Raw genomic sequence first — 144,179 nt, 5'->3', positions numbered from 1 at the left:
ATTTGCAAAATACTGAAAGCAGACGTTTGTGCAGGAGGGTTGAGCTCGTGTCTTATAAGCTATAACAGAATTGGTAACAAGATTAGGTGCAAAAAGATATCCAATTAAAAACAAGTCATTTGCAGTCTAGGGCAGAAGATGAAGCCACAACAAGCATTGTAATATGCATGCCACATATTGTAGAAGTCGATGATACTCCCATCTTTTTCTATAGGGCAATGAGATTGAAGCGATCAAACTGATTTTGAAACTTACTAGAAAATGGGTGAAAAAAAAGCATTTACAAAATAAAAGTATAGGTTTACATGAACCTCAACAGTAAATAAATATCTACCACAAACTGTAAATGAGTTCTAGTAAAGCTTTTTTTTGGGTACTTCAGCATTTAGTGTGGCTTGTACATTTTACATTTACCTCACAAGGATACAATCAGCATGTAAATAAGTGCGTACATGTGCTTCGACTGACAAAATTTAAGAAGCCTATAAAGATTAATTGGGGGAAGTTTTTAATATTGTTACTTCAGAGCACTAAAACACACAAAAGTGAATCCAATAAAGATCCTTGTACTAATTCAATGTTAAGTATTAATTGAATGACCATCGTAGCACCTCTATACATAACCATACAATTACCATTTAAAAAAAAAAAAAAAGAAAGTTCAGCATTTATCCTTTTTTCCCCCCCACACAAAGGAACAGGAAGTAGCTGCATGGTAAGTCGGGAAGGTTTGAATGTGAGAAAGCCCATAAATTTGAATGGTGCCCAGCCAGGTTTCAGGCAATATCAAAATAATGACAATACTGTTGAAGCAAAACAGCTGAAAGAAAAGGGGAATAAAATAAAGAATAAAAACACATCTGATATTAACATGTAAGGGCACTTTGCAATAAATGGACAGATGTTCATTGTTGTTGGTCGGCTATTACGAAATATCAGATGTCCACTGCTATGTTTTAACTGGAGGAGAAAAATGACAGCTACAAGAGGCATCTATGGTAATACCTAGCACTTCCTTTATGGCAATCATTATTGAATTCACTTCTCTTTAAACAGTGAAGACGGAATGAGGGGCTTTCATGGTTCCTTTCTTTAACAGTATGTTGAGGATCAAGTGGCTTTAAAGCAGCATGGTGGATTTGTAATTTAAATTTTTTTTTGTTGCACATTAGATCATTCTGTTGCGTTTATGGGTTGGTGAGTCTGTAATGACATCGCCGCATTGGGCCGAGGAACGCTTTCTAGTGCCACCATTGTCCAAGTGGAGTGCCATTTCTTCGGATATGAAAGTGTTTAAGTCCACATCATGAAGTCCATTTCTCCTGCGGCCAGTGTTGGAACTGCCACTTACATGAGTTGGTGAGCCTGGAGTACTTGAGCGGACGCTTATACTAGCCATTGCACCGCTGAGACCTGAAAAAAGAAATTAACAGTTGAAATGATGCACACATTTTTTTTTTTGTCAATATGTTCACACTATATACATGTGTATCTATACAGATTAAAGGGGTTGTAGAGTGATATTCTGAGACAATTTGCATTTGTTTTTCATTTGGAGAAGAGGAGATGGCTTGACTAAAAAGACAAGTAATAAAAAGTAGAAATAACAATAAATTTGTAGCTTTACAAAGCATTTGTTTTTAGATGGGGTCAGTGACCCCCATTTGAAGCAAATGTAGAAAAAAAAAGTTGCACTCTACCACTTGATGTGGTGTACAAGGAGGTACCTCCAAATATTTATTAATGCGGAGTACAAAAAAGCCAAATATTTCAGGGGCCACCTGCCCCCTTCAACAGTGATGACGAAGGGGGCAGGCGGCCCCTGAAATGTTTGGCTTTTTTGTACTGCGCATTAATAAATATTTGGAGGTACCTCCTTGTACACCACATCAAGTGGTAGAGTGCAACTTTTTTTCTACTTTTGCTTCGTACTAGGTTCACGCTGAGTCACGTGACTCTGGCTAAGTTTGCACCGTCCAGAACATTATTGGAAGCGTTTCATCAAAAACTGAGTGTATCAAAACTACTTTATCCCCCATTTGAAAGCTGGAAAGACTCAGAAGAAAAAGACAAAATTAAAAAACGATAAAAAAAAAAATAATGACAACCAATTGAAAAGTTGCTTAGGGTGGGTCACTCTAGAAGAACATACTAAAAGTTAACAGAAAGGTGAATCACCCCTTTAAATGTCTACATTAAGAAAGTAATAGAAAGGTCAATATACCGGTGTCTGTTTTGTGAAGGGGGTTTAAGAAATAACTAGTCAAAGCTTTCAAAACCACATGAAATAAAAGTAAAGCTCAATGAATAAAAGCATTTTTGCCAATGACAATTACTGAACATACTTATATATGGAATTGGCCTGTATCACTATGCACTGTACCAATATACAGGGACCTATAAAGGGTCCTAAGTCATACCCCTTTCCTATCCACAGCAGCAGCACGCTCACAGTAAAATGACAAATGATACATCTTGCAGTGGTCTGGGTATGTCTACTCATAGCAAAGAATGACCTTTTTGGGCAAGGAAAACATGCCCTGCTAGACAAAATTTTTGCTTGCCAATTTGATTTAAGAGGGGGAGAAAATACTTTTCAGACTACCAAGAGGGCAAGACCAGCCCCTGTACTAATGCTAATTTCAGTAATTTATTTTGTCATGTTTAAAAGCATCCCCAGCCTTTTCCACAAACAAACTAGTACCTGCCAATTCAAGAGCCTCGGAGTTCCGCAACATCACAGTTCAAAAAAACATTTAATCTAATCTGAACAGATGACCTTGCGTTCACTGCTAAAACCTACTGATAAAAAATAAATAACAAACGGAGCGTTTATCATATGGTCCCCTTGTATATTTATAGAAAAGTAACCATATCCCACCTCTCCTCCAGTGTAACTTTGTGAAACTTCCTCATAACAGAGACCTCCCATTTGTACTTTTTCTGTGCAATCGGTACAGTATACATTTTAGGGTTTGGAGACCAAGGGGTCTATTTTATCAAAAAGTGAAGTTAAGAGATCGACACAGTCTTCTAGAGTGAAATTCCACCACTCTGCGTTCATTTCTATGGGATTTTGAAAGGCGTATTTATCAAAGGATTAACTTTCACTTATTGATAAACTCTTTTAAAAATCCCATAGAAATGAATGGAGTGTCAGAATTTCACTCTAGAGGACTGTGGTGATTAACTTCACTTTTTGATAAATGTACCCCAATATCGGAATTGAATATTCTAGACAAGGCCTTAGCAGTGCTTTGTAAAGAGGGAGTATGCCCCTCTCCACCTGTCAATCTGTACTCCTTTGGATACAGGACAATACTTTGCTGCCTCTTTCTGCTGCTGATTGAGATTGCTTGCTACAGATATATTTATTACTCAGAAGTGCCCCCAGGTCCTTCTCCATCAACATGTCTAACTTAATCCCATTAAGCGTATAGGTGGCTTGCAGAAATATTTTTTGTATACTGAATGCATAACATTACATTTATCAACGTTTAATCTCATCTGCTCAGTCAACAATTTGTCCAGACCCAGACCCATGCTTACAATTTATGCTACGAGTGGGCCCCATTCAGAATCCTGCGGTACCCTAATAACCCTTCTCCATGTACATGTATGGGACCGGTTATCCACAAAGCTTGAGACCTGAGGCGTTCTAGATAACGTATCTTTTTGTAATTTGGATCTTCATACCTTAAGTCTACTAGAAAATTATGTAAATATTCAACACACCCAACAGGCTGGTTTTGCTTCCAGTTAGGATTACCGTATATACTCGAGTATAAGCCGAGTTTTTCAGCATCCAAAATGTGCTGAAAAAGTCTACCTCGGCTTATACTCGGGTCAGCGGGCAGTAGCTGAGATTGCAGTCACTTTTAATCATTCCTATACCAACAGTTCACTTGGGGAGAGACTGCAATATCCCACAATGCCCTCTGTTGGTTTTATGAAAGAATAACAGTGCGCCCTCTGTTGGTTATATCAAAGAATAACAGTGACTGCAATATCACACAGCGCCATCTGTTGGTTGTATCAAAGAATAACAGTGACTGCAATATCACACAGCGCCATCTGTTGGTTATATCAAAGAATAACAGTAACTGCAATATCACACAGCGCCATCTGTTGGTTGTATCAAAGAATAACAGTGACTGCAATATCACACAGCGCCATCTGTTGGTTATATCAAAGAATAACAGTAACTGCAATATCACACAGCGCCATCTGTTGGTTGTATCAAAGAATAACAGTGACTGCATTATCACACAGCGCCATCTGTTGGTTATATCAAAGAATAACAGTGACTGCAATATCACACAGCGCCATCTGTTGGTTATATCAAAGAATAACAGTAACTGCAATATCACACAGCACCATCTGTTGGTTGTATCAAAGAATAACAGTGACTGCAATATCACACAGCGCCATCTGTTGGTTATATCAAAGAATAAAAGTAACTGCAATATCACACAGCGCCATCTGTTGGTTGAATAAAGGATTAACAGTGATGGCAATATCACACAGCGCCATCTGTTGGTTATACGAAAGATCAGTGATGGTTTTATGACACACAGCACTCTCTGCACAATTCTCTGTCACCATCAACTTTGCAAAGAAGTCCGGTCGATCGCTGGGGGAGTCTCTTTGGCGGAAGGTGCGCTGCTGGGAGACAGAGCTGTAGTTGTGTCTAGGCTTATACTAGAGTCAATAAGTTTTCCCAGTTTTCGTAGGTAAAATAAGGTACCTCGGCTTATACTCGGATCGGCTTATACTCGAGTATATACGGTATATATCAGTCTGGATCAATTATAAGGTACTGTTTTATTATTAGAGATAAAGCAAATCAATTTTAAAAACTTGGATTATTTGGATAAAATGGAGTCTATGGGAGACAGCCATTGCATAATTCGGAGCTTTCTGGATAATGGGTTTCTAGATAACGGATCCCATGCCTGTACTAAATGTTACACTGAATCCTCTACATTCTACACGATCCCTAAAGAGGTAGTTCACCTTTATGTAGACTTTTGGCATGTTATAAAATGATCAATTCTAAGCAACTTTTCAATTAGCCTTATTTTTTTTTTTTTTTTTGGAATTATATGCCTTCTTCTGATTATTTCCAGCTTTAAAGTATGTGTGGGGTCAAATGCTCTTATGTTATTGCGGCTTGTTATTACTCATCCTTCTTTTAAGGCTTTGCCTAATCATATTCCAGTCTCTTATTCAAATCAATGCATGTTGCTATGCCTAGCCAGACTGCTGAAATAGCAAACTGGAGCGCTGTTGAATAAAAAGCTAAATAACTCAAAAACTACAAATAAAAAATTAAAACCAACTGTGTCTCAAAATTTCACTCTACATCTGAACAACCCTTTTAAGACGTCTTATATTCACATACAAACAGAAATTACTAATACCAACAGTCCTTATCTTAAAAAGCAAACATCTTTGATTTTGGGTGGGAGAAGGGCAAGGCAGTATGTAAATCCCTGGGATGCCAGCGCTGGGTGATACGGCTTTGTTGTAATAGGCTACAGTGCAAGTTCTTGTAATACAGGAAGTATCCCAGCTTTTCAATATTAATGCAACCTGTGCATACTTTTTGCCTAATGTTCACATTAACATCTATAAGCTTTGTTTTTTCTTACACTGAACAAGGCATTCTAATATTCCTAAGACTAATATTTTTATTACTGCCCCCTGGAGAACTCCTTAAAAATACAATTTCTTTCAATAGGAAAATTTGTATTCTTTTGTTTAACATTAGCTTTTTTATTTTAAAATCCCTAAGAAACTAAACAGCCCCCAGTATATCATACCATTCTCCCTGCATTCAGTCTAGTCATTTCTAAATAAGCAGTTGAAAACAGCACCTCGTGTCTAGTGTGACGCTCCACCCTTTCCTTTTTACAGAGCTCTCCAACTCTTTGACTGTGAAGACTGTCAAAGGTGTCTACAGCTCTGAAAAATGAATCATTGCTTTATAGATTGGTCTAGAATTGTTACAGGAGATCTAGCTTTCTGAGAAGATTCTATGTAGATTTGAAAGTATAAATGACCACAGTTAGGGATAGGTCTCTCTGACATCTAATATATTTCATATATGTAGAGGTGAAATTTGTTCATTTGTCGGGTATCAAATGTGTTAAAGACTATGGTTAACCCTAGCGTCTCGTCATACCGTTTGGTGAAAAAGAAAACAACGTTTCAAATGGCCCTGGTTATGTTATTTTTTGCCTACCAGATTGACATCTTTTAAATATAACAATTCAAATACATTATATAATACACAAAAGCCATGAATATCCTGTAAATTATATAGTGAATAAAGTACCCCCTCTTGTGAAATATAAGGATATTATAAGTTACCAAGGAGTTTCACGACCCTATAAAAACACGAGGCCGAAGGCCGAGTGTTTTTATACAGGTCATGGAACTCCGAGGTAACTTATAATATCCTCATATTTTACAACTGGGGGTACTTTATTTATTATAATACACAAATTTTAGTGAGTCATGTGACAGAAATGACATCACTACTCACCGTTTATAACTGATGACATCACTACTCACCGTTTATAAGGATATAATTTACAAGATATTCATGGCTTTTGTGTATTATATAGTGAATAAAGTACCCCCTCTTGTAAAATATAAAGGATATTATAAGTTACCGAGGAGTTTCAGGACCATATAAAAACGAGGCCGAAGGCAGAGTGTTTTTATACAGGTCATGGAACTCCGAAGTAACTTCTAATATCCTCATATTTTGCAACTGGGGGTACTTTATTTATTATAATACACAAGTTTCAGTGAGTCATGCGACAGAAAAATATATGTAAAAAATAAAAACTGAAAATTGGCATGTGCATATGTATTCACCCCTTTGCCATGAAGCTGCATAAAATCCTGGTGCAATCAATTACCTTCAAAAGTCACATAATTAGTAAAACGAAGTCCACCTATTGGCAATCTAAATGTCACATGATCTGTCAGTATAAACACACCTTTTCTGACATGGTACCACATAAAACCTGCCAAAAGAGGGCCGCCCACCAAAACTCAGACCGGGCAAGGAGGGCATTAATCAGAGAGGCAGCACAGAGACCAACAGTAACCATGAAGGAGTTGCAGAGTTCCACAGCAGAGACTGGAGTATCTGTCCATAGGACAACAATAAGTTGTACACTCCAAAGAGCTGGGTTTTATGGAAGAGTGGCCAGAAAGAAGCCATTACTTAAAGTTAAAAATAAGAAGGCATGTTTTGAGTTTGCCAAAAGGCATGTGGGAGACTGCCAAAATGTATGGAGGAAGGTGCTTTGGTCAGATGAGACTAAAATTGGAACTATTCGGCCACCACGGAAAATGCTATCTGGCGCAAACACAACACATCACCCCAAGAACACCGTTGCCACAGTGAAACACGGTGGTGGTGGCAGCATCATGCCGTGGGGATATTTTTCAGCAGCTGGGACTGGGAAACTGGTCCAAGTCGGGGGAAAGATGGATGGTGCCAAATACAGGGATATTCTTGAGCAAAAACTGTGTCAGTCTGCCTGTGATTTGAGACTGGGACGGAGGTTCACCTACCAGCATACTGAAGCCCCGACCCGAAGCATACTGCTAAACTGCAACACTCAAGTGATTTAAGGGAAACATTTAAATGTATTGGAATGGCCTAGTCAAAGTCCAGACCTCAATCCAATTGTGAATCTGTGGTCATACATGAAGTTGCGGTTCACAAGCAAAAACCATCCAGCATGAAGGAGCTGGAACAGTTTTGCCCTGAGGAACGGGCAAAAATCCCAGTGGCCAGATGTGGCAAGCTCATAGAGACTTATCCAAATGGTGCAAACTCTCAAACAATCCATTTTAATTCCAGGTTGTGAGGCAACAAAACATGAAAAATGTCAAGGAAGGTGAAGACTTTTGCAAGGCACTGTAATTAAGAAATTTGTCTGCACTTTTTATAGATGTTGTCTTCTGCCTTTTACCAGCTTTTAAATGGGGGTCAATGACCCCCGTAGCTGAAAAAAATATTTGCTCTGGAAGAGTACAGTTTTATTGTCATTACTTTTAACTTCCTCTTTAAAGGAACTGTAACACCAACAAATGAATGTATTTTAAATTAATGAAAACAATGTGTTTGCTTCATAAACTCTTCTATAGTTTATATAAACAAGCTGCTGTGTAGCCATGGGGGCAGCCATTCAAAGCTGAAAAAGGAGAAAAGGCACAGGATACACAGCAGATAAGCTCTATATAGCATACAACAATATATGTTGTCCATTGTGTATCCTGTGCTTGAATGACTGCCCCCATGGCTACACAGCAGCTTGTTTATATAAATTTAATTGTGTTTCTGAAGCAAAACCACTAGTTTACAAGTGCAGGGAAACGGTAAATGCAATATTTCAAAACTGCACACAGGACTGCTTTGGCAAGTAATACCAAAAATGCTTGGCTTTAAGCAAGATATTATATTATACACTTGTTTAGATTTAGTATCACAAATTGGTTATTACCATGGAGAGCTATTGCTTCTCTGAAAGGCTGCAAATCAGTCTCTACAGATGATCCAGTTTCCGTTGGAGTAGCTCGATTAGGGGATACAACAGTCAGTCTTGGGGGAGCACGCGAGTTCCGTGGAGGGGGAACTTTCCCACAAAGAAAACTGATCAAATCCTCTCTTCGAATAGTTCTTCGACGCTTTTTTACCCAAGCTAATACATCCTTGTTACGTCTTTGATAACCTATCTGGATTCCTAAGTCAAAGCTCCTCTGATGTGCATCAACACTCTCTGCAATGAAAGAAGGAAATATAAGTTTGCAGTTATACAACAATGTCATACACATATTAAAACAGGGTAGTGTTACATTATAACTCCATAACAAAATTATCTGTTATAGAAGGAAATAAAAATAGAGACTATAGAAAAGCAAATATTGTTGGTTCTTCAAAACACTTTTTTCAGTTCAGTTGGTTTCAGACAGTTCACTAGAAATAAAAACGTTTTCCAATTATTTTCTATTTGTGGCTATTTTCTATTTGTGGCCATTTTCTAATATTGCGGCGTAAAGTTTCATTTTTCACTTTCTGGGAGAGGGGTCGCCGACTAACAGTTGTAAATTGATACATTTAGTGGATACATTTGTCATCTTTAGCCCTGCTGATCAGAATCTGAGTTTCATTAACGGCAGCTGTTATAATTGATACAATAATTAATATTTCACAGATGCTGCTGAGAAATTTATCAACTAAATGTAACAAATTGAAACACTTCAGAATGCTCCTGGATTAGTGATGGGCGAATTTGCGCCGTTTCGCCGAAAAATTAGCGAATTTCGCGAAACGGCTAAAAATTTGCGAAACGGCGCAGGGGAATTTTCGCTGGCGTTTCGCGAATTTATTCGCTGGGCGCGAATCACGCAAATTCGCCGCGAATTCGCGCCTGGCGAATAAATTCGCCCATCACTATCCTGGATCACTCAGCTGCCAAACTAGAGACAGGAACTTAACTTAAAATTATGATAAAAGGGTGAAAGGCAATCAAAAAAAGTCTGTTTATAGTGAACAATCTAAAAACAATTGAACTGAAAAAGTTGGTTGGAAGGTTAACAATCCCTTTAACAAAATTAGCTTTTCTAGATTTACAGCATTCTAACATTTCTGAAGTGCTATCTCAGGACTGGATATCCTGGGGATAGTCATCCTTTCCCTTTTGGGGGCCAAACAGCACATTAAACTTTTTAATATGTATTCACATGCTGCTGGGGGCAGTTTGGGGGGGGTATTCTTTTAAAAACATTGGAAAATTACCAAAATGTATGTTCCCATGCATCACAAAACATTTCTTTTTATATTATATATTTTTAATTTTTCTCCAGCACTTTGGACTTCAATTATAAATTAATACTAGCAACAAGCCACTCAAAACAATATTAAACCAATAACAGCAGCTATGATGGGGGGTGGACATTTACAAGGGCTCAGATATTGTGAAGAGCTGTTCTCACTGCATGTGAAATAAATGAACAGAAAAGGCCGTGACTACTAATTCATGGCAATACTGTCCTTTGAAGGTTAAAAAGAAAAAAAAATTCCAGGGTGCAAAGATTCTTGTTTTTAAGAAGAGTACGCTCAAACATATCCTAAATAAATTGAATCACTATCTTGAACAAAAACACTTCTTAAAGATTAACTATTCTTTCTTCTTAGATATGATCATATTGAACCAGATATTTGCACAGGGAAACCCCTGCACAACCCTTGTTAATACCCTATTAAGTAATATTAAAAGTTAACTAAAGCTTAACTGAAGTAGGGCAGAAATTGTGTACATCGTTTTAAGTTTCAGATCCAAAGAACAAACAGTGATTTTGACTGCAATTTACACTTACAGTATATCTAAGACTGCTGAAAATTACAGTACATTGTAAAGTTCTTTAGGGGGAAAGTAAAATCTATTTTTGGGTGGAGGCCCACATTAAAGTAAAGATAAAAAACAACAATTCTTTACCATACATAACGCAAACCAATATTATGGATTCAGTGCATCCCAAATGGTAATACATTAGGTTCACATTAATTGAACAAAAAAAACAAATGGATTGTTCACTGTCCAAACAGTTGATTTTTTCAAATACTACTACAAAATTTTTTTTTTAAATGTAAGGACTTTCAATTATTCTAAGATGCAAGTGTAAAGGAAAAGCAGCGGCAAGCCCCAATAAACAGAATCAATAGATTTCTCTATGGCTCGGTGCTGTTTGGAAAAAGAGCCCCGGCTCAGTAAGTCTGAATCAGAGAGTAATGTCGCAATCTTACCTGGCTGACCAGGTTCCCAGTCAGACACCAGCATTTAAGATTTGCAAGTGAATAGGGATTTCCCTGTCATTTAAAGGGGTTGTTTACCTTAAATGAACTTTGAGTATGATGTAGACTAGAGCAAGGTTCCCAAACCTTTTTTCCCGTGAGCAAGAGTCAGATGTCAAAAGAGTTCGGGAGTAACACAAGCATGAAAAATGTTCCTGGGTGTTGCAAAATAAGAGATGTGATTGGCTATTTGGTAGCCCCTATGTGGACTAATGCAGATATAACTGCACTATGGGATGAACGATCAGACTTCGCAATCTGCCGACCTGCCACTAACCTTTCAGATAAAATAAAGTAGTAAAAAAAAACAGATGACGATATTCTGCGCTGAAGTTATGTCCGTCAAAAATTGCCGACAGTCTCCGACTGATATCGGCAATACATGCAGAGATATTATCAGTAGCCAACAGAAATTTTCTAACCTGTCTGATCGACATGGCACAAAAAAATGTCTGGACACTCCACACCCGAAAATTGTACGAAACAAAGTTTCGTACAATCATATCTGCACGTTTATGGCCAGCTTTAGAGCCTACAGGTTCTGTTTAGCATTACACCGGGTTTGTATGCCTCCAAACAAGGAATTTAAAAGTAAGCACCTGCTTTAAGGCCACTGGGAGCAATATCCTATGGGTTGGCGAGGAACATGTTGCTCACAAGCTTCTGGTTGGGGATCACAGACGTAGACTGATATTCTGAGATCATTTAAGATAAAGTTTTCCTTTTTATAATTTTTGTTTTTTCAAGTTATTTAACATTTTGTTCAGCAGCTTTTCAGTTTGCAATTTCAACAATCTATTTGCTAGGGTCCAAGTTACCCAAGCAACCATGCATTAATTTGGACAAGGGACAGGAAAGAGCCTTAATAGAAAGACAAGTAATCAAAAGTGGCAAAAGTAACAAAAAATACTATTGACTTAGCAAAAATGATAAATAAAAAAAATTAAGCCAACTGAAAGAAGGCCATGCTATAACAACTGCTTTAATTTCCATCTCAACTTTTTCAGGACAACAAGGTTAAGGTCAATAACTCAAAACTCTGCAGATCTAATACATTAATTGAAATTTCTCTTATATTGAAATTTCGTAGTAACAGCAACCAGGGCAAAGCCCATTCTCCCTGAGGTTCACTAAGGACTGCAACAGAGGAACAGTAACAAACCGATACATTACTTGCAATTATTCCTCTCTGTAATGCTGCTTAAAAAAGTATCAACCAATAGTTCAAATGATTAACAGTTTAGAGAGTTGCTGCCTTGGTTTACTGAGCCATACATTTCAGAATAAAACTTGATTTAAATAAAAAACCGTTAAATGTAAAAAAAGAATTTCAGTTTTACGTAAATAATTCAACCAAGAGCACATGGTTTTTTCAGGTCAAACTTTTTTTTTTAAATAAAGTAATAATAAACCCTACTGACACACAAGGTATGTCTTCTAAATGAAAACGTATATGCATATTTACCTTTGTACAGATTTGTGACAGCAGTTGCAGCATTCTGGAAAGGGACCCAAAGTGACAATCCTTGTTGTTGACACACACGATCTGGAATTAAAACAATCATTCTGAAAAAACACAATGCAAATTAAGTACTCCCTTATAATGACTTTAAATGAGACAATTTTAGCAAACCGAGTTAGAACCCTGCACTAAATTCTGCAATGTAGAAGATTAAAGTAGAACGAAAGGTAGAATCAGAGGATCCCTAGCTGTAGGATCTTCAAGAGAGTGTCACTTAAAGGACCAGTAACGTCAAAAATTTTTACAAAAAAATTCGTTAGAATACAACGAAAAAAAAACAACACCACAAATTAAAATAGCAAAGCCTTTATTAAGAAATAACTTACAGAAACTCCACTTCCTGTCCTCTTCAGAAACGGCGAAAATCCATCTGCAGCGCTTGATTTCTCCTCCTGGCTATACACTGACAGCGTGTCCTCTGCCTGATCGCGTTCTCCAGCTCTTCTACATCCAACAGCAGTATGAAGGCGATGTCTCCCGCTCCTCCGCTCCAGGAATGCAGCCCTGACTGCCGACCCTGCGCCCACTCCGTCACTGTCAAGGCAGCTGAAACAAAGCAGCCGCAAAAGAATGCGTCCAACACTGAGCCGGCAGGAGGAGTAAATAAAAGTAAATCATACAACCCCGGCAGGTCCGCATTGAGTGTATTAGGAGGCTGCGTCTGCACTGCTCCAGGGCGAAAGGCTGTCCCCCACAAAATCCTACCGGTTCACGATTCAACATTCAGCAGCCAAACAGCAGTTTGACAGAGGGAGCAGCAGCAGCTGCAGGCGGGGAGCAGCACGGCTCACCAAAAGAAGCTCGTCCTCCTGGGGTTGCCGGTTCAGTGTTGGACGCATTCTTTTGCGGCTGCTTTGTTTCAGCTGCCTTGACAGTGACGGAGTGGGCACAGGGTCGGCAGTCAGGGCTGCATTCCTGGAGCGGAGGAGCAGGAGACATCGCCTTCACGCTGCTGCTGGATGAAAAAGAGCTGGAGAAGGCGATCGGGCAGAGGACACGCTGTCAGTGTATAGCCAGGAGGAGAAATCGAGCGCTGCAGATGGATGGTCGCCCTTTCTGAAGAGGACAGGAAGTGGAGTTTCTGTAAGTTATTTCTTAATAAAGGCTTTGCTATTTTAAATTTTAATTTGTGTTGGTGTTTTTTTTTGTTGTACTCTAACGAATTTTTTTGTAAAAATTTTTGACGTTACTGGTCCTTTAAAGGAACAGTAACACCAAAAAATGAAAGTGTTTTTAATTAAAATAAAATGCACTAGTATTCTGCCTTGGTAAAACTAGTGTATTTGCTTCGGAAACTCTACTATAGTTTATATAAACAAGCTGCTGTGTAACCATGGGACCAGCCATTCACAGCTGAAAAAGAAGAAAATGCACACGTTATAAAGCAGATAAACTCTACAGTATACAATGAGATTCTATTGCGCTTGTTATCTACTATTTATTCTGTACTTGAGTGGCTGCCTCATGGCTACACAACGTTTTTGTTTTTTTTCAAATATAAACTATGGTAGTGTTTCTGAAGCCAATATACTGTTGGCATGCACTAGTACAACTGGTGTATTAAAATACTAATTTTTAGATTTTATTGTTGCTTTAAACTTCTTATACCAATCTGGTGCTCCTTTTCAAAGCCACCGTTTTGCTCTGTTTGCCAGACACACACTGTACCCACTGAAGAATGGGGCAAGCGCAGTACAAAAGTCAGCTCAGTAAAGAAGTCAGCTAACACCCGTTGTTGTTTTTGTTTTCTTTTGTTTTGTTTTTTAAAGGGGAATTCTGGCTTCCAAACCAAAATTTGATAAAAAGGCTCACATAGCACAGAAAACCCCTAATATACCCATCACAGTTACCAGTTCCTTCAAAAAGTATGAATAAATGCCATTTGCTATGCTGAAATCAAGTTGGTTAACAGTTCTTCTCTTTCTGCATCATTTGAAATCGTGGCAGGGAAAGAGGGACTAAACAGTGATGTTACAGATGGTTACAACTTCTCCACAGCTTACAGACAACATGCAGGAACTACATAACCCACAATGCATTGCACTGGGATGTTCCTTTCCTTACTGAAATCACGTGTGCAGGGAATTGTGGGGTTTGGAGGATGCAGGCAGAGGACAGCTGGCTTTTGATACAAAGTAACAGTAGTCATCCAGCTCAGCAAAGTAGTCAGACAGATCAGCAGGAGAGCAGGGGGCTAGGCTTAGGGAACTGACCATTAAAAATCATGAAAAGTCAGCAGATTTTCTAATTTATTTATATTGCAAAGTTGCTTGAAATTATGTTTACTTTTAAAAAAGCTTAAGTTATGTTTTTTTGGAGTTCCCCTTTAAGCAGTAGCACTGTCCAGAGGTAAGCAACTAGAATCACTGGGGGGAATGCCTAAACTTGGCACCTTCCACTGAGTCAACCTTCTGTTCTTGTGAGGCATGTGTAAAAGTATCTCGACTAGATCAGTCACCTTCTAATTCTGGTTTTGCTGAGCTACCGGCAAAATGCTAAAAATTACCATGGCCTGTATATTGTTTAGTGGGACAAAAACAAACGCTACCAGATAAAGGTTTCAAAGCAGCCTCTTTTCCTACTTGGTGCCGTCAACCCACCCTCTATTCAAGAAAGAAAATGAATGGGCAGCATGGTGGCTTAGTAGAAAGCAAAACTGCCTTGCTGTCCTGAGTCAGACTGTGTCTGGGTTAAATATTTATAAGATTATATTTTCCAAAAAGGGGTACTTTATTTATTATAATATACAAGTTTTAGTGAGTCATGTGACAAATGACATCACTACTCACCGTTTATAAGGATATAATTTACAAGATATTCATGGCTTTTGTGTAATATATATATATCTATATATAAAATACACAAAAGCTATGAATATCTTGTAAATGAGTTCTGATGTCGTCAGTTGTAAACGGTGAGTTCTGATGTCATTTCTGTCACATGACTCACTGAAATTTGTGTATTATAATAAAAGTACCCCCAGTTGCAAAATATGAGGATATTAGAAGTTACCTCTGAGTTCCATGACTAGGGTTGCCACCAGTCTGATAGCAGATGCCAATGTTATATAGGGAAAAAAGTTAAATATAAAGGATGGCCGGTATTATTTTCCGGAAAAAATCAACACTTATTTTCACCTAAATAATACAGAGTGTGCTGATCTTCTATTCATTATTACTACAAACTTGGTTGTGCACCTCTGGCTTCGTCTTTGACTGAGCATGCGCATATATATATATATATATATATATATATATATACTAAAATACCCCCTCTTGTAAAATATAAGGATATTATAAGTTACAGAGGAGTTTGATGACCTTATAAAAACACGAGGCCGAAGGCTGAGTGTTTTTATACAGGTCATGGAACTCCGAGGTAACTTCTAATATCCTCATATTTTGCAACTGGGGGTATTTTAATCATTATAATACACAAATTTCAGTGAGTCATGTGACAGAAATGACATCAGAACTCACCGTTTATAACTGATGACATCAGAGCTCACCGTTTATAAGGATATCATTTACAAGATTTTCATGGCTTTTGCGTATTATATACTGTATACACACATATATAAAGAAGGGATACAGTGTCCCTGTCAGCAGATATTCCCCATGTGGTTGGAATGAAATACCATTAAACCCTGCTGCTGCTGCTTTACACCATTACAATAGAAAGTGTGAGGGAACAGGGCACATATAAACGTGGGCAAGGAGGGGGAAAGTATCAAATATAGAATCCTATGCTGATAAATCGTGAGCTTCCTAGAGCAGTGCTTATGAAGGACGCCATTTTGCTAAATGTGTGACAAGCTTGTGCAATAGGATAGGCTGAATACGAACAGCCGCCCCTTGGGCCCGGCCATTACAGCGTTTCCAGCGCACTTGCCATAATAGAAACAATCTAGAAACACGAGGGCCTGAGAGAACGTCACTGCGGCACAGTACAACCCCCTCCCCCCGGCTTGTCATTGCTTTTCTAAACTACAACTCCCAACGTGCCGCGCTTGAAGTACAGACTGGACAACTTTAGTAGCGGAGTGACAATGAACTGATAAAAGACAGCCGTCCCCGGAATATTAGAGGCCTCTAAAAGGAATAGGGTGGAGGTTAACGGACAGAAAGAGGAACAGTGATGTTAGTGACACTGTAAAGACATTAGGGTTTTTGTACGGATCCCGAATTCCTTTGGGTTGATGGAGAACACCCTCCGCCATTTTGTTTTGTTTCCGCTTGTGTTACTGGGCGAGGTATAGGAAGCTAGTCAAAGAGTCCCGGCCTCCAATGATCACATACAGGTCCCGGGCCTGCCCCCTTTTCTCTCACCCTCACCCCTGACCTTTATAGAGCTGCGCCACCGCGGTGGCCGAGTTCTGGAACAGATGCCAGAGTTTCTGCTGACTCTGCTCGGCCTCCTCCTCCGGTTGATCTTCCTGTTCGGCCTCGGCCAGACATTGTCGTTCCCACTTGCTGAACCAGTGCTCAGGCCCGTGCTCCTGAATCTCGGACTCGCCCTCCTCTTTCTTGTCTTCCATTCTATCCACGAACTCCTTCCACCCCTCCCGTTTTCTCCCTTCTCCCTCCGCCTCTTCACTCCCGCTCGGGAGGGGCAGCGACACCGCACACACCGGGAGGAGCTTTACGCCGTCGCGTCTTCGGCAACTGTATAAAAAAGAGTCCGCGTCATTGACAAAATGTGCGTTGAAGCAAATCACTCCGCTACCTCACTCCCATAGCGCTTCTCTGCTGACTCTAAACAAACTGAACCTGTGACGCCGCTGACCTGACACTGTGTTCAGTTACACAAACCCACTGGCACGTAAAGTCCGCCCACCCAGTTACTTTTAGCCCTGTGATTGGTCGAAATGGCTTCTTACAATCGGTTTGAACCTTAAACGTTGATATTATTGGATAGCTCTGGTGTTCGTCAAATGATGTCAATTTGGCTGGGTAGGGTCAAGCTTGGTTGACTGAGCATGAAAATATAGAAGGCGCATGCCTGGTTGTTTGCGGCCTTTTGTGTCGTGCTGTTGTTTGGATGAGAGTTGTCAGAAGCGCAAGAGTCGCGAAACCAACTTTGATGTTTATTGTCTGCTTGACTTTTACTGTTAAAGGAGACATTTTGTGTAAAAAACAATAATGTACCAGTGCATTATACTCATTTAGATATAGAAGAATTGTGCTGAAAAATGTAGTGTTTCAGGCTGATTTATTGAATATTTCTGCAAAAACCACAATAATCCCTCCCTTCTCTTCCACTTCCTGCTCCCTGAATTCCCAGGCTGTGGGGGGGAGCTGACGGCTCTCAGCTCACTGCACTGTAGGACAGGAACCAATCAACAGCTAGCAGGACCTGACAGGGAACTAAAGCCTGTCTGCTTGTTTGATTGGCTGTCCCCCTTTTACTGTGCTTCTGGCAGGGACCCTTAGGACACTCCCACCCCTCATTTGAAACACAGACAGGGACCAGAGAACATCTATCTACAATAAAGGTGCTATTTTTAAAGATAATATTAATTTTTAGCGCCATGTAAGAGCAACACCATTATAATTGCCTACAAAATTAGGGTTTTTTCATTTATCCTATATATCTCCTTTCAACTCATACATTCATTTCAACAAATTACTTACTGCGTACTGTTTGCTGTGTGCTAGCTTTTAAACTTAATGGCAATGTATTATTCTCTTTACTGTGCTCTACACTCCTACTTCTATAATAAGATAAAACATGTACCCACTCCTGAAAATATAACGGGCATTGGCAGCCTGGTGCTTCATTCCTATATATATTCACATACCTGCTTTGAATTAGCCTTTACAAGATATTAATGCAAATATCTTAAATTGTTTGGTGCTTAAAGGGGTTGTTCACCTTTAAATCAACATTTAGTATGATGTAAAAAGTGATATTCTGAGACAATTTGCAATTGGTTCATTTTTTATTATTTGTGGTTTTTGAGTTATTTCGCTTTTTATTCAGCAGCTCTCCAGTTTGCAGTTTCCGCAATCTGGTTGCTAGGCTCCAAATGACCCTGCACTGATTTGAATAAGAGACTGGAATATAAATAGAAGAGGCCTGAACAGAAAGATGAGGAATAAAAAGTTACAATGACAATACATTTGTAGCTTTACAGAGCATTTGTTTTTTAGATGGGGTCTGAGGCTGGAAAGAGTCAGAAGAAGAAGGCAAATAATTCGAAAAATAAATACGAAAGACCAATTGAAATGTTATTTAGAATTGGCTATTTGTAACATATTAAAATTTAACGTAAAGGTGAACCTTTAACATTCTGCAGGGCTGTGATTGGCTGTCCCTCTCCTACTGTGTTTTTGGCAGGGACCGTTAGGACACAGGAATGAGCAGAGACAGGCCTCTGCTCAAAAGGGAGTGATCGCCCATGGAGATAACCATGAAGGATGGGTTTTATAGGTAGGGTTGCCACCTTTACAAATTTACTGGCAAATATATTACTTTTATGTTAATACTGGCACTAGCCCTAGCTGGTGATTTGCTGGCTAGGCTGGTGAAATACCAGCCAGCAAGCAACCCTATTTATTAAAAAGAGACCTATTAAAGAATCTTGCCAAATTGGCATACACATATCAGTAATTTTTCTCTTTTTACATTTTACCTTGTGATGTTCTGGGTGTCACTTATTGATCACTTAAAAGGAAATAATGCAGGTTGTAACTGTAACAAGAATAAATGTGGGTGTAAACAACACAGCTGTGTCCAATTATTGGCTGATGTAATGTAGCATGTATGCGTGCCCTTAGTTTACATGTGAGCACAGGGCCTCATTCAAGCCAAAGAGCAGGCTTTACTATTTACAATGGCAGTTTTTCTATATGTGATTATCCAATGGCACATACTACTAGAGAAATATATTTTTTCTGTAAGTGCTTTATTTTTAGCAAACTGATTTCCATATGATTTGTTGTATTTGATATATTCAGCATTATATTTTCCTTAAATAATGAACTCATTATGGTAAAATTTACATTGTGCACAAATTGTCATTTTAGTAGGTCACTGCCAAAAATGTTATGACTGATGTTTCTGGTCCTTAAAAAATAACCATTATAAAGTAATTGGAGAGAACTCTTTAAATGCCTTCATTTCATCACAAGAAACAGATAAATAAAATAATATCAATAAAATTGTTCCGTATTAGTTTAAAGCCACACAAAATTTCTGTACAGCTTTTTTTTTTTTTTTGAAGCGTCAAGGACAAAATGGCAGTAGTTGCAGTCAGCACTTGCACTACCAAAGGCACTGCTGCAAGGTCTTTAATTATAATTGAAATTCCTCATTAAACGTTTCCTGTGTATTTATCTGAACGTGGGATAATGTAATTACACCTGTGTCTATAAAATTCTTTGTTTAAGTGCTGCTGTTTTTGCAATACAGGTATAGGGTACATTATCCGGAAACCCATTATCCACATAGTTCTGAATTATGGAAAGGTTGACTCCCATAGACTCCATTTTATCCAAATATTTTTTTTTTTTCAGTAATAATAAAACAGTACCTTGTCCTTGATCCAAACTAAGATTTTATTAATCCTTATTGGAAGCAAAACCAGCCTATTGGGTTTATTTAATGTTTACATGATTTTCAAGTAGACTTAGGGGCACATTTACAAAGCTCGAGTGAAGGATTCGAATTAAAAAAACTTCGAATTTCGAAGTGTTTTTTGGGCTACTTCGACCATCGAATGGGCTACTTCGACCTTCGACTACTACTTCGACTTCGAATCGAACGATTCGAACTAAAAATCGTTTGACTATTCGATAATCGAAGTACTGTCTCTTTAAGAAAAACTTTCGACCCCCTACTTTGGCAGCTAAAAGCTACCGAAGTCAATGTTAGCCTATGGGGAAGGTCCCCATAGGCTTGCCTGAGATTTTTTGATCGAAGGATATTCCTTCGATCGTTGTATTAAAATCCTTTGAATCGTTCGATTCGAAGGAATAATCCTTCGATCGTTCGATCGCAGGATTTGCGCTAAATCGTTCGACTTCGATATTCGAAGTCGAACGATTTTAGTTCCTAGTCGAATATCGAGGATTAATTAACCCTCGATATTCGACCCTTCATACATCTGCCCCTTAAGGTATGAAGAGCCAAATTACAGAAAGATCCATTATCTGTAAAACCACAGGTCCAGAGCATTCTGGATAACTAGTCCCATACCTGTATACATATTTTTCATCGATTGCTCACCTTCTCTGTAGCCTTCATTTTCGCTTTATTGAGCAAAATATATGGCACCTAATACACATACTATGAAATATAAAACTATACACAAACAAAAGACACACATCATGGGTTAGATGGTAACATTGGCACTGGTTTCCTCAGTCTATTATCCCAAAGCAATTATGTGCAATTAGCTTTTATTTGTCTACTGATGCTGTGTACAGCAACACAACTCTACCCAAAGTACACTTTATTGTAGGCACAAGTAAAAAAAACCCCTCTTCTGCAATGAATGCAAAATATTACTGTAATTACTACAGGTAAGAATCCATACTGAGGAAAATAGCTGATCGGTGTATATGACCATGGCTAGCTACCACCAGAAATCTAGGGGTCCACAAAGTTATATTGCTGGGGCAACCACAATCCATAGTAGCCTCAGCAAAATATCCAGCATCTTCCTTACAACATATCATGCATGTATCTCTTCTTCCTTCAATCTTTGAATAATAATTGTCAATTTTCAAGAATCCTCACTTGACCCATCCTCATATTCTAGCTACTACCTTCCACTTTATCCAGCAACCAAGCTAAACAAGTGCCTTATATACAGTAGTCTGACTCTCTGTTCCACCTCTAATTCCATACTGGATACTGTTAGATCTGGTATCTGGCTTACTTACTTTGCAGAGACTATAACTGCAAACCTTATATTCTTTAAAACGTATTAATGACAATCTTGTAATTGCATCTTTCCTTTCTGACTGCTCATCCACTGTAGCCTTCATTGGCATGCCACCCTTACTTTTTGGGATAAACCCAAGCATTAATCCTATGCACAGTACTTGACTTTATGCTTACATTAGTAAATAAATATAGTTTTAGATGTTTGAGTATCACGTGTATGCCAAAAAAAAAACAGATCATGGTATTTTCAATTGCGTCCCAGGGGTTCATAAATGACCCCTTATATCTTGCAGGTTTTAACAAACTTGCTTACTACAAAAAAGTCCTCTTCATTCCATTATAACTGCTGCTGTTCTACCTTATACCTCTAGTCTTTCTACTACTGTTTCTGTTTGCTAGCTATAAGGGAACAGGTTTTGCTCTGACCAGGGTGCCAGCTACTTTGGAATCGTGAGTCTCAGACAAGACAGCTTCATGTAAATTCTCAGAGACAAACAATTTTCCATGTGACACATTTGCAGGCAAATCAATTTGAGCCTCAGACAGAGAGACAAACACGTCTTTACTCAGGGCTACCACAATCACTTCCTTGGAAACAATGGACTCAGGTTCAAACTTTTGGAAAACGGTGTCTGCCTTCAAGCTTTTAGAGCCTGGCCTGTACATCAGAACAGAAGTTTCAATATACAGCATAACAGGTTCTTATGATCAGTGAAAACTTTAACCACATGCTTAGCCCCCTCCAGAAGGTGTCTCCATTCCCATTTAATGGCTAATTACTCCCTGTCACTAATATTGTAATTGTCTTCCATAGAAGAAAATTTCCTAGAGAAAAAGGCACAAGGAATGCATATTACCAGTAACAGGGTGTTGATGAGAGAGGACTGCCCCAACCCCTAGTTCGGAAGCATCTACCGCAACCAGAAAGGAAGAGCAGAATCCGGATGCTGCAGAACTGGAGCAGAAGTGAATGCCTCTTTTAGGGTTTTAAAGGCCTTTACAGTATCCTCAGACCATATACACTGGTCTGTTCCCTTCCTGGTAAGAGAGGTAGTCAGAGCCACTAGTGTTGAGAAATCTTTGATAAACTGTCTATAATAATTGTTGAATCCTAGAAATCTGTGAATAGCATGTAGTGCCCAGTCTAGGATTACTTTGACCTTGGTTGGATCCATTTCCAAGCACATTTTGGATATGATGTACCCCAAAAAATAACAGAAGGCAACTAAAAAATACATTTCTCTAATTTAGCATACAACGATGCCCTTTCAACAGCACTTGACTCCCTTGCACCTTCTACCACCCGTCACAGCTGGCCAGCTAAACCCCAACCCTGGCACACTAGTGTAACACGGTACCTCAGAAGATGTAGTAGATCAGCTGAGCGACGGTGGAGAAAGTCACGAACTGATCCTGACTTCATCCACTTCAAATTCATGCTCTCCTGCTATAACCGAGCCAAAGAACAATACTTCTCTTATCTAATATCTACTATGTCCTCCAAACCACAGCAGCTGTTTGCCACATTTAACTCACTCCTATGCCCCCCTCCACCTCCTCCACCTATTAATATTACCGCCCAAGACCTTGCTCATTTCTTTAATGAAAAAATCGATCTCATTAGGCTGAGCATACCGTCCGACAACAATCTCAGACCAACGTGCAGTCCACTCACATCTACTTTGCACTCCTTCACCCCTGCAACTCTAGATGAAGTTAGCAAACTTCTAGCCAGCTCAAAACCCACCACCTGCTCCCTTGACCCCATACCCTCTCGCCTTCTCCACCCAATCTCTGATACACTCTCTCCTGCACTTACCCACCTATTCAATCTTTCACTCTCTACTGGTACCTTTCCATCATTATACAAACAAGCACTAATCACTCCTATCCTCAAAAAACCTTCCCTTGATCCCAGCTCTCCCACTAACTATAGACCGGTCTCCCTTCTTCCATTCGCATCCAAATTACTAGAAAGGCTTGTTTACAAACGGCTGATCCAGCATCTCACTCACAACTCCCTTCTCGACCCATTGCAATCTGGCTTCCGCCCATCACACTCGACTGAAACTGCACTCACCAAAGTAACCAATGATCTTCTATTGGCAAAGTCTAAAGGTCATTATTCCATTCTAATCCTTCTAGATCTCTCTGCAGCCTTTGACACAGTTGACCACACACTCCTCATTGACATTCTACACTCATCTGGCATTCGGGACACTGCTCTTTCATGGTTTACATCTTATCTGTCTGACCGTTCCTTTAAAGTTTCCTTCTCTAACTCTACTTCTACTACTTTCCCACTCTCTGTTGGAGTTCCTCAAGGCTCTGTTCTTGGCCCCCTGCTGTTCTCGCTCTATACAACTTCACTAGGAAAACTCATTCAGGCATTTGGACTTCAGTATCACCTTTATGCTGATGACACCCAACTCTACTTGTCTACTCCTGATCTTTCTAATTCTGTCCTTTCCCAAGTCACAGACTGTCTCTCTGCTGTCTCCTCCTGGATGTCACAGCGCCACCTGAAACTGAACCTTTCTAAAACAGAACTCATCATATTTCCTCCAAGATCTTCCCCTGTCCCTCAGATATCACTCACCGTAAACAACACCACCTTTCATTCCACCACACAGGCACACTGCCTAGGAGTCATCTTAGACTCTCATCTGTCTTTTTCACCACACATTCAAACACTTGCAAAATCTTGCCGTATTCAACTGCGCAACATTGCTCGAATACGACCATATCTCAGTTCAGAATCAACTAAAACACTGATTCAGTCTCTCATCATCTCCCGCCTTGATTACTGCAACTTACTCCTCACAGGTATTCCAACAAGTCACCTTTCACAACTCCAATCTATTCTAAACGTGGCCGCTAGACTTATTCATCTAGCTCGCCGCTCAACATCAGCTGCTCCCATATGTATGTCCCTTCACTGGCTCCCAATCTCTTCTAGAATCAAATTCAAATTACTTACACTCACATTCAAGGCCCTTAATAATGAAACCCCTCCCTATATTTCATCTCTAATCTCCAAATACACTCCTTCACGAAACCTACGCTCTGCTTCTGATCTTCGCCTCACTTTTCCTCTGGTCACTTCTGCCCATTCGCGTCTACAAGACTTCTCTCGGGCTTCTGCTTTTCTCTGGAACTCTCCGCCACAAGCTATCAGACTTTCTCCTTCTTTCCAAACTTTCAAGCGCTCCTTAAAGACCCATCTGTTTAAAGAGGCCTATTCGATGTACCTTAACTAATCATTGCTGTATCAAAAATGACAGTGTTTATACAATCCTAATGTCTCAATTGTACCCTAACCTTTTAGTTTGTAAACCCTATTGTACTCGGTAATCCTTGTCTGTTATCCACCATTTATTCCCTGTTTGCTATAACTGCAGTAAAGCACTGCGTATCTTGACAGCGCTATATAAATAAATGATGATGATGATGATGATGTCTCAGTCTATGTGGTACTCCTTGAACATGGCAGCAATGTTCTGCCAGATTAGGAGAAAAAATCAAAATGTCATCCAAGTATAACCAGAAAATTGGGAAAAATATCATTAACAAATTATTGGAAGACGGCTGGTGCATTACAAAGCCCAAACAGCATTACTTGGTACTCATGGTGCCATAAATGCTGTCTTACATTTATCCCCTTAAGATCAAGCTTAGTAAAAATGGAGGCGAAGTACAGAAAGGAAAAGTGTGTCCCATATCATTGCACCATCCCATTAATTAGTCTGAGTTCCCAACCATATAAGGTAAAACTTAACTTTTATTAAATATATCCAAATTAACACGAGAAGAAATAATAGTAAGAAATTAAAAGCAAGGTTAGGTAGGGTAGCTGTATAGACACGAAGTCATTAGCTAATGTACGATATAAGAAATCGAGATTGTGATGTGGGTTTATGCTGCACTAGCAACTGTTGCCCACCATCAATCTCGACTGCTGCCGTGCTGGCGTGCCTCTGTGCACATGAGGGAATTAATGGATGGCGTTTGGAGTTATATTGGCACATAAAAAGTAACCGCAGTGTGTACTCTATAGACTCAAGTGCCGTATATGGCAGCTTCAACCTGCGAGTCCCCGTGTCAACTGTGAGAGAACTAGCGTCCAGTCCCTTGTATCAGAGAGGAGGTGGTGAAACAATAGGAGGCGGAAGCAAACCTCCGCGAACGAGAGCACCCCTCGTACCCTCCCACACCACCCTTCCTTTAAGATCAGTCCACAGTTAGGACGCGGGTAGCCGATAGGCAGAGTGCCTTTTAAGTGAGTATCGGCGAACTTAAAGTGCCCTTCTCCAACCCTTCCGCCCTTCCGCCCTTCCTCCCTTCCACAAAGCCGCCCGTCCCAGCTTATAATCGTCCCTGCCTAACAGTTTTAAAAATAGATGCGCATCTATTTTTAAAACTGTTAGGCAGGGACGATTATAAGCTGGGACGGGCGCTAGTACCCTCACAGTTGACACGGGGACTCACAGGTTGAAGCTGCCATATACGGCACTTGAGTCTATAGAGTACACACTGCGGTTACTTTTTATGTGCCAATATAACTCCAAACGCCATCCATTAATTCCCTCATGTGCACAGAGGCACGGCAGCAGTCGAGATTGATGGTGGGCAACAGTTGCTAGTGCAGCATAAACCCACATCACAATCTCGATTTCTTATATCGTACATTAGCTAATGACTTCGTGTCTATACAGCTACCCTACCTAACCTTGCTTTTAATTTCTTACTATTATTTCTTCTCGTGTTAATTTGGATATATTTAATAAAAGTTAAGTTTTACCTTATATGGTTGGGAACTCAGACTAATTAATGGGATGGTGCAATTATATGGGACACACTTTTCCTTTCTGTACTTCAATTCTATATGTCATGTGACCCTGCACACCATTATTTTGCGATCTCTCTATCAATGGGAGGTGCTACCTATTACCTTTTGTTGCAAGTAAAAATGGAGGCCCATTTAACTCTTATCAAAGATTTCAGAGGAAGGGGGTATTAATTCTTTATCATGATCTTATTCAACCTTCCATATTCAAAACATGGGCAAAGACCACCATCCTTCTTATTTACAAATAACAACTCTGGACCAATGGGAGAGGTAGAAGGTCTATGTGTCCCTGTCAAGATTTACCTTTATCTACTCCTCCATTGCCTGGGTTTCAGGTAGAGAGAGTGGACACATCTTACCCCTAGGCGGAAAGGATGTGAGAATGAGATCAATAGCACAATTGCAGTGCCTATGCATAGGAAGTGTCTCAGCAGCTTTTTTGGAAAAATATCAGAAAAAGCCAAGTAACAGGAAGGTAACCCCTCAAGGGAAGTAACAGCTACAATATGGGGAACCTTAGAACCAGAATCCTTACAGCCCACCTCAATTGAAGAATCTCACTGGTAATTTAACCACTAAGGAGATTGTGGGCCTGTAACCATTGGAGGTTTGGAACTATCAGTTTATTATGTGGAAGGATAACTTAGGTCTTAAAGTGAAAAAAACAGAGCATAGGTGCCAAAAGTTAGGCACACCCAAGTGATTGTATTTACTTACCTGACACTCGAGGCACCAGAATGAAGGAACGCAGGCATTCCTGCTGCCCCGCTAGACCACTGTAACAGTATTACTCATTTAAGAACCCACATGTGTTTCCCATTTCTTCATAATGCTTACTTATCTTATCTGACCAGATTGCAATATAGAAACACACAAAACAAATCATTACATTCTTGGGGTATCTGTTCTGTATATTAGCAGAGTTGTTCCACAACATGATAGTGTAAATGCCATTGTTTATATTTTTTATTAATATCTTGGTCTGGGAGCCATCTTCCCTTATTCCAATAAGTCAAACCTGCTAGGTCAGGCCAGTAAATGTATTGAATGCCTTGAGGTATACAGTGGTTTGGCATCATTATCACCTTTAATATATCACTAAAACAAATTATTTTGTATGGATTTGCAGATGTTAAATAGTGCAAAGTCTGCACTGTCTTGATTTTTATATTATATAGTGCCAGCAAATAGGGTAATATTTTATTAGGCAATGATCATGATAATCTGAAGCGAGCTAGGATAAAACCTGTCTTTTACATCTAGCTCATTTAATTTAAGATTCTGGAATATGTTGCAGGAAAAATAATAAGAGCTACACTACACTGGAGATTTTGTAGCATGGTGTCAGACTGACAGATTGCAAGTCAGAAGTTGCGCAGGTCAAAATATAATGCTACTGGTAGAAATCTGATGGAGTCTGAAAGACTTTTTTTCTCATTGAAATAGATGATGTGTGTAGATGTGCAGACAAAACACAAAATCTGATTTGATCTGGAGGATACTGGAAGATCTGGAGGATACTGTTAAAGGACATATCAACCCAAAAAATTATTTTTTGCCAAATAAAAGAAAACATAATTCTAAGCAACTTTGCAAAATACATTCATTTCAAATTGTCTGTGGAATTTAACACAAGCCAATGGTTTGACATACTTGTCTTGCTGGAGGAGACTGGCTTTTGCAACATTGTTTAAAAAGTAACAACCAGGAGTTAAACAAATGCTGCTTACAATAACAATTACATTTACAAATAACTTTCAAAGCACTAACAATTTTTAATAAATTCATATTGGAAAGTTGCTTATAATTGTGTTTTTTTTATTAGGCAAAATTTTTTTGGGGGGTTGACATGTCCTTTAAGCTCTTTTTCCCAGATCAGATTGATAAACAGCACAAGAAGATGCAGGTACGGAGGTTAGGGTTGGGTGTTGGTTATGTTTTTCCTGACCTGCACATTACTAGTCAGTTCCACCATGGGATCTACTGCCAGTTCATCCTCTTCTCCATTTGAGTAAAATTGAAATGATTGTAATTAAAAAAATATTGTATGGCTGCTATCTCTTAAAAAACTTTTTCATAGCAGCTTTTACTATATACTAACTATATACTAACTATATACTGTCTTTCATGAAGAAGATTAATCCAATATTTTTTACTTTTTTTATGTGAATGAAGAGGAAGAAGATTGTGTCAAGAGAGATTCTACAAATATGCCCCAGGCCGGTGAAGTTTTCTGCTAACAGGAGCAAAATCCCAGGGTATCAGGTAAGTGATTATAATCAGTGGGCGTGATTTCATTCTCCTTTAGAAGAAATGGTGTAGATCCAAAATATATGAACTGACACAGCACTCCAATTTATAAATGCATAAATAGTGTATTATAGAAAATCATACCACAGCCCCAAGGGCAAATGTACACAGACCCCTTTCTCAAGCCAGGGGCACAAGTGAAGTAGCAAACATTAATCCACATGAGTTTATATAGGGTAATACAGGAAATTGCATCTGAGTAAGTGACATCACAATTGGTAATTCTCTCTCATTAACCCTTTAGTTATCCATAGAAATAAACCTCTACTCCCCATTCAATGGTAATCCACTGCACTCCCAATTCAGCTAGAAGGGACAAAACAAAATGGAAAAGAGTGAAACATTAATATTTCATTACAGAAACACATACAAATCATAGTCTTTGTTTAGAGTTAGACCATTAGGGGCTAGTGATTTTAGTTGGTGTATCCACCAAACCTCCTGCTTTCTAAGTGTCAATTCTCTATCTCCTCCACATCTTGGGGTGGGGACACATTCCAAGACCATAAATCTTAGATCTGTGTCCAGATGACCCTTCTCTACAAAATGTCTCAAAACTGGTTGCTTCACATTGCCCTTCCTAATATACGTGTTTTTGATCTGTAATGTGGTCTCCCCAACATAAAGTAGCCCACAGGGGCAAATAAACACATAGACAGCAAATTTAGATAAACAAGTATAAAACCCCTCTTAATAGGTACTTGCGCCCAGTAGTAGGATGTTTAAACGACGTACCCTTCTGTACACAGCAACATTGAGTACAAGATAAACAGGGGAACATTCCCTGTGTTCTTGCACCAATGTATGACTGCGTTAATTTGGAAGTATCTTTTGTATCAGAATGGACCAATTGACTACCCAGTGTTCTCCCTTTCCTATATGATATTAGGGGTGGTCGACCAAATTCCCTAAAATCATGATAGGACGATTTGAGTATCCCCCAATGTTTGCGAAGAATAGGGACTATTGAGCCACTTTTATCACTATACTGGGTGACAAAGGGTATATATATATATATATATATATATATATATTGAGCCACTTTTATCAATATACTGGGTGACAAAGGGTATATATATATATATATATATATATATATATATATATATATATATATATATATATATATATATATAATATCAAAACAGGGGGGTTGTGGGAGCACTCTAAAGGCTTTAAAGTATATATAAGTATAATAAATGCTATTGCATATGTACCCAAAACAGGGGTTATTTTGTTACAAAGTTATGATCATAAAATTGATAAGCCACCATACCACGTCAAGGTAAACCCCGAATGGCGGTCCCTAACTTGTTTTATATTTTATGTGCATTTTAGCATTACCTGTAATCAATGTCCGTTGAACGCTGTTTTTTCACTAAGGGCTAAATCCTCCCCAGCCAGCAATCAGGCTTTTAAAGGAGAGATATTCCCAAAACAAACGCCCAATTTTAAAAGCATAGGATCACCACTAGTTTAAAGGGGGGGTATGGGGTGCTACAACCACTGAAGCTATGCCACAGCTCCTGGCTAAATATACAATATCAAAACAGGGGGGTTGTGGGAGCATTCTAAAGGCTTTAAAGTATATATAAGTATAATAAATGCTATTGCATATGTACCCAAAACAGGGGTTATTTTGTTACAAAGTTATGATCATAAAATTGATAAGCCACCATACCACGTCAAGGTAAACCCCGAATGGCGGTCCCTAACTTGTTTTATATTTTATGTGCATTTTAGCATTACCTGTAATCAATGTCCGTTGAACGCTGTTTTTTCACTAAGGGCTAAATCCTCCCCAGCCAGCAATCAGGCTTTTAAAGGAGAGATATTCCCAAAACAAACGCCCACTTTTAAAAGCATAGGATCACCACTAGTTTAAAGGGGGGGTATGGGGTGCTACAACCACTGAAGCTATGCCACAGCTCCTGGCTAAATATACAATATCAAAACAGGGGGGTTGTGGGAGCACTCTAAAGGCTTTAAAGTATATATAAGTATAATAAATGCTATTGCATATGTACCCAAAACAGGGGTTATTTTGTTACAAAGTTATGATCATAAAATTGATAAGCCACCACCATATATATATATATATATATATATGTTATTTGCCCTGGTGGTTCTAACTTTAGAAATAATGTACTAGAAGACTGCTGATTAACAGACGTCTCTTTCCTGGAGGAAAGATGACTTTAACAAATTAGAGCCAGATTAGAGCCAGGAAGAGAAAGGGATACACAAATGCTGCTTTCAATAGAAATTAGATTTACAAACAACTTGAAATCTACTGAAAATGTGTAATTCATTTTTAGACAAAGTTTTATTTTTGGCTTTACATTCCCTTTAAAGGAGAAATAACCCCCCATAAGAAAAACCACTACCTACTACCCTAGGTAGTCCCCCCTCCCTGCTTCCCTCCACATAGTTACTTACCCCTGAAATTGCCCCTTAGAGTTTGCTCAAGTATCAGTGCAGAGTAACTGCAGCGGAGCTCATGGGCACCATCTTCCGGATCTCCAGTCTTCTTCAAGTCCTCTTCCTTCCCTTCTGAATTTTCTGGCACTTTTGGAGCATGCGCAGTTGCTACGAACCAGACAGATCCGAAAACATCGTGAAATTGCCTGAAACCCCGGACACAACCAAAAATCAATGGGACTGTTCCCATTGACTTTTATGCAACCTCGACAGGTTTGAGATGCCATGTTTTTATATTCAGACTTTTTAGCCCTCGAGGTTTAATAAATTCCGAAAAATTCGTGATTTTTTTTATAGTCAGATTTTATAAAAAAAAAATTACAAATTTTTCGGATTTTGAGGAATTTCGGGTATTTGGATCTTAGTAAATAACCACCATAGTATAATGAGTTTTGGTCATATAAATATATCTCAATAGTAACATGAAACATCTAATTCATTAATTCTGAATTCGATGTTTCATGTTACAAGTGTAAACAAATTTTTAGAGGTTATTGAGGTATTCATATTCTTTAGGGCATCTCAGTGCTTTTTTTTCACTATTACTTTTTATATTTAGATCTTTTAACAAATTCAATGACATTTGTGGCTTTAGAGTTTTGTGAGTTTAGTCGTTTCAAAAACCTCTAAAATCACTAAAATATGACCTTTAAAGGGATTGTGTCATGATTTTTATGATGTAGTTTTTATTTATAAGTTACACTGTTTATACTGCAAATAATTAATACTTGAACCAGCAAGTGTATTTTTTTTAGTTGTAATATTGGTGATTAGGCAGCCATCTTAGGATGGAACTGCTTTCTGGCAGGCTGTTGTTTCTCCTACTCAATGTAACTGAACGTATCACAGTGGGATCTGGATTTTACTATTGAGTGCTGTTCTTATATCTACCAGGGAGCTATAACAAACAAGGGAAAGTTGTGCTCACCACTAGTTTTTAAAACCATTAGGTGGGGGTGCAATGAGGGTGTGACCACAAAATACATATAGACAAATACAAGATTCCTCTGCACTCAACCCATTATCAATATATTTAAGACAGAGACATTTTGTGCATACTGCTACTAAAAAATGCTTTACCCTTAAAACAAAACAGGGATTGTTTGTCCATATATTGCAATATATTTAAGCTGGCCAACTACGTCAAAGTCATCCCATATCTGGCCAGTCCTACGTTCAATTTTCATTTGATTCATTAAGAATTCTATTGCTTCATTATACATTTTACAAAGGGACTTGGTTTTACCTGCAACTTAACTTGCTGCTTTCAAAGTAAAACTCCCAAACTTGGCTGCCCTTTTATTAGACACCAGTGGGATCACCTGACTATAGTTGGAGAGGGTGGGAGCTACAACATGGAGCTGGTCACTGCTCCTGTATAACTATAACAAACAAGGGAAAGTTGTGCTCACCACTAGTTTTTAAAACCATTAGGCGGGGGTGCAATGAGGCTGTGACCACAAAATACATATAGACAATTACAAGAGTCCTCAGCACTCAACCCATTATCAATATATTTAAGACAGAGACATTTTGTGCATACTGCTACTGAAAAATGCCTTACCCTTTAAACAAAACAGGGATTGTTTGTCCATATATTGCAATATATTTAAGCTGTCCAACTACGTCTTATTTTTGGAGCCCGTAAGAGTATGCAGACCCCTGAAACCATAGATTTTTAGAAAGTACACATTCTGACAAATTTGAAATGGATAATAATTTATTTCTACTCCAAACTATCAAACCAGAAAGGTACGCTAAATGCAGCAATTTTTATGACATTTCTTAACATCACCTAAAAATATGGCAATTTACCATATTTATCCCACACAATTTCTTATATTAAATTCTTACACAATTCCTCTAATTCAAATGACAGGTGGTTACTGAACAGTTTGGTGGCTGCTATGCAAAGATTTACCAAGGTATGTGGCCTGTAGGGACCAATAGTACATATGATTTTTTGCTGCCAATTTACCTTTTACGATGACCCATAAAAACCATACAATTTAGCATAATACAAATTCCCAGAAACAGTACTTGGGTGTTTTCTGAACAAAGATTTTTAGTGATGCAGTATTCAGTTGTATGTAATGAAATCAAATGTGAAAATCTGGCAGTGCAAAAATTTGGGTACCCTTGTAATTTTGATAATTTGAATGCATGTAACTACTCAATACTGATTACTGGCAACACCGAATTGGTTGGATTAGCTCGTTAAGCCTTGAACTTGAAGACAATGAACCTAAACACACTTCAAAATCTACAAAGGCATGAGGAAGAAGAACAATATTCTGAAATGGCCGTCACTTGAATATCATGGAAAATCTATGGGATGATTTGAAGCAGGCTGTCCATTCTCGGCAGCCATCAAATTTAACTGAACTGAATTTAACGAATGGTCAAAAATACCGCCATCCAGAATCCAGACACTCATTAAAGGCTATAGGATACGTCTAGAGGCTGTTACATTTGCAAAAGGAGGCTCAAGTATTGATGTAATATCTCTGTTGGGGTGCCCAAATTTATGCACCTGTCTAATTTTGTTATGATGCATATTCCATATTTTCTGTTAATCCAATAAACGTTATGTCACTGCTGAAATACTTCTGTTTCCATAAGGCATGTTATATATTAAGGGGCCGATTCATGAAGCTCGAGTGAAGGATTCGAATTAAAAAAACTTCGAATTTCGAAGTGTTTTTTGGGCTACTTCGACCTTCGACTACTACTTCGACTTCGAATCGAACGATTCAAACTAAAAATCGTTTGACTATTCGACCATTCGATAGTCGAAGTACTGTCTCTTTAAGAAAAACTTCGACCCCCTACTTCGGCAGCTAAAAGCTACCGAAGTCAATGTTAGCCTATGGGGAAGGTCCCCATAGGCTTGCCTGAGATTTTTTGATCGAAGGATATTCCTTCGATCGTTGGATTAAAATCCTTCGAATCGTTCGATTCGAAGGATTTAATCGTTCGATCGAAGGAATAATCCTTCGATCGTTCGATCGCAGGATTTGCGCTAAATCGTTCGACTTCGATATTCTAAGTCGAACGATTTTAGTTCCTAGTCGAATATCGAGGGTTAATTAACCCTCGATATGCGACCCTTCATACATCTGCCCCTTAAAGAAAGTTGTTACTTTGAAAGCTCATCCAACGATAAACAAAACACCAAAGAATTAAGAGGGATTCCCAAACTATTTCATATGACTGTATATACAGCCTGGATGGTATATTTGGCCTGGAAGCGGTCTGGGAATTGAATGCACCCTGCAGAGAAAAGTAAGGTATAGACAAATACAATAGGTCCTCTGCACTCAACCCATTATCAATATATTTAAGACAGAGACATTTTGTGCATACTGCTACTGAAAAATGCCTTACCCTTTAAACAAAACAGGGATTGTTTGTCCATATATTGCAATATATTTAAGCTGGCCTGGATCTGATTCATTAAGAATTCTATTGCTTCATTATACATTTTACAAAGGGACTAAGTTTTACCTGCAACTTACTTGCTGCTTTCAAAGTAAAACTCCCAAACTTGGCTGCCCTTTTATTAGACACCAGTGGGATCACCTGACTATAGCTGGGAAGGGTGGGAGCTACAACATGGAGCTGGTCACTGCTCCTGTATAACTATAACAAACAATGGAAAGTTGTGCTCACCACTAATTTTTAAAACCATTAGGCGGGGGGGGGGGGTGCAATGAGGCTGTGACCACAAATACATATAGACAAATACAAGAGGTCCTCTGCACTCAACCCATAATCAATATATTTAAGACAGAGACATTTTGTGCATACTGCTACTGAAAAATGCCTTACCCTTTAAACAAAACAGGGATTGTTTGTCCATATATTGCAAAATATTTAAGGTGGCCAACTACGTCAAAGTCATCCCATATCTGGCCAGTCCTATGCTCAATTTTCAGCTGATTCATTAAGAATTATGCTTCATTATACATTTTACAAAGGGACTAAGTTTTACTTGCAACTTACTCGCTGCTTTCAAAGTAAAACTCCCAAAGAAAAGTAAGGTGTGAATTACTGCAAAAGAAAAAAACAGGCAGAGAAGCAAAAAAAGAAATCTTGAGTAAAATGTGAGTACATGTGTAAAGAAAGAGCACTGCAATTTATGTGGGCAGGAGGGTCATTGGCAGACATGGAGGGTCCCACTATGCAGAGTCTTCATGCAGGAATTAAGTGGGCGGGCTGGAAGGGGCATCCCTGACAGCAGTACCAAGTGCTTGGCAGTTAGAGTCTTTTCCTGCAAATATGTAGAACCTACATGGTTGGCAGGTAACATCTTAAATCATCTTTTAGCTTAATCAAATAATGGATTACACCTTTGCTTGTCTTTATAGAGTATTAAAAAACATTTAGGTGGTTATTTATTGTAGTCTGTTTTTTTCTGGTCGAAATTTTAAAGGGGAAAACACGATTTTTTTTTGGAGGAATATAATGAATAGCATTTCTGTGTTTCCTCTGGTAACTTTAAGAGCAGAATTTTCTTATTTTTTTCTTATTTTTAAATGGAAATTTGGCTCTTCTAGTGCAGAGAGTGCTATTGTGATGCAGCTCCCCCCTTGACCTGTACGACATGTAAGTTGTAAGCTTGGAGTGGGTGATGAGTGTGGCATCAGGGCAGAAACTGAATTTTTTTTGGATATTTTCCGATAACTAATTATGGCAAATAGTTCCCATACCTGTGCCAGGTGTGATCAGTAGTGATGGGCGAATTTGCGCCGTTTCGCTTCGCCGGAAAATTCGCGAATTTCGCGCGAAATTCGCGAAACGGCGAAAAATACGCGAAACGGCGCCGGTGTCTCGTTTTTGACGCCGGCGCCCGTTTTTGGCGCCGGCGACTTTTTTCGGAAAAAAATTTTTTTGACGCCGGCGAATTTTTACCGCGAATTTTCGCGGGCGTTTCGCGAATTTATTCGCTCGGCGCGAATTGCGCAAATTCGCCGCGAATTCGCACATGGCGAATAAATTCGCCCATCACTAGTGATCAGAGCATGCAGTAAGCAAATTTACTATGTTTTTTATATTTTACATGAATCCAAAAATTAGAACTTGGTGCCAAGGCATGGCTCTGGGGAAGGAAACAGGTTCCTACATTGCTGTTCCTTCCTTTAAACATATCCTGAATAAAAAGTACAGTAGAATTAATTATAGTTACAAAGAAAGTCCACTATGAGGGCTTCAGCACATAAGGTGCTTTATACAAAATAAATTGCATTCACTTTAAAGGATAAGTAAACCTTGGAAACAAGTTTAAATAAAATTGATGAGAGTGCTATTCTAAGAGTTTTTTTTATTCATTGTACATTCATTATTTAATTTTTTTAATTCCAAATGTACTGTTACTATGATTGAATGTTGTTACAGCAGTCCCACCTGCTGGTCAGTTTCTGACCATTCTGACAACCAACTACCTGGTGGTAGGATTGTCACCTTTCTTCAGGTTAAACTTTGGACTGGGGGTGGGACAGTGATGTTGTGGGGGCTGGGCCATGATGTTGTGGGGATGGGACTGTAGCATTGCGTGGTGGGTGTGTCATCAGTCAGCGAGGCTATGACGTGGCGATTGGCCGATCGCTGCGTCAATTACAAGAAATCCTGCCTGGTTTTTCTAATGTGGAGGTGCAGGGTCTGGAGCATTGGGGCCAAGCTTCCGGGCCCCCCACGTGCGCTGCACCACACATCTGTGTTTTCTTTTGGGGGCCGGCAGATCAGGGGAGTGGGTCTGGGCCGGCGGGGCTCATGAGGGCTGGGGCCCACCGGGGTTTTTTCCCGGTGTCCCGCTGGCTCATTCTGACTCTGAGTAGGTGGTGCTGTTGTGTTCATTTAGATTAACAGTACATCTATCTTTGAATATTTTGGAATTAAATTAAATAAATAATCAATGTAAATTACAAAAGTGCTTACAATAGCACTCTCATCAAATTTAAATTCACATATTTTAAAGTTTTACTTCATATAATTAATTATTCATTAGGCATCCCCTTTGTGAATGCAGAAAGTAGTGCAAACAATGCATTTGCAGTACAGTAAAATTCAAGTTGTCTACAGAGAGAAATCTGGAAAAGGTAAGTAAGGTGGTGGTGTGGTGCTGTACTTTTCCCCCCTGGTCTGTGCATTTTAGTCCTAAAAAGAGAACTGATTAAATTTACATATTGGCCACAAAAATAATGATTTCCTTGTACTTTAAAAGTAAATGGATAATTTTCCAAAGCATAAAAAATGTGTCAATGGATCAAATGTATTGGTTGTTACTGAAAATAGTTTCAAAACATAGTGTCATTGTATCATACTTAAGTGAAACAAAGGCAAAACATAGGTGCAAAGATATGTTCACATGTATTTATACTTTTTAGTTGCCCCATGCTAAAGCTACATTATTTCTTATATACTAAATGCACATGTTCCAAAGCAAACCCACTTTGTATCCATACAATCTCCTATGTAACTTGAAGTGAGGAAACCCTGGAATTGCTGTTAGCCTGGACCTGGCAGTAATTGTAGGGTACCACTAACAGTCAAATCATTATCTGCCCCGTTGTAAAACACAGGTCCACACTGAGATTCATAATAGGCACGGCATGTCAAGTACACAGAGGCCAAAACAACCCCCTACATATTGTACTATAGAAATTTAATTAATTTATTAAAGGAGATTAGCATCCTATTGTCAGTGTAAAACCGCATTTTTGGTTTAACCCCCTTCAATAACAATAGGTGTTAAAAGCCTTTCTTAAGCAAAGCATAGCAAATGCAAACAATAAACAAACATGTTATGCTATTTTTATATATAAAAAGTAGACTATGATCAATTTAAAATAGATGATACATACATGATTTCATATCTCACACATAATTTGCATTGTTTTGTTAGTTTTAGATTGATGAATCAGTTGATAATGACGTTTTAGGTAAATATATCCCAATCCCTAATATCTGATGAATTAAGAGATTAGGGGGGTTATTTACTAAAATATGAAAAATTCTCACTATTTTCTTAAAACCACTTAGACCAAACTCCCTTGCACATTGTTACTGGTGTGGAAATCTGGTGTGGTAAAAGACTTAATAAAATCTAGAAGAAATCCAAATTGTACGTTTATTTTTGGATTTGAGGCCAGAAAACTCCAATTTTTTTTAATTTTAGGATTAAAAAATTATCCAGAGCAGATCATGGTATCTTCCAATTGTAAACCGGACATCTGCCATTAACTTCTACATGACCTTGGCAGGCTTGAGATGGAATAATTTTTTATTTGGACTTTTAGCAGGATCGGGGTTTAATAAATCACAAAAAAAATTCTTCTGAAAATATGGTGTTTTCCTCTTTAAAATCGGACTTTAATAAATAACCCCCTTCATATTACCTCCCATTTTTGGTAATAATGCATGCATTACTTCATATTGACCTTTAGGGGTTTATTTAAAATTCAAATTTTTAGTGGAATAAAAACCTCAAATCTTTTGAAATTTATGAGGATCTGAATTTGAAAATCCACCATTCTTGGTTGGACTTTTTATTGAAAAATAATCAGAAAAAAACGGACTTTGATAAATAACCCCATAGTGTATAGACTTTTATTTCTGTTTCTGTGTGAAATTAGAAAATTTAATTTTATGATGTTCTAGTAAAATATGAGAACTTTCCAGAAGGTGATTAATTTTTATAGGCCTGTGTGCGTTTGTAGCAATGGCAGCAAACTTACCATCCAGATGAAAGGGCTCTTTTATAGTTGGGAGCTAATAAGGATTTGTAATCAGGAATGCTATCATGAATGTGGATTTTCAAACAGTTAAAAGATGATATGACATACTGTATATTGGGAACGCGACATCATGGAAAAAATTTAAGGGATGTTAAGGTGTCCATCATTAAATAAACTTTTGGTAGGATGGAAAGAATGACATTCTGAGACAATTTGCAATATTTTTTAATTTGTGGTTTTTGAATTATTTAGCTTTTGTTCAGCAGCGTTCTGATTGCTAGGGTCCAGATCACCACAACAACCAGGCAGTGGTTTGAACGAGGGACTGAATTATGAATAGCGGAAAGTCAAATTGTAGCCTTACAGAGCAATAGTATTTTGGCTGCGGGGGTCAGTGACACCCATTTGAAAACTAAAAATAGTCAGAAGAAGAAGGCAAATATTTAAAAAAAACTATAAAGAATTAAAAATGAAGACCAATTGAAAACTTGCTAAGAATTGACCATTCTATAACATACTAAAAGTTAACTCATATGAGAATTACCCCTTTAACATTGAAAAAAAAAATGTAATTACTGGACAGAATTGAGAATGTATATATATATATATATATATATATATATAATACTGATCCAGTCATTCATATTTTTTGTGTCTTAATGGTCCATAAATCCTGAAGGTCTGTGATCTCCTCTGAAAGCCTTTTTTGCATGTGATGCGTTTTGTATTTAAACCAGGTCTGAACTGGGATTCTAACTAGAGAACACAGGAACAAACAGCCCCCCCCCCCAACTTTTTTGGATAACTGGTTTCGGATAAAGTTTCCCATACCTGTATACACATAAAACTACAATGTAATTAAATGGAATGTCAACTTAAAAAATATTTTTTTAATAAGAAAACATAATTCTAAGCAACTTTGCAATATACATTCAATACAAATTTGCAAAGTCATTTGCATATGTATTGCTATTGCTTTTGAAAGCAGTTTGTCTTTGCCCTGGTCCCAGGCTTGTCTAATATATATATCTATATATATATATATATATATATATATATATATATATATATATATATATCTATATATCTATATATCTATCTATATATCTATATATATATCTATATATATATATATATATATATATATATATATATAATTGGTCCATGTATGGTGGGAGATAAGCAGACTGTTATCAGCAAAAGACTTGGATATCGGTCAGCTCCACTGATTGGCAGGTCAGAAAATTTAAAAGGCTCCCGAACATCACCCAGGGTTTACTGCTCAATCATCAAATACAGGTAGAATTTGTTTCTACCTGTAATTCTGATGATTCAGCTCTAGGTGTCTGTACAGAAAACAAATGATCTTTCTGCGACCATTGTTACATCTATGGCCACCTTAAGGGGTCTGGCCACACGAGCAGATTCGGGGAGAATATATATATATATATATATATATATATATATATGTAGTGAATAAAGTAACCCCTCTTGTAAAATATAAAGATATATAGGTTACCGAGGAGTTTCATGACCATATAAAAACACGAAGCCGATGGCCTCATGGAACTCCGAGGTAACTTCTAATATATATATATATATATATATATATATATATATATATATAATATATATATATATATATATATATAATATATATATATATATATATATATATATATATATATATATATATACACACACATACCAAAAGTTTCCAAACCAGCACTCCCTTTTGTGTAAAAAGTATAATCTTTTATTGTTGCATCCTTACCAAACGTTTCGGTCCCTATTGGGACACATCCTTGAAAAAGGTCCCAATAGGGACCGAAACGTTGGGTATTGATGCAACAATAAAAGATTATACTTTTTACACAAAATGGAGTACTGGTTTGGAAACTATTGGTGTATACACGATTTACCGTGCACCCCTCCTTCTATTAAGATTGACTTTGGAGTGCGGATACTCGTCTGGAAGATATCATCATCATCATCATTTATTTATATAGCGCTGTCAAGATACGCAGTGCTTTACTGCAGTTATAGCAAACAGGGAATAAATGGTGGATAACAGACAAGGATTACAGAGTACAATAGGGTTTACAAACTAAAAGGTTAGGGTACAATTGAGACATTAGGATTATATAAACACTTTGTCATTTTTAATACAGCAATGATTAATTAAGGTACATCGAACAGGCCTCTTTAAACAGATGGGTCTTTAAGGAGCGCTTGAAAGTTTGGAAGGAAGGAGAAAGTCTGACAGCTTGTGGCAAAGAGTTCCAGAGAAAAGCAGAAGCCTGAGAGAAGTCTTGTAGACGAGAATGGGCAGAAGTGACCAGAGGAAAAGTGAGGCGAAGATCAGAAGCAGAGCGTAGGTTTCGTGAAGGAGTGTATTTGGAGATTAGAGATGAAATATAGGGATGGGTTTCATTATTAAGGGCCTTGAATGTGAGTGTAAGTAATTTGAATTTGATTCTAGAAGAGATTGGGAGCCAGTGAAGGGACATACATATGGGAGCAGCTGATGTTGAGCGGCGAGCTAGATGAATGAGTCTAGCGGCCGCGTTTAGAACAGATTGGAGTTGTGAAAGGTGACTTGTTGGAATACCTGTGAGGAGTAAGTTGCAGTAATCAAGGCGGGAGATGATGAGAGACTGAATCAGTGTTTTAGTTGATTCTGAACAGGGCCGATCCTGCGCATTTCGACGCCTGAGGCGGGCTTCGTTTTGCCGCCCCCCCCTTCCCCATGGTACTCACTTTTCCTGACTGGGACTGGGTAGGGTCCACGTCGCTAATGCAGAGTGCGCAATTGCGCGCTCTGCACTAGAAGAGCCGAATTTCCGGGTTGAAAACCGGAAATTCGGCTCTTAGTTACCAGGAGCGGCATTTTTGCCGCCCCTGGTAACCAGGGGGGCGCTGCCGCCTGAGGCGAGTGCCTCAACTCGCCTCATTGGCGGAGCGCCCCTGATTCTGAACTGAGATAGGGTCGTATTCGAGCAATGTTGCGCAGTTGAATACGGCAAGATTTTGCAAGTGTTTGAATGTGTGGTGAAAAAGACAGATGAGAGTCTAAGATGACTCCTAGGCAGCGTGCCTGTGTGGTGGAATGAAAGGTGGTGTTGTTTACGGTGAGTGATATCTGAGGGACAGGGGAAGATCTTGGAGGAAATATGATGAGTTCTGTTTTAGAAAGGTTCCGTTTCAGGTGGCGCTGTGACATCCAGGAGGAGACAGCAGAAAGACAGTCTGTGACTTGGGAAAGGACAGAATTAGAAAGATCAGGAGTAGACAAGTAGAGTTGGGTGTCATCAGCATAAAGGTGATACTGAAGTCCAAATGACTGAATGAGTTTTCCTAGTGAAGTTGTATTGAGCGAGAACAGCAGGGGGCCAAGAACAGAGCCTTGAGGAACTCCAACAGAGAGTGGGAAAGTAGTAGAAGTAGAGTTAGAGAAGGAAACGTTAAAGGAACGGTCAGATATTTAAAGATATATATATATACAAATATATAATATATATATATACAAATATATAATAGTTTAAAGAGAAAAGAACTCTGCGACTCCCACCCATTTTTACTTTCTATACCCCTATTTACTTTGACAGAGTTGTCGGTTTATCCATTCTTACACACTGTAACAAGTGAACAGGACTTTCCATTGGGCGTTCAGTTGTGTATTGTGTTGCAAACAGACACATATTTACTATAATTTGCAGTGTGCGAACTCTGAGGGTATCAAACATGTTGTCACTTTCCCCCCAACCCCATTGTAATAACCAACACAAATGTTTTACACGTTCCTCAGAACGTGGTAGTTGGCGGCTGCGTTGAGAGGTGTGTGAGATACAGAGGGAAGGCTGTGGAGGTCTCACGCTTTCATTATCTTTCTCCCTCCCTCCTTTCTTTCTTCCCCTCCCTTTCTCACGCTGCTGCTCCATGCGGATGTGACATTTCACGGAGCCGCCATTTTGAGAGTCTGGCGTCTCCACACAGAGGCTGAGCAGGCGGATAGCACAGAAGAGGGTTCTTGGAAAGAAAGAGATAGAGGGGAGTAAGTCATCACCGTTTCCGCCAGCCTCTGTTTCTCCCTTATGTCCCTGCAGTGACACTAGGAGAGGTCTCCTTCAATGAGACTTTGGACATAAACAGAGGTGGGGGCTTGGAGTGAACCAGGCCTGCACCGGCTGTGCTCAGATCCGACCAATGAGCAGGGGGAGGGGACCGGAAAGCAGCACGGGAGCTGCAAGTCTTATTTGGAACCTTTCTTGCTCTGTGTAATTAATAGGAACCCGGTGAGCGCCCGTATCTCTCCACCGGCAGCCGTTCAAGGCCCCGGGGGGAGAAGCAATCATCGCCTCCCCCCGAAATCCCCAATCTCCCACGAACGGCGCCGAAATTGGGCGAATAGCGAGTAAATACGTGCGCGTGTCTCTGCCGCCGGCTCCCTCTGCTCTCCCCCCAGCGCATCCCGCGGGAAAGGCCCAGGCTGCTCCGACGCCGCCGCTTTCCACCCCATCCCCGCAGTCCAAACCGAGGCCGGCGCAGCCAGCAGGATTCAAAGAGGCCACGGAGCCCCAGTCTGGAAACATGAACCACCATCAACAGCAACAACAACAGCAGAAACCCGGGGAACAGCAACTCAGTGAACCCGAGGACATGGAGATGGAAGGTACACGTGATTGCTTATTATCTGCATTATCCTCCTCTCTCTCTATCCCACGCACCTCCATACACCAGATAAGCAAGGGCCGCCATCAAAGATGTTGGGGGTTACTGGGAGTTGTAGTTCTGTATCTAACAACTGGCAGTCAGCAGGAACATTGTGCATTGCCTGCACTTGTGGTACCCAGCATCCCCTGAGAGCAGCCTCCATGTTCATTACTCATCAGATGCTCTGTCATGCTGTAGAGCCAGGGCTTTACAGCAACTTATTTTTATTTTTATCGGGTGGCACGTAAATACGCCTCGTTTTAGATTTTTATTTACACATTAAAAAGTTAATTTGCTGCAGTGTAAATGACAGCATCTGTGACATATCCTTTATTGAAGGAACGGCCCTTTAATTGTGTCCCTTTAAATCACCGATTTAAAGGGACACCTTCCAGATATGTATTTATTGAAATCACAAGCTGGGTATGTCTTTGTCACCGGGTAAACAAAGAAACCCTTGGTTGGATAATGGGAGTTTATTTTTTTATTAAAGTCAAATATGACGGGTCTTGTTTTGAATACCACACTAGCAGTTCACTGGTAGGTTGCCGTATCCTCCAATCACTGTGCACCGAGCGAACACTAATATTTACACAACGGGTGTGCGAGTGTCCTCTTCAATTGAGGGTCTTGATTTGAGCCCGTCCAGTATGTAATTTGAAAGGTTAGTGGGAGGTCGGGGGATGGGGAAGTCCGTTAAATCCGATCGTTCGATGATCCGAACTATCAGATCTTTGCATCTATGGCCAACTTAATTTAACTTTTAGTATGTTATAGAATGGCTGATATTAGCCAACTTTTCAGTTGTCCTTTATTATTTATTTTGTATAGTTTTTTTAAAATTATTTGACTTCTGACTCTTTCCAGTTTTCAAATGGGGGTCACTGCCCCCCTCTAAAAACAAATGCTCTCTCAAAGGCTACACATTTATTGTTACAGCTATGTTTTATTACTCCTCTTTCTATTCAGGCCCTCTTCTGTTCACATGCCAGTGTCTTATTCAAATCAATTCATGGTTGCTAGGGTAATTTGGACCCTGGCAACCAGACTGCTGAAATTGCAAGTTGCTGAATGAAAAGTTAAATAACTAAAAAAAACACAAATATTAAATAATGAAAACCAAATGCAAATTGTTTCAGAATATCCATCTACATCATACTAAAAGTTAATGTAAAGGTGAACAACCCTTTAAACAATCTAACATGACAGCCCCATTTCAACCTAAATGATTGCAGAATGACTTGGGTATGCATTTTATTAGACTTTCAATTGTTCTTGTTTAGTTCAAGAATAAACCAATACAACAGATCTTATGTGATTGAATCAATCCGTTAAATAAGTATGTCCCAGCACAAGCCCTGCTCATTGATTTTATTGAAAAAGAGACTATACGGCTCCTTTTATTGTACAGGTATAGGACCTGTTATCCAGAATGCTCTGGACCTGGGGTTTTCGGGATAACGAATCTTTCCATAAATTGGATCTTCATACCTTAAGTCTGCTACAAAATCATGTAAACATTACATCCACCCAATAGGCTGGTTTTGCCTCCAGTAAGGATTTATTATCTCTTATCTGGGATGAAGTACAAGAAAAAAGGGAAATCATTTTAAAAATATGGATAAAATGCAGTGTATGGGAGATGGCCTTTTTTAATTTGGTGCTTTCTGTATAACAGATCCCATACCTGTAATGAAAACTTTATTTTAGAGTTTCTGGATTTGGCGTTTTCAACTTGCAGCTCTTTCACATGCTGATGTTTAGTCTTGGGCCATTCTTTAAGAACTTTTCATGACCCAGCAGTATTATATAGTCCCTAGAAATGCTACTCCATTTTAATGTTAGATCGGTAATGGCATAATTGGCTGTTAGAGGAAAAGTGATTGCTTACTGCTTAAAGGCTGTAAAGATCTCTGAAAAGTGTAGTGTTCATAGTTTCATAGGAGGCAAGTCATGATTAATTCCATATCCTTTGTAATACAGATTGTCACATCATGCTTATTGGGGCAGCATCAGAGTGTACCTCCTGTCTCATTTGCATTCTTTTTCCAGCTCCCATACACTTGTGCAGAGTCATTGTTTATAGTAGGACTTGTATGCTGACTGCAATTTAAAGGGGAACTATCCAAAAAATGAAAATTTAATATAAGCTTCAGCATACTGAAATAAGAAGTTTTCTAAATATCATCAGTTAAAAATGAGGTACTGTTTCTGAAATAATCAAGTTTATGTTCACTATCTCTCAACATCTGTTTCTTTTTATTCTCTCTTCATGCAGGAGTTGGGTGTCAGATAATCCAATAAATTATTTCCAATATATCTTATAGGGGGGCTCCTTTTTCCTAGAAGCTGTATTGGAGCTCACTATTAAAATCTCCAGACTTCATCTCTTTACATGTGCAAAAGGCAGTTATTTTGTTTGTACTAGAATCAGTTATTTGAGTGAGCTCTAATGGATTTGTTAGTAAAGGAAGTCCCCCTATAAGAAATATTGGATCAAACTGTCAGTGAATATCTGACACCCAACTCCTGCAAGAAGACAGAATGAGGAAAAACAGATGCTGAGAGAGGGACAGTGAAGATAAACTAGATTATTTCAGAAACAATGCAGAATATTGCATTGATTGTATTTAGAAAGTTTCTTATTTCAGTATGATGAAGCTCATAGTACATTTTAATTTTCGCAATACTTCCCCCTATAAGGCCATACTTGCTTTTTGTAAGTGTAATTAATTCCTCTAGTAGAATTATGCGCACGCCTGGATGTTTTGTTAGATCTGACCTTTCTGTTGTTTAGATCAAATGCAAAATTTGGACTCAAGTCTATTTGCTATGCTATAAATGTTGTGAACTAAGGAAAACTTTTTAATGTTTGCTTTTAAAGTGTGTTTACTTGTAAAATTTTCCATAGGTGATACCAGACTTTAGCTTGTTCAAATTCAAGGCAGACTGATGATATGAGAAAGGTTTAGCATATGTGGTACAGGTATGGGACCTGTTATCCAGAATGCTCGGGACCTGGGGTTTTCCGGATAATGAATCTTTCCGTAATTTGGATCTTCATATACTAGAAAATTATGAAAACAACAAATAAACCCAATAAGCTGGTTTTGCTTCCAATAAGGATTGATTATATCTTAGTTGGGATCAAGTACAAGGTTACAGGTATGGGATACGTTATCCGGAAACCCGTTATCAAAATAATCCAGATTTTTAAAAATGATTTCCTTTTTCTCGCATATACTTGATCCCAACTTAGATATAATTAATCTTTATTGGAGGCAATACGTGATTTCAATAAGGAAAGGAACATCACAGTGCAATGCATTGTGGGTGATGTACTTCCTGCATGTTGTCTGTAAACTGTGGAGTAGTTGTTACAATTTGTAACATCAGTGTTTAGTCCCTCCTTCCCTGCCAGGATTTCAAATGATGCAGACACAAAAGAAATGTTAAACAGCTGGATTTCAGCATAGAAAATGGCATTTATTCATACTTTTTGAAGAAGCAGGTAACTGATGAGTATATTAGGGGTTTCTGATCCAAATTATAGAAAGATCCGTTATCCGGGAAACCCCAGGTCCTGAGCATTCTGGATAACAGGTCCCATACATGTACTGTTTTAATAGCATGGAGAAAAAGGAAATTGTTTAAAAAAATTGAATTACTTGATTATAATAGAGTCCATGGGAGACAACCTTTCTATAATTTAGAGCTTTCTGGATTATGTGTTTCTGGATAATGGATCCCATACCTGCATTGTCAAGAATGATATTTTTGAGTCGCTTACATAGGTCAGTGGGCAATGCCATGGGTGGGAGTTCAGTCCCAGCCAGGGCACTAACTACATGGAGTTTGTAAGTATTCTCCTTGTCTTCATGGGTTTCCTCCTGTTACTATGTTTTTTTGTGCTTGCTCCAGTTTCCTCCCACACTCTACAAACATGTGGAGCGACTTCTGACTAAATTGACCATAGTTTAATAGGTGCCTTGAATTGTAAGCTCCGCTGGTGCAGGGACTGATGTATAATCACTGTAAAACTCTGTGTCTGCAAATAACAGGTAATACATATAACATATATATATAAGTATTCACACATCTATTATGATAAAATCAATGTAGGCTGGATGAGCATTTTCATACTGTAGTACAGGTATGGAAACTGCTATCTAGAAACAGTTAATGACAAGGGTACTAAAAACAGCAGTATAAATTTGGTGTCCCATTTAAGCAAATGTTTTGCTGCACATGTAATTTACGGATGGAAAGGTGACTGGGAATACTTTCCTGTGCCATTGTCTCTAGTCCTTTTAGTGCCATGAATGTGGGTCTTCTACTGTTCTTCACTACACCCCTTGTGATCTCTAGGACATACCACAGATCCTGTCACAAGAGGTGTTCTCTAAAAGAGAAATTTGAATCACTGGTCTCCATTATTTATATATTTGCTTCCCTCTTTTGCCTTGTTCCGGGTTTGAGACGGAGGGTCACTGACCCCATCTAAAAAACAAATGCTCTGCAAGGCTACACATTTATTGTTATTTCTGCTTTTTCTTACGGCCAGGACTGGAAGCCTTGTACCGTCTTTACATACATATATGAAACCATATCCTGTGGCTGAAATCCATCAAAATGTAGGGGACCTATTATCTGTAATAAAGCTACTTTTTTTTTGTCCATGAACCGGAGTTGCTTCTATAATCGCTACTTTAGTCCACTTCCCTTAAGCAATTAAGTTGCCCTTGCATTAAAGAAGTTTTATTGTGTCAAAGGAATGTTGAATATTTGGTATTTTTGGGTTCACAATAGGTAATTGCTGACATTGTTACTGTTAAATATAGTGGTGGCATCAACCTACATGATTTCTATTTTTTTTTTTTTTTTGGTTTGTAACACAACTTTTTTTTAGCTTCATTATACATCTGAGAACACCCAGGGTAATTCTCCTGATAGGCTTAAATCAGTACAAATGGTGTTGCTTATCTGTCCAGTTTAAAGTCTTGGCCACTGGCCTACAATACAGATAAGCATTTCCTCAGTGACAAACAACCCTAACTGTGCTTACAGTAAAGCATTAAAAGGGTGGTTCACCTTGTTAACTTTTAGTATGTTCTAGGATGGTTAACTATAAGTTTTTTATTTTTTCAAGCCAGTGCCTGGTTGCTAGGGTAATTTGGACCCTAGCGACCAGACAGCTGCTGAAGTTCATAACTAGAGAGCTGCTGAATAAACTAAGCATTTTTTTATTAGCTGACTTCAACATAACAAATTATCATATATTAAAGTGAGGTTTCCCCACTTATTTACGGATAAACTTCTGCATCTGTATGTAAGAAATCTACAAGGTTTAAGTGAGGAGACTAGGGATGCATCGAATCCAGGATTCGGTTCGGGATTCGACCTTTTTCAGAAGGATTCGGATTCGGCCGAATCCTTCTGCCAGGCCAAACCAAATCCAAACCCGAATTTGCATATGCAAAATTAGGGGTGGGGAGGGAAATTGTCACAAGGAAGTAAAAAATGTTTCCCCTTCCCATCCCTAATTTGCATATGCAAATCTGGATTCGGTTCCTTATTTGGCCGAATCTTTCACGAAGGATTCGGGGGTTCGGACGAATCCAAAATAGTGGATTTGGTGCATCCCTAGAGGAAACCATAGTGGTATTGTGACAGAAAACGTTTGGTCACTGGGGGATACATGCCCCTATGTAAGAGTGGAGGGGGACATTTCCCAATATAACATCATAGACTAGTAGTGTCCAGACAAACGCTGGTTATTTAAATGCAGTTACTATATGTATTGAACATGTCCACGTTTTTTTCAGTAAATATATTTCTATTGGGGCTATTGACATGAAATTTACACCAGATGTCTGTTACAACCCAAGTAATGCACAAGCACAAAGAACTCAAAACAAATAAGTCCATAAATTAAATTATGTGTAATAAAGTGCTATGACACAGGGAATAAGTATTGAACACATGAAAATAAGGTGAAAAAAAGGCATGGAAAGCCAAGAAACCTTCTGAAATCTGTCTGAAAGCTGTCCTGTACAATTTAATATTAGCTGGTTTAGTACTAATTTATGGCCTATAAAAAGGTTTCTCATTACCAAGGTATCACACAAGAAGCATCTCATGATGGGTAAAAGCAAAGCGCTCTCTTGAGACCTTTGCAACCTTATTGTTGCAAAACATACTGGTGGCATTGGCTGCAGACATTCTGGATGTTCCAGTGAGCACTGTTGGAGCCATAATCCGGAATTAGAAAACATTATTTCAACCTAAACTGGCCACGACCTGGTGTTCTTCGCAAGATCTCTGACAGGAGTCAAAAGAATATTCAGAAGAGTTGTCCAAGAGCCAAGGATCACTCGAGGAGAGCTTCAGAAAGACCTTGAATTAGCAGGTATAGTTGTTTCAAAGAAAAGTGATGCACTCAACTGACATGGCCTCCATGCACGTTCACCACACAAGATTCCACTGCTGGAGAAAAAAGCATGTTGAAGGTTGTTTAAAGTTTACTGCATAACATTTAGACAAGCCAATTAAATTCTGGGAGAATATAATCTGGTCAGATGAGACCAAAATGTAACTCTTTGTCTCAGTTGCACACACCATGTTTGGAGGAGAAATAACACTGCACATCCGCTCCATACCAACAGTGAAGTTTGGAGGTGGAAACATCATGGTTTGGGGCTGTTTTTCAGCATATAATACTGGCAGACTTCATATAATTAAAGGAAAGATGAATGGAGAAATGTATCAGGACATTCTTGATAAGAATCTGCTGCCATCCACCAGAATGCTGAAGATAAAATGAGGGTGGACATTTTAGTAAGAAAATGATCTCAAACACACAGCCAAGGAAACTTTCAATTGGTTTCAGAGAAAGAAAATAAAGCTGCTAGAATGGCCCAATCAATCACCCCACTTCAAACATTCAATTAAAAATCTATGGGAAGAACTGAAGATCAGAGTTAATAGAAGAGGCCCCTGGAACGGTCTCGATTTGAAGAAGAATGGGCCAAAATCACACCTGAGCAATGCATGTGACTAGTTTCTCCATACAGGAGGTGTCTTGAAGCTGTCCTTACCAACAAAGGCTTAAAAGGTTTAAATACATTTCAGTAAGCATGTTCAATACATATTCACTTAAATACACATAACTTAATTTATGGACTTGTTTGTTTTGAGTTCTTTGTATGTGTGCATTACTTGGGTTATTACTGACAGCTGGTGTAAATTTCACATCAATAGCCCCATTAGAAATATATTTACAGAGAAAAACTTTGTGTTCAATACTTATTTTCCCTGCTGTAAGTGACTGCTTAAAGTTGGTTTTCTGCTTTATAACCTCAGTTGTTAGTCCCAGTAACTAGTTTTGTTTAGCAATTACAAACTGGGTGACTGCCTATACATTTATGGAACTGCATGAACTATTTTGTTTCTACTCATGAATTGGGAAAAACTGAATTTTTTTTAATATAAATATTTTAATTAATTAAACTGCTGTTGGTTTCTTATTAATTGGAGTGTTTATGTTATGAACGAAGTTATAACTCTTGACTGATATTCTGGCTGGCCAGTCTTTTTAATACATTTATTTATTGTGTTTACGTAAAGGGCAATAAGAAAATGCTGTTTTAGAATTTTGAAATGGCATTGGATTATTTGGTTTTATCCGTGTTTTTTTAAATGGATATGGTATCTTTTATCCGAAAACCCGATATACAAAAAGCTCTGAATTATGGGAAGGAAATCTCCCACGGATTTACGGTAGTTTTAATCAAATAATTCAGATTTTTTTTAATTGATTTCCTTTTTCTCTGTAATAAAACAGTGCCTTGTACTTGATCCCAACTCAGATTTAATTAATTGTTGTTAGAGGCAAAATAATTCTATTGGGTTTATTTGACGTTTCGATTAATTTTAATTAGATTTAATACACGGAGACCCAAATTACGTAAAGATTCCTTCTCCAAAAGCCCTCAGATTGTCGGCATTTGGGATAGTTTGCCCCATACCTGTATAAAGACGCATTACCAAGTGGCATGGTATTGTCTCTTTTTTTTTTTCTTCCCATAGTCATGTTGAAGCCTGCAGTATATTGAAAAGAGAAAGGTATCATGTACAAGTTGAATTATGATCCGAGTTATTCTGTGGTATGTTGAGACTAAGGTGTGTAATTAACCGAATAAACTTATAAAAGGGCAGGACAAAAGACCATAATACAAGTGTGCTTCAGAGGCCCCACATTTACTGCAGCTGTGTGTGATCTACACTGCTTGTGAACAATTGGAGTTTTCCTTAAAGCACCAGTAACATTAAAAAGTGATTTTTTTATTTAAAGTAAAGGTCTTCTACAAATAAAGGTCTTCCATTGGTTGTCCTATTAAGAGCCATGAATGGAATATGGACCCCTGTTTATCTTCCTGTGTAACAACAAACCCCATTGTACTTTACAGAACGTAGTGCCAGGGCTTGGAGCACATTGGGTGGCCACCAAAAGATTCTGTGTGTCATTGCCCTTTAGGTACAACTTAGTAGCTAATTGGAGGTCACACATGGAGGTTACATACACCTGTTGTGTGCCTGTACATATAACTGTTAGAAGGGGTTTGCAGCCCCCATCTCACTAGTAGAAAGCCGAACCTAGAATTTAACTTTAAAAGTAGTTCTTTGGGAAAACTGTTGGGAATATGTACAAAACCTCACAAATTATTACATGAACTTCAGTTTTATGAATTTGAACATTCCCTTTAAGAGCTTAGCTACGTTTATTATTGTATGTGTTTCAGTAGGAGGCTGTCATGGAGTAGTAGCCTTTTACTAGTGGTAAAAACTTAATGGCAAATTAAATGTCTTCCTCCTTGATATGGGCATTAGAGAGATACTGTCATGTGAAAACATGTTTTTTTCAAAACGCATCAGTTAATAGTGCTACTCCAGCAGAGTTCTGCACTGAAATCCAATTTTCAAAAGAGAAAACAGATTTTTTTATATTCAATTTTGAAATCTGACATGGGGCTAGACATTTTGTCCATTTCCCAGCTGCCCCAGTCATGTGACTTGTACCTGCGCTTTAGGATGGAACTACTTTCTGGCAGGCTGTTCTTTCTCCTACTTAATGTAATTGAATCAATCTCAGTGGGACTTGGCTTTTACTATTGAGTGTTGTTTTTAGATCTACCAGGCAGCTGTTATCTTGTGTTAGGGAGCTGCTATCTGGTTACCTTCCCATTGTTCTTTTGTTAGGCTGCTGGGGTGGGGGGGTGATATCACTCCAACTTGCAGTACATCAGTAAAGGCTGACTGAAGTTTATCAGAGCACATGACTGGGGGCAGCTGGGAAACTGACAATATGTCTAGCCCCGTGCCAGATTTCAAAATTGAATATAAAAAATCTGCTCTTTTGAAAAATGGGTTTCAGTGCAGTTTCTGCTGGAGCAGCCCGATTAACGGATGCGTTTTGAAAAAAAACTTGTTTTCCCATGACCGTATCCCTTTAAGGAGCTTCCTAAATGATTTTGACCAGGTTTGCCTTTTCCACAATTTTTTTAGTTTGTACTTTGGAGCTTGCATCTTTACAATAAAGCAGTTTATGCACAGAAAGTTTTCTGAATGTTTGTCAAGGTCACCAGGCAGATGGTTCTTTGCCCGATTACATCTCCAACTCTTACCTGAAAGGACTTCTAGACTTAACTGACTTATATTTCTGATACAGACCTCTCAGTGGACTTCTGTTTTGTTTGACTTCATACTTCAGTCAAGTAAAATGTGACATTAGTTTCACTTATCAATTGACCTATTTAATGCAAGAAAATACAAAAACAATAGCTAATTCCTAATTAAAACCAAAAGTATGCAGCACCATCTCTGTTCATTGAACTAATGTTGAAAAAGGGGATATACAGTTATGGGTTAAGTGCATGACACTTTTGCTTTAATGAAAAATGATGCTGCAAGGCAAAAAAAGGGCCAGTAACAATGAAATAAAGGCGCTCTTAAAGAATTTACATACAGGTATGGGATTCGTTATCCAGAAAGCTCCAAATTGTGTAAAGGCCATCTCCCATAGACTCCCATTTTATCCAAATAATCCAAATTTTAAAAAATGTCTTTTTTTTCGCTTTAACAGTAGCTTGTACTTGATCCAAACTAAGATGTAATTAATCCTTATTGGAGGCAAAACCAGCCTATTGGGTTTATTTAATGTTTACAACATGATTTTATAGTAGACTATGAAGATCCGACGGGTATTCTGGAAAACAGGTCTCATACCTGTATAATGTTTGCTTAGAGGTAGGTTTATAAAAACCTGAGAAGTTATTTTTTTTCCCCACTTCTGTTGAGTAGATTAGCACACCTAAGAAAAAAAAAACTTTGAGAAATCTTGAAAGCAGCTAATTATTCCATATTATTTATGCTGGATATTTTTTTTTTTTTTTTTTAAAAAAAACAATTTAAGTGAGCAATATTTAAAATTAACATAATTAGGAATGCATAAAATTAACTTTTGGAGATTTGGTTGAATCCTGAATCCAAACCCTATTTTGCTTATGCAAATGGGGTAAAGTAAGGAGAAACACAAATTCTGCAATTTAGATTTAGCCAAATCCTACTGAAAAAGACTTGGATCCTACCAAATCCAATTCTAAAACAGAATTCACATAAATGCTGTGTATAATAGGTACATCAGAGTGCCCCTTCACATGTTCTATCTCTGCATCTGAAATTACCCTTATAAAATGCATTTCTTTGTGCTGAGGTTGTTTGTAAAAATGTTTCCGTATTTTTGCACCTGAAATGAAAAAGCACTGTTTTATACTGATGCAACAATACATTTAAAGGCTAAAATGTTTTTTTAAATAGCATTTTAGCCTTTATAGCTCTTTAAATGTATTGATGCATCAGTGTAAACCTGTGTTATTACACTTCACGTGAAGCAAAATATGCAGTACTTTTGAACTTTTAATTTTTTTTTTAAGCTGGTGACACTGATGATCCTCCGAGAATCCCTCCAAATCCTGTCATTAATGGAAATGTTGCCATGGCAGATGGTCATAACAACGCAGAAGAGGATATGGAAGATGGTAAGAAAAAAAACTGTAAACATCTTAATCTAAATAACTTTAACTAAATAATTGAAACTATCAGATTACCTTAAAATGAATGTTAGTGTGAATTACATTTTTCTACACCAGAAATACAGACTGCTTTCAGTTGCGTTCTTTTTCACGATTGATTGTTTTTCTCATATTGAAATGTTAAACTTTGCTCTTCTCTGGCAAAGTTTACCCTAGCAACCAAGTAGTGTTGTCAATAAATATCTTCAGGATAAATTGGATTGGGCCAAAAGATAAGTAATAAAAGATAATGAAATGGTTGCCTTGCAGAACAATTGTTTTCATGCTTGGATCTTTCACCCCTTTTTAGGGCTAGGCCACATGGGAAGATTTCAGGGAGATTAGTCGCCTGGCGACTAATCGCCGTGTCTAATCTCCCTGAATGGCTTGCTGGTACCTCGCACCTGCTAGCGCTAAAGTCGCCTGCGCCTATTCACACACGGCAACACGTTTTTCAAAGTCGCTCGAAATTTCGAGCGACTTTGAAAAATGTTTCGCCGCGTGTGAATAGGTGCAGGCGACTTTAGCGCTAGCAGGTGCGAGATACCAGCAAGCCATTCAGGGAGATTAGTCACCTTAAAGACGCGCTGATTAGTCGCCAGACGACCAATCTCCCTGAATCTTCCCGTGTGGCCCTAGCCTAAAAGCTGGAAAGTGGAAGACGAGGAAGACAAAAACTTAAAGAAATAAATGACCATTTGAAAATTCATTACATTATTTTACATACTAACTTAAAGGGATACTTTCATGGGAAACATTTTTTTCCAAAATGAATCAGTTAATAGTGCTGCTCCAGCAGAATTCTGCACTGAAATCCATTTCTCAAAAGAGCAAACAGATTTTATTTATATTCAATTTTGAAATCTGACATGGGGCCAGACATATTGTCAGTTTCCCAGCTGCCCCAGTCATGTGACTTGTGCCTGCACTTTAGGATGGAACTACTTTCTGGCAGGCTGTTATTTCTCATATTTAATGTAACTGAATCAGTCTCAGTGGGACTTGGCTTTTACTATTGAGTGCTGTTCTTAGTTCCAGGGAGCTGTTATCTTGTGTTAAGCTGGCCACAGACGTAAAGATCCGATCGTACGAATCGACCAAACGACTGATCTCTGCCGGACGAAAAATGTTGGGTACTCACGGTCCGAAAATCGTACGAATCCTTGATTCGTACGATCAGATCTTTGCGTCTATGGCCAGCTTTAGGTAGCTGCTATCTCGTTACCTTCCCATTGTTCTGTTGTTAGGCTGCTGGGGGGGGGGGGTGATATCACGCCAACTTGCAGTAAAGAGTGACTGAAGTCTATCAGAGCACAAGTCACATGACTGGGGGCAACTGGGAAACTGACAATATGTCTAGCCCCATGTCAGATTTCAAAATTGAATATAACAAAATCTGTTTGCTCTTTTGAAAAATGGATTTCAGTGCAGAATTCTGCTGGAGCAGCACTGTTAACTGATGTGGTTTGGAAAACATTTTTTCTCATGACAGTATCCCTTTAACTTATTATGATTAAACTTATTGCCCAAAGAGATCCTAAAATGCATTGAAAACTCCTAAAAGGTGTTGGTATTTTAAGTAATATATTTCAAGCAGGTGCCTATAACATTGAACCAGTTTAATTGTTTTTCTGTAACACACTTAACCTAGAGAAAAAAAAGAGATCTGTGTAAGAAGGGGGGGGGATAAAAGCTTGGTCTGTCTCAAAGCTACAAGTTTATATCCTTTTTTTAGTAGCTTGGTGAACAAAATGTCGTAATATCCTTAGTATATTGATAATGGGTGAGTACGCAGGATCTCTTCTTTGTCTGTGTGAAATTTGTGCCCGAGCTGATTTAAAATTCTTAAGTGGTGAGCACACAATTCTCATGTTCCTGTGTCTGCTGTACACAACATTATTAAAGGAACAGAAACACCACAAAATGAAAAGGAGTTCAAGGAATAGCCATAAAATGTGCTGTTGTCCTGCACTGGTAAAATTGGTGTACTTGCTTTAGATACACAACTGTAGTTTATATAAACAAGCTGCTGTGTAGCCATGGGGGCAGTCATTCAAGCACAGAATAAACAGTAGATAAAATATAATTTCTGAAGAATCCTATGCTATACTACAGACCTTATCTGTTATCTTCTGTGTATCCTGTGCTCTTTCTCCTTTTTCAGCTTTGAATAGCTGCACCCATGGCTACACAGCAGCTTGTTTATATAAACTATTGAAGAGTTTCTGAAGCAAATACACCAGTTGTACCAGTGCAGCACTACAATGCATTACATTTTCATTTCTTCAAAAGACTTTCATTTTTTAGTGTTACTGTTCCTTTAAGATTTGTGGCCCATGGCAATGTTGCCTTTTTCTCTGGATGTAGACCCACCAGAAGAATTGGGTTAAGATAACAGAATACAATTGAATTTTGGCGACAGAACCTCTCTCAGTTGCCAACAGGTTTAAGATGCCCTTCTGACAAGGTAGAATAGTTTCATTCACACCAACCATCACCAACTTCATCAAATGTTTGCTCTGTTATGAATAAAGTTTTCATTTTTTTTTTTTAAGATACAAGCTGGAGGTCAGAAGCGACATTTCAGTTCACAGTGGAACGTTTCAGTCGTCTAAGTGAATCTGTGCTTAGCCCCCCTTGCTTCGTACGGAATCTTCCTTGGAAAATTATGGTGATGCCACGATTTTATCCAGACCGACCGCATCAGAAAAGTGTGGGATTTTTCCTTCAGTGTAATGCTGAATCTGATTCAACGTAAGACTGCATGCTTGCTTAAATCACTTCACTTTTAGTTTACCACCATCAGTGTAAGGATGAGTTAGGTGCAGACGATCAAAATATATAGCTTATCTTTTATTGTTTTGTTAATTTTATTTTTTAAGGCGTTCAAGGACTGAAAGTTCTGAGAAAACAGAGTGATAAGTCTAATCAGGACTTCTCCATAAATATATTTATATTAGAAAACAAACTAAACTCAAATTCATTGCCCATAAGGACAGGTGCATTCCTGTTTCTGTTGGAACAAAATCCAGTATTCTTATTTTCTCTGCCAGTGGCAAACATTATTCCGAGTCCTATTCTCTTAGGCTAAGGTCACACTGGGAGATTTAGTCGCCCAGCGACTAATCGCCTCTTCTTTGGGGGCAACTAATCTCCCTGAACTGCTTCCGCCTGCTAGAATGAAAAATCGCCAGCAGCATGGCACTCCCGGCACTTCATTTTCCGAAGTTGCCTCGTGAGGAAACTTCGGGCGACTTTGGAAAATGAAGCACCGCGAGTGCCATGCTGCTGACGATTTTTCTTTGTAGCAGGCAGGGGAAAGCAGTTTGGGGAGATTAGTTGCCCCAAAGAAGAGGTGATTAGTCGCCGGGCTACTAAATCTCCTCCCGAATCTCCCAGTGTGACCCTTACAGTTTTTCATCTTGCAAAGTGTTCAAATGTGTCTCTGCATTTTTTACACTTGCCACTATATGTGACAGACAAATTTGTCCAGTCTGCCATTGGCCTAATAAGAAATATGTGGATGGCGATGAACATTTTTCAGTTTTTCTTGGTACAGGTCAGGCCCCTGATCTAAACTTGCATTATGTCTTAACTGTGATGAAGCTTTATTTAAAAAGACAAAAGGTTTAAAATTTCATTAGAAAAGAAAGCTTGTGATCTGAACATTTTAAACAAAAAATTTTAAATTAAGAATTACTATTTAAGGAAAATTAAAGCTGACTATTCCACAATGTATGGAGTTAGACAGTGTGCTATCAGTACATATCAGAGAAGCCATAAGGCACATTGGACAGAAATGACATAAGTTTGTCCATCTGTATGATAGCCATATGAACACCAAAACTTTGTAATATAATATTGTTCCATAAATCTGCAACTAAAAATGTTCAAATATTACTGCTCCATCTTAAATACAATCTTTTTATTTTGAAAATTTATTGTATGGCATGGCCTTTGCAAGCTTTTCAAGGTGTATTTTTGTTTGGCTGTTTAATAGTAATATAAAGTCTTTATATTGAATTCTATTTTTTTTTTATCACAGGTCATGGTCCTGTCATGCACAGGCCGTACTGAAGATAATCAATTTCAAAGATGAGGAGAAATTTTTTAGTCGCCGCATAAGTCACCTGTTCTTTCATAAGGAAAATGATTGGGGCTTTTCCAATTTTATGGCATGGAGTGTAAGCAAAATTCATATCTTCTCTTGACCTTTTCTTGTCCTCCTCCCATCCCAACTGCATCTTTTTATTGCTGCACAGTTTGGGAACTGTTGCCTTGAGGTGGCCATACATGGGCAATTTTAAGATATCGATTTGGGTCCTTTTGACCGATTCTGCAGCTTATCTGCCCCCTGTATGGGGCCTACCAACAGGCCTGCTTCTCAACAGCTGCTCAGAGCCCACTGAGCATGTGAGTGTCGCAGACCCTTTCCAAGATGGTGACCCCCTGTGACAAGTTTAAATTCCTGGATCATTGCTGCTATTGACAAGCTGAACTTTAGGCTGGTATATAAGTGCAATATATAAAATGACTTTTTTTTGCCCATATTTATTTTTAGGGTTTACTTTTCCTTTAAGCTCACCATACAGTGACAGTGAAAGCCCTGAGTAACATGTTTTAAAACATTTTTGCTGCAGACACACTTTACATCAATTCAATTATGTGGTCATAGCCCACATTCCACCTCATAGGAGGGGAGACCATCAAGAATTTAGTTAATTGCAAATTGAATTCCAGTGGACACATAAGCGGGCACTATCGCCCCTAGGGGCCTCTAGGCCCTCTTATCACTATTTATAAAATACCCATGGATCTTGGTTATAGCCAGATAATATTTAGGACTTTTTTTTAGCACTGTTATTCTAAACATTGACATATGTTGTCACACTTGGTATGCCTCACCTTTCACATCAGCCCCTCCAGATCTTTTACCTTTGGCCTCTTTACAAGCCTAAGTCTACATTTTGTGGGCTCGCACAAGTGCCTAATATGCTGCCCCATATAAGCTTTAGAGAGGTAGGATCTGACAAATTATCTGTTAGATGTTAAATTATTTAGTCTGTACTAATGTGCCTCAGTTATGAGCCTTTTCATTTCATACTCCTCCTCGCCCATAAATACCTGTTAAAAACATTTACTGGAATTCACGGACTATGGCAATCAGACATTATACAGCCAGCATATTCTTGTTTCTTAGTCCTGCACATTAAATAGATTTATAGTGGGTCATCTTCAAAATCTGTGAGCTAAAGCAGCTCCTTCAATGTTACTTCATTCCTTTGTCCAGGTAAAGGACATATAATGCATTGCTGCTTTAGACGCTCATTTGTGAACTGCTCAACTATAAGTCTGGCATGTTACGACTTCTGACCTGGTCACCCTATTCAGAGACTTCCAGCAGATGTACCAGCATGGGAAAAAACTAATAGCACTGCACTGCCATCTGACTTAACTTTCCCAGGCATCCGTAGTACTGACTGAGATGTGCATATGCACAGAACAATACAGTCTGTCGATTTTAATTCATTTTGGAACCCCAATCCTGGATGCCTGGGCATACAGTAAGATAGCAGTATGATGTTTTAGGGGGGGTTTTTTTTTGCCCCAGATATGTTCTTTTTTTTTCATGATGGATTAAATTATCAGGCACCTCCCCCTCCCCCTGAATTCGCTTTTCATTTGTTGGACCTCTACTACCCAACTCATTTGTTGGTCTTATTATTATTATTTTTTTAAATATTTTTGCAGGAGGTTACTGATCCAGAAAAAGGTTTTATGGAAGACGACAAGGTGACTTTCGAAGTATATGTGCAGGCTGATGCTCCTCATGGAGTATCGTAAGTATTCACAGTTTTAATCGTTATATTTTGCTCTCTTTATGCATATATGCATGAAATTTATTTTTGTTTCTTTTGTAAAGGTGGGATTCGAAAAAGCACACTGGGTATGTTGGATTAAAGAATCAAGGAGCAACTTGTTACATGAATAGTTTATTGCAAACATTATTTTTTACAAACCAACTTCGAAAGGTATTTTTTAAAAATTCTGTAAATTGTTTTCTTTCTTCTTTTTTGTCTAGTTATTTTAATATGAGTTCTTTTGGTTCACATATTCTTTGTAGAGTTATACTTTTAGGGAGTCTCCAACCAAAAAGACTTTTGCATAATGGAAGAAATGTAACTTTTCAAATATGCAATCATTGGAAATTATAAATGACTTAAAATACATTTTAAAAAGTAACTGCTATTAAAAACATTATCTGACTTGCTGTTTATATTTTCTGCACTAATGGCTCTGACTTCTGAAACAATGTAAAAGGATTAACAGACCTTGGGGTAAAGGCACATGGGCAGATTCAGGGAGATGAGTTGCTCCAGCGACAAATCGGCTCTTCTTCGGGGCGATTCATAGTTTTCCGATGTTTCCTCACAAGGAAACTTCGGGCGACTTCAGAAAATGAAGCACCGCGAGTGCCATCACACTGGCGATTTTTCATTCTAGCTGGCGGGAAGGCAGTTTGGGGAGATTGTCGCTCTGAAGAAGAGGAGATTTGTCGCCGGGGCGACTAATCTCCCCCAAATCTGCCTGTGTGCCCTTACCCTTAGAGAAGAATTGACTTCTGCTACATTGTTTCAGGTGTTCTAACAGTAGAACAGAAAGGGCTAAACAAATACATGTTTTGTATCAAATTACTGTTTTTAAATGTATATAGAACTGCTTTGAATTAAATATTTTCTTTAAAAAAACACTGTTATTGGTTTATGAAAGTTTTACATTAGAATTACACTTGATGAGAACTTAAAACTCACTAACATCTCAAATAAAAGCTAATGTGAAGGGCAGTCTTTACCATGTGGCAGTGTTATTGTAACCCTTTTGGTATTGGATATTTTTCTACTAACATTCACAACAATCACCAGGTAAAATTTAAAGGGTTTTTGTTAGTTCTCTTTCCTTTCCCTCTTCATGTAAAAAAAAAAAAAAAAAAATAGACAGACATAGGGGTAATTCATTTCATTGAAAACTAAACTATATTTTTGTTTTGTTTACAGGCTGTGTATATGATGCCCACTGAAGGTGATGACTCTTCTAAAAGTGTCCCTTTAGCATTACAACGAGTATTTTATGAATTACAACACAGTGACAAGCCTGTAGGAACTAAAAAATTAACAAAATCATTTGGGTATGTATCCTTTCCAATATCAACTAAATGACCTTTTATAAACTTTAAATGCATTAGGATTAAAGGGGTTGTTCACCCTAAAACAGCTGTGGGAGGGGGTCGCCGACCCTGTAAATGTAAATTGATACATTTAGTTGATACCTTTCTTATCTTTGTCCCTGCTGAGCAGAATCTCAGGGTTTTATTACAGGCAGCTGTTAGAATTGATACAATAGTTGCTAATACTCCAGAGTTACTGCTGAAAAATGTATCAACTAAATGTTGCAAAATTGTAACAGTTCAGAGTGCGCCACAACTATCGAGCTGCCTGTCTGAGACAGGAATATTAAACTTTAAACTTAGATTTTGGAAAAACAGTAAAAAAATGGAAAGCTGTTGATAAGTCTATTTTTGGTGAACAAGCTGAAAACAGTTGAACTGAAAAAAGTGTTGGGAAGGTAAACAACCCCTTTAAGGTTCTTATTTTCTCTACTTGTTTTCATTAAGAACAACAAATAAAATGTTTGTTCTCTAACAAAGCATTTGGTCCTATCCCAGTGTGCTAAATCCATTCAGCTGTATGTTTTTTTTGCAGACTGTTCACAAGTTAGATGTGACTTTAAGTGCACACTGACCATACTTGACATCCTTACTCGATTTATAATACCAACTTTACAATCCATACTTGTGAATGAAATAAGATTGCATGTGGCAGGTGATGACCAGGGCATGCCGTGTAGTCTATTCTAAGTAAATGAGTAGAGCGGGAGTTTGAAATAGAACCTTAAAGTTGGCCATACATGCTACAATTACGATCTTCCCACGTCCATTGGCCGTACAACTATTAACGTTAAGAGCTAAATAGTCAAGATATGCAGGAAAAAACAAAATAAATTATTTAGCTCTATCTGATGATTCAGCTTTATTGACAATGATCAATGTCCTCCAAAGGTGCCCAATCTAAATTTTCAGTCCTGCCCGATTGATGAGACGACCAATATCCAAGGCTTTTTACTGATACCAGTCACCATTTCTCCCACCACACATGCACAGATTATTGTAGAAAAGATCTTTTGTACGAATTATATAGGTGTCTTTATGGCCACCTTTAGTATTTGCACTTGGGTACTATCACCAAAAAGATCATTGCCTAAAATGTGATTTGTTTGGCTCTGAAATGTCATAATGGCATTAGTGAGCCCTGTACAGTTATAAAAAGGAAATTTACACTAATATTCACTTTGATGGATGTATTCAGTGGTCTTTGTTGTTTTTTTTTAGCATTGTTATTTTGGCCCTTTACAAAATACAGCTGAAAATTATGTCACTGACCCTGGCAACCAAAAAGTATGTGACAGCACTGCTATAATTCTATTGTTAATTTTCTTTTCAGACCCTTAATTGTTAATATTCAATTTTGATTTCAAACCTCCTGTGGTTGCTAGGAAAATTAGTTCCTAGCTACCAGATAAGTGTTAATTCCAAACCTAAGAATTGGTTCTGTAATTAACATGCCCCCCCAAAAAAAATAAAGTTTCTGTATTTGGTATAATATTAATCATATCATGGCACCAGTATTTCTTTTACTTTTGGACTCCCTGTACTACCACCACCACTTGCTGTTTATAAATAAAGGAATAATGGTCCTCTGTTTTAGCTATTGTTAGGTTAGTAATTATTTTTTGTATTCAGACAAAGCCTACTGTAACCCCTATACCAGCCCTATAGCAATGAGCAGACATGCTTCCAAAGACCTACTGAATAACGTAATAAGTTTGTTTTAATTGCAATGTTGCTATCCAATGCCACAGCAGTGTTATGTTTTCAGCTTAAAAAACAGATATACATTAAAATTGCTTCTTTGTCAAAAAGATTAATAACGTCACTGTTTTTCAGGTGGGAGACATTAGACAGCTTCATGCAGCATGACGTCCAAGAATTATGTAGAGTGGTAAGTAACAATAATAGCTACATGAATAAAGCAAGCTGGTAGCTGTTTTTAGAGCCAATATTTGGTCATGTCTCCACACAGCAAAATGAAAAAATCAGCCATAGTTCCAAGATTTTTTTCTAAAAATATTATGCAAGAAATAAGAAAAAGCATAATTATTTTTTAGTTAAAAAAAAAACCAAATAAAATGTTTTTCACAAATCCTGTTCACTAGACAAATTTTTAGTGAGGGGGTTATACTACTATTTTAATGACTTAGAGACTAAGTTTGACCACAGGCAGTTGCACAATTTTGTTCAATAGCTGAAATATTTTTGTTGTTGCAGTTATTGGATAATGTTGAAAACAAAATGAAAGGCACATGTGTAGAAGGAACCATACCTAAGTTATTTAGAGGAAAGATGGTGGTATGTATATATAAATGTGTTTTTTTTTTAAATTTTGCAGTATTAATTTGTACTATTATGTGCTAATTTTTTTTTAAATATTCAGTCTTATATACAGTGCAAGCATGTAGACTATCGGTCTGAACGCATAGAAGATTATTATGATATCCAGCTAAGTATAAAGGGAAAGAAAAACAGTAAGTAAAATTTTCTTTCCAGCATATACTATGAACTATCTACCATTGTACTTTTGCACTTTACTTTTAATGCTTCTCAATTTGATTTAATACTGATATTTGTAATTCTATACACCTGGGATTTAAAAGAGTATGCAAGCTACTTGTACTCATAATGGAATTAAGGCGAATCCTTCATGGAAAATGACCTTGGTGTGGGGGGGTACTTGTGGATAATAAATGTAGCTGCAGCAGAAGGCCCAGCAAGGGTTTTTAAAAGGGTGCAGATGAGGGTAATTCTGCCCATTTGCAGATGGTTGACTGCCTTTCTATCAAGGGATAAAAAATAGTGTTACGGAAATAAAAGGTAATCCAGGGACTGCTCTGGAAAACATTTTTTTTTTCTTACGTCTCCGAGGTAAATTGGAGAGGCTTCAGACTAGGTTCTTGCCTCCCTTCTGGTTCAACTAGCAGGCAGATTTATCTTACTCGAAAAGGTTAAACTCTATAGCGTTTACTATGTTACAATGTTGTGCTTTCTGAAACAAATGCTGAAATTTTAGGAATGTGAACTAAGCATGCATTTGTTTGTTTTTAGAGTATTTTACTTTTCTACTATTACTGGCTCTTTAAAAGAGTTGACTCTGCTCTCCCTGTGGAAACAAATAAGTCTGCCTAAATGAAGTACAAGTAAGGGTAGTCTAGTGATGTATACAAACAGCTGTTTTTGGGATCCATGTCTGTTGGTGCTGGCAGAAGCTTCCTTTATAAGCAACTGTTCAACAGATAATCTCCGCTTTATGGGCCATAATTATAAAGGTTGTAAAAAAGCAGCTCAGTAAAGGGGTGGTTCACCATCAACTTTAATATGTTATAGAATGGCTAATTCTAAGCAAATTTAAACAAATGCTCTGTAAGGCTACAAATTTATTGTCATTACTTTTTATTACACATCTCTTCTATTCGCATCCTTACCGTTTCATATTTCAGTCTCCTATTCAAATCAGTACATGGTTGCTGGGGTAATTTGGACCCTAGCAACCAGATTGCTGAAATTGCAAATTTGAGAGCTACCAAATAAAAAGCTAAATAACTCAAAAACAATAAAAAATGAAAACCAATTGCATATTTTCAAATTATCATTCTACATCATAATAACATTTAATTTAAAGGCATACATTTTCAAGAGCCACTTTTCAAGCAGTGTAAACTAGTTTTTAGTAGAATTGCTTAAACATCTCTTTGCAAAATGTTTTGTTCCTTCTGACTTTGGTGGATAATTCTCCTACAATCTTGCAGTTAGAAAGCTGTAAGGATTGCATTTGGAATGCACAACTAGGCTGCAGAGACAGCTTCATGTTATTTCTACCACAGCACATTATATTTAAAGCTTGTCTTACTTTTTAATTTTTAGTATTTGAGTCCTTCATTGACTATGTAGCAGTGGAGCAGCTTGATGGTGATAACAAATACGATGCAGGAGAACATGGCTTACAGGTACGTTTACAGTTTACTGTTTATCTCACTCTCTCTTACTAACTTTAATGTTGCTTTCAGGTATTTTCCCTTTGTGACACTCAAACGACACTTGCACTTGGCAGCTGTAGCTGAAAAGTTCTGAAACTAACCCATGCCTCACTGCAGCCCAGCCTGTGTCTTAGCAATGACTTCCAACATGGGAAGGGGGAGCATGGTAGGGGTCTAAAGAAAGGGGTTCGTTTTTAGAAGATAAAATTGGTATTCCTTTTCCAGCTATAACTTTGCTGGCAAGTGTAGCACTGAGTATATTTTCATGACATGCTGGAATGTTCATGTTAAAATGTGGAAATGTGGCAGTATAACATTAAAATAGATTGCTGGCAGTGAGAAATTGAAGTTTGATTACTGCATATCTAACTGATAGAGTCTGTCATGCCTAATGGGGGTTCAGGACTAAACAAAGCTATACTCTGCCCTGTAACTGCAGAAGTGAGGCTTTCATTGAAAATTCCATAAAAAATAAATTCCATAAACGATTTCCAGAAATCATGCACTAGAATGGCCATTTTTGCTAGGTTGTGTATCTGATAATGATATATTATTTACTTATTTTATGCATTTTCACTTTTGAACTTCACAGAGGATACTCTAATATCAATTTTGAATTGCTGTCATTTTGGAGCGCTATTCATGATGGTTATTCTTATTTTTACCTTTGTAGGAAGCAGAAAAAGGGGTCAAGTTTCTAACTTTCCCACCTGTATTACATCTTCAACTTATGAGGTTTATGTATGACCCTCAAACAGACCAAAATATTAAGATCAATGACAGGTAATTATGGGATGTTGCCCTTTTTTCCATGAAATGAGTGTTTACCATGTCTTATAGAGTGCAGAAGAAACATTTTAGACATTGAATGTCGTGGAAAAAAACATGGGAACCACCTGTGTTTCAAATACATTTTAAATAGGCGTTATGAAAACTTAAACTGATAAGTAATTGAATTTGGGGTAATCCGTTCTTTTCAACATATCTCATATTAATATATTGTTGATATTTACTTTATTGTGATTTGCACTTTTAATAAATGCTCCATTTTTGTATGTCTTCTGATTAAGATAATGTGAACGTGTATTTACATTCTGTAAAATAACAATATTACAGATTTAAAGGAACAGTAACACAAAAACTGAAAGTGTATCAAAGTAATTAAAAGTAATTAAAATATAAAGTACTGTTGATCTGCACTGTTAAAACTGGCGTGTTTACTTCAGAAAGACTACTACTATAGTAGTCTTTATGAAGCAAACACACAGCAGTGCATGCTACAATGATAGTATATGTTAATTACTTCAAAGCGCTTTAATTTTTTGGTGTTACTGTTACTTTAAAGGAGAAGGAAAGCTACGGAGGCATTTTATTGCCTATAGATTAGCCACAATAGTGCAAGCTATAACACTATATTTATTCTGCAGAATGCTTTACCATACTTGAGTAAACAGCTCTGTTTGTTTAGGATAGCAGCTGCCATATTAGCTTGGCGTGACATCACTTCCTGCCTGAGCCTCTCCCTACTCACTCATAACTCTGGGCTCAGATTACAGCAGAGGGGGGGGGAAGAGGAGCAAACTGAGCATGCTCACGCCCGGGGCAAAGAGGTTTAAGGTGAAGGCAGGAAGTCTGATACAGAAGCCCATGTGTACACAATAGAAGGAAAGAAATGCTGTGTTTCTTTTGACAGAGGACTCAAAGTAGCATGACTTTGAGGGTTTACTGGTGTATTTAGGTGGACCTTTCTGATAAGGCTTAATTAGTTTTAATCTTTCCTTCTCCTTTAAGTAAGCCAACTACTTTTAATTGCCAACTCTTTAATCCAGGCTAACATGAACATGGGCCCTCAAAAAAATAGAATTACAGATGTGTTTTCAGACTGTTCCTAGTACACGGGAATTTAGAACTGGTCTTATTAACCAATAATGCTTAAATGGTTTACGCCATGTTAATTTTTCTAAGCAATTTAAAGAACTTGTGGAATTCTCTGCTTTTATGTGCTGAAACCATTGCATTTTAAGCATCTTATCTGCTTTGCAAATATTAAAGCTTCTGAAGCAGACTTGAATTATTTTTTATTCCTATATTTTACTGTAGACTTTTTATCATAAGCAAGTCTGCCCTTGGAGCTTTAATTAACTTAACGAGTTTTGCTTATGCAAAACCATGTCTTGGGTTTTCAGTTAGTTTCCAAGTCGTCCAGTAAGTTTAATGGAAGTCTACTGCTGTCAGAAAGCCACTTAAAAAAAACTTCAGATATCTATGTCGCATACCTGGTTTTTACCCATTATTCAGTTCTAAACTGTCACTCTATATTGCTATCCAGCAAGGGATAGTTATGGCAGACTGTGAGGATCCTGTTGGAATGCAGTTGGTCAGACCAACCCAAACAGTAGTGTTTTGCTATCACCGAGTGTGGCTGGTCTATAGCTGAACTAACAATGTAACTGCATCATGAGCTCAAAGTAATGAGGGCTATAACAAAGTGTATTGTTACTTTTGACTTAACATTCATGCTTAACTAGGGGCATGGACCCTGTGTTTCATTACTGCCAATATGTTAATACAGAGTCTCGATACCATACATAAGTGTGCCATAAAATTAAAAGTCAACACCTTATTACTTGATTGCCCATTTTAGTTCGTTTTTCCAATCTTTTTTTTTCCCCACCACTCATTTTTTTTTTTTTTCCCCTGTTCCCTAAACAGATTTGAATTTCCAGAACAGTTGCCGCTGGATGAATTTCTCCAAAAGCCAGATAGCAAGGATCCTGCTAACTACATTTTGCACGCAGTCTTGGTGCACAGTGGAGACAACCATGGAGGGCACTATGTTGTTTATTTGAATCCTAAAGGAGAAGGCAAAGTATGTTTTGTTTACTTTTAAGTACTTACTTATATGAGGTGACATTTGATCTGAAACATGACTGCTATCAAAAACGTGTGCCATTTTAAAAAAAAACCCAAAAAACTTCATTTTAGTGTTAACCAAGGGACCTCAGAAATAGTCTGAGGCTACATTGAACAAGAAATTTGATAAAATGTTTCTAAAAGTGTAACTTTATTAGCTTCATTGTTTGTTCCAAGGTAAGAAGGAATTCTTTCTTAATACTTTAGCCACTTCCAGAAGCCCTCCCTTCCTGGACAGCACTACTGCAGACCTCTTAAATGTCCCCATTAGTTTTACTGTATTGTAAAAAGCAGACTAGCGCAGTCGGGTCAATGTGCTGCTTGTCAAGCCATTTCTGGTTGCCTTCTCTACAGTCTACCAATAGGTTATCTGCAGACATGGTTTTAACTGAGCAAACTCAGCATTGGTAATTGCAGAGAAGAAAATCAAAATTGGTGCGAGATGGGACCCACCAACAAGTAGCAGTGCTACTTTGCTCATTATGACCTAGTATAGCAAAACTGGGAAGTTTAGGGGTTTTCCAGTAATGTGGTTTGAGAAGTAGGAATGTTGGGCTCTGAAGAAGACCAATCTATTAAGAATGGTTTTGTTCTCCTTAAAAGAGTGACTCTTCTAGCCATAAAAGCGCACCTGCACTTTTTTATAGATGTTTACTACATAAACCGAACCTTTTTTCAACGTAGCAAAGAACTAATCTATGTTGCTAAAGTATTTTAATTGCAGACAGTTGATTTGCCATTTAGGCAGATCCCAAACAGGAACCTAATTCTGGTGCTTCCCCACTCTTTTTGATGCAAATTTATTATTGCAGTTTGTTTTCTTTAGCTTAGTTTCTGTAGTCTAGTTATATCTTTATATTTTCCAAAAAGACATGTCTGAATTAATATATGGAAACCAGTCTATATAAACAACTAATTAACATAAGTGTAAGCCTTTTTATGAGAATTTTGTTTCTAATAGTATGTGCTATTGGATAATACAACAGTCCCTATAGCTTGTATGAGGTCCTATGCTCACATGCTAGAATTGAAGCCTTGAGAAGGGTGAATTTGATGTCCTATTATATTTTTCAAAAAATAAGAGACATTATTTTGTTACCTGTGTCCACTATTTAGGGCACCTGCTTGGGGTCTAGTAATGTAACTATGCTTTAGTCTGAAAAGCAATTTCACAAGGAGTAGTGACTATTCCTTTAAAGCTATACATGAAGTTCTAATGATAGATGTGGAAACGTTCAGGTAAGTCATAGTGGTGAGCTGGAGCCATGTCCAACAGAAATTCTAATATTGTTTTTTTTCTAAAATAGATAACTGCTGGAAGCATTAACAGTGACGTATGTTATCAGGATGATGAAGACAATGGGAAGGTAGTTTATGGATTAAAGGGCCAGTAACACCATTAAGTGAAATGATTTTATTTATATATTTAAAGGTTATTTGTTTGTCTAGCATCTGCAAATAAATTGTTTAGCTATACATAAATTTTATACCTGTCCGTCTCCACTTAATGGTTCTGTATTAAGTTTAATGAACTGGGCTTATGCTGAAAATACTAATTGTCTATTCTTATAGTAAATCTATGGTTTCTATTGTTTCCTGCAATAAACAGAGTAAAGAAAGTGCTTTCTTTTTGCAACTCTTTGATTCTTCTTTGCAACAGTGGCATATTTGAAGTCTGCAACCATACTGAAACTTGAATGGCAACACCCATAGCTACATAACTATAAACTATATGAATATTTTTGAGCATACAGTGTTTACCAGCGTGTGCTAATCATACATTAGAAATATGTACAAAATCCTTTTTGATGTTACTAGCCCTTTTAAATACTGGTACCATACTCTTGTCTTGGTAGCTTTTATGGGAATTATTACTACAAATTGGCATTTTACTTTTTTCCCTAAGAGCAGCTTTTTATAAGGCTTTCTTACGTTGCATTTATTGGTACAGCTTCATTAATCTGCAGTTGTTCTAAACCCATTGGTACTGCTTTTTTTTACTAGTACTGAAACTTGTATTTCTAAGTGGTTGGTCTGTCATAATTATCTATCTGTTAATAAACACAACTTTGAATATATTAGTGATGACAAACCTGGAAAGAAATGTTTAGTTTGTTCATAGGTAAACACAGAGTCAAATACAGCAAATGTGATTGGTTCCTATGTGTATCATTACTATTTGCGCCTGTCCCCAAAGTGTTCTGTGACAACACAGCAGTTCGTTTTCAAGTTAATGCCAGACCCATCAGTGCATGAACCTATATCTAGCCATGGGAGGGTATGCGTGAATGGCAAAATGCTTGTTATCATAGCAACCAATCAGATCTTTGGTTTTGTAACTTGTAGGTGATTGTTTAAATCTATTTGCCAATTGGTTGCTACAGGTAGCATCACCAGTTATGTTTGTCTAAAATGTAAATAAATATGCCCCTTACAGTCTTAATGCCCTTACTTTATAGTTTAACCCTAGGGTTGCTGACTTTCATAGTGAGCCAAAAACCTGCTATTAGCATTATAAAACTATTCTCCGAAACCACTGAAAATTGCAAATTAATGTAAACTGCAAAAGTGCTCCAATCAGTTAATTCTTTAGATTTAGATCCCCTTTACATAACTGCTGACAGCTGTATATATGCTCTGTCCTTTACCCAGATCTGCTGATTGCAAATTGGGTGTCTGTGGGCTTTATACCTAAACCACATTAAAGCAGTTATTTGTTGAACGATTAACCATCTGTTTATCCACAGCTACTTAAATGTATCTTTCTATTTCCTAAGGGTAATGACAATTGGGCTTTATATTGTTTCCATTTTTGCTCTGGTAGGAAGGTTTGATTGCTGAAGTCAGCATTCCCAAATTCGACTCTATGGTATTATTATGACATAGAGCACTAGGTTTTCTTATCAAACATTATAATAAAACGGCTGCTGGTGAGGAAGGGGGTTGGTCTCTTCAACTCTGTGTAAGAGGACTGTTAAAATTGCTGCTAAATTCTCCAATCCTTAAAGGGGAACTATCGCGAAAATTAAAATGTAATATAAGCTTCATCATACTGAAACAAGAAACTTTCTAAATACAATCCATTAAAAATTTGGTACAGTTTCTGAAATAATCAAGTTTATGTTCACTATTCCTTTCTCAGCATCGGTTTCTCTTCATTCTGTCCACGTAGCAGCTGGCTGTCAGATATTCATTGAACGTTAGATCCAATATATCTTATAGCGGGGCTCCTTTTGCCTAGAAGATGTATTAAAGCTCACTCTATTATTAAAATCATCAGACATCATGTCTCTCTACATGCGGAATTTTTGCAAAAGTCAGCTATTTTGTTAGATTTTGTTTATACTGGAATCAGTTATTTTAATGAGCTCTAATTCACCTGCTTGGAAAGCAATTCCCCTATAGGATATATTGGATCTAACTGTCAATATCTGACACCCAACAGCTGCATGAAGACAGAATGAAGAGAAACAGATGCCGAGAGAGGAATAGAGAAGATAAACTTGATTATTTCAGAAACTATGCAGAATATTTAATTGATTGTATTTACAATCAATTTTCTTATTTCAGTATGATGAAGCTTATATTACATTTTCATTTTTGCGACACTTTCCCTTTAAGTAAACCTAACTGAATGTCTAGTCATATTGCCTGTTTATAAACCTTTTAATTTTTCTTTCTGCAGTGGTGTAAATTTGACGACGATGTAGTGTCAAGATGTACAAAAGAAGAGGCAATCGAACACAACTATGGAGGCCATGATGATGACTTATCTGTGCGACACTGCACAAATGCTTATATGTTAGTTTATATCAGGGAATCCAAACTCAGTAAGTGTGTGCCAAAATCTAAAATATGAGAATTAAAAATTTGTAAAGGAATATGATGCACTGAATCCAGGATTTGATCTGAAAAGAGAGCATATTGTTGAAAGAACAATAATATGTCATTGCATTATTCTCCAATAAATTGAAGATGAACTTGCTTAGAAAACCTTCCTTTTGTACTGCTTTACTGAAAATGTCCCCCAAAAATCTACTTAACCTTCCTATCTCAGTTCCTGCTGGCTTGTTTCCCAGGCTGTACAGAGGAACTGGCGACTCAAGACTTTGTGCTGTAGAATGGCAACCAATCAACAACAGACATGACCGAGAACTCCAGCCTGTCTTTGCTTTAGGGATGCGCAGAATCCAGGATTCGGTTCAGGATTCAGCCTTTTTCAGCATGATTCGGTCGAATCGAACCAAACACTAATTTACATATGCAAATTAGGGGCGGGAGGGAAATTTCGTAACTTTTTTTTTTCATAAAACAAGGAAGTAACAAATGTTTTCCCCTTCCCACTCCTAATTTGCATATGCAAATTAGGATTTGGTTCGGTATTCGTCCGAATCTTTCACGAAGGATTCAGGGGTTCGGCAGCATCCAAAATAGTGTATTCGATGCATCCCTACTTTTCTTTTTTGAATGCAGGGCTATGGTGGGCTTTCCACTTTTACTATGCTTCTGGCAGGGACCATTGGGACACACCCACAACTCATTTGAGGAAACCACAATTTTAGTTTGTTTGACATTGTTCATGTAATACAGCGGTCCCCAACCTTTTTTTACTCGTGAGCCACATTTAAATGTAAAAAAGAGTTGGAGAGCAACACAAGCTTGAAAAACTCCATAGGGATGTCAAATAAGGGATGTAATTGGCTATTTGGTAGCCCCTATATGGACTGGCAGCCTACAGGAGTGTCTGTTTTGCAATACATCTGGTTTTTATGCAACCAAAACTTGCCTCTAAGCCAGGAATTTAAAAATAAACACCTGCTTTGAGGCCACTGGGAGCAACATCCAAGGAGTTGGTGAGCAACATGTTGCTCACAGGCTACTGGTTGGGGATCACTGATGTAACATATCACTCATTTTTTTTTAGTGGGCCAAGTTAGCATAACTGTCAGTGTGATAAGTAAAAGAAGCATTGATTTTTGTATTTTCACATTCAATTATTTTCACATTCAATTTTTCCTACTATAGAAAACAGTCAAATAGATAGCCGCTCCAAACTCACCCCCCATGGGTCTGTCTGCTCCACTCCAGAACCAGGTGCTCGGCCCCCAGTGCCTGAGCTTTAGTAATTGGGAACAAAAGCAGATAGGCGGCACTCCGGATGAAATTAAAAGAGACTTTATTCCAACAATGAATGGATCCACATGGCCTTGCGCGTTTCGGGAAAAAAATCCCTTAATCATAGGCTTAATCCTATGATTATGGAATTTTGTTCCCGAAACGCGTAATGTTTCGCATAAGATCTTTATTTCCTACTATCGACGTAACTATTTTTTGTGGACTTCATGTTTGCCTCTTTAAACTAAATTAAAATATAGTATATAGATTAAAACTCAGTTTTTTTCCTAAATTAAATCTAAAGGCTGGTTTGTTTTTATAAATGGTTGACATGGATGTTTAATACCATTGTAGGTGAGGTTTTACAAGCAGTCACAGATCACGATATCCCTCAGCAGCTTGTTGAGAGGTTACAAGAAGAAAAGAGGATTGAAGCACAGAAAAGAAAAGAGCGACAAGAAGCTCATCTTTATATGCAAGTACAGGTGAGAACACAATATATGCTGCTGATGTTCCAAAGCTTTCTCTCAATTTTGTTTTGCCCACCTAGTTCAAAAAGTTACATTATTTTTTTAGATATTAAAATCCCTTCTTACCCCGAAGCTTCCCTACAAACAATACATGCACCTGCTCGAACCTGGCATGAGCTTTGGAAGGGACTTTTTTACACCAAATTTGTCCCACCCTCAGATTGGGCAGCTCCACACTAACCTGCCAATAACTGGTGATAGGGAGCAAGGCATGGAGAAATTCTTTAAGGTACTGTGCACTGCGGCCAGTATTAAGGAATCCATGCCTGACCCAAACCCAGTCTTGATGTACAGGCTGCATCCTGATCTTGCAGGCATTAGGCCAGCCCATTTACCACTACAGAAGTACTCCGTTATGAATTCTTTCATTTAAAAAGTTTTATATTCACTATATGTGTCCCATTAAAAGGCAACTGTGTGTCCTGCACACAGTTAAAGTAACACCAAAAAATTAAAGTTGCTATGGGGGCAGCCATTCAGGCACAGGATACATAGCAGATAACCAATACATTCTGATCCAATTGTATACTGCAGAGCTTATCTGTTATCTGCTGTGTATCCTGTGCCTTTTCAGCTTTGAATGGCTGCCCCAATGGCTACACAGCATCTTATTAATTTGAACTATAGTATTCTTTCTAATGAAAACACACAACATGTAACAATACAGTAAATTATATTCTCATTACTTCAAACTGCTTTCATTTTTTGATGGTTTGTTGTTAAATTTATTGTGGTGCTCTGACATATATGGTGTGGTTGTAGGTGATCATTTTGCAGATCTTGTTGACCCACCGCATCACAACGCTTTTTTGGTCCTGACCTATTGATTAAGAACCACCACTCATTTATTTTCTAATTTTGAACCTATTTCAGATTGTGACTGAGGACCAGTTTTGTGGGCACCAAGGCAACGATATGTACGACGAAGAAAAAGTTAAATACACTGTGTTCAAAGTATTAAAAAACTCAACACTGGCAGAATTTGTTCAGAATCTTTCACAGACCATGGTAAGCTGCAGTCTTTATTTTTTAAAGTGCTTTTGAAGCACCCCCAAAACTTGCAGGCATTGCCCCCTCTCCCTCCCTGCGATGTGCTTTAGTGTAAAATACCCCTTTAAAAGGGCTTTTGGTTGGGGGGGGGGTTCTTTCTCCTTTAACACAAAAATTAACCAATGCCCCAATGTATATTAAAATGTTGATATTGTCATTTAAGATCTTTAAAGCTGCACCTATGTTGCTATTGTATAACATGGCTAATTATAATTGCAGTAATGATAATAAATTTTTTCGCTACAGGGGTTTCCACAGGATCAAATTCGGCTATGGCCCATGCAAGCTAGAAGTAATGGAACAAAAAGGCCAGCGATGTTGGATTATGAAGCAGATTGCAGCAAGACAGTAAATATTCATTCTCTATACAGAACCTTTACCACTCTTTACTCCATATACTGTATATTTATTTTATATATATATATATATATATATATATATATATATATATATATATATATATATATATATATATATATATATATATATATATATATAAAAATTTTATAAACATTTTTAGCCATTATTTTACATGTAGTTATCATAGCTAACATTTGACTTCAAGTATTGATACTTTGTTAATACAAAAGCAACCCGCTAGTTTAACTGATGCTTATACCAGTTGTAAAAAGATACTGATATTTTCTATCTGATAATAATGGCTCAAATTCTTTCTTCTTGCATGTATTTTGCCTTAAGAAAGAAGGATTCAGGCAGGTGCTAATGCTCCGTGCTGCTTCTGAGTGGTGCTGTGTACTGTCACCCAATAAACTTTAATGTGTTTGACTACTAAAAGCAGAGGAACATGTTAGGCACATTTATCTGCATCCTGCAATTATTAGATATTTTTTTTGTATTATATTATAGGAAAAATGACCACAGTAATAAGTTACAAATGTGCATGGTTGAACATTCTTTTTAAAGAGCTGGATAAAACATTGTCAGAGTAACTTTCTCTAACAAGATGGGAGACTGGTAGTATTATTTGCTTAAAGGGGAAGAAAGGTTGAGTTACTGTGAGTGCCAAATTATGAACGCCAATGATTCCAGTCCCTTACAGTCTTCTCTGGTCCAGAGCTTCTTGTCATTTGAAAAAAATTCCCCACTCTTTTTTTTCTGTGTGTGCCACCATATTTTTCCTTGTCCCAAGCATCTCCTGCACATCTGCAGTAAAGATATTTGCTGATTTCTATACTGTGCATGTGGCCAGCTTCAAAACACACAGGGGATGCCCCAGAATGGTGGCTTGGTGATCACAGGAAAAATACCACCTGGCTGATGTTTTTTGAGGAAGAGGACTGGGTTATGAATACGCTAGAATATCTGAGGGGTGCTTTCCCCCAGTGAATTCTATGTTTTCTTCTCCTATAAATGTTGAAGCTGTCTTTTGTTGAGTCTTGAAGCAATTGGCTCTATCACCAAAAAGTGGGATGTATTCAGCTAAAGGGCTGTGGTTGCCTTGGTCTAGTACAGAAGCGCAAAACATAATTTACAACATTTCTAGCTACTTCTTTAGTTTAACTTTCCTTGTCCTTTAAGTGTTAACATGCACCATATAGACTGCTACCATTCCTACAAGTCAGGTTGTAACATTTTTGCCCTCTTACCAGCAGCACAGTGTATACTATACTTATACTGGTTAATTCTCAGTAGAGGTAGCAGGGTGAAAGGGAAAATGATCCATTCGTACATTATAAAAAAAAATATTAAAAACTGTTTTAACAATTTTTTTTCTTTTATAGATGATTGAACTCAGTGACAATGAAAATCCTTGGACAATATTTTTGGAAACTGTAGATCCAGAAATGGCTGCTAGTGGGGCAACACTTCCCAAATTTGACAAAGATCGTAAGTGTAGGCTATCCCCTATAAATAATTTTTTCCCCTTCTCCTTTTTTACCCCTATTATGGTGGGGGTTAGTTCAGTTTCCCTTGTGTCAATAGCACACTTCCAATTCATCAGGACTATCTTTATTATCATTGCCTTTTTATGCATGTGCATGGAGTATGTTTAGGTGCAAGTACTTTTATTAACACTGCATCCATTTTGGTAATATTGCAGCAGTGGTCATAAATAGTCCCCAATATGTTCTGCATTGAAAAATGGAAAATAAAGGGATATTATGTTCTTCATATGCCATATTCATTCCTAAATGTCTGCACCAGCAATGCCGTTTGGTATTGGATGGAAACTGGTGCTGGTTGACTTATTTACATTGTAAGTGGATGATATTAGTCGCCTGGGGGTTAAGTCCTCTAGTTTGTTTTGATTGTACATGCTTTTATGCTTTATACTACTCTTAAGAGAATATTATGGGCTGTGCTAAAAACATTAACCTAAGCCTGTATTTTGTTTAACCTTTCACTCTTTTATCAATTTCAACCATCCCATAAAAAGTTATTATTCTTGGCTTTTTATAATATTTATAAATTACATTACACTATATGTTTGTGTGGATTGCGTTCACTGGCTTTATTTGGGCAGATGGCCATGTTTACAAAGGGCTACTTTGGCCTACTGACCTTCTTTCAGTTGTGGGCAGAGGCCCTGTCTAGTAGGGCGGTTGTCGTACATTGCAGTAGTCTTTTACACTCTAAAGCACATGTATCAAACTCAAGGCCCGTGGACCAGTACCGGCTCATGAAGGCATTATCTTTGATATTTGGCCAGCATGATAATTTATAAGTATTATAAGATCTGGCCCGCTGGTATAGTGCCTCTACAGCAGTGATCCCCAACCAGTAGCTCGTGAGCAACATGTTGCTCCCCAACCCCTTGGATGTTGCTCTCAGTGGCTTCATTGCAGCTGATTATTTTTGAATTCCAGGGTTGGAGGCAAGTTTTGGTTGCATAAAAACCATGTGCACTGCCCAACAGACCCACCTCTAAGCTGGCAGTCTGCATAGGGGCTACTAATAGCCAATCACAGCCCTTATTTGGCACCACCCAGGAACATTTTTCACTCTTGTGTTGCTCCCCAACTCTTTTTATATCTGAATGTTGCTCACAGGTGAAAAAGGCTGGGGACCACTGCTCTACAGTGTAAGCTAATGATACACAAGCCGCTTGTGACAAGCGGAACATGGAGTCCACACTATTAGAACTGCAAGTCCCACAATGCACTGCTAGTGCGATGCAACGTCAATCAAAGGCGCACGAGTCCCTGTTCCGCTTGTCACATGCGGCTTGTGTATCAGCAGCTTACCTTCACCTGTGGAGCTAGTGTTACCCCTCTCCTGAAAAATGGCTGCTAAACGGAAGGTGGACTTTAAAGGAAAACTATACCCCCCAAGCAATGTAGGTCTCTATAAAAAGATATTGCATAAAACAGCTCATATGTAAAATCCTGCTTCATGTAAATAAACCATTTTCATAATAATATACTTTTCTAGTAGTTTATGCCATTGGGTAATCATAAATAGAAAACTGCCATTTTAAAAAATAAGGGCCGCCCCCTGGGATCGTAGGATTCACTGTACTCACAAACATACCAACAAACCATACATGTTAGGTCACATGAGCCAATTAACAGACAGAGTTGTGTCTTTTGCTTCCATTCTTCTTCCTGTTACAGTTAGAGTTGAAGTATTTCTGGTCAGGTGATCTCTGAGGCAGCACACAGACCATCATGAAATGGTGGCTCAAGGCAAGACATGTAAAAGGGCAATATTTACTTAAATATATATTCCAGTTTGGTGAGATTCTTTAATATGCCACTTAATATGATATGAACTATCTGTTGCTTAAATGTTCATTTTGGGGGTATAGTTTTCCTTTAAAAAAAAAGTGGGAGGTAAAGTACATGTTCACGGATATGAAGGGCAAAGCTCTTTGTCTTCTGTGCGGAGACATTGTGGCTGTAATGAAAGAATATAAAAAACATCACGAAACGAAACACTGTGATAGTTACAAGGATTTGGACATGAAACAAAGGCTCCAGAAGGTAGAAGAGTTGAAAATTGAGATTTATGTTGTTTTATAGGAAATAACGTCTGTGCTGTGCTAGTTCCAGGTTCAGTATATACAATAAGGTCACTTCAATTTGTTTTTAATAAACACTGAACCTGTCCGGCCCTCGACTTGGACCATTTTTTAAATTTTGGCTCAACGTGTATTTGAGTTTGACACACCTTCTCTAAAGTGTTTCCTATAATATGTTTTAATATTTTTGGTGTGGTTTTCCTTTAAATGAATGCATGTTTTTATTACAGATGATGTAATGCTGTTCCTCAAAATGTATGATCCTAAAAGTAGAAGCTTGAATTACTGTGGTCATATCTACACACCAATTTCCTGTAAAATACGTAAGTCCATAATGCCACTAATTTATTATTGCGCTCTTTGTTAATGTTTTTGGGTAATTATTTTAAGGCGGAACAATAAAAATGTATATACAACTGACTTTTTGTAGGTTTTTGTTGTTTAAGATATATGCTTTTTTTCCCCCCTCCACGACAGGTGACTTGCTGCCAGTTATGTGTGAGAGAGCAGGATTTCCGCAAGGAACTAACCTTATCCTCTATGAGGTAATTGTGAAATGTTCTGCTTATGTTTCTTACATGGGAATTGAGGCAAAACATAGTAAAAGTACTTTACAAGAAGTGTAAAAAAAAGTTTATTCATAGCATTCATTTTTCTAGGTACACAGCCCATGCATCATCATCACAGTTAACCAGTATCTGCAATCAGATTTACATTAAATAACCTTTTAAAATACTCATAAGAAACATTACAAATTCAGATTAAACAAAATGCTTTTTATTTTTTAGGAAGTAAAACCGAATTTAACCGAAAGAATTCAAGATTATGATGTATCTCTTGATAAAGCACTTGATGAGCTTATGGATGGTGATATTATAGTGTTTCAGAAGTAAGTATTTCCATTTAATAAAATACGTTCTTTGTAATATTGCTAACTGGGATCACCTAAATAGCATTGTAAACTTGATCCTAAATTCTTCAGTCTTGTTTACTGAATTATACTTCAATAAAATATGTTCCGTTTTTATTTTGTGGTCTATATATGGTTGCACTTAACCACTGCCAAAACAATAAATTACCCCGCTTAGGTTCCCACCTATGTGGGATTGCTGTGCTGGGGCTAAGACTCCCTGGGAGCAGGCCATACAGATACCGGGTTATTATCCAAAAACTCTCAAGACTGTCCAGCACTAGCTAACTGCTGCCATACAAGCATGGGACAAGCTGCACAGAATCCTTCTGCCACTGTGAATATCACCACTTCAATCTATCTGAAGTTTTCATGCCAGCCTTCTCCTTCGCTAAGTCCTACACTGTGGGGCACATTTACTGAGGGTTATTTAACCCTCGATATTCGACCGTCAAAGTAAAATCCTTCAACTTCGGATTTACTGCATTTCCTACGATCGAAGGAAAAATCGTTCGATCGAACGATTAAATCCTTTGAATCGAACGATTCGGAGGATTTTAATCCATCGATCGAACGATTTTCTCTGTCGTCTCAAGGGGGACACAGGGACAGATGGGGTTAAGCTCAACCCTCTAGGAGGCAGGACACTTAGAATAAAAAAGAAAAAGGGGGCGTGCCAATACCATGGCTTAACCCAACCTAGAACTAAACCATTCAGTTTTTAAGTGTCCTGCTTTCAAGGAGGATGGACAAAAAATTCTTCAATGAAGTATTTTGTCAGAATACTGGCAAATGAGGTTTTTCATCCGGAGCAGGGCTACCTGTATCCTTTGTGATGTGCCTCCTACGAGGGATGCCCACCGGAGTCACTTCTAGCATTAGCTATACTGACAATCCTGGCAAGACATGCCTGCATTCCGTTATGGGAGAGCAGAGGGTCTAACCGGTGCGGCAAAACTGTGAGTATAACCCCTTCTCAGTGGTTTAACCTCTGCTGGCTCTCCCTCCCCTTCCATCACCTACTACGGCTGCAAATACAGCGCAGGCTTGGAAATCAGTCCTGCCCGCCGGTCTCGCCCCTTGCCTCACTGCTACTAGCGCATTACTGCCGTGCGCGATACGGGGGCTTCCCCCCCTTGCGCTCTAGGTCCTTCTCTCTCCTCTTCGCCGCCGCTGCGATGCGGAGGAGGAAGGGACGCGCCATGCGTTCCAGCGCCATTTTGTTTTGCGCTCCAGGTGGAACGCATGGTTAGGCGCGCTTTCTCAGGAGGCGGCTCCTAACTCCCTCTTCCTTCCTTCTCCTTCGCGCCGACTGCTCACCACGCTGGCGCACTTCTGAGGGCTCGTAACTGCAGGGGGCCACAGGTCAGAGGAGGAGATCTCCCCACTGGACGCGCGCAAGTTAACCCTTCCATTTCCAGGGTACAGCGCATTACAGCCGTGCGCAATTAACCCTTCCATTGCCAGGGTTCAGCGCATTACAGCCCCAAACAGTACCATTACTACCATTCAGCAGGTAACTCAGACACCGCTATAATGGCAGAGGGTAAGTCAGGGGGACTTTTCCCTAGGGCAGGGGGGAGAGCACCAGCAAAAGCAGCAGCACAAATTACATATTTCACCTGCAAAAACTGCCAGGCTAAATAAAAGGAGGTCAAGGTGAGCCCCTCTGCAGGTCTTGCAAAAAGGGGGTGTCTTCTGATCCTACTCAGGTAGACAACCCTGATCCTGGTGACAGCACGGGGACTCCGGGGGGGACCCCCACTCCTGAGGTCTCTGCCCCAGACCCCTCCCCCGGACCCTCTACTGAGCCTCCAGCCCCCCTTTGGGCGCTTCAACTTTCTCAGTCCTTAGCTTCCTTACAGAATCTCCCATCCATTGCTGATACTCTAGGTAAAGCCTTGGCCAAGCTTGACCATAAATCCAGCGGCAAACGCAAAAGATCGGAGAAGTCCAAGGGTCACATTAGTACCCATACTCCGTCCGAGGATTCCGCCTCTGGAGGGGAATCCTCTCACTCCGACGGTGAATTGCCCCCTTCCGAGTTCTCTTCGGACGCAGAGGAGGTCAACGAGGAGTCCGCGGGCCGTGACGTTCAACATGACGTCGATCGCATTATTCAAGGGGTTACCGAGATTCTCAAGGTTACCCCTTCCACGGAATCTCAATCTCAATCATCCAGCTTGTTTAAGAGGCAACATAAGTCTTCCCTCTGTTTCCCCTCTCATGAACAACTTCTAAGCATTGTTCAGGAGGAATGGAACTTTCCAGAACGTAAATTTCAGGCTACTCGGAAATTTTCGAAATCCTATCCCTTCTCTAGGGATCTGGTGGACAGATGGTCCTTGCCTCCAACTGTGGACGCCCCGGTCTCCAGACTTTCGAAGTCCACGACACTACCCGTTACCGATGCGGCGGCCTTTAAGGATCCGTCCGACAGACGTCTCGAGGGGTTCCTCAAGGCTGTCTACTCTTCCGCGGGTTCTACCCTTCGTCCCGTGCTAGCTTCGGCCTGGGTGGCCAGAGCCATCCAAGCATGGGCAGAATCTATTTTTTCCGATCTGCAGGATGGCGTTCCCAGGGTCGACCTTATAGAATCCGTACGTTCTCTAGCTGAAGCCTCAGCCTACCTGTCCGACGCTACCCTGGACACGGCTCAAATTACCGCTCGCACTTCGGCCCTTGCTGTGGCGGCACGTCGAACTCTATGGCTAAAAAATTGGGCCGCCGACACTAGCTCCAAGAAGTCCCTCACTTCTCTTCCGTTCAAGGGTCAACGACTGTTTGGTGAGGAGCTCGAGAAAATTATCTCTCAGGCCACCGGGGGTAAGAGCACCTTTCTCCCACAGTCTAAGAACAAGTCTTCTACTCCGCCTCGCCGTAGCAGATTTTTTCGGGGTCAACCTACCCGATTCTCCAGAAGATACAGTCCCTCCGGGCGTTCCAATTTTCGCTCCAAACCAGCTGACAAAGGACGTCCGGCTTGGAAATCCAACAAGTTCCACAACAAGTCTTCTGCCGATAAATCCGCCTCGGGCTGACGGGGCACCCCCTCCGGGATCGCAGCAGTCCTTCGGGGGCAGACTACTGCAATTCCGGGAGGTCTGGCTCCGGCACTCTTCAGACGCCTGGGTGAACGAAATCGTATCGGAAGGTTATCATCTGGACTTCTCTTCTCTCCCTCCTCGAAAATTTCTCATGTCCAGAGTTCCCACCAGTGCGACCAAGGCCATGGCCTTTCTAGATTGTGTCCACCAGATGGAACGGAGTGGCGTCATCACTCCAGTACCTCCTCCGGAGACATTCTCAGGGTTCTACTCCAATTTGTTCCTGGTCCCCAAACGCGACGGCTCCTTCAGGCCGGTACTGGACCTCAAATTTCTCAACAAATTCATCAGGTCTGTCAAGTTCAAGATGGAAACCCTTCGATCCGTCATCCGGGGGATGTAACGAGATCAGTGGCTGATGTCCCTGGACATCAAAGACGCCTATCTCCACGTACCGATCTGGCCTCCTCACCACCAGTATCTGAGGTTTGCCTTCAAAAATCGGCACTATCAGTTTGTGGCTCTTCCCTTCGGCCTGTCTTCAGCCCCCAGGGTCTTCACCAAACTCATGGCGGTGACCGCGGCAGCCCTGCGACTCCAGGGCATCTCCGTGACGCCTTACTTGGACGATCTGCTCCTGAAGGCCAGGACGAAAGACAAGAGCGAACGGGATCTTCAGAAAGCCATTGCCTTACTTCAGGACTTCGGCTGGACCATCAATTGGAAGAAGTCCAACTTGCTTCCCTGTCACAGGATGATTTTTCTGGGACTCGAGTTCAACACTCGCTCAGAAAGAGTGAGTCTTCCTCCGGACAAACAGGAGAAGATCAGAACTCGAGTGCAATCCTTACTTCAGACCCCCAAACCCTCCATACATCTCCTTATGAAGGTTCTCGGTCTCATGGTTTCATCGATCGAGGCGGTCCCCTTTGCACAACTGCATCTTCGCCCGCTTCAAGCCAACATTCTGGCCGCCTGGAAGGGAGGTCCGTTATCGCAGAGAATCTCCCTTCTCAACTCGACGAGGGAGTCTCTTCTTTGGTGGCTCACGCCGACCAACCTGTCCGAGGGTCAGTCCTGGGCGACCCCAGACTGGTTAGTGATAACTACGGATGCCAGTCTCCAGGGCTGGGGCGCAACGTGGGACAATCGGTCAGCACAAGGGCTATGGGCCCCCGAGGAGTCCAAACTCTCCATCAACGTTCTGGAGCTAAGAGCGGTAAAACTGTCTCTCCGACACTGGTCGCCCCATCTTCAGTCCCGGGCCGTACGGGTGCAAAGCGACAACTCCACCACCGTCGCATACATCAACAGGCAAGGCGGGACCCGCAGCAAGGCCGCCTTGGCGGAGGTTCAGCAGATACTGCACTGGGCGGAAGCCAGCTCGGTTAAACTTTCCGCCATTCACATCCCGGGAGTGGACAACACCAGCGCCGACTTCCTCAGTCGACACCTTCTGGAACCGGGAGAATGGGAGCTTCACCCGGACACGTTCGCGGAAATCGTGGACCACTGGGGTCTACCGGAGATCGACTTGATGGCGTCCAGAGTCAACCGCAAAGTACCCGCCTTCTTCGCCCGCTCCCGCGATCCTCTGGCAGTGGGAATAGACGCCATGACTCAGACCTGGCGATTCGACCTCGCCTATGTCTTCCCTCCTCTTCCCATGCTACCTCGGGTGCTGAAGAAGATGCGGCAGTCTCACATCACGGCCATCGTCATAGCCCCCTTCTGGCCCCGGCGCACTTGGTTCTCGGATCTTCAGGAGATGTCCGTAGCCCGGCCTCTGCGTCTCTCCCCGAGACCCGACCTACTACTTCAGGGTCCCATCGTCCATCACAACCCGGGCCTTTTCGCTTTGACGGGATGGCTATTGAGGCAGCCATCTGGAGACGACAGGGGATAGCAGAGGATGTCATCGCCACCATGTTGAAGTCCCGCAAATCCACGTCTTCGAAGGCCTACCACAGGGTTTGGCGGAACTATTGGACCTGGTGCAGGGAGACCTCTGTCCCCTCAGCGGATTCTTCCTTCATGGACTGTGTCATCCCTCGAGTTTTATCCTTTCTCCAACGGGGTCTGCAGCTGGGCCTGAAACTCAGCTCCTTAAAAGTGCAGGTTTCGGCACTGTCTGTCTTACTCCAATCCCGTCTGGCCATGGATGACGCGGTCCACACCTTCCTCCAAGGGGTGGCTCACGTTGCTCCTCCTTTCCGTTCTCCGACTCCTGGTTGGGACCTCAACCTTGTCCTGGACGCCCTTCTGGATCCTCCCTTCGAACCGCTTGGAACGGTCTCAGAGGACTGGCTTACTCGGAAGGTCGTTTTCCTTGTGGCAATCTCCTCTGCCAGGAGGGTTTCGGAACTCGGCGCCTTGTCATGTGATCCGGCCTTCCTTGTTCTTCACAAGGACAAGGCTGTCCTGCGCACTGTCCCGTCGTTTCTCCCCAAAGTGGTGACTTCTTTCCACATCAATCAGGAGATCGTCGTACCATCCCTGTGTCCGAATCCCAAAAATGACAAGGAACGCAGGCTTCACGCCTTGGATGTCGTCAGAGCCCTCCGTTGGTATCTGGAAAGGTCCAAGTCTTTCCGGCGTTCGCAGTCCCTGTTTATTCTGCACTCGGGGACTCGAAGGGGATTGGCGGCGTCTAAGGTGTCCATTGCCCGATGGATCAGAGAGACCGTTGAGAAGGCCTACGTTTCCAAGGGTCGTACTCCCCCGGCAGGTCTTCGGGCTCACTCAACAAGGTCGGTGGCTGCCTCCTGGGCATGGCGGAATTCAGCTTCTTTGGACCAGATCTGCAGAGCGGCCACCTGGTCTTCCGTACACACATTTACAAAATTCTATTGTCTCGATACCTTTTCCTCAGCCGAAGCTGCCTTTGGCCGGAAGGTACTGCATTCGGTGGTACAGTGAGGTGTCTTTATCTCGCTCCCACCCTGTTTCTTTTGTTGGGGCTGCTTTGTTAAGTCCCCATCTGTCCCTGTGTCCCCCTTGAGACGACAGAGAAAACAGGATTTTTGATACTCACCGTTAAATCTGTTTCTCTGTAGTCGATAAGGGGGACACAGGGCTTCCCGCCCTTCAGCGAGTTGGACCGGTTGGTCCTCAAGTGAAAAGTTTTCCTGTTTACCAGTTCTGCATTGTTTGCTTATTACTTGCAGTCTCTTTGTTACTAACTGAATGGTTTAGTTCTAGGTTGGGTTAAGCCATGGTATTGGCACGCCCCCTTTTTCTTTTTTATTCTAAGTGTCCTGCCTCCTAGAGGGTTGAGCTTAACCCCATCTGTCCCTGTGTCCCCCTTATCGACTACAGAGAAACAGATTTAACGGTGAGTATCAAAAATCCTGTTTTTCGTTCGATCAGAAAATTGTTAGGAAGCCCTTCCCCATAGGCTAACATTGATGTTCGGTAGGTTTTAGGTGGTGAAGTACTTGGTCGAAGTTTTTTTAGACAGACAGTACTTCGACTATCGAATAGTCGAACGATTTTTAGTTCGAATCGTTCGATTCAAAGTCGTAGTCGAAGTAGCCAAAAAAAAAACATTCGAAATTCAAAATATTTTTTCTTCTTTTCCTTCACTCGAGCTAAGTAAATGTGCCCCTGTGTGACATTTTGAAATTTTTTTGCATTCTTCACGAACTCGCAAATCTTGCGTGATCTGATGGCAACTCAATATGTTGGCATGTTCAGTTGGCTCATGTGTCTCTCTGGTGCCATACCAGCACTCTCCTGCTTGCCATCTAAACACCACTCTGCTCCTCGGTACCACATAGCTTGCTAGCAGAGCTCTTCAGAGTGCTACCCGACACCCGTCCACTCTCCACCCGAGTGCTAGGCACCATATCTTCTCCAGTTGTCTTCTGGATCCATGACTGCCGCAGGGGGACACAGCTTTGTAGTGGTAGGCAGGCGTTTCTCCTCAGACCATGAAAACGCAGGCACACCCATTCACTTCTATACTACATATCCTCCACCCTGTGCTGTGCAGTTATCAGGCGAACACCTTGGCAGTCCCTTGAGTCTGAGTCTTCCACTCAGGTGGTGTGGTGTTCCGCATCACTTTCACATTAACCAGGATAACACGCTTCCTTCATTCTGTCCCCAATCATGGACACCTGGGAAGTCTCCCTTCACTCCCTAGATCCAGTCAGAGCACTAAAGTTCTGCCTAGACTGCTCCAAAGAATTTAGAAATTGTTCCTCGCTTTTCATTTTCTATTCTGGCAGCAAGAAGGGTTCTCCGGCCTCCATTTCCTGATACCCCCTTTTTTCCCTACAAGGATGCTGCCATATTTGTGCAGCAGGAGTCTGTTAGCATTAGAAACTCTGACAAGTTGAGAAGGTGCAGTTAGGTTGACAAAAAAGTCAGGTTTAGGAACTTCAAGTGACCATTACTTACAAAAGCAGAACTATCAGCTTTCAACATGACCTATAGGTAACTTTTCATGTAGATTCATATTTAAACATTTTTTTTACTGTCAGTATCACTTTAAATCCTTTTCACTGGTTGTGTCTTTGGGACACAGGGCCTCCTTCCTAAAAGTGGCCAGTCTGGTTCCTCTGAAAGGGTAGACTTAGCCTTTATATCAGTGATCCCCAACCAGTAGCTCATGAGCAACATGTTGCTCTCCAACCCCTTGGATGTTGCTCCCACTGGCCTCAAACCAGGAGCTTATTTTTGAATTCCTGGCTTGGAGGCAAGTTTTGGTTGTATAAATACCAGGGGTACTGCCAAACAGCCTTAATGTAGGTTGACAGTCCACTATGGCCAATCACAGCACTTTCTTTGGCACCCCAAGAACATTTCTCATGCTACTGTTGCTTCACAACTGCTTTTACTTCTGAATGTTGCTCACGGGTCCAAAACGTTGGGGATCCCTACTGTATATAGTTATTGTGAGGCAATTGAGTTGCATATCACCTTCGTTGTTAGTTAAAACTGACTTCCTCCTACAGCTAACGGGTATAGTAAAAGGGGGAGGGGCCTCTTGTCACTCTGTTCTTCTAGTGTCCTGCCTCCTACTGATAGATGCTACACCCCATTGTCCCTGTGTCCCACAGACTGCTACAGAGAAAAGGATTTAAGGGTGACTAACACAATCTCCTTTTCACTGGTCCATAATCCTGCCAGTAAATCCTGCTCGGCACAGTGTTCTGATTTCCACTATAATCAGCATTGATCAAAACTCTGTTTGCTTGTGTGGCCTGAATCAAACTTTTAAATACAGTCCAGTGGAGACCTTTCTGCCATGCTTACAGTTTGTTTAGCATTTAAAGGAGAAGTAATATAATTCTTTCCTGAACATACTGATCCCAAGACTTTGGACCTGCTTTTGAACTGGCCCTTTACCCCTGCCTTAAGCTTTAGGCTTACTACAGAAGTCTTGTGGCTACATCACAGTGGGAACTGGTCTGTGATGCTGTGCTGTTTACCCATGTACCATCAGATATTGTAAGGATAGCTTCAAACAGGATGCTGAAAGTAATAAATCAATTCCGCGTCCTGCTCAAATACAAGTATGATTGATTGAAACTTTAAATACTGGTGTTTGGGAAACGGCTAGTCGACACTAACTTGCTTTTTTTACTTATTAATATGGTTAAACTGAAGAATGCTAAAACAGCAGCTAATTAAAAAAGTGATGGTTCCTTTGAGCTGTTCTTGTTCTGTTACTTTGTGTCTTATTTTTCTAAGCAGTCCTTTATTTGTTGCACAGGGATGACCCAGAAAATGACAGCAGCGAATTGCCAACCGCAAAGGAATACTTTAGAGACCTTTACCACCGCGTAGATGTTATTTTCTGTGACAAAACGATTCCCAATGACCCAGGATTTGTTGTAACATTATCAAATAGAATGAACTACTCACATGTATGTAAAGACTAAACATTTAACTTTATACGATTTCACACTGTGTGGGCGGTGGGTTTTTATTTGTTTTTGCATATATTGTCCTATATTTTCAAGTAAATAATACTACATTTGAAAAAAACATAAAAATGTTGACAACATGACATCTCCTACTGTGTAAATAACAGGAAATAAAAGGAATTGTTCAGTGTAAAAATAAAAACTGGGTAAATAGGCTGTGCAAAATTTAAAAATGTTTCTAATAGCCCAAAATGTTATGTATAAAGGCTGGAGTGACTGGATGTCTAACATAATAGCCAGAACACTACTTCCTGCTCTGCAGCTCTCTTGGTTTCCATTGATTGGTCACCAGGCAGTAACCAATCCGTGACTTGAGGGGGGCACATGGGTCATAACTATTTGCTTTTGAATCTGAGCTGAATGCTGAGGATCAATTGCAAACTCGCTGAACAGTTATGTCCCATGTGGCTCCCCTTGAAGTGCCTGACTAACTCTGAGTTAGAGAGCTGCAAAGCAGGAAGTTGCATTCTATTCTGTTATGTTAGACATCCAGTCACTCCAGCCTTTATACATTACATTTTTGGCTAACTAACTATATTGGAAACATTTTTTAATTTGCACAGCCTGTTTACCCAGTTTTTATTTTTACACTGAGCTGTTCCTTTAAAGAATGAAGGTTGGACAAGCACGTTCCCATGGCATTCCATTGATCTAATGACACACTGTAAGCTCACACTTCTCAAAAGCAGTTACTCTGTAAATCTGTACCCCACTACCATCTGCCTAATGGTTCTCTCCCTAATGACAAGCATGCCAAGGGGAATAAACCTCAATTCATACCCTGGAAAAAAAATCCAGGTTGCCTGGTAATCTGCCCTGCAGTTTCAAGCAACCTACAGAAGAGAATAATAACTATAATATAGTAAAGGGAAGCTTGGAACACAAGAAAATAATAGAGGGTAGAACAGTATTGATAACAAAATGGGGAGAAGAATGAAAAATAAATGAGTATAAAGATGAGTTTAAAAGAAAATGGCATAGGAAATGAGAGACAAAATACAAAGAGAAATAGTACAGTTCACATGTGAACAGAACCATAATTCTAAATCAGAGACATGGACCATTTATTTTTCAATTTAACTTATTTCTAGTTTGATTGATGGATCCCAGCCTTCTTTTTAATGATGCTGGTCTATAAATTGCAAAGTATTATTTATAAGGTATATATTGCTGATATTGATGTGCACTTTTTATACAGGTTGCAAAGACTGTTGCACAGAGACTTAACACTGACCCAATGCTTCTACAGTTCTTCAAATCTCAAGGGTAAGTGTAAATAAAAGCAAAATTAACAAATATCTCACTGCTATCAAATGTAGATCTACATGCCACTGAATTGGAATAGATGCCACACGACTCCAGCAGTTTAAACTTTTGATCTACCAATGACATACAGTTTGTGTTCTTCCCTGAAAAATACATTCATGCTTTATAAATCACTAGGGTTTCATAAAAAGTTATTTCCCTTCCATGATAAGCTAATATGGCTGGAAAAATGCTGTTTAGTAAAAGATTGAACAGCACCACCAACTCTTCAAGTAATTAAAAAGCCTTTATTTGTGCTTTTGTGGGCATCACTGCAACGGTAAAAGATAAAGACATGGATCATAATTAAAAAACTGTATAATTAATTTAATATTAAAAAGACTACTCAAATCATCTAAAAATGCAATTTTTAGATGATTTGAATAGTCTTTTTAATATTAAATTAATTATACAGTTTTTTAATTGTGATCCATGTCTTTATCTTTTACAGATGCACTATGTGATTTACATCGTGCCAAGCATTCACCTATAAGTATCACTTGTTTGTTGTATTGTTGATTGTTAATTGACACTATATTATGATTTATTGCAGATGGTCTTTTGTTTTTTTGTAAAAATAGCTTATACACAATATTGACCACTAGATGATGTTAAAGAGTATAAAGTGTTGTACTCAGAATTGGCCAGTAAGCTTGATAAAAGGCCGCATGGTCTGAAACGTTGCTGTGATGCCCACAAAAGCACAAATAAAGGCTTTTTAATTGCTTGAAGAGTTGGTGGTGCAGTTCAATCTTTTACTACACCGTTTGCCAATGGGAAGTGGCCATTGTAGAACGGGCACCATCTCCAAAGAATACTGAGAATCGATGTGCTGACTACTCTTTTCCTATGGAAAAATGCTGTTAACAAATGGGCCTACACTAAAGAACTTATAGCGGTTTACCTTTACATAATAATGCCCTATCCTCATAATGCCATTTTTTTTACATAAATATTGATAGCATTGATTTTTTTTTTTATTGCAAAATATATGAAATCCATGACACGAGTGTACTTCTGATTATTGCTAAGTGGTCTAATATTTTTCTCTGTGTTTAAATCTGCCACAGTAAACTCCACGCAGTACATCAAAATCTATGAAAAATGAGGGAGGTTCTCTGGCTGTTTTCCATGCCATTCTTTTCTGTTTTCTAAAATTGCATCTTTAAAAAGCTAAATATTCTTTGCTGCTGTCTGAAACCCAATTATTGTCATTTGGAATCAACCCTAGTGATTTTATTTGAGAATATTGTGAAAATTTGCAGCGCTTGAACCTTTTTTCTTTAATACCCATTTTCCGAAAGTGAGGCAGTGGGGAATTTAGTGCAAGTTGATGCCAAATTATTTAGTGATATATCTAGAATTTTTGATGGCACAATGCAATTAATTACTTCTGTTTTCAGGCAGAGAAATAAACATTCACATAAGTTCAGTAAAATAAAAAAAAATCCATATTTACAATGTCACAATAATGCACATTGCTTTTTGGCAAGAGTAACCACTTTTTGTTGCAAATAAAGTCTCCATTGAATGGCTGATGTGGACAGTTTGACACTAATCTGTCTATATTAAAGACTTGACCAAATGTAAGTTGGCAGAAAATGAATGTGTTGGGGTTGAGCACAAGAATCTAAGAATTTATATCCTGGACAGGATCTGTTATCTGGAAACCTGTTATCCAGAAAGCTCCAAATTACTCAAAGGCCATCTCTCATAGACCCCATTATAATCAAATGGTTAAATTTTTAAAAAATGATTTCCTTCTAGTAATGAAACAGTGCCTTGTACTTGATCCAAACTACAATATAATTAATACTTATTCGGAACAAAACCAGCCAATGGGGTTTGATCAATGTTTAAATGAGTTGCTAGTAGACTTAAGGTATGAAGATCCAAATTACGCAAAGATCCATTATCCGGAAAACCCCAGGCCCTGAGCATTCTGGATAACAGGTCCCACACCTGTACATTGAGGCTTTATTTGACTATACACTTTCATCTCTCCTAAGGAAAGAAACGTTGATTGTGCATTTATGCTGCACTCTAAATAAAATTCCACACATTTCTAGTTACAGAGATGGCCCTGGAAACCCCCTTAGACATAACTATGAAGGTACATTACGAGATCTTCTGCAATTCTTTAAGCCTCGGCAACCAAAGAAACTGTATTATCAGCAGGTAGGTTATTCCTAAACAAATGCTTATTATTTCCTTCTAGTACTAACTCTTAAATTGTAATGCTCATTTGTGTTTTTAATGTTTTTTTCACAGCTTAAAATGAAAATCACAGACTTTGAAAACAGGAGAAGCTTCAAGTGTGTTTGGCTTAATAGTCAGTTTAGGGAAGAGGTAAGTGGATAAGGATGTGTGAACTGTCAGGTAGTCGACACTCTAGCTAAAGCATCTAAAAAAAAAATTTCAACCAAACTAGTAAATGCATAGGGGCAGATTTATCATAGGTCGAGGTGAATCTTCGAATTCAAAAAATTCGAATCTCGAGCAATTTTTTGTGTATTTTGACTAGGGAATAGTCCAAATGTGATTCGAATTTGGGAAAAAAAGTTTTTAAAATTCGAAATTCGACCCTTGATAAATATGTCCCCTAATATCTTTTTCCACCAACTGTAATCAACAGTCATGCTGGGTTTTTTTTTGGTTTTTTTACTACTAAAATTTTTTTTTTGAAAATTTAAACTTTTTCCGTCTCTGTTGAATCTTTAGGAAGTAACACTATATCCAGACAAACACGGTTGTGTACGGGATCTTTTAGAAGAATGTAAGAGAGCCGTTGAATTATCTGAGAAAGGATCGGGTAAATTAAGGTAATTAGTTGTTTTCAAAATCATTTTTAAAGGTTTCAAAGATGGCTCCTTCCACCCCAGGCTCCATCAACTAACAGAAACCCAACTGAACATTATATATGAACATTATATATGAACATTATATATGTTTGCACCATCGTTGCACAGTATCACGGGCAGTAGAAGCTCAAGTGTCCAAGTTCCCTGTGTTAACATTTGTATTGGTGCTTCTGTGTTTTGCAACAAAATGAGCAGATATTTATTTAAAGGACCCTTCACATACCTACTACAGTATATCTTCCAATTTGTTTTCAACTAAATCTTTTTTTGAAAAATTACTGTTTTGAGTACATATTCTAATTCTATAATTTCTTTTAGGCTGTTAGAAATTGTAAGTTACAAAATAATTGGGGTTCATCAGGAAGACGAGCTGTTAGAATGTTTATCACCTGCAACAAGTCGGACATTTCGAATAGAGGTGAGAACAGCATTGTTCTTAAAGGGATCCTGTCATCGGAAAACATGTTTTTTTCATAACGCATCAGTTAATAGTGCTACTCCAGCAGTCTTATACACTGAAATCCATTTCTCAAAAGAGCAAACAGATTTTTTTATATTCAATTTTGAAATCTGACATGGGGCTAGACATTTTGTCAATTTCCCAGCTGCCCCTGGTTATGTGACTTGTGCCTGCACTTTAGGAGAGAATTGCTTTCTGGCAGGCTGCTGTTTTTCCTTCTGAATGTAACTGAATGTGTCTCAGTGGGACATGGGTTTTTACTATTGAGTGTTGTTCTTAGATCTACCAGGCAGCTGTTATCTTGTGTTAGGGAGCTGTTATCTGGTTACCTTCCCATTGTTCTTTTGTTTGGCTGCTGGGGGGAAAAAGGGAGGGGGTGATATCACTCCAACTTGCAGTAAAGAGGTATTGAAGTTTATCAGAGCATAAGTCACATGACTTGAGGCAGCTGGGAAATTGACAATATGTCTAGCCCCATGTCGGATTTCAAAATTGAATAAAAAAAAATCTGTTTGCTCTTTTGAGAAATGGATTTCAGCGCAGAATTCTGCTGGAGCAGCACTATTAACTGATTCATTTTGAAAAAAAATGTTTTTTCCCATGACAGTATCCCTTTAATGTTCATATGTGCTTGTGTGTGTGTATTTATAACCATATGTTAGGCACTTGTTTTTAATTTTAGGAATTTTTTCTTCCGGTCTTCTGGAATTGTAGCAAATTGTTTCTTAAATAGGACCTGTGTTGGAAAAGTTTATGCCTGTTTTTTTGTTTTGTCGTTTTTAATTTAAAAAATGAAAAACACTTTATTTTATCCTGTCATTAAGCAGAATTGCTTTATTTTTACCCTACTACTACTACTGTACTACGACTGTACCATGTAGTGAGGAGAGATTGGTTTAAAATATATAATATGCTGTTAAGGCAACATTGAGGTGCTTCAGTCTCCCGGTTTAGCTCAAGAAATAAAAATCATAGATTTAATTATTATTAAAAAGTCTGTGTGGCACAAGCCCTATTCATTGAAATCATGTTGCCAATTTAAGGGTTAAATATGGTGTCATTATTTGCCCATTACAAATATTTTTTGTCAGATAAGAAACTTTTCAAATCCAGAAAAGCTGCCCAACCCGAGGGTGCTACTAGTTAACTGTTCTTTTGTTTTTTAAGTGCTTCATTTTAGCAAGGTTGAAGGCAAATAGGCTTGTGTGTATATACTGCACCTTTAAAAAAAGGATCATCTTCAGTCTTGGTGACCATTTAACCACCGTGTTCTATTTCCATGGCAGGAAATTCCTCTGGATCAGGTAGAGATAGATAAAGAAAATGAAATGTTGATCACAGTGGCGCATTTTCACAAAGAGGTGTTTGGCACATTTGGAATCCCATTTTTGCTAAGGATACAACAGGTGAGTTTAGTGCTTACTTTAAAATCGAAATATATATCATTTTGTATCAAGTATGGAAAGTTTTGTGATCTATATTTTAGGTAGGAAAAGAATTTGTATGATTCATAGTTTACTATGCATAAATAACACTGGTTCTCTTCATATTTATACTCCTGTGGGAGATGTATGTGTATGTTATCTGCCTAATAGGTGCTCTTGGACTTATTAATGGAGTCATCTTTTGATGTCCCTGCAATGCAGAAGGGCTGTTGTTTATATGCACACAGAGGGACAATTCTTTCTATAGAAAGCTATGCCCTTGTACTTTTTAAAATACAATACACCTGTTTATTAAAATACTGTTCTGTCTTTATAGAAAAGTAATGGAATAAATTTGTATGTGTGCATACAGCTTCTGCACCAGCCCAAGGCAACCACAGCCCTTTAGCAGGGAAGATTTGTGCCTCCAAAGATGCCAAAGTAGCTCCCTATCTTCTTTTCTGCTGATTCACTGCACATGCTCTGTGCTGCTGTCACTTACTGAGCTTAGGGACCCACTCACACTATACAGTATACATAGACTATAAATGTCACAATATAAGGCTGATTAGTAATTAATACAGATAATTACTACATGGCAACATAGAAACCACTGCAATTGGCATTAGAATTTACTAATCAGCCCTGTAGCATCTGCTTATATTACAGACAAACCTAATTTTTTGCTTGATAATTTGCAACGACCCCTAAGCTCAGCTTCTCAACAGCTGCTCAGAGCCCACTGAGCATTTGAGTGTCGCAGACACTTTCCAAGATGGTGACCCCCGGTAACAAGTTTGAAGTCCTGAATCATTGCTGCTATTGACAAGCTGAAACTTTAGGCTGGTGCGATAGGTTCAGTTTTAGGGTTTAGTTCTCCTTTTAAGGGACGTGGAAGCCTTAAAAATTATAAATGTGTATATTGTTATGGCACTCTTACCCAGCTGTACCACATTGTTTTTTATAGTCCAAATCATCTTCTATTTCAAAGAACAGAAATTGCAAAACTATTCTCTCCCACCGCTGGCCGTTTTTTTCCAGCAATGCCATTGATGATTATAGTGTGTTTCCAGTCTGTGCGCACAAGCAATTTTTTCAAGATCACTGTTTTACCTATTCCTATTCATTTTTGAATAGCAAGTCATACATAGGCATCACAGGCTTAATCCCAAGTTAAATTCATATTGAGGGGGGCGAGCAACTTCCTTTTAGCTCATAGATCTGAAGTGTGATAACGAACTATACATCATTTATAAAGGCTAATACTATTACATTTAGTTGTGGAGTGTTTCCATAGAGGAGCTATATAAACCTTGTAATCGCACAAGCAGAAGTACTACTTAGTGTTTCCACCATCTGCTCTAATTATTATTATCTCTAACATCAGATTTTATTATCTTGTTTAAGGGTGAACCCTTCAGAGAGGTAATGAAGCGAATTCAAACTATGCTGGATATTCAAGAAAAGGAGTTCGAAAAGGTACAGTAAGAATTGTCAAGTAAAACCATTGTGCACTAACAAATTCAGTTTCCCGTGTGTTGATTGTAACCTTTAAATGGTCATGATTGTTACCAGTTTGGTAATTTTTCTGCATTATAGTTACAATTATTAAAATTATAGTTTAAAGGGATACTGTCATGGGAAAAAAAAACTTTTCAAAATGAATCAGTTAATAGTGCTGCTCCAGCAGAATTCTGCACTGAAATCCATTTCTCAAAAGAGCAAACAGATTTTTTTTTATATTCAATTTTGAAATCTGACATGGGGCTAGACATATTGTCAGTTTCCCAGCTGCCCCAAGTCATGTGACTTGAGCTCTGATAAACTTCAATCACTCTTTACTGCTGTACTGCAAGTAAGAGTGATATCACCCCCCTCCCTTTTTACTCCCAGCAGCCAAACAAAAGAACAATGGGAAGGTAACCAGATAGCAGCTCCCTAACACAAGATAACAGCTGCCTGGTAGATCTAAGAACAACACTCAATAGTAAAACCCATGTCCCACTGAGACACATTTAGTTACATTGAGAAGGATAAACAGCAGCCTGCCAGAAAGCATTTCTCTCCTAAAATGCAGGCACAAGTCACATGACTGGGGGCAGCTGGGAAATTGACAAAATGTCTAGCCCCATGTCAGATTTCCAAATTGAATATAAAAAAATCTGTTTGCTCTTTTGAGAAATGGATTTCAGTGCAGAATTCTGCTGGAGTAGCACTATTAACTGATGTGTTTTGAAAAAAACATGTTTTCTGATGACAGGATCCCTTTAAACATCTGAGTGAGCATGGCAGCTGTTTGAGATGTTGCAAATTAACTATTAACTCCATCCTTTAATTACTGATTGTTTTTTATTCCAAGCACCGTAGTGCGTGTATATCTTCATGCCATCAGATTTTTGTTCTTAGCTGAGAATATATTTTTTTTATGGTGAAAGTTGTTTTATTGCTAAGATGGGACCCAACAGTTACATTAAAATTTGCAGCAGCCCAAAGGACTTTCTATTAGAGTGCTGCACTGCCATATTGTCTGATTTTTCACCCAGAGCCTGTGTTGTCCTGGAACAGTGCATGTGCAGTATAATAAAGAGGGAAAAATGACTACTATACTGCACATTCACTGTATAGGTGTTCTAATGAAATGGAACCTCACCCACCACCCGTGAATTTAGGCTTTGTTGTCCTTTACAAGATCAAAATTAAAAAAAGATACATGTGTTAAGTACTGATAATTAATATCCATTCTATAATTTATAAGCAAACCCATAGTTCCATCTACTGCAGACTACAAATACATGAATGGGATCCATTATCCGGAAACCTGTTATCTAGAAAGCTCCAAATTACAGAAAGGCCTTCTTCCATAGACTCCATAAAATGATTTCCTTTTTCTCTGTAATAACAACACATACCTTGTACTTGATCCAAACTAAGATGGAATTAATCCTTATTGGAAGGAAAACCAGCCTAGTGGGTTTATTATTATTATGTTTACATGATTTTCTAGTAGATTTAAGGTATGAAGATCCAAATTACAGAAAGATTCATTATGCGTAAAGCCCCGGGTCCCCAGCATTTTGGATATCCGGTCCCATACCAGTATAATAAAATCCAAGCACAAGGCACTATTTACTCGGTTACATAGATGTAATTATAATTGGAAATTCCTGTCTGATCTTTTGATCTCCAGTAGTCCATTACAATTTAATGAGGAAAAAATAACCACTAATTCATATTGCTAGCAGTATACCCCCATGTTCAAAATGATTTCCATAAATAGAGCTTGTGCTGTACATTTTGCTTATTGTTCCTGACAAGTGTAGAGTTTATTTTATATTTAGCTAAACAGGGAAACCGGAAACCTAGGGCAGAGACACAGGTGGAGATTTGGGGATATTTAGTTGCCAAATCTGGCGACTAATCTCCCCGAACTGCCTTCCCGCCGGCTACAATCTAAATCGCCGGCAGGATGCCACTCGTTGCGCTTCGTTTTCCGTAGTCGCCCAAAGTTTCCTCGTGAGGCAACTTTGGAAAACGATGCGATCCGAGTGCCACCCCGATGCCGATTTAGATTGTAGCCTGGGAAAAGGCAGTCTGGGGTGATTAGTCGCCCAAAGAAGACGATTTGTCCCCGGGCGACTAATCTCCCCAAATCTCCATGTGTGACTCTGCCCTAAAGCTACTCATGTTTGGCCCCTGCAAGGTAGATAATTACCGGTACAACCACCTCCCTTTGCCATTTGTTCTGATTGTTTGTAAGAAGGAGTCCATTATCCAGGAGATTATCTGAGCGCTCGTAATCTAATTATCTACCTCAACATGCCAAACATGGTGTTTCTAGCCCCCGTTTCTGTAGTTTACCTACAGTGTCCATCACCTACATGTACTATACTACTTCAAGAATAGACCTTCAACTAGGGTTGCCACCTTTTCTGGAAAACAATACCGGCCTTCCTATATATTTATCTTTTTTCCCTATTAATAACATTGGGATCAGCCATCATGTTTACTGGCCAGGCCGGTAAAATACCAGCCAGGTGGCAACCCTACCTGCAACTGGCAAGTGTAGTGCCCTTGAATATGGTGTAAATGGGCTTTAGAACTGAGAGGAACTTCAGTTCACTCTGCTGCTCAAATATGTGCTAATAATCCAAACAAATTCAATCTGTTGCTTGGCTAAAAAGTTGCACTTTCTAGTCTAGTTTTGGGAACCTACACATTGTGACTGTTACACAACCCTTCCTATATCAGCTTGTGCTTTATATTGAGTTATAGCCACATTTTCTGAGGTGCAAAGGTCTAAATGTTAGCAGTGTTTTCTGTTAATTTGGTAGGAATTACAGGTTGTCAAAATATCAGGAGGTGTTTTTAAAAACATATTTCATTAAAGGAATTGTTCAGTATAAAAATAAAAACTAGGTAAATAGGCTGTGCAAAATAAAAAATGTTTCTAATGCAGTTAGTTAGGCAAAAATGTAATGTATAAAGGCTGGAGTGACTGGATGTCTAACATAATAGCCAGAACACTACTTCCTGCTTTTCAGCTCTCTTGGTTTACCAGGCAGTAACCAATCGATGACTTGAAGGGTCATAACGGTTGCTTTTGAATCTGAGCTGAATGCTGAGGATCAATTACAAACTCACTGAACAGAAAGAAATGTACCATGTGGCCCCCCTTCAAGTCACTGACTAACTCAGAGTTAGAGAGCTGAAAAGCAGGAAGTAGTGTTCTGGCTATTATAGTAGAAATCGGGTCACTCCAGCCTTTCTACATTACCTTTTTGGCTAACTAACTATATTAGAAACATTTTTTATTTTGCACAGCCAATCTATTTACCCAGTTTTTATCTTTACACTGAACCGTTCCTTTAAATGTACAAGCCACACTCTTAAAGTTCATTCTGATTTTAGTTCAAGTTTGCCATTGTAATGATGGGTCGGCACCAATACATAAACGAAGAGGACTACGAAGTGAGTCTAAAGGACTTTGAGCCCCAGCCTGGTAAGTAACAGTGGTCTTTTTCTGATTAACATATTATTATTATTATTATTATTAGGAATTATTTCCAGAGCTGTGTAATAAGCTGAGGATTTTGTACAAGTGCTGTAGTTGATTTTTAGTTTACTACTGCTTCTAGCCTATAGACTAAAGCCCTGCAGAGGTTTAAGATTTTGTGTGCTAACTTCCAACCCATAGCCTCTTCTTATTTGTAAAAATATTGCTGTCCAAGGCCTTATCTTTGTTGCAGGGGTCCGAATCAGGAATGCAAAAATATTGGAAACCACGTATTTATTTTCCAATAACTTTTAAACCATTGAGAGTGTTTAATGTACATTTCCTTTTATTGTACAAATCAAAGTAGGGCGTGGAGGATCCATTTCAATTGGATACATTTTTCAGTCGTTGAAAGTCGGCTTCACTTAACAGTTTTGACCCACAAACGATGATGCTTTTGCCACATGTAAAATCAGGGTCGGACTGGGGGGCTCACCAGGGTTGCTGTCCCAGGGCCCTCCTGCTGCGCTGCCACGTGTGTACGCATGCGCTCTATGTTTTTGCCACGATCGCCTGAAAAAGGAAGGTCGCAGCAGGAAGGAGAATCTGGGATATGGGCCGGCAGGGTCACAAGAGCCAGAGGCCCACTGGGTTTTTTCCCGGTGTCCCATCGGCCCAGTCCGACCCTGTGTAAAATCTATAGCTGAACCATCCTAGGTTTTAGTTCTGTTGACTTGAGGATGCTGGATTATAAAACACTGTCCTGTACGATTGGTACAGCCATTTTATCGGACTAACCATTTGAGTTTTTCTTTCCTTAGGTAACATGTCCCATCCCAGGCCCTGGCTAGGGCTTGACCACTTCAATAAGGCCCCAAAGAGAAGTCGCTACACTTACCTTGAGAAAGCAATTAAAATTCATAACTGACTCACCTAAGCAAGTTTATCCAAGTCAAGGGACAGTTAAGTGTGTGTGTGTGTGCACCTTTTTAACAACGCTAGAACTTTGGTACACGTGCACTATATTTGAAGTCTACGGCAAGAGGATTTGCTGCTGATGTTAATTTTATTTTGTTGAGGCTGTTCCGTTTGGCTTCTCTGTATCTATCGACTGCCGTTTTTTGAGGAAAATGAAGGTGTTTTTATAAAGCTTGAATGCCAATAAGATATTTTATGGTAACCCAAAAGCAAGACTTGTTGACAGGAGAAGGGGGTCATGAGTTCAGCTGAAGAAACGAATTCGGAACAACTGCTCCACGGAAGATTTTGTAGGATACGTAAGATGGCTGGCTGCCGGCCAACCCTGGTGTTATCATTCCACCATCATCGCAGCAAGTAACTTATGTTTACACTCAAGACAGGTTTCCTCCCTTCGAGATAAATGTGTGCATTTGTAAATGCGATCCTCACTTCAATAAATAGCAATCTATACTTCATTGTGTACATTGTTGCCACTTTTTTGGAAATCGCCACCACACAAATATCTTCTTACTGTCTCTCTACTTTGCTTCGGCCAAGACACGTTCTCCGTAAAATGTACAGCGCGGCCTGGTGGCAAATTAGAAAGACATCATTAGCATTGGCATAGCTTATATAAATATATACAGTATATATATATATGTCATACACAGACAGTTTGTGTACAGATGTATATTTTACTTCAAAACACACAGAGGGCATGCTCACTAGTGTTTAGCATAAGCATATGTTTGTACAAAAGCTACAGACCTGAAATAAAATTGTATATTTGATGGACGTGTACAAATTAACACTAGGAGGTTCATATTGTTCGGTGAGTCTGCAAGTCTTTCATTGATGTCGATATTCATTGTATGTAGTTATCTCATTGCCTTTTCCTCCTTGAAGATTATTATTATTTTGCCACCTCCTCCTTCCACTGGAAAATTTGAAACTAAAGGCAGCCGTGTCCAGTTTGAGTGCAGTAAATAGATTACAGCCATTCAACCCAATTTTACTTTTTTTTCCCCCTTGTTTATTATTTTGTTTTTCCTGTAGCAGCAGTGTACAACTCTACCTGTATATTGCCTTTTTTGCTGGAAAATGTTGTCTGTTGAATAAAATTTTCTATAAAATTGTCAGTGTGATATAAAAAAAAAAAAAAATGTGAGTGACCTACAGAGTTAAGGAACATTTATATCCATGGCCACAAGGAATAATGACGGGACAAATAGGTTTAGGTTGTAATGAATTGGTTTTTGCAGATATTTTTTTTCAATGAAAAAGTTTTTCGTTTTACCGTCACGTAATAGTGTTAATATTTAAGTATCTCCATATATGCTTCTAAATATGTAATGCACCGGTTTCAGTTGCTGGCATACGATTGAACTGACGCAGACAGGTTTGTTTAAATATAAGGGTAGGACTACATGGACGTTTTCGACGCGCTGCGACAAAACGCCTGTGACTAGTCGCATGCGACAGTAATAAGGTAAGAGAAAGAAATGTCGGATGAAGTCGCAGCGTCTGCATCAGACAGTCGCGTCACGTCGGACTTCGTCCAACATTTTTATCTCTTACCTTATTTCTGTCGCATGCGACTTGTCACAGCACGTCGGATCGCCTTAAAACTAAGCATGCACCGAATCCAGGATTCGGTTCGGAATTCGGCCTTTTTCAGCATGATTCGAATCATTCTTCCTGGCCGAACCGAATCCAATTCCTAATTTGCATATGCAAATTAGGGGCGGGAAGGGAAATCAGGTGACTTTTTGTCACAAAACAAGGACGTCTACGATGTTTTTCCCTTCTCACCCCTAATTTGCATATGCAAATTCAGATTCAGTATTCGGCCAAATCTTTCACAAAGGATTCGGGGTTCGGCCAAATCCAAAATAGTGGATTGGTGCATTGCTACTTAAAACGTCCATGTAGTCCTACCCTAAGACATTGAATAATCTTCAGCTATCCACTGGGAGTGAGCAGTTTCACATCTAAAGAAAAAAGATCATATTCATTAAAGGAAAATCGTCACTACAAACATTGTTTCTCTCATCTTGTAGGTTTTGTATTAAAATATATTAAAATTATTATTATTAACATGTATTTATATAGCGCCAACATATTGCGTAGCACTGTAAAGTAACTGATAATACAACTACATCACATGAATTACATACATAGAATATATGGAGTAACAAACATCACAATCAATACAGGTACAAAGAGGTGAGGAAGGCCCTATGCATACAGTCTAAAGGGAAGGGAGTAATACACAAGGTGTGGGAGTGGGCAAGATCGAAGTAAGTGGGTGAGAAATGTGGTGTTGTATTTGGTGTTGCGTTTGGTAGTTAAGCAGAGTGAGGGTAGGCTTCTCGAAAGAAGTGCGTTTTCAGAGATTTTTTGAAAGCAGAAAGGTTGGGAGAAAGTCGGACAGATCGTGGGAGAGCGTTCCAGAGGAGGGGTGCAGCCCTTCCAAAGTCTTGAATGCGAGCATGTGAGGAGGTAATGAGAGAAGAGTTGAGTAGCAGGTCAGTAGAGGAGCGAAGTAAGCGAGTGGGTGAGTATATAGAGATGAGTTCAGAGATGTAGGGTGGAGCAGAGTTGTGAAGTGCTTTGAAAGTCAGTGTCATTAATTTGAATTTGATTCTGAAAGGTAACGGAAGCCAGTGTAGGGATTGACAGAATGGCGAGGCAGAGGAGGAGCGGTTGCTGAGGTGTATGAGCCTCGCAGCAGTGTTCATTATGGACTGGAGAGGTGACAGTCTCTGGAGGGGGAGGCCAATTAAAAGAGTTACAGTAGTCTAGACGCGATATGATGAGAGAGTGAATAAGAATTTTGGCAGCGTCTTGGGTGATAAATGATCTATTTTGGATATGTTCCTTAGGTGGAAGTGACATGATTTAATAAGTGACTGGATATGAGGAGTGAATGACAGGGCAGAATCTAGGATAACCCCAAGGCACCGGTCTGGGGAGAGGGGGTGATAGTGGAATTGTTAACTATGATGGATACTTCGGGGATGCTACTGGTGTTTCTTGGAGGAAAGAGAACCATTTTAGTTTTCTCTGTCGTCTTTAGGGGGACACAGGGACCGATGGGGTTAAGCTCCATCCTCCAGGAGGCAGGACACTTGAAGTAATTAAAGTGGGCGTGCCAGGTTAGGCTTAACCCCACACACTGTACTCAGACTTCAGTTTTTTAAGTGTCCTGCTACCTGGAGGATGGACATCTCTATCTCTGAGAGAAATCTACGGTCAGTCTGTGACTGACACCAGGGGTGACACCTAAGGCAGGATTACCTGTACTTATATGGTTAGCCCCCTACGCGAGGACATCCACCGGGGTCATAACTCTAGCCTGTGGGCTATACAGACCACCCAGACGTATGCCTGTTCTAATTCTAGCGCAGAGGGTCTGGCCGGTGTGAGGGGGGGGTAAGTGACTACATATATGTTATATATATTGTATGTTCACTATGTCTGCTGATTCTGCATGACTTGTCTCCGGTGACCCCCTTCACCCCCAACAACCCCCCCCCCCCCCCCCGCTCACCCGCCCGCCCGTCCGTCGCCTCACTGACTAGCCTACCTTACTCTCCCTTAGTAGTGTGGGTGGAGGAAGATAGGAGGAACCCAGCGAGGGAACGTCTAGCGTTCCAGCGCTGCTCAAATGGCGGCTGTCTGCTTCTTCGGCGGGCTGTATTACAGCACGCGCCGAGTGGAACGCATGATGCGTTCCAGCGGCCATTTTGGGTTTTCCTCGGCGGGCTGTTACACGCGCGCGCCGAGTGGAACGCATGTGCGTTCCAGCGGCCATTTTGGGTCTTTTCCCGCGGCTCAGCAGCGCTACACAGCACAGCTCTTGTCTGGTGACGGCACAGGTTGGCTACCCCACACCCTCTACATAGGATGGCAGAAGGTAGGCCAGGGGGGCTATTCAGCAGGGCGGGGGGACGAGTCCCCACAGCACAGGTGAATTTTTTTGTGTGTGCTAAGTGTCAACAAAAATTTCAGGGGGCACAGGGTGAGTCGCTTTGCAGAACTTGCACCATGGGGCAGGGGGCAGCTATGGTCTCTGGGGCTCTACCAGAAACACAAGCTGAAGATACAGTGCAAGGCACTTCTCAGGAATTATCTCATGGGCCAGCAACAGACACACTCCCTCCATTATGGGCAGTACAGTTGTCACAGTCACTGGCTTCTCTTCAGGGATTGCCAGCCATTGCTGATAATCTAGGAAAGGCGCTAGCTAAATTTCACCACAAATCCGGTGGTAAACGCAAACGTCCTGATGACGAAAAAGCGGATTCTGTTACTCACAATTTTTCTGAGGATTCCTCTATTGAACAGGGTTCTTCCCAGTCAGAGGGAGAAATACCGGCATCTATTGCTTCTTCTGATGATGAGCAAGAAGAACAAGATGAAGCAAGGGAAAAGGATAGCCTTCATGATGTTGAGGGCATTATTAAAGGGGTACTCGATGTACTTAACATTTCACCGAAGTCTAAAACAGGGGAGACAAAATCTCTTTTCAAACGACAGCATAAATCTACAGTCTGTTTTCCTGAACATGATCAGTTACTAGGGATCATTCAAGAGGAGTGGGACGCTCCTGAAAGGAAGTTTCAAGCTACTAAGAAATTCACAAAGTCCTATCCCTTCTCTAAAGAGCTTATTGATAAGTGGTCTAACCCCCCGGTGGTCGACGCACCAGTGTCAAGACTTTCTAAATCTACCACGCTGCCAGTCACTGACGCAGCGGCATTCAAGGATCCATCTGACAAAAGACTAGAAGGTTTTTTAAGGGCAATATATTCCTCAGCAGGATCTACACTGCGGCCCTGTTTGGCTTTAGCATGGGTCTCAAGAGCCATTCAGGCTTGGTCCGAGTCACTCGTCAAGGACATTCAGGGTGGTGTTCCCCGAACTGATCTTCTGTCCTCTGCACAAGCAATTGCGGAAGCATCAAGCTATCTTTGTGATACTTCCTTGGATGCATCACAGCTTACTTCACGTACTTCGGCTCTGTCAATAGCAGCACGCAGAACGCTTTGGCTGAAGAATTGGTCAGCGGACATTAGTTCCAAGAAGTCCTTAACTTCTCTTCCGTACAAGGGCCAACGATTATTTGGCGAGGAACTCGAGAAGATTATCTCACAAGCGACAGGTGGTAAGAGCACCTTCCTTCCACAAGCCAGAAGTAGAGCATCATCAGCCAACAGACGGGGAAAATTTTTTCGTGGCCAGAGTGGCCGGTTCGCGCGGCGGGGTAGTCCGCCACAAAGATCCCACTTTCGTTCCAAAACCAACGACAAGAACCGCCCCCCGTGGAAGAGTAATCGACCTCACAACAAACCATCAGCTGATAAGCCCACGTCGGCATGACGGGGCAATCCCTCCGGAATCGTTGGAACAGATCGGCGGAAAATTACTACGATTCCGGGAGGAATGGATCCGTCACTCTTCAGATGCCTGGGTCAAGGAGATCGTCTCTGGGGGCTACCATCTCGACCTGGCGGCACAGCCTCCCAGGAGATTCATTATGTCCAGGGTACCTTCCAATCCCTTAAAACAAAGACCTTTTCTGGAGTGCATAGACAAGATGGAGAGATCGGGGGTTATCACACCAGTACCTCAGCCGGAGAGATTCTCCGGGTTCTACTCCAACCTTTTTACAGTCCCAAAGAAGGACGGCACGGTCAGACCTGTTCTCGACCTCAAGCGACTGAACAAGTACATCCGTTCTGTGCGCTTCAAAATGGAGACTTTGAGATCAGTAATTCGGGGCATGGAACAGGGTCAACTAATGATGTCCCTGGACATAAGGGATGCCTACCTCCATGTTCCCATTTGGCCTCCTCATCATCGCTACCTCCGCTTTGCATTTCAAAACAGACATTACCAATTTGTGGCACTACCGTTTGGCCTGTCCTCGGCCCCGCGGGTCTTCACCAAACTAATGGCAGTGTCGGCAGCCACCCTGAGACTGCAAGGGATTTCGGTGACACCTTATCTCGACGACCTACTTATCAAAGCCCGGTCAGTAGAGAAGGCCAGGGTGGATCTCCAAAGGGCGATTTCACTTCTCCAGAGCTTCGGCTGGACCATCAATTGGTCCAAATCCAATATGACTCCGAGCCATCACATGACCTTTCTCGGGCTGGAATTCAACACCCTCACGCAGACCGTGAGTCTACCTCTGGTCAAACAGAACAGAATCAGGGGTCAGGTACAGTCTCTGATAGACAGCCCGGTATCCACAGTACACAGAGCAATGCAAGTCCTCGGATCGATGGTATCAGCCATCGAGGCTGTCCCCTTCGCACAGATACATCTTCGTCCTCTTCAGTCCAGCATTCTTGCCACCTGGAAGGGGGGATCGTTGAACCAACCTGTCCGGTTATCTCCGGCGACGAAAGAAGCTCTACGGTGGTGGCTGTCCCCCGAGAACCTAGCAGTAGGACAATCTTGGGCGACGCCAGATTGGAGGGTGATGGCCACGGATGCCAGCCTTCAGGGCTGGGGAGCAACTTGGGAGAACCACTCTGCGCAGGGCCGCTGGTCTCCCGCGGAGTCCAGACTTCCTATCAACATTCTGGAACTCAGGGCAGTGAAGTTGGCACTCAGTCAGTGGAGTCACCTCCTTCGGCTACAGTCAGTTCGCATCCAAAGCGACAACGTCACCACGGTGGCCTACATCAACAGACAGGGAGGGACTCGGAGCCAAAAAGCTCTGGCAGAAGCCAGAGAGATTCTGCAGTGGGCAGAGCAGAACTCTGTCAGACTATCAGCCATTCACATACCAGGCGTGGCCAATACAAAGGCGGACTTCCTCAGTCGAAATCAACTCGATCCCGGGGAGTGGGAGCTTCACCCGGAGGCTTTCGATCAACTAGTGTCAATCTGGGGAAGACCAAGCATAGATCTCATGGCGTCGAGGCGAAATCGAAAAGTCTCAACCTTCTTTGCACGATACCGAGACCCTCTAGCGGCAGGGGTAGATGCCATGACACAACACTGGCAGTTCAAGCTGGCTTATGTCTTCCCTCCACTTCCAATGCTCCCTCGGGTGCTCAAGAAGCTCAAGCAGTCCAGAGCCACAGTAATCGTAGTAGCTCCCTTCTGGCCGCGAAGAACCTGGTTCTCCGATCTTCAAGAACTGTCCGTGGCTCCACCGGTCCGGCTGGACGGCAGGCCAGACCTTCTGCAGCAAGGGCCCATAGCTCATCACAATCCCGGTCTGTTTGCTTTGACGGGCTGGCTGTTGAAGCATCCATCTGGCGAAATCAGGGATTGACGGAAGAGGTTATTGCTACTATGCTCAAAGCTCGAAAACCATCGTCTTCCAAGTCGTACCATAGAGTTTGGCACTCCTACCTCGAGTGGTGCAATGAGTCAGAATTTTCGTTCATGGAGCCATGTATCCCTCGAATCTTGTCCTTTCTTCAGCGGGGCCTCCAATTAGGGCTTAAACTCAGCTCCCTCAAGGTGCAAGTTTCTGCCCTTTCTATCCTATTTCAAAAGCGCCTAGCTACTGAGGAGACGATTCGCACCTTTCTACAGGGAGTCGCTCACGTGGCACCCCCATTCCGACCGCCTACAGCTGGATGGGATCTCAATCTGGTGCTGGAAGCCTTACTTGATCCTCCCTTTGAACCCCTGGGTTCAATTTCCGATGCATGGATGACGTGGAAAGTGGTCTTTCTGATGGCAATATCCTCTACTAGACGAGTATCTGAACTTAGCGCTCTGTCTTGCGACTCTCCATATCTCATCTTTCACAAAGACAAGGCTGTTCTACGCACACTTCCACATTTCCTGCCGAAAGTTGTTTCGGAGTTCCATCTGAATCAGGAGATTATCGTTCCTTCCCTCTGTCCGGAACCTAAGAACGATAAGGAACGCAGGATCCACAGCCTTGACGTAGTCAGAGCTCTTCGCTGGTACGTTGAACGGTCAAAAGCTTTCAGAACTTCAAGGTCTTTGTTTGTGATTCCTTCTGGACCTCGAAGAGGACAGGCGGCTTCTAAGACTTCTCTTGCTCGTTGGATTAGAGAAACTATCAAGCAAGCATATACTACAAAGGGAAGAGCACCGCCTGAAGGTATCCGGGCTCATTCCACTAGATCGGTAGGTGCCTCTTGGGCTTGGCGTAACTCTGCTTCCTTGGAGCAGATCTGCAAGGCGGCTACCTGGTCATCCGTTAACACATTTACCAAGTTTTACAAAGTTGACACCTTTTCCTCGGCCGAGGCTTCTCTCGGGCGTAAGGTGTTGCAAGCAGTTATTAAGTAATTCTGCAGTTTCGGTCTATGCTCGCACCCACCCTGCTGTTCGGGACTGCTTTGATAAGTCCCCATCGGTCCCTGTGTCCCCCTAAAGACGACAGAGAAAACAGGATTTTTGTACTCACCGTTAAATCTGTTTCTCTGTAGTCGAAAGGGGGACACAGGGCTTCCCGCCCAGTGACGAGCTACAGACCATATTTGGTTTTCTGAATAGGTTCCTTGGTTTACTAGTTCTGCCTTATAAGTTTAGTAATTCTAGTAGCAGCTTTGGAACAAACTGAAGTCTGAGTACAGTGTGTGGGGTTAAGCCTAACCTGGCACGCCCACTTTAATTACTTCAAGTGTCCTGCCTCCTGGAGGATGGAGCTTAACCCCATCGGTCCCTGTGTCCCCCTTTCGACTACAGAGAAACAGATTTAACGGTGAGTACAAAAATCCTGTTTTAGAGAGGTTTAATTTAAGGTAGCGTTGCGACATCCAGGTAGAGATAGCGGACAGGCAGGAGGAGACGCGAGTTAGGAGTTCTGGGTTGAGATCAGGAGATGAGAGATAGATTTGAGTATCGTCAGCATAGAGGTGGTAGTGGAGACCATACGAATTTATTAATTTGCCAAGGGAGGAAGTATAGAGGGAGAATAGTAATGGTCCCAGGACAGAGCCTTGAGGAACTCCAACAGAAAGAGGTAGGGGAGAAGATGATACTCCATTGTAGGAGACACTGAAGGAACGATTGGTGATGTAAGAAGAGAACCAGGACAGGGCTGTGTCATGAAGGCCAAGCGACTGGAGGGACTGGAGGAGGAGAGGGTGATCTACAGTGTCAAATGCGGCTGAGAGGTCAAGCAGTATTAGTAGTGAGAAATGATTGTTGGCTTTAGCGGTTAAAAGGTCATTAGTTAGTTGAGTCAGGGCAGTTTCCGTGGAGTGTTGTGGCTTAAAACCAGATTGTAGGGGGTCCAGCAGGTTATTGTCAGAGAGGAATGAGGTAAGTCGGTTGTAGACTAAGCGCTCACGTAGTTTAGAGATGAAAGGTAGCAGAGAGATAGGTCGGAGGTTGTCAAGATTGGAGGGATCAAGAGAGGGTTTTTTCAGAATGGGGGTGACAAGAGCATGTTTTAGTTGAGAAGGAAACAGTCCAGTTGAGAGCGAAAGATTAAATAGGTGAGTTAAGGCTTTGATTAGACAAGGATTGGTATTGCGGAGAAGTTTCGAGGGAATTGGATCAAGCGGGCAGGTGGTAAGGTGAGAAGAGGCCAGAAGCTTTGAGACTTCCTCATCAGTGACAGGGGTGAAGGAGCACAGGAGAGACTGGGCAGTGTGCAGGGAGGGTGGTGGAAGTCTAGGGGGGTTGAGTAGTGTAATATCCCTTCTGATACTGTCAATTTTGTTTTTGAAGTGCTCAGCAATATCTTGAGCAGAGACAGATGTGCATGGAGGGGGTGGAGAAGGGGAAAGGAGAGTGTTAAAGGTGGAGAAAAGTTGTGCTGGTTTTTTAGAAAGGGAGTTAATGAGTGAAGTAAAGTATGTTTGTTTGGCTTGGAAGAGGCTAGTGTTAAAGGAGCGCAGGGCGGATTTGTAGCTCCAAAAGTAAAATTAAATGGTTTATTGTGCTTCCTCTGCAATAGGGTAGAACTACATGGGCGATTTAGGTCCAACGCCACGCAATGAAATGCTGGCGTCAAGTTGGATGCGCCGAAAATGAGGGAAGAAATAGAAATGCAACGTCTGCGTCCGACAGTCATGTTGTATGCACGCTGCGACTACATCCGACACTCTTACAACCAACCTTTTCTTCGTCGCATCCGTTTCGTCACGTGGCGTCGGATTGGACCTAAATCACCCATGAAGTTCTATCCTTAAAGAGATACTGACACCTGAAATTAAACTATTTTTTACATCTATTATAATATTGGCTTTGCAAGCTACTTCTAACTTTGCCATAAAGTATTTGCATGATGCTTTTACATTACCTGTCTGATCCCCCATGTTCCTGTATGAGGGGGCTGCCATATTTGTGCAGCAGGAGTCCGTTAGCATTAGAAACTGTAACTAACAGGCTGAGATGGGACAGTCAGGTTGGCAAAGTCAGAGTGTCAGAGTGTCAGAGAGTCAGGCTTAGGAACTTCAACTAACAATTATATACAAAAACAAACCTCTCAGCAAAAAATGATCAACTGGCATGTAATGGTTACTACTAACTCCTATCATATTCATTTTTTACCTAGCAGTGGTTTTCATTTCAGTTTGATCGGTCCTGTCCAAGATTAAGAAATGCAAGCTAGGTTAAAGTTCCAGCATTCCAGAAAATATAACATGGTTCACCAATGTTTACATATGTTTCATGTTTGTCTATAAGTATACTGGCCAGCTTTCCAGGAACCATAATCCAATACATTTAAAATGGGAAATTGGAATAGATGTAGACTTCCAAAATGTAGCAAAATTGAGCATAGCTGTCAAAAAGATACATTTTATATCTTATATTATATCTTCTATATGATTATTATTACTGGGAACTTTTTTTATTCAATAAAGCTTTCTGTGTTCTTCACGTTGAGTTGCGTGTGCAGAATAGATAACATTATAAATTCTAATTATTTGGCCATTTGGACAGTTTTGCCATATAGGCATTATTGTACCAGTCTATCCACAGTCCCACAGTCCTTGCTAAATTGGAGGTTTATTTTATTTAAACAAGATGGGACCATACAAATTTCAGCAGGAAATGTTCCTTTAAAGTTGGCCGTGGACCCCAATATTTGAGACCAAGTCTCATCTTACAGTGTATTTATATTGAAATCCTTGTCCCATGTGAGAGAGTATAAGGTAAAGGGTCTTTTAAATGTGTTTCAAGAAGCAATAGGTATAGACTTTAAATAAGCCCCTTGAAAATGAATAATTAATGCAGGGTGCTTCAAAAAAGAAGAGTTATTTTTGTTAAATGTATAGATAAAGTGGCTGAAATGCTGTTATCAAAAGTCCTCAGTAATGGTTGGATTGTAAGATTCCTGAATTAGAGGCCAGGTTTTGGGGCCCGACCATGAAGCTTTTACAGGTCCACCAGCAAAAAGTCAGGTGAGATAGGCCCGGGGGTAAAGAAAAGGTTACCCAGAATTGGAGCTGCTGTAAGGGTCGGTGAGAGACGTTGAGCAGGACACTTAAATTTATCACAAATTTCGAATGAGTTGACTAAGAAGGAGTCTGTAAGTCCAGGGTAACAGGGGATGTGGACCATAGCAATGTGTATGGGGAGATCTAATGTTCCAGAATAGTTACCTATTTGGGAGGTGTCGGGGCATGCATATGGATAAGAGGGACCAATTGCACAGCTGTACAACAGTTTTCCATACTTCATACTTGGTCCTATACATTATTTGTTGAGACATTTCATGCATCTCATGCAAATTAAGGTGTGAGGAAGTAGCTCTAATACATTGTACTAATCAATGAACCACAGTGTGTCTGCTTATTCTTTAATGGGTACTGTTCCCATTAACACACTTATTTCATATTAAACATGCATTTTCTCTTTAAGTCGTTTGTAACTGTCACTGTCAATTTTTACTGCAATACTATGTGATTGGGAACTAAGTGTTAAGGATTATGATTGAGCCATAATGAGAATACAACATATCCTTTTTGGAAATGCTTTAATGTTTTTATATATGACTACAGGTTGCCATACATGTCAGATTTAATCTGCCAATTCATGCCCTTCAGCCCGATTTGGCAATTTATCTGCCTGTGGACAGGGCCCCTTCTGAATGGCCCACCCAAGCGATATTTGGTGGAAAATTGGCTCATTGATGATGGTCCTGAATCCTACCGCTGGCATAGCAGTAATTATAATCCTATTGCTGTCATGTCTTTGCCCCTGCTCCTCCCACCAACTGTAATGAAAACCATCTTCTACCTAATGGGCTAAAAAAGGACATTTTCTCATAAAGGTAAGATTGATCATAATTTGAAAATTTCTTAGATTTTTCTCACTACATTTCTGCCTGGGAACTGTCACAGAGAATTTCATTCCTTATGTTTTCAGGTATATCACTAAAATGTATACAGCTGCTGTACTGTAGTTATGCCACTCGTAAAGGGTATATATATTGTATCGGATCTGTTATCCAGAAAGCCACTATCCAGAAAGCTTAGAATTATGGAAAGGCAGTCTCCCATAGACTCCATTATAATCGAATTATTCCAATTTATTAAAATGATTTCCTTTTTCTCTGTAATAATAAAACAGTAGCTTTTACTTGATCCCAAACTAAGATATAATTAATCCTTATTGCATGAAAATGTTGTCCTGACTCCTGCAAAATTTTCCCAATAAATAAATAGAAATGTCTCTTATTTTACAGGTGGATTTTTTTAGTGTACACAGGTACGGGGCAGTGGGGAAGTGAATTGTTTCTTAAATGCTGTGAGTTTCATCGGGCGTAACCAGGAGTCTAATGTGTGATCTGCATTCAAAGTAAAGCTGATGGTGATAGTGTAACACATTGTGTAGCTGCAGTCACAAAGCTGAACAACATGTAAATCGGGCCAGTTAACCATAAAGCCCATTCACCGTCAATAGGGAACATCATGGGAGATGATGTGCATCACGGGCTGTTTATGCAGGCGGAATAAATGTTTATTGGCAGCAATAACATTCCTGAAAACCTACAAAGGGAGTGTTTCAGCTAATAAAACCCTGTTATGACACCAGCAAACTTTGGGAACTAACCGTGGTGTAAATTACAATGAAAATGGCATATACAGTACATGTATAATTTAACATTTATAAATATATTTAGACATACAGATACGTGTACATACTGATCTGTATTAAAGGGGTCCAAACACTTTTTCCAATTCAGTTGTTTTTAGATTGTTCTCCAGAAATAAAGACTTTTTTTTCAATTACTTTCCATTATTTATTTTTTACTGTTTTTCAAAAATCTCCAAAAAGTTGGATGTTCCTGTCTCTGGTATTTCAGTATGGCAGCTCAGTAATTCAGCTGCAGACTCTAAACGGTTACAGTTTTGCAACATTCAGTTGATACATTTCTCAGTAGCGTCTCTGGAGTATTAGCAACTATTGTATCAATTCGCCCGAAGTTTCCTTGCGAGGCAACTTCGGGCAACTTCTGAATACTAAGCGACGCGTGTGCCATGCCGCAGGCGATTTTTCATTTTAGCTGGCGCAAGATAGAGGTAAGGCATTTTGGGGAGATTGGTCATCGCAAAGATGAGGCGATTAGTCGCCAGGCGAGTAAATCTCCCCAAATCGCCCAGTGTGACCTTACCCTAACAGCTGCCTGTAATGAAACCCAGAGATTCTGCTCAGCGGGGAAAATGATAAGAAATGTATCCACTAAATCAGTGATCCCCAACCAGTAGCTTATGAGCAACATGTTGCTCTCCAACCCCTTGTTGCTCTCAGGGTCCTCAAAGCAGGTGCTTATTTTTGAATTCCAAGCTTGAAAGTACATTTTAACTGCATAAAAACCAAGGGGCACATTTATCAAGGGTTGAATTTCGAATTGGAAAAAATTTGAAATCCAAATTCAAAAAGACCAACCGAAATTTAAAGTTGAAGGTTTTTTTTGGTCGAATAGGTCCGCTTTCGAGCGAAGAGGTCCGTATTTGGTCGAATTGTACGAATCGAAGGAATCTCGCATTTGATCGAATTCGATTCAAAGTTTTCCCCCCAAAAAATTAGATTTTTCAAAATCCACCAATTGACTCCAATTGGGTTCTAGGAGGTCCCCCATAGGCGAAAACAGCAATTCAGCAGGTTTTAGAATGGTCGAAGTCGAATGTTTAAAGAGACAGTACATGATAAATTTCGTTATTCGAATTTGGACTATTTCCTAGTCAAAGTACAAAAAAAATAGCTCGAAATTCGAATTTTTTTCATTCGAAAATTCACCTCGGCCTTTGATAAATCTGCCCCCTAGTATAATGCCAAGTAAAGATGTATGTGGATTTAAATGAATAGAAATATTCACCCTCCAACATGGTTATCACCAAGAAACACACCTAAGAGGACAACCCCTCTAATTTAACTTTAGTTATATATCATCTCCTCATTTCTGACATTGCTGTCTATAAACAAATCATCTTGGAAAAGGAGAGCTTTACTGCTGATGTATGCGGCGCCAATCTCATTGTTATCAACAATTAACCGGACCTGAGTAAGCCCATGGCGTGGATCAGTGTGCACAGTTTGAGTGAGTTTGGAGGTAGTCTTCCTAGAGAGAAAGTGGGAACCTCACCCTTATATTAAGCAGTGATTCAGTTGACAGAGAATGCAGGCAAACTTCAAACCCAATGTACTGGAACCATTAAATAAAGATAAAGTATGTGTCAGGTCCTTTTTTTCAGACTTTAACAAACCATGGGTAATATGTCACTGCCATGCAACATATATATTACATGATATCACGCTTTTCCCTCAATTACTGCTACAGTACAGGGGTTATTTATCAAAGTCCGAATTTATCTCAATATTAAATTCGGACTTTTTGGGGTTTTTTTGGGCTTATTTATTAATACACTTTCCCTAAAATTTTGTTTGGGGGAAAAAATCGTGGAAAATCAGATTTTCAGGGTTTTTTTCTGATTTTTCATCAGATTTTCACGTTTTTTTTCTGATTTTTCACCTGAAAACTCTGAAAACTTTGGGTTATTGCCAAAAACCCCGAGCACATGAAAAAATCATTGGGACTTCTCCCATTGACTTATATTCAATCTCGACAGGTCTGAGATGCCAGATTTTCAGATTTGGACTTTTCCCATCCTCAGGGTTTAATAAATTCCGAAAAATTTGTTTGTTTTTTTTAAAAGTTAGATCTTATTAAAATAAATCACAAATTTTTCATGATTTTTGCATTCGGAGTCTAGTAAATAACCCCCTACGTTTTTGTAAAGAGACATTGCAACCCCAGAAGCCAAATACCTCCATGGACCCAGAGCAAGTAAACATCTGCTTTCTTCAGGATACAATAAGAAGCCCAGCCCACTAATTAATCCACCTTAAAGGGGAACTATCGTGAAAATAAAAATGTAATATTAGCTTCAGCATACTGAAATAAGAAACTTACTAAATACAATTAAAAATTCTGTACCATTTCTGAAATAATTAAGTTTATCTTCACTATTCCTCTCTCAGCATCTATTTCTCATCATTCTGTCTTCATACAGGAGTTGTGTGTCAGATGAATGATCCAATATATCTTATAGGGGGGCTCCTTTTGCCTAGAAGATGTATTAGAGCTCATCAGACATCATGTCTCTCTACATGCAGAATTTGTACAAAAGGCAGTTATTTTGTTAGATTTTGTTTCCACTGGAATCAGTTATTTGAGTGAGCTCTAATTCATCTGCTAGGAAAGGAGCCCCCCTATAACATATATTGGATCTAACTGTCAGTGATCTGACACCCAACTGCTGCATGAAGACAGAATGAAGAGAAAAAGATGCTGAGAGAGGGATAGTGACGATAAACTTTATTATTTTAGAAACTATGCCGAATTTTTAATTGATTGTATTAAGAACGTTTCTTACTTCAGTATGAGGAAGCTTATATCAAAATTTTATTTTTGCGATAGTTCTCCTTTAAGGAAAACATCCAGGTGACAGAATTGGTACCATTCAAGCTCCAACACATGGCTACATTACAGTGGTTTACATCTTCATTCTTGCTGAACTGTAAGACTCAGCCCTAACTCACCTTTTGAGCTAAGCATGCTAAGGTTAAAAAGATGAAATGCCACTTTGAGTAAAAGATCTTTAATGCAAGCACTATTTTACATTTATTTTACAATTTATTTTATTAAAAATATAGTTAAAAGGAATTGAAATGAGTATATTTTATTCATAATTGTATGCCAAAAAAACCAGAATGTAAAGCATTATTATAATAGGTATTCTTCTCTTTTCACAGTCTTTTATATTTGTACAAATGGTGATTGCAGTTTGGGCAAAAATGATCAACATCCTTACAGCTATCCACACAAAATGGGATCAAGCAGCATCCCAGCCAACACCTGCAAAAACAGACATTTTGACATTTGACATTTTGTAATAAAAAGCATAAACATTCTTTTTTCATCACACTTCCATTTCATGGATATTTCTGTTGGGAAACTTAGGAACATAGAAACTAGTCACTGTGCATTAACATTTGCAAATATTTTGTTTTTATTTTGACTTAATATGGAATTTGCCAAGAGATGGCCAAGCTTCTGCGTTCAGCAGTATATTGGAAAGTTGCTTAGAACTATATCTTATTTCATTATGCAAAGCACAGTTTTTTTGCTGCAGGATAATCTGAATCCGAAATTGTCCAGATCCATCAAAATACTACATTTTCAACAGAAACTTCAGTTTAAGATCTAATTAAATTTGTAACCTTATTGATTTCAACAAAAGCATTGAAATAGTGTTGTAGTTTTGCTTCATTGCTTTTGATTGTCCAGGACTTAAAAGGGGTTGTTCACCTTTAAATTAACTTTTAAAATGAGATAGAGAGTGATATTCTGAGACAATTTGCAGTTGGCTTTTTTTGTTTTTGTGTGGTTTTAGAGTTATTTAGCTTTTATTCAGCAGCTCTCCAGTTTGTAACTTCAGAAAACTGGTTGCTAGGGTCCAAATTACCCTAGCAACCATGCATTGATTTGAGTAAAAGACTGGAATACGAATAGGAGAGGCCTGCATCAGGGCCGGGCAGAGCCAAGCTGACCAGGCGCCCTAGGCAACCCAGTTGGCTAAACCTGCACCCCATGTGCGAATGGTTGCGTGAATGCGCCATAACCAAGAGGGAGGGCAACGAAGGGGAGGGAGGAAGGGCAGGGGAGGGAGGTAGAAAGGGGAGAGTGACAGAGGAGGGAGGTAAAAGCAGCAAAGTGGAGTGAATTCGACTAAGAGTAGGCAGAAGACCCTGGAACAGTTCCGGCCCTGGCCTGTATATAAAGAGTAATAAATAAAGTAGGGATGCACCGAATCCTTCTGTCCGGCGAACTGAATCCGAATCCTAATTTATATGCAAATTAGGGACAGGGAGGGAAATCACATGACTTTTTGTCATAAAACAAGGAAGTAAAGAATGTTTCCCCCTTCCCACCCCTAATTTGAATATGCAAATTAGGATTTTGATTCGGTTCGGTATTCAGACGAATCTTTTGCGAAAGATTCAGGGTTCGGCCAAATCCAAAATAGTGGATTCGGTGCATCCCTAAAATAAAGCAGCAATAACAATAATTTTGTAGCCAACAGAGTATTCGTTTTTAGATGGTGCCAATTCATAATATAGAAAGAGCCATAATAAAAACTATAAATCATAAAAAGTGAAGACCAACTGAAAAGTTGCTTAGAATTAGTCATTCTATAACATACTATTAGCTACCCCTTTAAATGCCTATGGTGTCCTATAACTAGTCATTCTGAGTCTATTCAGTTACTATTCTTGCAAAAAATGCTGCAGTGCTGCGGAATCTCAAATAAAATCCCAGATCCAGGGCACCTCTATCAAGTATACAAATATATGTCACGGCTGTGTAACGTTGCTTATGTTGCTTACCCAAAAATCAGTAGGATGGCAAACAGAAGCCACACGAGTGATCCGGTATTATAATGTATGTTGGTGATTACATTCTGCCTACACGAGGGGCAGGTTGTTGATGCAGGGGTGTCATGAAATGCAGATGTCACAAAGACTGGAAAATAAAAATATATCTGTGTTGTATTCAAAGCATTGTTATAACATGAGTATAAGTTAAAAAAACAAACCTTCTGTACAAACAAGCAAGTAAAGTTGCATTGGAGCTCAAGACCACCTCCTCCCTTGTAGTCAATGTTTTATTAGCTTGTCCAAGGTAAATGGGAAGGAATGTGACAGTCACCCAGCTTTAGCACATAATCATTTCTCGATATCTCAATTTAACTGAACGTCTTTGAACCATTACTGTCTTCATGTTCTGGACCAGTCACAGTTGCAACCTGTGCATTTGACACCAGCTGCAGCCCAGACTGAGCAAACAAACTGGCTCAGCGATTTCAGTAACAAATACTGTGCCGTTTCAAACAATTCCACATTCTTATCTAGTGGCATAACTACAGGCCACTGGACCTCCCCCCCTGCAAAAAAGCAATCTTCACTACTCAGCCCCAAACCCACCCTAACCCTACCTACTTCTTCCTTTGCCAGCCCTGTCCACCCACCGCCTGCTCCCTCCCCTTGCGTTAAAATTAACTAAATATGGAATTTTCAAAGAGAGAAAGCTTCTGCATTCAGCAGTATATTGGAAAGTTGCTTAGAATTATAACTTATTTCATTATGCAAAGCACAGTTTTTTGCTGCAGGATAATCTGAATCCAAAATTGTCCAGATCCATCAAAATACTACATTTTCAACAGAAACTTCAGTTTAAGATCGAATTAAATTTGTAAACTTATTGATTTCAACAAAATCATTGAAATAGTGTTGCAGTTTTGCTGCTTTGCTTTTGATTGCCCAGGACTTTAAAGGGGTTGTTCACCTTTAAATTAACTTTTAAAATGAGATAGAGAGTGATATTCTGAGACAATTTGCAGTTATCTTTTTTTTTGTGGTTTTAGAGGTATTTAGCTTTTATTCAGCAGCTCTCCAGTTTGTAACTTCAGCAAACTGGTTGCTAGGTTCCAAATGACCCTACTGAAGTAGACCCCTTAGCCCAGGCCCCCCCTGCAACTGCGGGTCTGCTTTGTCTATAGTTATGCCACTGATTTTAGATGTGTAGCAAAATCAAAATTCATAGGAGAAACGTTTTAAAAATGTTTTCAAGCACTTTAAAATAAAAAAACTCCCAGCATCTAACCAGTTAAAAAGAAACCCTAGGATGGGACAATCCCAAAACATTTTGATTTAGTTTGCAGGCAATACCAAATAGTATATCCATACATTAGGAGCAAAGGGACAAAATAACAGGTTGGCTTACCTGGCTGTCCTGGTTGTGCATTATAAACTGGTGGAGGTGGATAGGCTGCTCCTGTAAAACAGAATGGGCAATAATTAGAAATCTGTATATATGTTCTAAATTGACTATTTTCAGGCTGAACAATCTAAGAAACACATACTAGCCTCTTCAGTAAAGCAAATACATTTCATGGTCAAAAACAAATATAGAGAGAAAACCAGAACAACCCTAAAGGTCTGTCCTGTAGTTCTGAAGTATAGTTGCAGTAAAGTGTTAAAGGACCAGTAACAGCAAAAATTTTCAAAAAAAAAAAAATTTGTTAGTATGCTACAAAAAAAGAGGCCAAAACATATTAAAGTATAAAATCGCTAAGTCTTTATTAAGAAATAACTTAACGAAACTCCGCTTGCACTCCTCTTCAGAAACGGCGACAGGGCGAATATCCATCGTGCGGCGCTTGATTTCTCCTCCCTGGCTATCTCCTATAAGGAAGGCAGGAAGGAAGGAGAAATGGAGCGCAGCACAATGGATCGCTGATTGCCTTTTCTGAAGAGGAGCTTTCGATAAGTTATTTCTTAATAAAGACTTAGCGATTTTAAAGTTTAATATGTTTTGGCATCTTTTTTTCGTAGCATACTAATACATTTTTTAAAAAAAAATTCTGCTGTTACTGGTCCTTTAACCAAAAGAGTCAGAAGTTGTACAACCCAACTGCAAACTCCTCTGATTTTCTATGCGGTCACCCACACCTGAAAAGCCATGGGCTGACCTGGCCCACTCCCATATGTTCCAACCACACAATTACCACCAAGTGATGAAAGGTGGACCTATCTGCCATAGGAAAGGTGAGACGAGAGAAGGAGCAGGTCTAGCAATGATTAGCTCTTGAGATATAATAGTTACTATAAGATTGTTTCGTTTTCCTTTGCACAAACTATCGCCCACAAGAATATGGTTGTAAGGTTGGAATCATACTCAAAAGCAAAAACATTAGGAAGTGACAGTTGGCTCACCTGGGGATGGATTATATGCTGGTGGAGGTGGATAGGCTCCTCCAGCTCCTGTAATACATAGTATAATAAAGTCAATACACATTCTATACTGAACATTTTTTACACTGGGAAACAAAGGTAGATACTTGGTTCTGTTTTAAGGCATGCTATCATACTTTTCAAATATTCCTATTTTATGTACAGCTAACATTCTGACTCATCTGAGCAACACTCATAATTAGTTCTATAAAATGTTTTCTGTTCCTGCAGTTATGGAAACAAACGATTTTAAAGAGGATCTCTAACCATTGAACCATCTCTATCCTTATTCGGGCAGCTCTCTATTCTGCAATAGCTTGATGCAATGTGCAAAGTGCTTTAGCAGACAGCGCCTTGTTTTGCACTTTACACACTGAGATTTGCTTTCTTATGCTCCTCTGTTGTTTTCAGGCAGGAATTCAGAAACATTATTAGTGCAGTGCTTGGCCCAGATCATCTCTACAACTTTTAAAGTGACAAAGCTCGAGTGTGTAGCGTTACTTGGGTACACTTTTCAACTTCTGCCATAAATAAAGAGTCTGCCGGAACCAGTCAAAACCTTGCCATGAACTACAGTACTGTGAAGCAGTCCCTTGACAAGAAGTGAAGCAAGTTACAGAAATAAATATGTATCAAATTATTTACTAAAAGCTTTCACTGGAATTAAGAATCGTTATCGTCTTCCCTAAGATCAAATTTAAAATATCAAACTAGATCCGACGCACCAGGTGGTGGATATCCTGCCGGGTTTCCTTCTTTATCGTAATTCATGTTTCACTTTTACCTATTAGGAAGAAAAGCAGAAAGGTTCTTAAGAATCTCAAAGTGCAGTTCTCTGGCTCAAGGACTATTACTGAGCACTGGATAACAACAAAATGCAAAGCGACTTAACATAACATTGACATTAACATTATCATATTCTTGAGATAAGGAAGCAGTCTTCTCTTTTGATATTTCTGCATCTCGTGATATGGGTTTTGAAGGGATCAGACGGTAAATAAGATTGGTCAGCTATTGGAAACCTTACAAAAACTCCTCTGCAGCTTGAAATAACCGTAGTCCTTTATATTAATATTGAGGTTTAGTTCCTTGGACATTTGTGTAAGCATTATAATAGCACTAACAACTCACAGGGTCACTTATGGAAAATGTGCTTTGTTCAGGATTATGCTGGAATTCAAGCAGCCATGGTTTTCAGTAATATTTCTATAAAGGAATTGTAATCATAAAATACAGAAGATCCGTAGTCTAATATCAGACATCTCTGCAATACGTATCCTACTGATCAGTCCCAGTCATATGCTAGGATGCTGATGGCCATACCAATCTTATAGTGAGTTCCACAAAGTTGCAGCATTACTTAAAGTTTATTATTATTATAATCATAAAAACCCAATGTAATACGGTTGCATGAATGATCTAGTCCCATGATGCACCCAACAAACTGTTTTTTACTGTTGTGCCAATGTGCATAAGGCCACACACAAAAATATTTGATGACTGTGTAATGTTCAGTTGAGCAGGATGAATAAGTCTCTTTAATTGAAGTTTTCAGTGAACTCCTTTCTGTTAATCATTTGCTTATTTTCAATATCACAGAGTATATTACAATGAAAGTATTGTAAACTGACGAACTTAAGCCAGCCAAATGTGCTGATTGTTATTAATGATTTATATGGCATTAAATGTCAAGCCACGCTCCAGCCTTGAATTTTCCTGTTAATGGCTTTGGGTCCGAAAAAAAAAAAGGTGGCGCAAGCAATAAATCTAGCAGGTTACTGGAGTGGAAAGCAACATAGCAATGTAAAGTGGTTATTGATGGATAATGGACTGATATGAATAGTTGGACAAATCTAGTGGAAGTGGACAGAGTCGGTGATGGAGATCCAGTGAGAAATGCATTCTGGGAAACAATATGCTCTGTATTAAATGTAAAATAAAATTGTAGCCTAAAGGCTAGAGCAGAAAAACACTTTGCTTTTTAAACATACAAATTCAATTAAACACACACACATTTCTGAACTGTAGTCATTTTGCAAAGTCTTCTCCCAAACTCTGCATTGTTACATCAGAATATATTATATATTATATATCTATCATGCTTGGCACAAAGCTCTGAAAATATGCCAAATCATTTTATCTAAATTTAATTTGTTATTTGGAACAAATTACTGGCATTGTTACTCGACAAGTATATCTATAACACATATCATTTCTGTTACTCCCTGCTCTGTTAAAAGGTGCCTATGGCTTTAATACATATACACTTCTGGGTCCATTATCCAGAAACCTGTCATTCAGAAAGCTTTGAATTACAGGATGGCCTAATCCCATAGACTCCAATTTAATCAAATAATTTAAATTTTTCAAAATGAATACCTTTTTTCTCTTTGTTAATAAAACAGTACTTTGTACTGGATTCAAACTAAGCTATAATTAATCCTTATTGGAGGCAAAACCAATCCTGCTGGGTTTAATTCATGCTTAAATGATTTTTTAGTAGACTTAAGGCATGGAGATTCAAATTACGGAAAGACCCCTTATCCAGAAAACCCCAGGTCCTGAGCATTCTAGGTGACATGTCCCATACCTGTAATCAATAGTGATGTAGCCTGTATGAAGGACATGTAAAGGTTTAATGCAGGTCTTGCACCATATGGAGCAACATTCACCATGTTGCTCCATCTGCCACAGAACCTTCACATTCTATCTCTTCACTTCAGGCAAAGCCACTAATATATAGTATAAAACCAAGAGCCTTTCTCCTCTGCCCCCTAGAGAGTATTGCTCTACACTTGTTGTAGTGGTTGGGTAACCAGGCAAACTACAGAAAGGTTTGGGTGAGTTTTATAAATCTAATTTCAGGGCTATCCACATAGGGAAATCGTTTGTATTGGAATCATATGTCAACAACAATAATTTCTTTATCATTCATAATCACATGAGTTTTATGATCTGTTTAAGCAGTTACGCATGATTTTCTATAGCACGTTATATATTATCAGATAATGTGGTTAACATTGTACAGACAATTTACAGCAAAAATGTCAAGTAATACAGGAACTGTATATACAATCTACGTCTAGGTCGCTGAACTCTAATATGCTGAACTACACATTCCAACATCCTCAACCCGACAATACACGTTGTAGTTCTGCAACAACTGTACATAGCCAACGATTTGCATGTATTCATTTCGAATGGAAACTAATGCAAAAGCCTAGTAGCTAGCTAAGTTGCTAAGACTGCACCTCTGGGTTCTCTGATAAGAAATAAAGGGAGAAAGAAAATGCAAACACCAAAATACAATCCAAAATGGAAAACTCACAAATATACTAAGGTGGTCTGGGTGCTCCAATCTCAGACCCTGAACAATACAGAAATATTTATGTATTGGGCACTCAAAGGATCCACATATAGGCCAACAAAGAAGAAATAAAGTACATAGTAACTCAGATGGATAGAGTAATCATACTAATACAGGAAGCAGACCAAAGATAGAAGATGTCCAGACTTGACCAAACAAGCTGCTAAATATACTGCCAGAACCAAAGACTTAATTTCAGTTAATCATCCTAGAATTACCAGAAATTCTGGTACAATGCATATAAGGCCTGCTAATTTTTTTCAGTTACTTGCGGGTAATGCTTAGAACCTAGAAAAGCAGGTATGCAGCAGCCATAATAGAGAGGGCGAGCCACAAGCAGCACCACTTGCTTTAAGGAAGAGGAGACACACTACATTGACCAAACTAAATAAAAATGACTGGAAAATTTGAACTTGGCATTTGACGTTGCCTATCTCAGAAATAACTACAGTTGCCGAAAATGGAATAAAATTAATGTATTAGTGTTTTTCTCATTAGTGGCTCCCACCAAAGATTAATGGGGGAAAAATCGTTTGCAATGCAAATAACTGTTTCCAAAATGAACAATTTTGCCTTTGCGAACCCTTTGCCCCCTCACACAACAGTAGGATAGCGATTGCGAATTTTATAGTTTGTGATAGTGTGCAGTGTATGTAATAAAACTTCTTAATGAAAAAGTTGTTACGTTCGCTCCAAACATTTACGTCACCTTCAAGCAGGTGTTAAAGGTTCACAATGTGCAATGAAGAGTCACAATGCAGTAGAAAGTATAATGAAGAATATTACATTGCGACATGCACATTTTTATTCTTTTTTTCTGCGGATTTACAATCTTAGGACTGTTTTAATTTTTTAAGAGAACATTCTTTGAATGTTAATTTAGAGCAGGGATCCAAACTTTTTTTTTTTTTTTTTTTTTTTTTTTTACATGGGAGCCACATTTAAATGTAAAAAAAGTTGTAGAGCAACATAATCATGTAAAAAGTTCCTGGGGGCAGGGGTGCTCCGCCAATGAGGCGAGTTGAGGCTGTTGCCTCATACGGCAGCACCCCACTATGTACCAGGGGCAGCAAAAATGCTGCTCCTGGTACTTTAAGAGCGAATTTCCGGGGGAGGGGGGGCAGCAGCAACTGCTGCTGCCTCAGGTGGCGGAGGGGCCAGGATCGCCCCTGCCTGGGGGTGCCAAATATGAGTAGTGTTGGGCTATTGGACTTGCAGCCTACAAGAGGCTCTGCTGGGAAGTAAACTGTACATGGTTTTTATGCAGCTAAAACTTACCTTCAAGTCATGAAAAATAAGCACCTGCTTTGAGGCAACTGTGAGCAACATCCAAAGGGTCGGAGACAACATGTTGCTCACAAGCCACTGGTTGGGGATCACTGATTTAGAGTATAAAGAAATAATACAAGAAGTCATTTACTTAACACCAGGCAGGGTGCAAAGTACCAAAAACAGAAGTCATATTTGTCGTGCTTGAAGCTACTCCATGCTAAGTGCCTGTATGTATATAATGTAAGCATTTGGATGCAGGTTGAATATAGTGTCATGTCTGACAGCTCTGTATTCATCAGGCACAGGCTGTGGCTGGCACTTGCACTTTTCCAGGCATGTAAGTTACAAAGTATATGGACAAACAATCCCTGTTTTGTTTAAAGGGTAAGGCATTTTTCAGTAGCAGTATGCACAAAATGTCTCTGTCTTAAATATATTGATAATGGGTTGAGTGCAGAGGACTCTTGTATTTGTCTATATGTATTTGTGGTCACACCCTCATTGCACCCCCGCCTAATGGTTTTAAAAATTAGTGGTGAGCACAACTTTCCCTTGTTTGTTTTAGTGCATCTAGGTGTATCACTGTGACCCACCTAATCTCATAACAACAGCAATGAACATGCCTTTTATTTATACTGACACAGATACCTGGAATTAAGGGAATGAGATACAGATACTGATATTTCTGGTTACAAGAACAACCATGCAATGGTTTGAGGGTGGTGCGAGCAGCTGGGGGTGAGTACAGGCAGTTGGGTTGCCTAGCGGCCCTGTGCATAGTTATACAAATCATAACACTAATCGGTGATACACACCAGACAACATGTAGTATATGTGTGTGTTTATATATATATATATATATATATATATATATATATATATATATATATATATATATATACATATATATAATAGAAAGGAGGATCAGCACTCACTGTAGTTGTAGTGATAAAAGTTGCTTTTATTTTCCAATGGATTGCGATGCAAACTTGTTTGAAAAATAAAAGCAAATTTTTTCACTACAACTAGTGAGTGCCGATCCTCCTTTCTACTACATAAGTTATTTGATCTGGCACCACTGGAATCGCCAAGATTTGGGTGCAGGTACTGTGGGACTATATATATATATATATATATATATATATACTGTATATATATATATATAAATATATACATACTGTATATATACCAAGAACAATGACTCATCACTAACAGGACTTGCTTAAAAAATTAAAAAAATATCCATTTATTGTGCAAAATTAACATTTCGGTCTCATATTCAGACCTTTTTTCCTTCAGCCCCTGCAATATATAAAGCATTGAATCAATAACATTGATTTTATACAATACAAGGATTTGTTTCGTTTTTTTAAGCAAGCCCTGTGAGTGTTGAGTCATTGCTGTGGATGTGCTTGCTGAACTACCACCCGGCAGTGATTTTTTGATACATTAGATATAAAAAATGCTGAACTGGATCTTTATTATCATAATGCCATGTTTTATGGTTTCAATTAAGCTACGTAAGTTACATGCTGGGACTAATAAGTTACAACAGGGAAATTGGAATTGAATGGAACTGTTTGTGCAGAAAATGATTTAACCTAATTTGTACTCTTTCATTTGTAACTACTCATTACATTACATTCAGGCATGTGGACATATGCACTAACCCCCCCCCCCTTTGTAGTTCAACTACAAGTTCCTTTAGCCGTTGGAATATTGGCAACAGTACTTCCAAACTTTCTGTGCACTCCACAGTGTTTTGTGTTCGCTGTTATCACATCTTCTGTGTGCATTCATGAGAGCAGGGTGTAAATCAGTGCTTGTCAAACTTTTATTAGTTCAAGCTGCCCTTGAATGTACAACCATTGGTCATGGCTCTTCTTATCTTATAAGAAGGTTACAGATCATTCAGCCATGGTTTCAAAAATATCTAGCATGGCAAATATATTTTCACCCAAAAGCTTACCCTGACCGCTCTTGAACATGGTCTTTTAAATACATATGAGAGTGGATCTAGGAGTAGATAGGCATTCTCCTTAAAGGAATTGTTCAGTATAAAAATAAAAACTGGGTAAATAGATAGGCTGTGCAAAATAAAAAATGTTTTCAATATAGTTTGTTAACCAAAAAATGAATGTATAAAGGCTGGAGTGAGTGGATGTGTAACATAATAGCCAGAACACTACTTCCTGCTTTGCAGCTCTCTTGGTTTCCACTGATTGGTTACCAGACAGTAACCAATCAGAGACTTAAGGGGGGGGGGCACATGGGTCATATCTGTTGCTTTTGAATCTGAGATGAATGCTAAGGACCAATTGCAAACTCACTAAACAGTAATGTCCCATGTGGCCCCCCTATAGATCTGACTAACTCAGAGTTAGAGAGCTGCAAAGCAGGAAGTAGTGTTCTGGCTATTATGTTACACATCCAGTCACTCCAACCTTTATATATTACATTTTAGGCTAACTAACTATATTAGAAACTATATTCAAAATCTATTTATCTAGTTTCTGTTCTTTTAAGCTGCTAATTTTACACTCACCAAGGGGTCAGCCCCACAGTTGGGGAACCACTGATCTAGAGGGAGCGTTGCTCACAACCTCTCTCCTACACACAAATCTTTTACAAGCACTGTCTGGACCAGCGCTATGCATTATTTGATTGATAAATCCATTACCACTATAAAAACTTTTCAGGAAGACTCCCAAGCTGGCCTTTGTCAAATATACAAATGATGAAAACAAAAAGCAGTATCAATAAATAATATTTCACATGCCACATTTCAGGACCTAATGCCATATAGGAAGACAATTTAATATTAATATAGGCCCATGCCTGCAAAAGTGGTTGTACCTCTGGTCCCTAACTATGTGATCTTATTCACAACTTGTATGATGCCTTCATGACTTAATATTCAGGCACCAATTTGTTTTACCAAGGTCTGAACATGGCCCTCTAGAACAGAATACTAACAGATCTCTTTGAATGATCATGCAGTTTTCCCTAAGTAGTCTCATGTTAGCACTTCGGATAACAAAGCATTTACTACTGAATAAAGTATCACATTTGTTTAATGAATTACTAGCTTTAAACAAAAGGTGCCTCCTCCATCTCCTCTCTGGGTCCCAAGGTCAATTTCAGACGTAGTGCAGAATAACTTCTCAAGTCTAGTGTTGTAAGTTTCCACTAAGTTAACCTCTGCTAAATTTCATCCATTAATAAATATGCTTCTAAATCTCCCATAGGGATGAATAAATAGTGGGTGATTTTTCTATGGTGAGCTCTAATTTCTGGTCCTTACTCTAGCTCACTAACTACAGTGCTCTGTGTAATGGCTGCCCATGCAGTTCAAATCCCATTGATGTGGAAACAAGGGGAGGATAATATGATGTATGTGTTTTTTTCATGCTTTACTCCGCAAATGGGCCACACGGCAAAAAAATTAGATGGTTTTGTAAAAGTAAAAAATATACTGGGTACCTGGGGGTTTAGGGTAACCATAAACTATACTATATGAACCTTTTTTTCCATTTCCTTTCTTTGAAGTCAGGAATTCACATTTGAAACCTTGTAGATTATAAATTTAAGGTGGCCATACACAGGCAGATAAAGCTGCCGATATCGATCCTTTAGACCAATACGGCAATTTATCTGCCCGTGTATGGGGGCTTCCAACGGGTCTTCCCGATCGATATCTGGCCACAATATCGATCATCATATCGTAATATGTAATATTTCCACCGACTGACCCGTCGGAGCCGATTGCTCCTCCTTATAATCCAATTGTTCTGCCCTAGGGCGAATGTTCAGATTACCCCGATATAGCCCTGCTGTTGGCGGGCATATCAATGAAAGAACTGCTCGTTTGGCGAAGTCGCCAGCCGAGTGGATCTCTTCATGTTTGGCCAGTTTAAGATTTAAACCCCTTATTTTTTATTACTTTTCTCCTGAACTGAGCAGGTAGTAACAGACAAAAGATTGTCAGATTGAGGAATTCGTGTTCAGTGTGTTGATGTTAAACAATGGAACCTTCTTTCTATGTGGCGTCAGAAATGCAAAGAGGAAATGTAAATGGAGAACCAGTGAGGGTTACTAGTTTCCTCTTGTTTTTAATTACTGTATACTGTAAAAACCCAGCAGTGAAGAGCCCTCTAACTCAATTCCCATCTTCTAGCACCAAGGCTTCATTCAGCAGCGTCATCAAATCTATCTCTACCCTCTCCAAAATGAATTCTAATGGGATATCATTATAGTGACCTTTACTTTATGATCATATGCTGAAGGCTCTACAGTGAAATAGAAAGAGGCTGGGGCCAAACACATACAGTGATTCCATTCCGAGCAACATTAAAAAGGTACATAATCATATAACGATAACATATATGTATTAATTATACTTTCTGCATGGTTAATAATTGCACACAATGACAGTAAACATATCCCAGTCTTTATCTGTCACTTTCACCGGCACCTTTTGTTACTAGGGCTTCTGTTAGTTCAAGGCGATATCATATACACCCTGACATAAGTTGTTTGCATTATATGTTTCTGTGAAATAGACACATATCGGAGGAAGATAAATTACACTGTAGCCCTGGGCGATGCCAAAGCTTGAGTACAATGAACACCTAAAAAAAATCTAAAACACTTGGATAAGCTGAACAATGTCTTTATTGGTAAGCCTTGTAATTAGATATAGATTCTATGCTACCTGGATACACACACCATAGGTTTTGCCGGGATCGTGAAGGTTTACATTCACCCGTTAATAGTATATACTGTTATTGTTTAATAGGATTGCTTTAATCCAATCACAATGGTGCAATGAAGCTCATAAGACAGGTGCTGATTGTTACATGACTTGAAGTGTGACTGAAACTACCAGGATAAAGATGATAAAGTTGTGTGATGTCAGTATGTGGATTTTGGTCTTTTTCAGCTGAAATCCACACTGTGTGATCACTGACAGGTAAATGCAAAATGCACACAACATGGGGCAGATGTGAGTGAATTGGAGCCTCTCTTTACACTTCATTCAAATTCTGACTACACAAGTCCAAAATATTCATGATGCACAGGAGTTCCCTTTTCCCTTTATGTGTAGATAAACTGTAAATCTTGTCATGAGGAGTAAAGGTGGCCATACATGATAAGATCTGCTCTTTTGGCAATCTGATCTTTCCTTTATTTGCCCACCAATGGCAGCTTAATCCGGACGTTTGGCCCTAGGTCTAAAGGACCGATATTGGCAGCTTTAATCTGCCTGTGTATGGTCACCTTTAACCATCCTATATCCTCATCAGTTTCGGCCAGCTAATGCCATTTGGCTTTGCATATCTAACTGAACTGATTTTGAACTGTGTACAAGAGTTGCGGGAGTTAATGTTAATCAACTTTTATTTGCATTGCTTCTTAGAAAAGTGGTGACTTATGTACTGTATGACTAACAATTCATTGCGAAGGTTTTCTTTGAGATGGGAGGATTTGCAAACAGTGTGCAGTTGTATCCATATAACTGGCTTCAACCCAAGGTATGGAATTAACCTTTTGTCAGTACTTTTATCCAGAAATCCAATATACAGCACTGCCATTTCCTATCATGTCCTCTTTAAACTAAGAATTCTTTCATTTCTGCTCTTGCCTATTTCCCTACAATAAATAAGACACTAACAAAGTAAGAGCACATTAATTAAGTTGGGTGTTTTCATATATTAAATCATAAGACATGGAAAACATCCGGTAGGAATGTACCTTATTTGTATTGGTATGGTTGGAAAATGGCATAGAGTAGATGTTATTTTTTTTTATTTGAAAACGTGATAAACTGCATATTTATATGCTGGAAAACAACATCAGTTCTTGTGTATGGATAGTCTGCCATTGAAGATTTATTCAGCTTTGGACTTGGGAGAAGTATAACAGCTTATCCTGCACCATGTTGCCAGCTGTAACTCCTTTGACATAGAAGTGTAGGGTTCAAAGCTGGCACAATGGAGCCCTGTACCCAACAGGTGGTAAATAATGGGCTCCCTTTCCAGGTTACACCTATAGGTACTGTAATAGTTAAATTTACTATAAGGGTTAAATTGATATAGCAGGCGTCCACCCGCAGATTCATGCTGTTCTAAGTCACCCATAAAGGACACAATGAAACAGTTACAAGTAACTTTCATGGCTGTTCCTCTGGTGCCATATCAGTTACTGTGTATGGTTTAATTGTGGGGCCCTATTGAGAGGGGTTCAAGGTTTCTGCCAGCCTACGTACATCTCAGACACTACTGTTTTTTTTTTTATTTTCTTGTATATCTTTGTAACAACTAGTTGTGTGAAACGGTTTTCCGGATCTGGATCTTTCCGTAATTTAGATCTTTATACCTACTAATCTACTAAAAAATAATGTAAGCATTAAATAACCCCAATAGGCTGGTTTTGCTTCCAATAAGGATTTATTATAGCTTAGTTGGGATCAAGTACAAGCTACTGTTTTACTATTACAGAGAAAAAAGGAAATCATTTTGGATTATCTGATTATAATGAATTATTATTTGATTATAATGAAGTCTATGGGAGACGGCCTTTCCATAATTTGGAGCTTTCTGGATAATGGGTGTGTGCTCTGTGTTTTGCTCTGTAGTCTGGCTCTTTCCCATACAGAATCCAGGCAGCCTGTGTCAATAAACTTTGGTGTTCTACCTTAAAGGGAAACTATACCCCCAAACAATGTAGGTCTATATAAAAATATACTGCATAAAACAGCTCATATGTAAAACTCTGCTTTATGTAAATAAACCAGTTTCATAATAATATACTTTTTTATTAGTATGTGCCATTGGGTAATCCTAAATGGAAAATCTCCATTTTAAAAAATAAGGGTCGCCCCCTGGGATCATAGGATTCAAGGTGCACACAAACAAACCAAACATGCTAGATCACATGAGCCAATTAACAGACAAAGTTCTGTCTTTTGCTTCCACACTTCTTCCTGTTACAGTTAGAGCTGCAGTGTTTCTGGTCAGGTGATCTCTGAGACAGCACACAGACCATCATTAAATGGCGGTTCAAGGCAAGAGATGTAAAAGGGCAATATGTACTTAAATATATATTCCAGTTTGGTAAGATTCTTAAATATGTCACTTAATTTGATATGAACTATCTGTTGCTTAAGTATTCATTTTGGGGTATAGTTTTCCTTTAAGTGATTTCCGGTTCCTGTTTATTCCCACAAAAGTACCCAATGCTGCACTGATTTAATTACACTCAATTGAAGGGTTGTGTAAGTGTACTCTTATATTCCACCTCTATGCACCCTTTCACAGGTGCAAATCTACTAGCTGGCCCAAATACTGCAGCAAAACCACTTAAAAGAGACACATAGTATAACTAAAAATCCATCATAATATTCTAGGCAATACTGAATAATATATAAAGTGCTAGTATCACTTTGGGCTAAAAGCTAATATTATCTTTAAAAATTGCCCCTTTATTGGAGCTCCTTATAGATCTGTTATGGGCCCTGCCCATTTTTCAAATAAGGGATGGACGTGTCCCTGCCAGAAGCACAGCAAGAGAGGGACAGCCAATCACAGTCCTGCAGTTACAAAATCAAAGACAGGTGTCAGTTCCCTGTCAGGTCCAGCTAACTGTTGACTGGTTCCTATATTACAGTCCAGTGTGCTGAGTGTTGCTGAGCCCCCTGCACAGCCTGGGAAAGGAGACAGCAGGAAGTGGAACGGATTCACATTCCTTAAAAGAGTGTAATGCACTGAAACATTCTTGTTTTTTACATAGTATGTCTCCTTTATGCTCGAATTCTGTGTAAAAATGTTACATGGTGAGAAACAAGTATGGCAAACGATGCTGCTGTTTTTCCACTTTGTACATTTTTAGTAAAACTGATTAAATGAATAAATTAAGCCCTGTACTTAGATATTTAGATGTGTCTGTGAAGTAGATAAGTAGAATGTCATTGCTTACTGTGTTCTCTGCATAACATAGTTTAAGCTAACTCGCTGGGGTGAAATAATATCTTCTTTGATAGGTGCAAATATTATTGTTAAACAGGTGCAAAGTTTGAGCATGCTTGTAAACTTGTGTTTGTTGGAACCATATCATTAAGGTCAGCAGGGTGTGGGCATTTTTGTTTTACAATACTTCTTGCACAATAACTTGGAAAATATAATATGTTTTTCTTGCTAGAGAACTCCCCGGAAGTTGTACAATAAATTATGTGTTCTGTAGAGGTCACTTAATTAAGTTTGGCAACAAGTAGAGAACAACAGGACAGTTCTTTCCTCCATATCTGTCATGTTGGATGAAGATTCTGATGAACATCTCTGGCATAGCATGGATGGTGCAGCCTGCCTCTCTGGGCACCTATGGGTTTAAGTACTTAAAGGGATCCTGTCATCGGAAAACATGTTTTTTTCAAAACACACCAGTTAATAGTGCTACTCCAGCAGAATTCTGCACTGAAATCCATTTCTCAAAAGAGCAAACAGATTTTTTTATATTCAATTTTGAAATCTGACATGGGGCTAGACATTTTGTCAATTTCTCAGCTGCCCCTGGTCATGTGACTTGTGCCTGCACTGTAGGAGAGAAATGCTTTCTGGCAGGCTGCTGTTTTTCCTTCTCAATGTAACTGAATGTGTCTCAGTGAGACATGGGTTTTTTTTTTTTAACAATACGTGTTTATTTAAATTCAAATGTACACACTTAACAACATATCACTGAACAGTATACGTTGTACAATGAACAATAAAGTATGAAATGCCAGCAATAAACAGAAACAAATCAACTTTTGAGACATGGGTTTTTACTATTAAGTGTTGTTCTTAGATCTACCAGGCAGCTGTTATCTTGTGTTAGGGAGCTGCTATCTGGTTACCTTCCCATTGTTCTTTTGTTTGGCTGCTGGGGGGGAAAGGGAGGGGGGTGATATCACTCCAACTTGCAGTACAGCAGTAAAGAGTGATTGAAGTTTATCAGAGCACAAGTCACATGACTTGGGGCAGCTGGGAAATTGACAATATGTCTAGCCCCGTGTCAGATTTCAAAATTGAATATAAAAAAATCTGTTTGCTCTTTTGAGAAATCGATTTCAGTGCAGAATACTGCTGGAGTAGCACGATTAACTGATTCATTTTGAAAAAATTTTTTTTTCCCATGACAGTATCCCTTTAAAGAAGAGGAGGAAGGCAAGACAGATCAGAGTTGTAGGGTATGGAGTATTATAATGGATAACTTGGCATTGATTAATGCTAAGACCAGAGCCATAAGGCTAATGCCAAATCAGGCTGGTTCTCCACCTCTGTAGACACACAGAAGGAGAAAAAGCTGATCCACAGTAATCTGCTCCTTGGTGTGAGTATTTTACAGTTTCTGTGCTGACAGGTTGATGAGCATATGGGAGGCGTATGGGAGGGGCCAGGCATGACATGAGCCTTTGGGTAGAAATTAACCCAGAAAGTCGTGTTAATTGTAGGAGTGTATCATAAACAATCTCACAAGTATGAAGAATATCAGCTATTACATATGTTCTTTGGACTTGGGACTTGGGACTTGGGACTATGGGGAGGTTCCAACTCTGCCCTACCCTAAAGCTAACTAAACTGATTTCGATCCATTAGGGATCTTGGCTACAATTCCCAATGGATTGAAACACGTAGATATGAGCAACTTTCATACAGGTATTTGATCTCTTATCTGAAATGCTGACATTTTCTAGATAAGGAGTTTTCTTGTCAATTGTAGCTGTGAGCCTAAAATGTCGTAAAACCCATTTAAACATTGAAATGACCTGTTACAATTGTTTTATAAACTGTGTGGGCTTAATTTATATCCGTTATAAGTCATATATCTTATTACTGAGAAACATCAATTCAAGAATAAACATTGCATGGTATGGAAACTACTATACAGAAACCTGTTATCCAAGCTCAGAAATAATGCCATGCTATTTCCCATAGTACTTCTACTCACGATGCGATAATGGCGGAGCTCACTATTTCCCATAGTGTTCTATTAAAACAATTAGTTTATTTTGTTAGGTTTTTTGTTTGGTTTTGTAACAACCAGAAAATATTTATTAACAATGCTAGCAGAAATCTATGTTGACGTTGATGGCAAAACAAACTTATTTTTAAGGAATAATCCTCCACATTATAAAAGGACCCCATATCCAGAAAACCCAAGGTCCTAATAATAGAATATATCTCTAGTTTATTTTAACAGTACTATAGGGAATGGCATTGCTGGTTATCTGGAGTATTTGATATAATGGATTTCAGATTGCATTCTTTTAATCTTGTGTAAATAAACATTGAACTAACATGTATATAACAGGTCATATTAACTGGCTTTGTTTTAGTTATATCTATGAACCAGCCCATCCATATTCATTAACCTTAACTATTTCTTAAATTAGAAACACAAGCAAAAATAATGTTTAAAATGTTGTAGTTGGGGGAAATTAAGACAATTACAGTATTCTCAAAACTTAATATCTGACTCTTTCCAAGACAGAAAGCATTTTGCAACATTTATAAAATAATGGTTCCGTTCAAATACTTCATGTAACATATAAAATAAAATAGTAGAAGGGAAGTCAATGTATCAGCGAATATCATGCTAAAAACCTGACATTCTTCTGCAATAATAGTAAAAGCAGCAAGTCTTACCAGCAGTATGTAGCAGCTCCCAGCACTCTGTTAATGTTTCCCTGTGACACTGACTTTTACAAAGGCTTTACTGAGAGGGAGGTGTTTAGCAGTGATGTCACAGCTGAATATTCCTCAGCATCAGGAACGTTTTTGTTTCAAAAAAAAAAAAGTTCTGAAAGTAATATCAGGAGTATATGAGAATATGTAGTGTTTCAGAACCTGTCTTAGGTATGTTAGAGAGACAGAAATATAATCTATATTGCAAGTATCTTCAGGATCCACTGCTGAAGACAATTTTCATTTTATGCGGTGATATTAAATGTGCAATTATGTACAGTGAAACCTCAATTTTACATTCCCCAATTTTAAGTTTTTCCTCATTTTACAGTTTTTTTTTGTGCAGGACACATAAAGGTGAAAACCATTGTAAAGACACAATTAATACAACCAGGATCTGACTGGAAGCCATGGTAATGAAGACATTGATGATGTTGAAGGAAGAGAAAGAGGAGAGAGCACATTGAACACTGACTGCGTGTTGGTCAAATGCTAGAGATGCACCGAATCCAGGATTTGGTTCGGGATTCGGCCTTTTTCAGCATATGCAAATTAGGATTCGGTTCGGTATTCGGCCGAATCCTTCGTGAAGGATTCGGGGGTTCGGCCGAATCCAAAATAGTGGATTCGGTGCATCCCTATCAAATGCTTCTTATAGATTTTGCACCCACATCCTAAACTTTCAGGCCCCGATAGTAGGTAAATGAAGGAGGCGGGTATAGACTGATACCTAAAAAATAAATGGTAAAATCAAAAGATACTGTAATTGTGAACAATAAACAATGAAAGAATAGATAATTGTAAACAATGAATAGATTGTTAGATTTGGGCTGGAGGAGGGGTCAGCTACGAGATGCATACAAGAGAGGATGAATAAATTGGCATGTCTTTGGTAAAAAGAATACATTCAATGATTCATTACTTCACCCCCTGTACTTTGTACTTTGTTGAACAGGCTATATCTATTGAATTAAAACACACATTTGCATTTTGTTGCAAAAAACATTTCCAGGGTTTATAGAATGGCATACCAATTGTCTAATTAAGGGAACCACAACCTCTTGTGAATTCAGACATAAAAGAACCAAATGTTAAAAAAGCATATACAACACAAAAAGAGGATGTTTTAATGCAACATTAACATTGTACAACGTGTATTGCAATAGTCAAATGCAGAAGTCAGATACAAGTAAGACAGCTTCATGTGAATTCCCTTGGACTAACAATTTGCCAGGTGCCACATTTGCAGCCGAATCAATTTGAGCCTCAGATAGAGAGGCAAACAGGTCTGGACTCAGGGCTGCCACAATCACTTCCTTAGAAACAATGGACTATGGCTCAAGAACCTCTTGTGGGTTTGAGATAAAACTTCTGGATAAGGCGTCTGCTTTCAAGTTAGAGTCTGGCCTGTATGTCAGAATAAAGTTAAAACAACTTGAAAACGGCTTGTTTAGCAGTTTCAATATATAACAGGTTCTCATGATCAGTGAAAACAGAATGAATGGACAGAATGAAATACAGATATATAGAGCCCCACTCTAATTTAACTACAAAGGGCTTTATCATTCCAGCCTGTCTCCATTGCCCCACCACAGTGTAATAAACTCCAACTTCTCTTCTGTCCTGCTTAAGGTTATGACTAGAAGATTCTGCAGAGGCAATACGGTCTGTGTCATTCTAAATATTTGCCACTGCCTTAGAGCATAGACACATACTGCAATTCGGGGAGATTAGTCGGCCGGCGACAAATCTCCTCCTCTTTGGGGCGACTAATCTCCCAGAACTGCCTCCTCACTGGCTAGAATGTAAATCGCCTATGGGGTGGCACTCGGGGCGCTTTGTTTTCAGACGTCGCCCGAAGTTTTCATCCCGCCGGCAATTTACATTCTAGCCAGGGAAGGCAGAGGAGGAATTTTGGGGAGATTAGTCACCCCGAAGAAGAGGAGATTTGTCTCCGGGCGACAAATCTCCTTGAATTGCGCGTGTGTCTCTGTACTTAAAGAAAGCTTCTGAAGAGTAGCAAGTTGGGTCAGAAGGGGGCAGACTATAGGCCCAAATCTGGGGACCTAAAGTAAGATAACAAATCTCACCCTTTTGTGAAACACAAAAAATTACCGTGATCACCACTGGCACATCAACTGGGACAGATACAGCTGTTTTTTTAATTGCATCTAGCCTAGTGGAGCGTCCTTGCTAACACTGGACAATCTTCTCTTGTTTCGCTTCTTGTTCCCTGAGCCGCTGAAGGCTGCTTTACTATCGATTGGAACTATGTTCCTTTTGTAACAATGTTTTTCCTGTATCTCTCCACCAGTGCTGGACCATGCCTCAAAACAAATGTGACTATTGCGATGGGAATAAAAAAGAATGAGGGAGGTATACGGTTTAAATTAGAGGTCACAAAATCAAAATACCTTAAAAAAAGAAGGTATTTATGTATATTGGGAAGTAAGAAGTGTTGGAAATGAGTGCATTTACAATCCCAAATTGCAGAAATAATAGTTCTAAAACACAACCTTTTAATAGACCAAGTGGTAGAATTGCAGAAACCCTTCTATGAGATTATCTATCGGTCAGCTTTCTTGCCTTATTTATCTGTGTTTCTATCCCACTTTTAAGCCCCATATTAAGAGGTCCACTTCTCATGAGAATTTCAAAGAAAAGTCTTCATATCTAAAGAATGACAATATAGTAAGGTGTTGTGTAAAACCAATTTTAAAGAAATGTGATGTTACCCAGTGACTACTTTGTGGAAAGTGACAAAGTTATTACCCATTCTGATATTGGATGCCGTGATTCTGCTGACAGGGAAGTATAAAAATGAACCACATGTTTATTACACGTTTGTCATGGTCATTAGATTTCACGGTGAAAAGTTTCACCATCATTTAATGCCACTGTAATAAAGGGGTTTTCCATGCAGTGAGTCAGTGCCAAGGTACAACCAGAGTGAGCAAATGCTCACCACACCTTTCTTTGCTAATGGATAAAAGAGGAATCTAACAACAGTGACAAGGAATCCGACAAAGGTGAATTGTACTGGCATGCTTCATTATACCTGTGTTGTTCCACTGTGTTGTGTCAGAGTTTACAGGTTTTATAAAAAATATAAACCAGGTACAGAAGGTATATAGTCAACCTGTTCTCAGGCAGCAAAGACATAGAGGTGACTCTGTGTGAACTGTCTAACCCTTCAAGGATCTGACTGATCAGCCACAGCCAATAGACAAATACTGTACCTTATGACTGACCACTACACACATAACAGAAACCAATATGTTTGCAATTTACAATACAACTGTAGCTGCAAGCAAGTTCTTTCTTGATGAAGTGGAGTCTATAAAGTGGTGTTCTAACACTTTTTAGAGAAGTATGGCCTTTACAGGGTTGCAGTTAGTGCAGCCCCCTTCCACAAATACCTTTAACATGCCCATAAACACAGTGATTTTTGTGCAAGACCAGACACTTGTGCACCTGTGAAATGCTTCACCCCAGGGTAGAGGAGAATCTTAGCTGCATTTCAGCTCTATAATGCATCAGTGCAGGCACACACAATGTGCAGGAGCATTCTCTACGGATGCCAAATGTGTATTAAAGCTGAGGACTATACTTCCTTGCAATGTGGTAAAGATTCTGAATCTGTTTCTCCTTCTGTTGTTGACCCTGTCTGTGTTCCTTGACTATGCCAGTTCTTGACCCTCAGTTTTATTACCGACTTCTCATTTCTGCTGCCTGACTTCAGCCCATCCGTAACGACCCAGTAGCAAAATCATAGAGCCCCAAGGTCCATGGTTGTTCAGGCCAGATCTTTACTCATCCAAAAATCCCTTAATTCCAATTTCCTTATGGAATAAATATTCTTAACCTGCTTAATGAGACAGAATAGGAAGGCAGTCAATTCTCTAAAAATATAAGATAATATAAATACCAAATCTTAAAAATATATGTCCATTAAATTAACTTATTAGTCTGTCTTGACCACATGAGGTACCAGGGACTGAAAAATACTGTCTAGAGAGGGTAATACTCTGACATTCAACACTAAGGGGGCGATTCACAAAGGGTCGAATATCGAGGGTTAATTAACCCTCGATATTCGACTGGGAATTAAAATCCTTCGACTTCGAATATCGAAGTCGAAGGATTTTTAGCGCAAATAGTGCGATTGAAGGATTATTCCTTCGATTGAACGATAAAATCCTTTGAATCGAACGAATCGAAGGATTTTAATCCAACGATCGAAGGAATATCCTGCGATCAAAGTTAGCCAAGCCTATGGGGACCTTCCCCATAGGCTAACATTGAGTTCGGTAGCTTTTAGATGGCGAACTAGGGGGTCGAATTTTTTTCTTAAAGAGACAGTACTTTGACTATCGAATGGTCGAACGATTTTTAGTTTGAATAGTTCAATTCGAAGTCGTAGTCGAAGGTCGTAGTAGCCCATTCGATGGTCGAAGTAGCCCAAAAAACACTTGGAAATTCAAAGTTTTTTTACTTCGAATCCTTCACTCGAAGTTAGTGAATCGGCCCCTAACACATGCTGGAAAGCATGAATTTGTTTTTTTTTGCCTAATATTCTAATTCTAAGACCTTCATGTGAAAAGTTTGACAAAGTGACCAAGATGCTATGTTTATAATATGAGTAATATAAAGTTCTTCTACAACAGATGAGAAGGCATTTGCAAATATTCACTGCATAATGAAGAAATATGGCTCTGAATTTCATTCCACGTTCTAGTTTAAACCATGTGCTTTAATGCCAGGTTTTACTTGTGTTCACGATTCAGTTGGATAACATAAAATGCAGTCAGTTTTATTTTTTTTCCCCTGGACAGTGAGAAAATAATTCTACTGTGTGTGACCACTAGGGATGTAGCGAACGTCGGAAAAAATGTTCGCGAACTTGCGTCAAAAATTCGAACGGTTCGCGAACGTCGCAAACCCCATAGACTTCAATGGGAAGGCGAAGGCGAATTTTAAAAGCTAGAAAAGACATTTCTGGCCAGAAAAATGATTTTCAAGGGCAAAAATGTATCTGAAAAATACATTGTTGACACAGCGCTGCGTTTTGTGCTGTAAAGGGCAGAAATCACACTACGTCACTCAGGTGATGTTTCTGGACACGGAATGTGAAAAAGCTCACACAGCTAGGTGGCACTTGGTTAAAGACTGGGCAAACAATGCCTGCAAGGGCAACGTATACAGTAGTGGATACGGAATATATTATTGCTGCTGTAAAAACATCACTCAGGTGATGTTTACGGACACGGAATTATTATTGTTATTTAGACAGAATGTGAAAAAGCTCACACAGCTAGGTGGCACTTGCATACCTCCCAACTGTCCCTCTTTTGACCACTCAACCCCCTGTCCCTCTTTTGTACTGGAAAGTCCCTCTTTTCTCTGCACTGAACAGCCAGAAAAAAACCAGTTTCTAACTTAATTGGCTTTTGGCAGAGAGCTCAGAACAGCTAACAGGTGCAAATAAGATACTTTGTAACAATTTTGACTCTGGTTGGTGCTGGTAGTGGTGAACTACTAGGAGGAGCAGCACACCAGTCCCACTCCCCAACACAGCTAGACTAATAGCACTGGGCTCTTATAGTAGCAAAGTAAAAAAACAAAAAATAAAATAAAAGCAGTCCTTACAAGGACTATTGGGTTACAGGCAGCAGTCAGCAGATGAGATCAGCAGCAGTGCCCACAGCAGCTACATACAGAGCACTGCAGTAGAAGGTAGATTACTAGCCAGCAAAGCTAACTAATCTAAAATGTCCCTCAAATCCCTGCAGAGTTCTGTCCCTACAATACAGAGCAGTATCAAGTAGATTACTAGCCAGCAAAGTTACTATCAACTGTCCCTCAAATCACTAACAGCTCTCTCCCTACACTAGCTCTTCCAAGCACACACAGGCAGAATGAAAAAACGCTGCAGGGCTTCAGTTTATATATGGAAGGGGAGTGGTCCAGGGGGTATGGGGGTGGTCCAGGAGGGAGAGCTTCCTGATTGGCTGCCATGTATCTGCTGGTCTGGGGTGAGAGGTCAAAAATAAGCGCCAGCTAAGGCGAACCCAAATTGGCGAACGTCGCGCAACGTTCGCGAACATTCGGCGGACGCGAATGGTCGATGTTCGCGCGAATTAGTTCGCGGGCGAACAGTCCGCTACATCCCTAGTGACCACTGAAGATTCCGGATGCGTTAAAATTTTTGAAAACCTTGAGTTTTAAGTTTACAGAACAATGTTGCTTCATTTAGGAGATGAATGATTTCATTGATTGTTGGAGAGCTGTGTCCCTGCAAATGCAAGATTGGAAGGCACATTTGGATCCAATAAGAATGAATTATATCTTAACTGAGATCAAGTACAAGGTATTGTACTGTTTTATTATATTATTATTATTACAGATAAAAATAAACAATTTTTAAAAATGTTAATTATTACTGGACACATGTCTTCATCTATTTTTTAGATAGTCCAATGAACAAGGATGAAAATGTATCAACTAGTGGTTGTTCTTCTGACTCCATTTGCTTAGCCACAGTATGAACTATGTGCAAAAGGTGACAGTTGTGAAGACATTGAATGGAGCAAGCTTCCTTCAATGCTTTGTACCTTATCGTGAATGTAGTGCATAATACAATAACTTGTGTCATGTTGATCAAGAGTAGTAAAAAGAAAAAAAAACAGCTTTGAGCAACTTCATCCTTGTTCAATGGACTAAAAAAAATAGATGAAGACGTGTCCAGTTAATGAATCAAATACAAGTATGGGATCTGCTATTCAGAAACGCATTGTCCAGAAAGCTTTGAATTATGGGAAGGCCATCTCCCATAGACCACATTTTAATCAAATAATTAACATTTTTAAAAAAGATTTATTTTTCTCTGTAATAATAATAATAATAAAACAATACAATACCTTGTAGTTAAGATATAATTCATTCTTATTGGATTTAATTAATGTTTTTGAGCAAGTTCTGTTAATTGAGGCATCCGTGGTCTCTTGGGTTAGATGTTCAGAAGTTCTGACTGTATCTTTCGTTGCTAATATTTTGCAATAGCCATAGAGCATTTGGTGTAATTGTCAGAGCTATAGCCGGCAAAGTTCAGAAAATGCCATACTTCGGCCAGCACAATAATGAAGTAACAAGGTTATATCCATTGCCTGCATGAGGTTTTCAAACTGAAGTAACCATTTTTTCCAGTTCTGCCATTTGAGCATTTTGGCAAATGTGAGCAGCTGCTTGCAATCTTACCTTCACTATTTGCACTTTGATTTTGCAGTGACACAGACAAGCTGAATATTGCTGAATTATATGCAATAACCATAATTCCTGATCTTTGTGATATG

The 144,179-nt window shown here is 39.3% G+C and overlaps 3 protein-coding genes across 7 annotated transcripts; 1 reads left to right on the top strand and 2 right to left on the bottom strand.

The window, feature by feature from the left end:
- Positions 1-1,151: 1,151 nt before the first annotated feature.
- c16orf72.S (chromosome 16 open reading frame 72 S homeolog) lies at positions 1,152-17,157 on the bottom strand. Its single transcript, NM_001089731.1, has 4 exons — positions 16,746-17,157; positions 12,348-12,428; positions 8,532-8,807; positions 1,152-1,413 (listed from the first exon to the last, which is right to left on the bottom strand). Exons 1-4 carry the CDS (start codon positions 16,939-16,941, stop codon positions 1,169-1,171), a joined length of 798 nt encoding a protein of 265 aa, NP_001083200.1. The 5' UTR covers positions 16,942-17,157; the 3' UTR covers positions 1,152-1,168.
- Positions 17,158-42,539: 25,382 nt separating this feature from the next.
- Positions 42,540-101,679, top strand: usp7.S (ubiquitin specific peptidase 7 (herpes virus-associated) S homeolog). 5 transcript variants are annotated; one of them, XM_018237113.2, is made up of 32 exons: positions 42,541-43,344; positions 54,377-54,481; positions 57,070-57,268; positions 58,560-58,698; positions 60,266-60,354; positions 60,438-60,546; positions 61,570-61,700; positions 63,576-63,630; positions 63,957-64,037; positions 64,123-64,213; positions 65,607-65,689; positions 66,393-66,502; positions 68,432-68,588; positions 69,940-69,999; positions 72,318-72,462; positions 74,102-74,232; positions 75,151-75,285; positions 75,574-75,675; positions 77,070-77,181; positions 79,540-79,632; positions 79,787-79,854; positions 80,098-80,198; positions 88,989-89,142; positions 90,401-90,468; positions 92,577-92,685; positions 92,779-92,856; positions 93,229-93,329; positions 93,687-93,786; positions 95,115-95,234; positions 96,660-96,731; positions 100,161-100,251; positions 101,067-101,679. In XM_018237113.2, exons 1-32 carry the CDS (start codon positions 43,263-43,265, stop codon positions 101,171-101,173), a joined length of 3,378 nt encoding a protein of 1,125 aa, XP_018092602.1. In that variant the 5' UTR covers positions 42,541-43,262; the 3' UTR covers positions 101,174-101,679.
- Positions 101,680-117,256: 15,577 nt separating this feature from the next.
- litafd.S (LITAF domain containing S homeolog) lies at positions 117,257-136,840 on the bottom strand. The gene is made up of 6 exons (XM_018239070.2): positions 136,789-136,840; positions 122,193-122,251; positions 121,450-121,497; positions 120,458-120,508; positions 119,062-119,197; positions 117,257-117,529 (listed from the first exon to the last, which is right to left on the bottom strand). Exons 2-6 carry the CDS (start codon positions 122,236-122,238, stop codon positions 117,421-117,423), a joined length of 390 nt encoding a protein of 129 aa, XP_018094559.1. The 5' UTR covers positions 122,239-122,251; positions 136,789-136,840; the 3' UTR covers positions 117,257-117,420.
- Positions 136,841-144,179: the final 7,339 nt, after the last annotated feature.

Source organism: Xenopus laevis, chromosome 9_10S (genome assembly GCF_017654675.1).
Source record: "Xenopus laevis strain J_2021 chromosome 9_10S, Xenopus_laevis_v10.1, whole genome shotgun sequence".
Taxonomy (NCBI): Eukaryota; Metazoa; Chordata; class Amphibia; order Anura; family Pipidae; genus Xenopus; species Xenopus laevis.
The sequence above is the reverse complement of the archived record's forward strand: the minus strand, read 5'-3'. Positions and strand labels throughout refer to the sequence as shown.

Excerpts from the sequence above, each read along its gene's own strand:
- usp7.S (XM_018237113.2), top strand. The coding sequence starts at position 43,263 with ATGAACCACCATCAACAGCAACAACAACAGCAGAAACCCGGGGAACAG. Across the intron at positions 63,631-63,956 it reads TCCAAGAATTATGTAGAGTG|TTATTGGATAATGTTGAAAA; the intron begins GTAAGTAACAAT and ends TTGTTGTTGCAG. Across the intron at positions 92,686-92,778 it reads AGAAACTGTATTATCAGCAG|CTTAAAATGAAAATCACAGA; the intron begins GTAGGTTATTCC and ends TTTTTTTCACAG.
- c16orf72.S (NM_001089731.1), bottom strand. The coding sequence starts at position 16,941 with ATGGAAGACAAGAAAGAGGAGGGCGAGTCCGAGATTCAGGAGCACGGG. Across the intron at positions 8,808-12,347 it reads TGTCACAAATCTGTACAAAG|AGAGTGTTGATGCACATCAG; the intron begins GTAAATATGCAT and ends CTTTCATTGCAG. Across the intron at positions 1,414-8,531 it reads AGAAGCAATAGCTCTCCATG|GTCTCAGCGGTGCAATGGCT; the intron begins GTAATAACCAAT and ends TTCTTTTTTCAG.
- litafd.S (XM_018239070.2), bottom strand. The coding sequence starts at position 122,238 with ATGAATTACGATAAAGAAGGAAACCCGGCAGGATATCCACCACCTG. Across the intron at positions 120,509-121,449 it reads AGCATATAATCCATCCCCAG|GAGCAGCCTATCCACCTCCA; the intron begins GTGAGCCAACTG and ends TCTGTTTTACAG. Across the intron at positions 117,530-119,061 it reads GCCATCCTACTGATTTTTGG|GTGTTGGCTGGGATGCTGCT; the intron begins GTAAGCAACATA and ends CTGTTTTTGCAG.